The sequence below is a fragment of the Schistocerca gregaria genome, chromosome X, assembly GCF_023897955.1.
Source record: "Schistocerca gregaria isolate iqSchGreg1 chromosome X, iqSchGreg1.2, whole genome shotgun sequence".
Lineage (NCBI taxonomy): Eukaryota > Metazoa > Arthropoda > Insecta > Orthoptera > Acrididae > Schistocerca > Schistocerca gregaria.
In genome coordinates, this window is record NC_064931.1 from 335,276,001 (window position 1) to 335,420,179 (window position 144,179).

General features: G+C 41.8%; 1 protein-coding gene and 1 pseudogene across 1 annotated transcript; both read right to left on the reverse strand.

Moving 5' to 3' along the window:
* Positions 1-3,235: 3,235 nt before the first annotated feature.
* Positions 3,236-103,908, reverse strand: LOC126299253 (inositol-pentakisphosphate 2-kinase-like). The gene is made up of 9 exons (XM_049991048.1): positions 103,841-103,908; positions 59,585-59,684; positions 28,638-28,824; positions 24,225-24,424; positions 18,968-19,026; positions 13,313-13,385; positions 7,868-7,965; positions 7,249-7,668; positions 3,236-4,097 (listed from the first exon to the last, which is right to left on the reverse strand). The coding sequence occupies exons 2-9, from the start codon at positions 59,663-59,665 to the stop codon at positions 3,938-3,940; spliced, it is 1,278 nt and encodes a 425-aa protein (XP_049847005.1). The 5' UTR covers positions 59,666-59,684; positions 103,841-103,908; the 3' UTR covers positions 3,236-3,937.
* On the reverse strand, positions 30,731-30,848 carry LOC126300138 (5S ribosomal RNA; annotated as a pseudogene).
* Positions 103,909-144,179: the final 40,271 nt, after the last annotated feature.

Sequence of the window (144,179 nt, forward strand, 5' to 3'; positions counted from 1 at the left end):
TCAAGAGACTTGCAGGAACTGGCAACCAAAGATCATGATCATAAACAACAGATAAACCATGTCTGTAGTTGCTGCGGTTGGCAAGTTGGCCGGTGTCAATACTGGCAGTATTTTTTGTTCTAATTTTGCCACATGTCTCATCACTTCTAGGTAGAATCTCTCTCTCTCTCTCTCTCTCTCTCTCTCTCTCTCTCTCTCTCTCTCTCTCTCTCTCTCTCACACACACACACACACACACACACACACACACACACACACACACACACACACACACACACACAACTTCAGTTTCATAATTATTATTGCTCTTCACTAAGCTCACTTCAACAGTTTTCTGAATGCACAGTTGCCTGAAACAATCAAAACAGAAACATTCTTTGTACAAAATACATCTCACATATTCTTGAATGCAATGGCAGGCCTGTGTCAACATTAATAATTTATGTATTTTTCAGCACTAGAGAATTTATTAGACGTTAGCATTTTTTCAGCGCTTCCTTAAATATTTTTATTAAAATGCCACCTGATGGTACTGTTAACACATGAAGCAGTAAGGAAGGCATATAAGTGTAGCAGAGGTGAATGGTGACTCCTTCTAATCATGATATGTGCCACAAATGGGGTAATCCACACTTCACAGGCATAAGTGACTTTGACAAATGGAACAATATTATGAGTAGGAAAGTTGCTGCTCACCATACAGCAGAAATGCTGAGTCACAGATAAGCTCAACAAAAAGTCTTTCACAAATTTAGCTTCCCGCTAAGGCCTTTGTCACAACACACACACACACACACACACACACACACACACACACACACACACACACTCTCTCTCTCTCTCTCTCTCTCTCTCTCTCTCTCTCTCTCTCTCTCTCAAGCAAACTCAACTCACTCACACAACTACATTCTCAGGCAACTGAAACCACACTTTTTGTTGTGCCTATCTACGAATCATCATCTCCACTATATGGTGAGTAGCAACTTTCCTTCTCATTATATTGTTACATTCCATCCTGGATTTTCCATTATTTGATTTTTGACAAATGGAAGATTGCTAGGGCCCAATGCCTAGGAATGTTGAAACTGGTTGGCTGTTCACATGCTACTGTTGTGAGCATGTATGGAAAATGGTTGAAGGACAGTGGAACTATGAGTAAGTGACAAGGTGTTGGACATCCACATCTCATCACAGAAAATGGAAAGAAAGAATCAAGACAATGTAGTCATTAGAGACATAGCACAAGGTCAGACTATGAAACAATGGAGCAGGAAATTGGCTATGGTCTTTTCAAACTAACTGACATAGCATTTTCCTAGAGTGGTTTAGGGAAATCACAGTGAACCTAAATCTGTGTGACCAGATGGGAATTTGAACCACCATTCTCCTGAATGTGAGTCTAATGTGCTAACTAGTATGTTACCTCACTCAGTCAGAAAGTGTAGGCCAGAGGCTTGCCTGCTCTGTAAAACAGGATAGTCATCTATTTGTGGTAGATCTGGCGACTGTGGGCAATGCTGATGCAGGTACAATGTTTCAGAATACACCATTCAGTGCATACAGCTGAACATGAGACACCACAGTGAACCACCCTACATATTCCCATGTGACTCAAAAATATCATGAATTTAGATTGAATAGGCACAAATTATTGAGATTAGACCATATACCAATGGAAATGTTTCACCTGGTTGGATGTATCTTGTTGCACCAGGTCAATAGACATATCCAGATATGCCATCATCCAGGCAAACAGCAGTTGGGCCATATACTGTGCAACAGATGCAGGCAGATGGAGTCAGTATTATTCTATGGTGGACATTCACCTGAGCTCACATGGAACTTGTGGCAGTAACTAAGACACCATGTCAGCTGTGGACTATGTGAACATTATTGTAGACCACCTGCATCCTGTCATGCTAGATGTCTTCCCCAACAGCAATGCTGTCTTTCAGCAGGCTAACTATGTATGTTGTAATGCCAGAATCATGCTACAATAGTTAGATGAGCAAGACATTGCAATCATGTTCACTCTTTGTACATAAAATTTGTCTAATTGAAACCTGATGGAACACATCTGGGATACTAACCAGTACCAGCTCTGCTCCCACAATCCACTGGCACATAATTCATGGAAATTGCTTGACCTGTGCATTGACATCTGGTGATACCTCTGGAACCTTACCAAGGACTTGCTGAATAAATGACTTGCAGAATTGCTGCTGTCTCCTGCACCAAATGTGGACCAACACACTATTAAGCATGTGGTCACAAGGTTTTGGCTGATCATGGCAGATCTTTACTATTTATTTCTCTTTGAAAATTATTCCTACTTTTAGAATCACACTTGTTAACTTTGCTGTCTGATGCTGAAAACTCGCTATGTGATTTAAGGTAACACACATTTAAATGATTCTTTTGCAAAACTTGTCTTACTTTAGAACGTGAAGTCACATCATAATAAGCTATACATATTTCTTTTGTTATTTAATTTAATTTGTTATGATTTCTATGGATCCTTGACACAAGTCTATCACTGGAATGGAGAATTTATCATATTATTGCAGCAATAACCATATGTAAATGATCATAAGGCTACAATCTAAATAATATGTAAACAGATAGATGAAAAGTGAGGTACAAGCGCTCAGATCATTGTAGTCCTGTTAGTCACAAAAGTTATAAGGCTTACACACTACTTCATAGATAAACCATTTTGTTAAGAAGTATTACACATTGTCAAAAATTTCTCTAAAGAATAGAAAGAGGGATCCAAAAGATACATTCAGATTCCCAGTGACTGACTGCATGTGGACTCGAAATTTATTGTATATCTTTGTGCTTTAATAATATGCTCCCTTCCATACCATACTGAGATTTTTTATATCTTTGTGGAGATTATGTTTACTTCTTACATCATGATCATGATATGCACTGTTTATTTTGTGGTTCTTGTTGACAATGAATATAAGTGAAAAAATGATCCTAATGTCAGGCAAAGAGGCATTTGGTCACTGAGTGCCCTGGATACAATGTGTGCAGTTACTTATGATGAGATGTGAAGAAATGGTGTAATATTAGTTTGGGAATTAGCTGAATTTCAAAGTAATTGTATTCCTGCACGTTTATTATCTTTTAGCATAGTTTTATTACTTTATGAAACAGATATGTTGAATATCATTGTTAAGTGATCTTTGAATGAATAACCAACTAACTAAAACAAAAATTGCTCATCCTGCATATGGCTCATCATTTATCTTTTGTACCACTTTTACAACATCTGCATCAAAAAACTACACTGATACATGCACTCAAGGAATAACTGAATTTCATTCTATGGATTACCTGAGTTCTTGACTTGTCTTAATTGCAGTCCAAGAAAACTTGCATTAACTGGAAACTATGCGACAAACAGGTGGAAGATGAATAACAATACATGATCCCAAGGAATTGTGGCTTATAAAGGGTTAACAACTAATGAAGGTGAAACTAATCACTGATTTTCAGTGTTCACATGAAAACTAGCAAAAAAATATCAGGAAAAATACAGAATGCATGGGATGATGTAAATAATAAACAATTTTAGTTTAAAGGAACGTCAGTTTTATATAAAACGTTTTCAGCTGTGTACATTTATAAATAGCAATAAATAAATACTTTTGTAAACATCTAGTCTCAGGAGATCTGTATGTAACACAAAATTATTTAAAAATAAATTATAACATCTCACAATAAACAATTTGTGAGAGTAATATATAAAAATTTTCAAGTCTTGTACCATAAAATAATACATGTTGCTGTTTTTGTAAACAGTAACAATAAGGTAACGAGATTCCTTTATAAACTCAGTCTTGTTTGTGAAGGGTGGATGTCCTTTTCAATAATTATCTTTGGTAAATACACTTTTAGTCAGGTACAAACATAAGTACATAATTATTTAAGTTTTACAAGCTTGTAATATCCTGAGATCTCTCTTCCGATGTTTCTCAATACATGACCAAGGTTTTGGATCAAGATCAGTAACATGGACATCAAAGGCATATAGCATGCCTTCATCATCAGTTACAATTTGCTCCAGGTACATGCCGCATGGTGACCTGTGAACAGGAAAGTTATTGTATTTGCCCGATTGATATACTAAGATATTTAGGAGACTCATATGTTCAAATCCCTGTCCAGAAATTTTTCTTTAAGGGTCTTTGGGGACCTCTGTAACAGACTTTTGGTGAATTCCAGAATCATCAGTACTGTGGATGAATCCTTTGTTAACATTTATCCTTTAAAATAATGACTAATTTCTCATATCAGTGTCAATAAAACAATAAATTTAAAATATTATTTTGCTAAGAAGAAGAAATGAAAATGACAGAAAATTTTGATTTCCTGTCCTATGGCACTGCCAATATGTTGATTAGAGCTGTTTAGCACAAATGCAAAACTTTTTAACTTGTATTCATTATTCTCAATTTCATAATGAAATAAAATTGTGATACATCATTCTGGCAATTGTGTGCTATTGCTTCATCTGCTGCAGTGAAGATAAATTAGTATTTTTACAATTTGCTTATCATTATCAATATATCTCCAAAGCATGAATGTAAAGCTAGGGCCAAATACAAACTCTATAAAGACAACATGGGTTTAACGCATGCACAGAAAGAAGACATAAATGTGGATACATATGTATTAAGCGGATCATCTGAAATGTTTTGTTGATAATATAGTAGAACATCAGACTAAATTAAAGAATTTTCTGTTGGGCAACTCTTACTCTATTTAAGAGTATCTTCACAGGAACTCTAAAACTAATATGCTGGGTTACATTATGATTAATCTAGCACTGCAAAACTATTTTCAATTGTATAGTTAAGTCATTTTCTTGTATTATACTCAAATAAAATGTGCAGGTTTGGATTCTTTTCATATGCCAGAGAGTGTCCTCTGTGTGATCTACAAAATATGACTCATGTAAATGTACTCTAATGTTACTTTCTTGTGTTTTGTACAGACAGTTTTATTGTTTTACTGTGTTCTTTATAATAGTAAAATTACTTCAGAGACTTATTTCTCACCAGAATTCTTGTATAGATTCAAAACCAAATTTCCCACATGTTAAAAAATGCCTTGACTTCTTAGCTCCTCTTATACCAACACACACATCTGATGCTTTGAAAATCTTTTACATTATATTACATAGAAAGCGGTCTCTGGAACGTGGAAAGAAATCAAAGATGTACATTTACTTTAATGTATCTGTCTCTAATGAAAGGACTTAACATTATGAAGGACTGTTATATTATTGTGCCTTATGATAATTATAAAATAATTTACAACATCTGTTTAAAAAGCTTGTGTGAAGATACTCTTCAGTGGAGAAGAAGGAGTTGCCCAACACAGCATTCTTTAATGTATGTTCATCCACCTTCCAACAAGTATAATGACAACAGCTGCTACATTTATATCCAATAATGATAATACCTTCAGCTGTGTGTACCAGTTTTGATTTATTTGCACCAGGTTTTGTAGGTACAATTCACTATCTTTATATCCCTAAATACAGCAAATATATCCTTCTTAACAGTATAAAAATGAATTCATCATACTACATTAATGAATCATATGTTTGCTGTATCTAGGGACCTGAAGACTGTGAACTGTACCACCAAAAATGGTCATAAATAAATAAAAACTAATACATACAGCTGAAGGCATTGTCATTATAGCACATTCTTCAACTGTCTTAAATTTGACTCTCTGCCTACATGACATTTAATGTGCACTCACAGGCTGTACCATGTTAAAGTCTTTGTAGAGGTTGTTTATGGTCTGGGTGCTAGAAAAGAGAAATATTGGTAATGATAACGGAAATTACTGAAAATACACACGCACACACACACACACACACACACACACACACACACACACACACACACACACACACACACACAGATTATATAGTGGGTAATATAGTAAATATTGAGACAGATATAAAAAAACTTAAAATACACAATAAAAACTCCTTAAAATTGTGCTGCACCAGCTGCATATCTGCTAATGTGCATGAACTGGGATTCAAGTGGAACAAGGACTGAAGGAATAAGTTTTATGAAACTAAAAACATAGCTTTGCTGTGAATTAAAGGTGAAGAAATTAACAAAACAAAGGCAGGTCATTGAAGAGTTTTTCTATGGATTCAAAACATGTTAGGTAACATCCAAAAGTGTGGTGCTCCATCCTGTGCATTGTAACATGCTCTGGTCTCCTTCGGCATACTACCTGCAAGGTGATCCGGACTTTGCTGCTTAAACCCATCCTAATCTTCAGCGGTGGCACTCCTAAGATGATCCTGTGTTTGAGGAAGGTTCCTGCAGTGACACAGAACAAGTTTTGCTTGGCCCAAAACATTATCCATTGGGTTCAAGTCAGCAGATACTGCAAGCCTTTACATTTGGCTGAATCCTACCTCCTGGGGGAAGGTTTTCACAAGGTAAGTGTGGTGTTTTTGCACATTATCATCTCAAAAGATGAATCTGTCAACTAAATGTTGACTTTAGGATTGTACAATAGGTTGAGTGCTATACAGCCCTCAAATTACCCTTTATTATTATTATGAGAAGCATGGACATCAACATCATATCAGCCCAAAATTTGACTCCATCCCTGCTGAATGCATGGTGCTACATGTCTGAGACATGTTTTGGTAGTTGGCCATCTCCACAGTCTTCTAAAACAGTCATCAGAGAAACTCTACATCTGTCAGTGAAAAGAACCCAATATCATTGATCTGGACTACATTCCATGTGTTTCCTTACCCATTTTCTTCATGCACCATGGGTCAAGGATTTTGTAATTTGAATGAAGATGCTGTAGTGTACTGTAACATAGTAGGCACCATCCCACCCTGACAACTTTTCTTGGCATTAAGTAAGATGGTGCACATGGTTCAGGCTTCAAATGATCCTTTGAGACATGATGACAAGTAGAACAGTATACACAAGCTGCTTTGTCCCATTCCAGATTGGAGATGCATAACATTCTGCTGAACTGCACTTAAAATGCTAGTTTATCTTTACCTGGATTACACAGGTGGCAATACATAATATTTCCTGTGGCCAAAAGAGTATCAAGAAAGAAGTTACCTATTAAAAAATGCAAACTATGCAAGTCATGGAGGTGGTGCACATTTCTTTTAACAGTTCATATAAGACCTAAAATTGAAAATTATTGTATTGTTATAAGCATACTTACTCAGTTGCTTGCTGAAATGTAAGCATTATTGAGCAGTCTTTGAATGTTGCTGCTAGTAAATAACGATGAATTTCCAATAAATCTGAATTCACAGATTTTTTTAACACCATTGGAATGTACTCATAATCCTTAAAACTTTCATATTTCTTGTACGTATGATAGATCCAGCTGGCCCCACGTGTCTGTTGTTGCTGCCCTCGAACAATAAGATCAAGTACACAATGTTTTGGTAGCTGTCCTTCAGCGAATGTACATTTATTTTCACTGAAATTTTTGGCAGCTGTCTCAACAAGACTTTTTGGCAGATGTAATGGATACTGACTGTCCAGAAGTATAGTTCCATCTTTGATTTCAGGTGCAGAATTCTTTTTTACATGAGTGAGTGCTCTGATTATGATATCACAGAATTTATGGACAAGCCTGCAACAAAGCATTGCATCACTATAATAGTCATATAATTGAAAACATGTTATATTCTGATTTGTTTTTCCTTAAGTTTGAAGTGTGAAGTCTACCACAACACAAATAAAGTCATATTGTAATCATAACTACAATAGTAGTAGTTTTATAGCATTGGTAGAAATGGATCAGTTAATAAAATAATATAAGAGGGCTTTACCTGTTAGTGCTCTTGTCCAATGAGGCAGAGAACCACTGAAGAAGTACAGAAGACAAATCATTTGAGCTTCTTCCATCACCATATACAAGTACTCCATTCTGTGGCAAGAAAGGAAATGATTTAATAACACATAAGTGACTTGTGTATTTGTTTCACTAAATTAAAACAGTCCATAAATTTAGAGTCCAGGCCAGTGTTTCCTAACTGTGCTACAGGGGCATAGTAACAATTTTTTAGCATTAGATGCCTTCTATGACAGTAATGAACGCACTGCATCATTTACTGAGAAGCACTCATATCGATATATTTTAGTACATAAAATTGATTTAAATTATCCATCCCTTTCCATACCAGTCCTTTTATTTGTATGTATTTTATTAGCTTCCTTCATGTGGTTTAAATTTTCACATTTGGTTTATTTTTTAGAATTTTCCTCAGCTTTACTGGCATTCATTCGCAGCCAAAACCACCGTTTACTCTCAGTGACATCTGCAAGATAGCTCCTGTGATCTAATCCTGCAGATCCTGATATAAGAGCACTGCTCATCTTGATTTTGACACATTGTATAAAAGCCTTTTCAAGCAAATGTGGTATTTCAATCAAATCATGAGGTCAAAATGTCTTGATTCTGATAAATAGTTTTACTTAACAGATGATGTTATAATTACTATTAATTAATTGAAACTTGGATGAAGATATACTGATAACTCCCATAATACTTTGCCTAGACAAAATCCATATGCAGTTTCATATCACTATGATCAAACAGAGTTGTTTGATATAGCCTATGCACAGTAACATTTCATTTTTGCATGTTTTTAGCCCTTCCACCCCCATTCAACCCAGTTCAACCAATATACTGTAAACATTATTTTCGTGTGAACAGAACCACAAATTTGTGAGGAATTCCAAATTCCATCTAAATGCACTGAATTATTCATGTAATTGGCCATCAGCATAATGTAAAATGATATGAAACTTAGTTACATAATTCTGATGTAGAGTCAGTCTGAAGTCATGGGAACAGTGTCACAAGCCACCGGACTACAAGAACCAGCCTTAGCTGAAAGTGGGGTGTTGCTTAGGGTCATGACACAATACTGATTGGGTGTAGCAAGAAGACACTTTGACAACTACAGATGTAAAAGTTTTCAGTGTGGTGCTGTATTGCTTTTGTCTAGTATGAAGGTTGTATCACTGATGCAGTAGGATATATCTGTGCACCATACTTGTCTCACTGTTTATGCCTGAAAGATAAACAAACATTCTACAAGGTTTTTGTAGGGTAGGCCCTATACCTCAAGGTATGGAGCATTTTCAATACTTTGGAAGATGAATGGTGGCTTGTAAGTATCCATTTGAAAATTCCAGCTCTGACCATGTTAAAAAAATACATAATACCGACTTGTAAATTATTTTCTTGAAAGAAGAACATCTGACTATGCCAATGTTTTTCCTTTCCCTAGGAGCTTGGGGGAGGGGGGGGGGAGGGGACACTGTGGATTTGAAATTCTTATAAACACACGCAGATCTCAATGGTGAATATAGTAACAATATAAATACTTAGTCAGTTAACACAGTTTTTTCTTGAATTCAGTGAGATTGACACATATATATGCTTTTTTTTATTACCACTAACAGCTCTCTCGTCATAATGTATACTTTCTGTCAAAAGAAGTGAAGTACCCAGAGGACATGGTCATATGTCAATGTAACTTTGTAGGCAGGCACATAAATGGTTAGAGCTGAAATGATCTGTAACAGGAAGAACAGCCACCATTAGTGTTGTACATGTTTAGTCCTGTTACCAGGCCTGGTAGAGCACACAAGGATCATGAACAGCATTAGCCCCCCTAGGGGACACTACCTTGTTGAAGGCATGTTATGTGCAAAGTGGAGAGGCTTGTGAGCTCTGAAGAAGCTGGGATCTATGCTGGGTATAGCATAGCTACTGGCAGGGTCACCCAAGCCAGATTGGCCCCAGCAAAGAAGCCATGGAGCATGCCCTATACCATAGGGTAAGGGTGCTCTATAGACTGCAAAATGATCAAGCCCTCTAGGGGAGTTAACATCAAAATGATAGCCTGGTCCTCTGGGTTGGGGGATGAGTGCAAAGTTGATTACCCAGATTGTAAAAGCCTGTCATCATGAAAAACTTAGCAAGAAATGCTGGATTGGCCTTATGTAGACAAACTGCACTAAGAAACAGGAATATGGATATACTGGTGCTTAAATTTGGAACATGGGATGTGCATACACTACTGCAGGTAACTTCTTTTTTGGAGGAGAGGTTGTGTGGTGCCACTCCACGGATTGCCATTTTGTTTTCAGTTTGAAGTGACAAATCCATATTTTATCACTTGGGACAATATTCAACAAAAATTTGGCATGGTCAGCATTATAAGATGCAAGCAATTCCACAGAGATGGTCCTTTGTTGCTCAGGCAGTGAGGATCCCAGTGGGCACACTGGTCTGAGTACCCCAAATAGTGGATGAGTGTGCCAGCACTACAAGCAGAGATGTCCCATTGAGCAGTGAGGTGTTTGATTGTGATCCATTAGTCACCTAGGATGAGAGTATCTGCATTTTCCAGCTTTGCATGTGTTACAGCTGTGTCTGGCCGGCTGGCACACAGGAGATCGCACAGGTTGCACGACCTTGTTGCAAAGATAAGAGACACCTTGCCTGACAACTCATCATACTTTTGTTCACTGCCAGGTCTCTGTAGACATTCTGCAAGCATCTATGAATCTCTGTGATGCTCTGGTTTTCCAAAAAAAGAAACTCAATGACATCTCTTTGCTTGGAATGCACCTCCATTACAGACACCATTTTGAAAGCTATGTATAGTGTTACCACCTATCAAAACTTCATTAAATTGGGGCTGAAGCAGGAATATTCCATGATGCCCCACAACAAATTCCACCTTTTTTTCAACTGAGAAAAAAAAGTGTTGCATTACTCATTAAATGCCCCTCATATAACGAAAAGAGTACAGAGGCAAAAGGTTATGTAAAAGGAAAAAAAGGGAAGCCATAAGGAGGAGTAAGAGGAGATGGAAGAGCACAACCAAAGGAACAGGAGTGGAAAATTTTATAAGAAAAATTTAAGAAGGTACTCAAAAATATAGACAAATAATAACAGCATATAAAGACAAGGAGGGAAATGTGCTGACAGATAAACAAGATGTTCTGGATAGAGAGAATTCTTCAATTGAATTCTGTATCCAATACTACCAGGTGTGAGCAGCCGCTCTATAACAGAGATAGAAGAACCCACATTAGAGGAAGCACTGTCTGAAACTATAAGGCACCAGTAACTGGTAGAATAACTGCAGAACTGTTGAAAAATGGAGGATTTGGTTTCCATAAGCAATTCTATAAACTTATCAAATTGATATAGAATCATAAAAGAATTCCAGAAGGTGTAACCCAACCAATACATAAGAAAGGAGGCAATACTTGTTGTTTGAATTATCAAGGAATTACCCTGCTGAATGTAATGAATTATATATTTTGGGTGTCATGAACCGAATAAGTTTGTGACTCACTGGTCTGGACCATTTTATCCCAACATTTGGCCATACTATAACTCAGGGTTTGGTGATACAATTTTACAATTAAGTATGAAATATTTAGATGACAAAGAGAAACCATATAAGATTTTGAAAGACTTATTTTCTAAATAAACTTTCTTTAAATGCTAATAGTCTACTTGTTGTACAGTCCCTCATCTTTCATTCAATCCCCAAGATATTCTTCTTGAATAGTACTGAAGAAATATCACTTAGTATGCTGACAAGTGAGAAATGATTACAGTCAGTTGCGTTTTTAGCTTAGCTGGTGTAGAAAACATCAATAAACATCCTTTCGTCTTTCCCTCTCCTTCCTGAAGAAGCAACCATCGGTTGCGAAAGCTAGTAATTCTGTGTGTGTGTTTGTGTGTTTTGTTCATGTGCCTGTCTGCCGGCGCTTTCCCGCTTGGTAAGTCTTGGAATCTTTGTTTTTAATCAATAAAGGATAATGGTCATGTAAATTATTTAGACGTTAATGTAACAACCCATCAAACAGTGGAGACACTGAGTCATTCACAGGCCTATAAACAAGATAGAAATCACTTTAAAATAATCAGATGTTCTAATGCAACACACGTATGCTCCATGTTGAATGACTATTTAACAAGAAACGGGTTGATGATCCAAATGAATGCAACATATAAAAAATTCAAAGAAGGCAAAGACAGGGACACAATCAGCATAGTGCCATGATGATGAACAGTCAATCAGTATTGTGATATCTGATCCATTGTGAAATTGAGGGGAAATGTACAAAATACACCAGCAAACTCAATCTGTTGGAGCAAAGTGATGAAATAAATGCAGGTTCTCAGCCATCCCTATACAAAATAATCCACCATATTGAAGTTAGATTATGTATTAAGATACACAACAGCACATAGTACACAGCTATCAGTTTCATATTCTACCATACAGATCAATCAGTTCCATCTTCTATCACATCAATCGTGTAATGCTGAAACGTTTGGATAACCTGTGCCTAAATGACTGAAGAAGCATATTTGCTGCATACTGTTAAATCATCTACAGAGAAGTGGAGTGATCAGTAAATTCAATATATTAATAGAAGGACATGCAGTTCACTAAAACAAAGACATAACCTACTGATATGCACATCCCAAAGGCCAGACTGCTTATATACTCAACACTGCTCTTCAGCATCTCACTAGTCAGTGTTATGCACAGGTATTCATGTACAATACAGTGGTGTTTTCTTGCTCCACTTAATGATGTTTACCATATGATATGGGACTAATCAGTTTAGTGATATAGTTGGTGGTTTGAAGTGAGGTAATGACCATATTCTGTCAGTAAATTTTAAAATGTATGCTGCATTGTTCAAAATCACAAGCTAATTTGAATGTTAAGTGCTGAATGAGCAGAAGAAATTCTGCTGGAGATACTAAAATAGACTGGAGATTTTCATCGATGAACTAAAAATATTTGTGTATGAACACCAGTACACTAAATATTATGTATCCAATTGAGCAATTAAGTGAACAGGCCTGCAGACTTGTATTAATCATTATACACAGTATTTTGATTTGCATATCCAGTGCTCTTCATGGCCACTGTGGTATCTGTCAGTAGCTTTAGAGGAAAAAGTAACCTAAACAGCACATTCTTTTATCAGAAATTTTTAAGCTATTATTTCCTTACATTATTATACCCATGCTTTGAAGGATTTTTATCTTTTATTTTACACTTACTTTATCTATCACTATTGTATTAGTGAGCTCATAATTTCCTCTTCACCTTTGTGAATTCATTCAGCTTATTATTTGCTCCAGATTTTACATACTTCAATTTCCTGTTTTCAGTGTATTATTCTTAAGAATTCAATTATGGTTAACATCTAATTATTACCTTAAATATCCTTAAATTGTTTTGAGGAGTTGACAGTAAATTGTGAATTGCTTTCTTCATTCGTGTGTAATTCCTGAGGGGGGAAAAAGCAACAGTGTTAAGTAATTTTTCTTAATTCTAAGGAAATTTGTATTACATGCTGTACATAAATTGAGTTTCTGATGCGTTACATATCAGCTGAATTAATTTCAGAAGAAAGTAAGAAACAATGAGAATATCAACAAATAAGAATTTTGTATTGGCCAGAGTTATTGAAAATTCACTTAACATTATACAAGTAGAATTTCTGTGTGATAACTTTTCACCTTAAAACAATAAGGTATTTACAAGATAACATAGAACATATGTGAAACCCTTGCAAATGGATTGTACTAAAATCATTTATTACATTCTTTTGGAAGGGGGTACACATGATTTTAGGTATTTTCAAGTCATCCATGGCTGAATGATGGTGGTCTGACTGGAAGGACGAGATAAATTAATATTACACTACTTTATTGTAACAGCTAAATGTTTTGGTGGATTTGAATGATTATTCAGCATTCATTTATCATCGAATATTATCTTCATTTCTATTCACTTTTTGTCTGTAAATAACAGCTTTATTACAATTGTAAGATCAAAAGAACATGTGAATGTTTCCTGTTGATTGTTTACAAACAACTGGGTAATTTATGCTGATGCACCAGCTCAGCAAGTAAGAGTGGGGTAGAGAACCAGTGACAACATTATGAAAGGCACCACCCCACCACTTGTCAGAGTAATTAAGAGAATTCAAAGAAAAGAATGGGCAGTTGAATAAGAATTTGAATGCAGTCCCTATGATGTTGTCATTGTATCACAGAAAATCACATTTCACTATGGTCTTAGAAGCAGCTCAGACACTCAAATATTTTAGAGACGTAACCTAAACAGTATCATGTAGTATCATGTAGTGGAGGGTAGGTCATCAAATATTTTGTAGCTCATATTTTTATTTGTTAGTAAAACATACAAGATTAACACTACATTATAGCAGAATGTGTCAGTGGGGAGAACTTTCAATATAAATTGGTAAGAAGTGTTGCACTCTGATTAAATTACCAAGAGAGGATATTGATAGCATTCAACTAAAGTTAATATCCCTTCCTACCAAGCGCTCTTCCTTAAATCAGGGCATGACAAGTCATGTGAAAAAGATGAATGTACAATGAATAGTAATTATTCTCCTAAAAACTTGATTAGTTTCAGTGTATGTTTATTTTGGTGAAGTCCTGTTTACTCTACAGTTTTGGGAAAAGAAAAGATGTCCCATTTATTCAGGGTTAGTTTGTTAATAATCTGCATAAAATTTATAAAAAACAGATACCTCACCTCTTTATTTGCCTTGAGAATCACATAGATCTTTAATTGGAATTCAGTAAATTCATTTGAGAGGCCAAAATGCTACTTAATATTTCCTTTGACAAAAGGAAAGTACTCCACTAAAATAGCAAAGGACTGGAATATGAAACATGCCATAGCAGACAAACTCTTGTGCAATTTAATATGACAAAATTGACTAAATCATGTTTCTTTAAAAGATTGTGTGTTACATCAGAATAAAACCTTTTTGACAAATTTCACTGTTGAAATCTTCTTGAACTATCAGCTAAATAATAGTGTGGCCTTGAAGTAACCTTCTAATAAGTTTCCAAGCCATCATCTTCAGGTGAGGCACTCTATTTCTGTAACAAGCGATCTTCTTTGGATTATGGACCACACCCCTCATCTCTGAGAAGGTTAGCTATACATCCAGAAGAGTGTCCAGTTAGTGGTGAAGACTGATGGTGGTGGATATAGGTGTTGAGGCATGATGTTATATGTCCATTCAACCTGATGCTGCATCGCACTCAGTCAATAACAGTCTAGATAAATTTTTAATACTGCAGGATCCTATGCTAAACTTATTTTGAAGCTGTTGTCCAGTTTGAGAAGATCAAGATTGATACATTTTTCTGGTACCTGTTGTAAAAATTTTCTACCAGTTGTCATCTGACTGTCAAAACAACTGCACTGCCTTTCCTGGAGCTGGGACAGCTATGTGTATGACTGTTCTGTGTGGAAGTTTTAGTCTCCAACATTTTGGCTGTTTTGATGACTCTGCAGATCTTCATTATTACCTGTTTGACAGCTTTTGAGGGGACCTACTGAGACTTGCTTCCAACAGCTGATGATTTCCATTTTGGCAGTGTTCTTGGAATTGGGACAAATTATTAATCTTTGGAATATGCAAATGTTATCACTGCATTCAGCTCCACCTCCACTAAGTTGATGATGGTCTACATGTTGTGAATATTGACATTCTAGAAGTGAGTCTCTTTTAATCATATGAACTTGTTGCACTACTATGCAGTAGATTTCTACTAGCACAGTTTTCTTGTGCAAAGGTGATTCCATCCATCCCCTCTCATGGGAAGGTTCATGAGAGGGGGAAGGTGAAAAGAGTTCATGCATTATTCTCAATATCTGTCTTGGGAAAAGACAGGTCAAACAACTGGCGTACTAAAGAATATGTTTTGTCATTATTTTGTCAACAGGATAAGGATGCATGCTCTCTAGAAGAATGTCACTGAGGAAATCCACAGTCAGCCATGTAACAATTTTCTAGAAGAAACATTTTGACAGCTTCCTTACTTGTCATCATCCGGTGAAATGACATGTTCCTGTAGAAGGTAATCTCTAATAGACAGTGAATGATGCAGCTTCTGGTCAGCTTTGATGTCACAGTTTTAATCATGCAGATTCCATTAGAATACTCTTCAATCTCCTTCAATGTCACTGCAGCAAGCACACAGTTAAACGGTACTGACACACTATCCCTGTCGTTTACTTCCATTTTGATGCTAAGTTCATTGAATAAATTGATGGAGTCAGTATGGCATCTCCTCCAGCTCCAGAAACTACAAATTTACATATGGACCACTTTGAGGAAGTAGCTCTGGAAACTATATGCCTATGGGTATGTGGATGATACTTTTGCTGTTAAGCCATATGGTGACAAATGCCAGCTGTAATTGTTGTACATCTCAGCTGCTTACATATGAACATCACATTTAGCATGTGGATGAAAAACAGTTGAATTCCCAGACATTCTTATGAAGATGAATTCAGATACTATCCTGGAGATTCCACATACTAAAAGAAAACACACCTGATCTGTATTTCTTGCTAGTAGTAGTCTCCATACAGTGCATACATTAATGTACTCATCACCATAGGACAGAGTCCAAGCCACATGTGAGAGCTACAGCACTCACAGGGAATGTACAGGAACAGCTGTTCCAATATGATTGTACAATTTATTCTTCAGATGAACAGACAGAAGAAGACACTGGTGGAAGAAGACATTAGATATCTGAATTTTCTATTATATGTATGGTATGCATTGCCAAGAGTGTCATGATGTTGGAGAAATAACACATAAATAATTATATTTCACTCAATACACAAAATTAAGAATAAGTAGTGTGCATCAAGAGACCTGATGTTACAGATGCATGGAATTTATGGCTGGGACTGACAATAAAAAATCCACGTGCAATGCTATGTCTGTGTGGAGGACCAGCAAGTCTTATCCTAAGTCAGACAAACAAGTTTACAGTACTTTCAGTGAAAGCCATATGTTTGAACAGAAAAGGTACTGTGTTACACTAACAGGTTATGTGATTGATGGTAGTTATTTCAACAGCCACTGATATGGAAAATACATAATCAATCTGTGTAACTGCTATGACATCTGGTGGGGATACTAAGCTGCCTGGCATAAGGTCCATGGCACTATGATATATGAGCAGGCCACCTGGGTCAGTAAAAGATTAGCTACAGTCTACTTTACACCACTTCAGTGTCTGCCTACACCAGCGTTATATATTGATCTCCAACTACCTTATGCGATCACAATGATTTTCACTCTGCAGTGGAGTGCCCACTATATGAAACTGTTTAGCAGATCACAACTGTGTGTCAGACAGACTTGAATTCAGGACCTTTGCCTTTTGCGAGCAAGTGCTCGACCAACTGAGCTTCCAAAGTACAACTCAGGGCCCTCCCTCACAGCTTTGCTTCCACTAGTTCCAAATCTCCTACCTTCCAAACTTCACAGAGGTTCTCCTGTGAAACTTCCAGGACTAACACTTTTGGAATAAAGGATATTGTGGAGACATGGCTTAGACACAGCCTGAGAGCAGTTTTCAGAATGAAATTTTGTTCTGCAGTGGAGTGTGTGCTGATATGAAACTTCCATGTCGATTAAAACTGTGTGCTGGGCCAAGACTCAATCTCGGGACCTTTGCCTTTCATAGGCAAGTGCTCGACCACCTGAGCTACCCAAGCATGACTCACGACCTGCTCTCACAGCTTCAACGCCACCAGTTCTTCATCTGCTTTTTTACAGAAGTTCTAGTCCCATAAGTTTCATGGGAGAACTTCTGTGAAATTTGGAAGTTAGGAGATGTGGAACTGGCAGAAGTAATTACTCAGAGTTATTTAGCTTAATGCAACACATGCCACAATAGTTTGCTTTCTGTTAGGTTATGCTGCAGTATACTGGTGGATAACACTTATCATCTTCAAACAGTGTATGACAGCTGTGTTTTTATAGTGTAAGAAGGCCATATGAACTCACCCACAGTGGGCTTGAATATGTTTCTTTTAGGATAAATGTACTACCTCTTTTACCATTATGGAACTCCACATGAAGTGGAAGAAATAATATCAATAGAATAGTCTTCATTTGTTTGCTTGTAGTAGACATTCCTCTGCTGAAGTATGTAACTAGAGTCATATGGCAGGTACTGATATATGTTTGGTATTGTTCTGTTTAAATCAAACTGACTGCTCTCACTTCAGTTACAAAAGATTGACTGGAATCCAATACATGCGGAAAATGTATCCTGTTTCCTAATGAGATTTTGTCATTAATTGAGGCTGTATGCCCCCCTCCCCCCTTTTCTTGTAGCTGGGTATGTATGACCTGTGGTTTCTTCCAATTACTGAGCACAGGGTTTTGAGCAGAGGATCTATAGTTCCTTCTGAATAAAATGAGGGCAAACTCAGTCATAAATCTTCTATAGAATCTGACAGATATTCAATTGGACCCTGGAACTGGTTTAATTTGAACAATTTAAGACATTTCTCAGTGCCACTGACACTAATATCTATTTCATTCATATTTACAGTGGTGCAAGAATTACATAAGGCAATATTTCTCAATTTTCCTTTGTAAAGGAATGTTCAAATATAAAGCTAAGCATCTCTGTTTTGCTTTGCTGCCCTCAATTTTGAATTCGTAACAAAATAAGTAAGTGACATTGCATAATTACGTCAAAATAAAATATTGTTATCATCATTATCACTTATGCACAACTGAAGATTTCATCAAAAATATGTGTCCATAGTTCCCACAATCAAGTACACAGTTTCATTATAAATTATGGATCATAGCCAAAAGAAAAACTATAATTTCTGTTGATGTTTTATAATTCCCTGCAGAAAACATACTGCCTCAGATAATATTACTTCTTTGAGTAATGAAGAAAAAAACTGTATTTTTCGTTCTTAAGAAGACAAGGATGAAAGTATAGAACTCTACAAAGTAATAACGTAATAAATTGCTCTTTTAAGAAAACCACTTACCCTGAGAACAGATCATAAGGGCAGTATCTGCTTTGACATCTGACACTGTTTTCCATTACCTGGGATTACAAAAAATGTTATGTGTAAATCAATTGAACAAATAAACCGATCACCAACAGCACATAAGCTTAGAATTAAAAAAATCATACCTAGAAAACAAAAAAAACCACAATGATTTTTATTGCACCATTAGGTACAAAGCCTTGTATCTCAGCTATTAGTAATCCAATGACAGGTATGCTGCATTATAGTAAGAAAAAAAAAAGAAAACAAGTATATTGATAGGCAACCATGTTAAGTGAGAAAAACAATAAGTAACTTTTCTGAGATATGAGGTTTTCATTATAAGCTGACAACAAATAGAAAAAGTTAATTCTTATGTACTGAAATGTTTCAGTAGGGTTAGAATTGTATATAGTTTACACACAAAACTCATCATTAAGTTAGGAACAAGCAATCTATGAGTAATCATACAAAAAAGTCAAAGCATTAATGACTATCGTAAGAGCAATGGGTTTTCCAAATCTTTTCATAAATTAATTATCTGAAGCCTAATGGCAAAGCAACAAGATTCTTTATATTAATAAAGAACTATTTGTCATAACGTGATAGTTTTATGATCTGAAACATTGTCTTTACACCAAGAAAAAGTTTGAATTTGCTTGATCAACTGACTGATAGTGAAAGAGCAGTTAGCTATAGGTTTGTTCTTGTGCTCAACCAAATATGAAATGGCTGAGTTTCTATAAAACCTCACAGAAATGATGTACTCAATTATTTTGAGTAGCACAAGAAATGAATAGAGATGTATGTGGATAAGTAGCCCCTACATTGCACATTAGCATATTTCATGAATACATAAATTTTAGAGCAATCTGTTGACAGTTCAAACATCATTACTATTTACACTATAGCAACAAAAGTTATAGGATATCAATATGCACATATAGGTTGGAGCCAGAAACACAGGGCATTCCATTTTAGAAACCTTTAGGTAATTCAATATTCCAAGATCCACAGAATCAAGAGTGTGCAAGGATATTAAATTTCAGGCATTACCTCTCACCATGAATAATGCAGTAATTGACAGCCTTTAGTTAATGGCAGCGAAAACTGACATTTGTGCAGTGTTGTCTGTGTTAACAGACATGCAATACTGCATGAAATAACCACAGAAATAAATGTGGGGTGTATGATGAACATATCTGTTAGGACAGAATGGTGAAATTTGGCATTAGTGGGCTATGGCAGAATACAATCAACATGGGTTTTTCTGCTACCAACTTGACATCACCTGAAGCATCTCTCCTGGGCTCATGACTACACTGGTTGGACCTGAGATGACTGGAAAACCATGGTCTGGTGAGAGGAGTCACAATTTCAGTTGGTAAGAGCTCATGGTCGGGATCAAGTGTGGTGAAGCCCCCACAAAACCATGGACCCAAGTTGTCAACAAAGCATTGTGTGAACTAGTGGTGGCTCCATAATGTTTTGGGCTGTATTTACATGGAATAGACTGGGTCCTATGATCCAAATGAACTGCTCATTGACTGGAAATGTTTGGGTACCTAGAAACCATTTGCACTCATTCATGAAATTCAAATTCCCAAACAAGGACAGCATTTTTTATGGTTGACAATGCCCCATGTCACCAGGTCACAATCTTTTACAATTGGTTTAAAGAACATTCTGGAATTTGAGCAAATGTAATCATCCAGATTGCCCGACATGATTCCCATTGAACATTTAGGTGACATAATTGAGACATCAATTTACGCACAAAATCCTGCACTGGCAACAATTTCGCAATTATAGAGATCTGTAGAGGCAGCATGGCTCATCATTCCTGCAGGAAACTTCCAACAACGTTTTGAGTCAAGGTCGCATTAAGTTGCTGCACTATGCCAGGTGAAAGGAGGTCCAACATGATATTAGGAAGTATCCCATGCCTTTTGCCACACCAATGTATGCTGTTAGAGATATGACAAAATGAGTGAAATATAAAGTCAACTAATTTGATGCTCAGCAATCAGCCCTGTTATTACAATTAACGCAAATATTACACATAAAGATTTACTGGAATATAAAATGCCTACTGTAAAGGTAAAATTGTGGAACCTACATGAAGCTATTGTGAACAGTTGTAACAAGAGAGTGTGTAACACAGTTGTGTTTACGAATCACTTCAACAGTCTGTGGTGACTTTAAATTATAAGACTGGAAACAGGGTGCCTTGGCTGCAGTTGAAGTCCAAGATGTACAATTAACAACAACACTAATGTATTGAGTTCACAAAGGAATGGAAGCAAAACACTGGAAAAACTGTGTGTAGGTGATATAGATATTTTGCAGGGATTACACAGCAGCATATCACCCATGTTAACTGTTAAAGTTCAAAAGTTAAGTGCAACTGGTAAAGAGGAAAGTTAAAAAGAGAACAGATAAACAATCACTGTAAATGACATTTTTTTCATTAAATTTTTTTTAATCAGCAAAATAGCATATTGTGCAATAAAAGGAAATGAGTTAGCACTTTTGAGATTATATTTAGCTAACAGAAAACAATTGGTGATCATAAATCCAAGAAAGAAATTTCAGTTTCTGAATGTAAGTTATGAAGTTACACAAGTTTCTGTGCTGGGACCTTTTCCGTTTGTTATATGTTAAATGACTTGGCAAATCTTCTACCGTGTAAAGCAGTAATGTATGCAGATGACACCACTTTCATCACATCTCATACAGAAGAAAAGACCATGATACAGATGCATGTGTTCTTGATGAAAGAGCCAACTCAGTAGTTCATGTAAGATTTAAGCTAAATGAGAATAAAACAGAACACATACTTTTCTCCCTCATGACTCCTGATACTGACCTGCACAATCTCAAGGAAAAGACACTTAAAGTGCTAGGCATCCATCTTGACAGTAAATTAAACTGGAATACCCAGATGGAAAAAGTTTGCAATAAGTTATCTGGTGTAGTGTATCTGATAAGAAAATTAAAAAGCTGTGTCAGTCAAGACCACCTTCTGATGGCCTATTATTCATTTTTCCATACACACTTGAGCTATGGGCTAACAAAGAAAACTTCTTGCAAAAAAATAATTCACCAGTTACAAAATGCTTATTGTTCCCAGTCTGTACATACTTGTTTATACCAAAGAGAGTGCACATACACACTACAACACAAAAAAAGATGCATCACAAATGTGTTATCTGAATGGGATGAAAATCAGTAGATGAGAAGTATATATACCGGCACACAAATGATTACAATTTCAGAAAAAGTTGGATGGTTTATTCAAGAGAAAGAGCTTCACAAACTAAGAAAGTCAATAATGCGTTGGCCCACCTCTGGCCCTTATGCATGCAGTTATTTGGTTTGGTACTAATTGACACTGTTGTTGGCTGTCCTTGTGAGATATAGTGTGCCAAATTCTGTCCAGTTGTTGCATTACATGATCAAAATCCCAAGCTGGTTGGAGACTCTGCCCACAATGCTTCAAATGTTCTGAATTTGGAAGAGATCTGGTGATCTTGTTGGCTAGGGTAGGATTTGGAAAGCATGAAGATAAACAGTAGAAACTCTTGCCATGTGGGTGTGGGCATTATCTTGACAAAATGTATGCCCAGATTGGCTTGCCATGAAGGGCAACAAAATGGGGCATTGAATATTGTAGACATACTGCTGTGGTGTAAGATAACAACATAGAGATCCTGCTATGAAAAGAAATGACACTGCGGGCCATTTCTCCTGGTTGTTGGGCCATTTCGTGGGTGAAAGTTGGGTTGGTATTCTACTGCTGTCCAGTTTGGTCCAGACAATTCTTTGACCTTGAATCTCATTGGTTGGAGTAGAATTGTCTTCAGTGATGAGCCTCACATTGAAATTAGGCCCAATGACCAGCAAAGATGTGTCTGGAGACATCCTGGATGGTGGTGGGAAACCAACCAGTTAGTTGCCCACCATATGGCCTGACAAACAATAGTGATGGTATGGTGTGTCACTTCATCTCATAGCAGGACCCCTTTTGTTGTCATCCATGGTACCTTTATAGCACAGCAGTACAATGACAATATTCTATGTCCCTTTTTGTTACCCTTAATGACAAGCCATGCTGGGCTTACATTTCATCAAAATAACGCCTGTCCACACATGGCACGAGTTTCTGCTTGTTTTCAGAGCATTATGGGCAGGGCCCTCCAACCAGCTCAGAATTTTGACAATCTACTGCGCCAGTTGGGGAATTTAGTACAGTACCCCTCAGGCAGACATCCAACAGCTCTCTGAATGCCAAGCTGAATAACTGCTTGCATATGAGCCAGAGATGGACCAATGCATTATTGATTTGCTTAGTTTGTGAAGTTCTTTCTCTTGAATATACCGTCCAATTTTTCTGTAATTTTGTCACTTGTTTGTCTACCATTGATCACTTGTTTGTTTGTGCATATGCATTACATCTACCAATTTCCATCCTATTTGGATAATTCTTTTGTCATGCATAATTTTGTTGCATGAGAGTGTATATAGAACTAGGCCTTACTTACAGAACCATGGACAGAAACCTGATAAATGTCCTCTGAAATAGGCTATCCAAGACTAATAGTAATAAAATAATTTTGCACACATTGGTATGCTGTTTCTGAAGTATTAAGGAACTGCTGCACAATAATTTTAAAATGGTTATCAAAACATGGCTAAAAAGAAAGACCTTCTATAATGGCGAGGAATTTATACATAACAGTATAAATGATTTAATAATTTAACTAGAATATGAACTAATTGTGCATTATAATCTGTGTAATATAAAAGTGTAAACTGATGTTTACATAAATTTAATATGTAAAATTCTATATTATGTTTTAAAAGTATATTCTGTAAAGAAATAACCTCTACCAGACAATGTATCATGTAGTGGCAATGTTGTCTTCAGACAAATAAAATGTTTTGATTTGCTAATGTTTGTTCTATTTTTGTACTAACTTCTTCAAAGGTTAGGTTTGTAAAAATAATTTTATCTGGAATATTTGATTTAACTTAATAATTTTGATGTATTTATTGTGAATTTTTGTGTTCATTTAATTATATGTGAACCATTTGCTGTTAAGTTCTGGTTTTATTGTATTATGTGATGTCCATTTCTTTCTTAATTTATGATGGATGGACTATTTTTGTTAATAATACTATAAGACAAAGTGTTTTGTGCAATATATCATTATAATATAAGATGAAATACAGTAACTATAAAGTAACATACCTTGAGATACTGATTGGCACAGAATTTACACTTAGGCAAGTATCTATCATCTGGGTGCAGCCAGCCCTGTTTTGGTTTCAGCTCAACACAGAAGACTGGCAGTGGATTCTGTTTCTTGTAAACAATTTCAGGTGGTAGTTTTGTGTAGTCGTTAAACATCATTACAAAATTGGAACTAATACTTTTGTTTTGACGATGCACTGGAACAAGGAAATCTACATTCACAAAATTGCTATTCTTGACTGTCAAACATTATCACTTAGGTTCTAATATATCTTAACTTAGCTATCAAATAAGACAATATGCAGATGATTCAATGGGTCTACATCGGACTTTCAGTTTTTAACAGTGTCTTTCCACTCTACCCTATACATCATGGCCTTGTTTAACTCTAGTTAATGGATAGTAAAATGTAACAATTCTATTATTACTCTACACTAATGTTTCCCTGAAATAGTTTTATAGACTTTCCTGTTTTGTTCATTTCATTATAGTGATACTATGATTAATAAAGGACAAAACATAATCCAGTTGCTTGAATAGTAGAAAAGGAAGACTGCAGAGAGTAAAGTGTGAATCTAGATTAATGTTGAGTGTTGTGGATAAAAGAAACTGGTAGGTAAGGAGGGGAGGAGGGATTTGGAGGGATGTATGGCTGACAGATGGGATACAGAGGCAGAAAGGGAACAGGGCATGAAAATGGCCCCAGTGAGATCACCCAGGGGCAGGCAGAGGATGTTGCCTATAACACATGATGAAGCAGAGGAGTGTATTTGGATGGGGGGGGGGGGGGGGGGAATAGCACAGAGGATATTTTAGAGAGTAAACTTTGAGTGCAGGTTAATGGTATATAGACCTGTGATAGTTTATGTAATCATGCAGATTAATGGGTAATGGGATGAAGTGCAGAGAATGGACAATGGTGGAGGTGAATATTTAATTGGAGCTAGTAGAGACTGAGGCCAGTAGGACTGCAGTATTGAAGGATTCATTGCAGGGACAGTTCAAAATTTTGTAATTCAGAGACGCTGTTAAGAGGGGGAAGAGATGCGAATGATCTAATCAAAGGGCAAAAACAGTGAATCAACCACTGAAGCTGAGAATATTGTGCTCAGGAGCAACTGGATGGTTAACTTTGCTTTTGGACACAGTTTGCAGTGGCTATTTGTATGGATAGAAAGCTAATTGGCACTCATTGCTACCCAAAAGGCTGTGAACAAGTTGTAGCAGACTGCTTTCACAGATGGCATTGCCTGTGCTAAAGTACAATATCCCTGTGAATAGGGACAGAAATATAATGTTTTGGATGGGTGCATAATAGATCTTGTATCTTGGCCTCTCACAATGACATGATTCATGTGCAAGAGGTTTGGTGTAGGTGTAGCATAATAATGGACAAGGATATGTCTCAGATTGTGTTAGTGACAGAATATTTTAGGCAAAGAGAAAAGGAATATATGAAGGATTTTCCTTTTTTCCAGGTGTGATGATGATAAGCAGTACAAGCCCTGGTAAAGGCCTTGATTCAGTTGATCCAGGTGGGCGGCACTGGGAGATGCGGATGCTGCTGCTTTGCAACAAATTAATGGAAGTAGAAGTTGATGGATTAGGGGCAAGTTGGGTTATGATGTCTGAACAGTGTAGAAGGTCATGACCATGTGTCATGTATTTGTATATGTGTTTTGTCTTGGACATTTCTGAAGAAGGACATTGTCTGAAAGATCAAGAATATCTTCAGTCTTGTTAATGTGCCTATTAATTGCAAAACTATACAATGAGTGGTTACTTTTACTCATTACACTGTTTATGACAAAAGAAAATACTTGCTTGTAGATACACATTTTAATATTATTGCCCATGCCATGCTCATGTTACTAGACAGCTTTTAATCTGCACTTGAGCAGCCACATTTTTCGCACTAAAATGTGAAACCTATTGAGTGATTATTTATGAATTCCTTTGATTTCCTTTCTCATTAGTAGATAAAGGACAACTAGATCCCCTCATAAATGACTGAAGAAATCTTGTGATTTAGATGCTGCTGCACAAGCACATTACATGGTACATTTCAGGATGAACTGAAGCTCGAAACCAGCATCATAACTTGACATACACATGGGAAGCTACCCATAGTTATGAAACATGATTGATTTTAATTGAAAAGCTTCAAGATTCAGTAATGAAAAAAAAGAAGAAACACTATGAAAGAATTATCTGAATGGTAAGGAAAATGATAAGATGTAATGTACATATACAGACAAAGAAGTGCTTACAATTTCAGAATAACTGGATGATTTATTCCAGAGAAAGAGCTCTATAAATTCGGCAAGTCAATAGCATTTTGGTTCATCTCTTGACCTTATGCAAGCAAATATTCATTTGACATTGATTGACACAGTTGTTGGCTGTCTCCTGAGGGAAATCATGCCAAATTTCTGTCCAATTGGCGCATTAGATCACTAAAATTCCTAGCTGTTTGGAGGGTCTTGCCCATAACGCTCCAAATATTCTCAATAGGTGAGGGATCTGGCGAGCTTTCTGGCCAAGATAGGGTTTGGAAAGCACGAAGACAAGCAGTAGAAACTCGCCATCTGCTGGTGGGCATTATCTTGCTGAAATGTAGGCTCAGGTTGGCTTGCATTAAGGGCAACAAAATGGGGCATAGAATATCGGTGATGTAATGCCGTGCTGTAAGGACACTGTGAATGACTGCCAAAGGGGTCCTGCTATGAAAAGAAATCTCACCACAGACCATCACTCCTGGTTGTTGAGCTATATGGCAGATGACAGTCCAGTCGGCACCCACCATTGTCCGAGTGTCTCCAGACACATCTTCGTTCGTCATCGAAGGTCAGTTCACAGTGGGACTCATCTCTGATGACAATTCTACTCTAGCCAATGAGATTACAGACTGAAGACGTGTCTGGAGACGCTCCAGACAGTGGTGGGATACCCACCTGACTGTATCCTGCCATACAGCCCAACAACCAGGAGTGATGGTCTTCTGGGGTGCAACTCCCCTTCGATTGTCATTCGTAGCACTCTTAAAGCACTGTGCTACGTCAACGATATTCTAACTGCTTGCGTAAGGGCCAGAGGTGGTCCAACATGTTATCGACTTGCTCAGTTTGTGAAGCCCTTTCTCTGGAATAAATCAACAAATTTTTCTGAAATTGTTAGTACTTGTTTGTCTGCACATGTACATTGGTACATTGAATCTACCGATTTGCATCCCACTTGGATAATTCCTTTGTGGAGCACAGTCCCCCCCCCCCCCCCTTAGAGTATGTATTGCAGGCATTCACAATGTTATTGTTGGACAAAAACTCATACTCAGCAGGAATTTGTGGCAGTCTTATAGTAATTTTAAATAAGCCTAGCATTGCATAAGAGATAGGGAATCACTTAGACAAGATATGTATATGGTGCGAAAAGTGACAACTGGCACTAAATAATTAAAAGTGTAGGCTATTCACATGAGTACTAAAAGGAATCTGTTAGAGTTACATGATAAAAAGCACAAATCTAAAGGCTGTCAGTTCAACCAAGTACCTAGCGATTACAGTTACGAACATCTTTAAGTGGAACCATCCCATGGACAATGCTGTGGTAAGGCGAACTGAAGACTGCGTTTTATTGGCAGAACACTTAGAAGATGCAACAAATTCACTAAAGTTGCTACCTACACTATGCTTGCCCGTCCTCTGCTAGAGTACTGCTGTGCCATATGAGATTTGCCAGATAGGACTGATGGAGGATATCGAAGAAGTTCACAGAAGGGTAGCTTATTTTGCACTGTCATGAAACAGTAAATATTTTGTTCAAGCCCATTTATAAAGGGAGAAATGGTCGTTGTAATAAATAAGAGGAATCAGAGCTCACACACAAAGATTTAAGTCTCCGTTTTTCCCACGTGCTGTTCGAGAGTGGAATGTTAGAGAAATAGTCCAAAATCCGTTCCCGTTCGACGCATCCTCTGCCAGGCATTAAATATGAATTGCAGAGTAGTGATGTGCATGTAGATATAGATTCGTGAACTTAGAGTGAACATTAGTAAATGACATTAGAACCTGCTCCCATAAACACAATTTCAAAAGTCTTAATGCGCAAGAACTCAACTGTTCAAAAAACTGGGAGGTAAAGAAAGTGTCACACCCAGTACTGCTGATTTGTAAATAGGTTTTGGGACTAATAATCTAGACATTCAGCCCCTTTAAAGCCACAAACATTGTCATAGTCATGGTTTTAAAGCTATGTTGATGTACTTTATATTGTAGAGCTAACTCCGTTAATCAAACAAGGATGAGGTGATGACCAGCTGTTATCAGAACAAGAATATCATCTGCACTCATATGTCATGCACAATGGGAAGAAAAGAAATTTTATAACTAGGAATTATGTTTAGTTACAGACCTGGTCTACACTTTTTCATGGCCTCCTGCAACTTGATAATATGTTCACCCTTCATGTAGATAACAACAGGAACCTGGACAAAGCCACGAAGCATAGGTTCTATAATGTGCTTGGTGTACAAATATTCTAGCAACAGCTGCTGGTCCGTCAAATTGTTGCTCTTACGAAAACGAAGAACTTTTAAATCCTGAAACGAAAATGTGCATCAAACAACGTTATCTCTTGTGAAAGAAAAGTTATTGATTATATGTAGTATTTTTACATTCTCCTTTAAAATGTCCGCTTGTAGCCACATTACAAATTAATTTGCGATGTAAATGTAAAATGACTCGTTCCACATCATTTCGATTTATCTTACAAATTGATCCGTGAAACATGAAACTAACAAATAAACTAGCTAGTTTAAGTTGAACAGTTCAACATAAATATGATAATGAGAAAGTACAAGGTAACCCAAAATTGTATTAACATTTGAAAATTCAAAGCTTCACGGAAAACTGTAGGTAGAGAAGTAAAAACTGACATAGCCTACATGCTTGAAATGACATGGGGTTTTATTGAAACCAAAAAAGTGCACAAAATGCACAACAGATGGTGCTTCATATTATAGAAAAGCAATGATTAGCATAACAATTGGTTTTTAGCAAAGGCGATGTTCTTTATAACAAACGTTCAACATATCGGCCGCCATTAATCAACATCTGCAGTCGAAGAACAATTTGTGTACAGCACTGAACAGCGCATGTGTAGGTATAGAGAGAAACTGAAGTCATATGTTGTCTTTTAGCATCCCTAATGAAGTCGGACAACTGCAGTAGACTCGTGACTTCAGGCAACGCCACAAACAATAACATCACAGTTTGAGGTCTGGAGACCTGGGAGTCCAGGCTGCTCAGCACACTGTCACACCAAACGATGTGCGCACTGATCTTTCAGGCGTGTAGCAATATGGGGCGGAGCGCCATCGTGCATAAATGTCGTACCCTCCAGCATGTGTTATCAACCAAGCTAGGGATGATGTGATTCTGTAACATATCAGCGTACCTCGCACCCTGTCACACTGGCAGTTTGAAAACCAGCATCCAGCAGAAAAAGTATCCGATCACGGATGATGAGGTAAATGGAGTTTCCATGAGAGTTCTGGGATTTTTGGTAGCCCAGATTCCGCAAATGTGGGTGTTGACAGATCCGCGGAGTATGAAATGTGTTTTGTTGGTCCACAACATGTTAGACAACCAATCGTCATCTTCCCCCATTTTTTGAAGCGTCGACAACGCAGATGCTCTCCGCGTCACATAATCGGTGGCTAACAGTTCATGATGACGCTACATTTTTGTACGGATAGCACTGGAGGGTACGCCTTAGTGCTCTCCAAACACTAGCGAGCAGAATGCAGGTGCGACATGCGACTTCACGAGCGCTGATTTCACCATGCGGAGATGAACCCGCTAAACACTTAGTTTCCTCCTGAACGGTCATAGCAGCGGTAGAACATGCGTCTGATCGCCCAGTATGGGGCCGATCATCTAAACAACCCGTGGATTCGAACTTCGTGATCATTTTCTTCACAGTGACACTTGTCACAAAATGTTTACCCGCGAATACCCTTCTTATAGCGATAGCGTCGTAAAGCTGCAATAGCGGGTTCTCCATTCTGATAGTAAAGCTTCACTATCGGTGTCTCTTCCGGTAAAGTCAATAGTCCGCAGTTGTCGGGGCATGTGACTCTCTCTCTTACTACAGTTCATTTTACAGGCGATTCTCATGCGCATCACTGACGTGTTGCTGTCCACCAACATCTGTTGGCCAGTTTTTGAACTCTTTTTTGGTTTCAACAAAATCCTATGTCATTTCAGGTGTGTATGTCACTTTTTACCTCTCTACGTACATTATTTCGTGAATTAATGCTTTTTCAAATTTTCACGTACTTTATTGTCACCCTGTATTAGTGAAATGTAAAAGCACTCCGTCTTCAGGCCAAAAGTGGCCCATCGGGACCATCCGATATGATGGTTTTCTGTGATCGGAGCCGCTACTATTCGGTCGAGTAACTCCTCAATTGGCATTACGAAGCCGAGTGCACCCCGAAAAAACGGCAACAGCGCATGGCGACCCTGATGGTCACCTATCCAAGTGCCGGCCACGCCCGACAGCGCTTAACTTCGGTGATCTGACGGGAACCGGTGTATCCACTGCGGTAAGGCCGTTGCCATTAGTGAAATGTACGGTAATCTTATTTTTTCCTGCATTGTTGTCCAAGAACGTTACTCAATAAAGCTGTGTAAAGTAATTTTTTCCGTTTTTAATATATTAGAGCGTTTTTCATTGACATGTAAAATCAATAATTCTTTGAATCTTAATCCTCCAATTCTGACAATAAGAGCAGAAACTGACAACAGCATGACAAGATTATCCCTACACATACTAATTCTAAAGCAGTCCCGTTAAAAAGCGTTAATCATCACTCCAGTAGTGGTAACGTGGCCTATTCAGGTGAACCACGTTTTATGTGAGTACGGCGCGAAATGTCTGTATGCAGGCAATCTGCAACGATCGTCAGAGGGGTCCTAGCTGGAGGAGGGAGCGTTATGGTTTCTAGAATGTTTTTGTGGCAGTCCCTGAGTGATCTCGTAATTCTGCAACGCAGACTGGACCAGCACAAGTATGCATCCATTCTCGGGGACCATGTCCACTCTTGGCACCGTGGTACCTACCGGTAGGACAATGCAACGTGGCACACATCTCGCAGTGTAGGTGCATATTTCGAAGGCCACTGGGATGTGTTTTCCGTTCTCCCTTGGCCACCAAAATCCCAGGATTTAAGCCTAGTAAAGAATCTTTGGGACCACCTCGACCGGGCTACTCCCGCCATGGATCCTCAACCGAGAAACCTAGAACAGCTGTCCACGGCACTGGAGTCAGCATGGCTCCACATCCTTCTACAACCTCACTATCTTTCTTCCTGCGAGTCTCGCGGCGGTCCGCGTTACATTAGGGCTTCTGACAGGCAGTCACATTACAATGAGGTGACAAAAGTAATGGAATACCTCCTAATATCGCGTCAGACCTCCTTTTGTCCAGCGTAGTGCAGCAACTCGAAGTGGCATGGAATCAACACGTCGTTGGAAGTCCGCCGCCGAAATACTGAGCCATTCTGCCTCTGCAATCGTCCATAACTGCAAAAATGTTACCGGTGCAGGATTTTCAGCACGAACTGACCTCTCGATTACGTCCCATAAATATTTGATGGGATACACGTCGGGTACTCGAATATTGCAGAATATTCTTCAAACCAGTCGTGAACAGTTGTGGTCCAGTGACATGCCATATTGTCATCCATAAAATCTTCATCGTTGTGTGGGAACATGAAGTCCATGAATGGCTAGAAATGGCCTCCAAGTAGCTGGACAGACCCATGGAAAGTCAATGATCGGTTCAGTTGTACCAGAGGACAGACTCCATTGCATGTAAACAGAGACCACACCATTATGGAGCCACTACCAGCTTGCGCAGTGTCTTGTCAACAACCTGGGTCCGTGGTTTCTTGGGGTTTGCGTCACACTCTAACCCCACCATCTGCTCTTACCAACTTAAATTGGGACTCATCTGACCAGGCCACGGTTTTCCAGTCGTCTAGGGCGCAACCGATATGGTCACGAGCCCAGAAGAGGCACTGCGGGCGATGTCGTGCTGTTAGCAAAGGCGTTTGCGTCGTTCGTGTGCTGCCACAGTCGATTAACGTCAGATTTCACCGCAGTGTCCTAACGGGACCTTCATCGTACGTCCTATATTGATTTCTGCAGTGTTGCTTGTCTGTTAGCTTTGACAACTCTACACAAACGCCGCTATCATCGGTAGTCAAGTGAAGGCCATCGGTCACTGCGCTGCCCGTGGTGAAAAGTAATGCCTGAAATTTGGTATTCTCGGCACACTCTTGTCACTGTGGATCTCGGAATACTGACCTCTCTAATGATTTTCGAAATGGAATCACGTCGGAAACTTTTACGCATGAATCACCTGAGTACAAATGACACCTCCGCCAATGCATTGTCCCTGTATACATTGTGTACACGATACTACCGCCATCTATATAAGTGCACAACGCTATCCCACGACTTTCGTCGCCTTCCTGTAATGTGACTGGACAGTGTTGTCGTGCCCTATCTGCGAGGTCTCCATGACATGTTTCAAAAAGAAAACGCAAGGGTTATGGTGCCCATGCACTCTTAACCTACTTCGACATTTGACTGTTGGCCTGACCAGCACGTTCTCCAGATCTCTAACCCATTGAAAACATTTGGTCGCGGGTTACCGTGAGACTAGCAGGCAATCAGCCCATCACTCGCTCTCCTCTATGACTGAAGAACACAAGCACAGAGCTGAATGCCCAGCTAGCGTCACTGTAAATTTCGCATCCCATACATTCCCACATCACCTACAAATTTAAGAACATACTCTCCCTGCTGTACCGTACCGTAGTCACAGAAGAAGTATAATTCTGCCATTTACTATCCTTCCTGGCGTTGCAGTTATAATAGCCAATAGTGTACTTTCTACTATTATTGTTAAATAAGAGGTCACAAGTAGATTTATTCTTACAGAACTGTGCAGTAACATATTAAATAAATTTGATAGTTAAAATGCGTCGTCCACTTCCATTTCGCGTATGTCATATTTAAAAATATTAATAATACTATTTTTACTTTCTAAAGTAGCCCATGTTTTTCCACAGGGTTCAAGCTATCTCCATACTAAACTCCATCAAAATCTGTTCTGCTGTTCCGTCGTGAAAACGTAGCAGATAGAATTACTTCCGAATTTATAATATTAGCATGGTTTTGGCCTTGGGGATGTAAATTTCGTTTGACACTGAAACACATTATACAATTTTTTCTCTTTTACGATAAACAGCTGGCAGTGTTCTGTGAAATCAGTGAAGTTACGCCAGTGCTTATTATCAAGTAATGGCTTAAAACAGCAACTCAGTTGAGTAGGAGGAAGAGGAATCGCAATTTTCCTTGTAGCTGAATTTCTGTTAACGCGTAATGTAACGCCTGCTTCTGTAGCCGAGAGGTCAGCGTGTGACTGCCACATGGAGTTCCGGATTACACTCCTGGTATTGTCAGGGACTTTTCCTTGGTGGGACGACTGGACTGGGTGCACTCAGCCTCGTGAGGCCATATGAGGAGCAGCCTGAATGAGAAGCAGCGGCTGCAAGGTCTGGAAAGCGGCGTGCTGGCCATATGTCCCTCCATACCACATCCTAGTCACGCCATATGACAGAGGATGACACGGCTGCCTGTCGGAATCGCGGAGTCCTCTGAGCCTGTTCGCAGAGTTCCTTTATGTATCTAAAGTAATTTAGAAGTAAGTCCCATAATTATCAATGCGACTAGATTAGCACTTGTCGTAACTGCGTGTTATTATACTCTACATAACCAGCCAGCTAATATACATACAACTGCCTATTAATGTATCAAGTCCCGGGAGATTACTGTATGATGAGGTTTATGGAGTACCGATATGTGAATGAATCGTGTCTCGGCGCCGAATTCGACGTCTTTTGCTGCACGTGTGGCAAAATACAGAGTAAAAATCCAATGAAGAATGCACTTGTTGCGTAGTTGTGGGATGACCTTGGAAACGTGCCACTTTGCGGGCCCTGCAGCATGAAGAAACGCTGTTTGTGACCAGACTCATCTACATCTACATGCACACTCCGCAAGCCACGGTCACGGTATGCGTGATGGAGAAAACTCAGTACCACTACTAGTCCTGTTCCACTAGCAAATGCAACGAGGGAAAACGACTGCATATATGCCTCCGTACGAACCCTAATTATCCTGTTCTCGCGTCCCTTGCGCGAAATGTACATTAGCGGTAGTAGAAGCGTTCTGCGGTCAGTTGCAAATGACGGTTCTCTAAATTTGCTCAATCGTATTTCGCGAAAAAACGTTGTCTTCGTTCCAGAGATTCCCATTTGAGTTCAAAAAAGCATCTCCGTAAGACTCACGTGGTGATCGCCACTCCCTGTAACAAATGTAGCAGGACGTTTCTGAATTGATTCGATGTTTTCCTTTAATCCAAGCTAGTGGCGATCCGCAATCAGAAGGGGTCGCACGAGCGCTCTGTGGGCGTTCTCCTTTATATATGAGCTCACATTTACCTAAAACTCTCCCAACCAAAGTCGACAATTCTCTTTCCACTCTACCGTCCTAACATGCTCGTTCCCTATCATACTGCTTTGCAACGTCACGCCTATATATTTAATCGACTGTGTCATGCAGCACACCACTGACACTGTATTCGAACATTACAGGAGTGTTTTCTCTACTCACCAGCTCCCAGTAATATATAAAAAATTTAATTTTAAAATATTTCGAAAATTAACCTTTGTTATCGTAGTAGGCAACGAATACAAGAAGAAAATGGCAAAAAATAAACAATCAGTTTTTTTAACGAGGTGGTTTCACTTTGGCGCCACAGTTTCCAACCACCCTCAATTTCGTGAGCTATATTTGAAAGATTATGCATTTTTGCTAGACACAATCCCACATCTTGAAACTTCCATGAAATCATAGTGTGTAAAACAGGCCCGAAATTTCATAAATTTATATCAAAAGTACATATTGCTCGAGGGGTTTCATTTTGAAACCAGTCATAAAAGTACAAACTCAAATGGTTCAAATGGCTCTGAACACTATGGGACTTAACATCTGAGGTCATCTTTTCCCTAGAACTTAGAACTATTTAAACCTAACTAATCTAAGGACATCACACATATCCATGCCCGAGGCCGGATTCAAATCTGCGACCGTAGTAGTCACTCGGTTCCGGACTGAAGCGTCTAGAACCGCTCGGCCACCGCGGCCGGCGTACAAACTCAAATTTACGTTACAATAACTTATGATTTCCTTACGTTCACTGTCAATGATCTTTTCAATATGATCAATCACTATAAAAAGAACCACATGTCGCAATCTCCTACAACTACGAAGCACAATCTCTGCGCCAACTGTTGGTTCTAACGCTGTGACTGCTACAATGCACTACATTCGTAGAGGTACATCAGTGTAAAAATACCTGTCTCTGTCTTGCAATAGCATCCTTGGTTTCAGTCGAAACGCACAGCGAATTAGAAAAAGTTAATAAAGTGGTGGTTTCAGGCAGAAATCACTGTTACTCAAAGGGTTAACTTACATTTTTCTACATGTAGAGTAAGCTGTCATTTATCATACTCTAGAAACTCTACCTAAGTCATCCTGTATCCTCCTACAGTCACTCAACGACGATACTTTCCCATATACTACAGCGTCATCAACCAACAGTCGCAGATTCCTACTCACCCTATCCTTTAGCTCATTTAGGTATACCAAGAACAATAGCGCTTCTATCACATTTCCCTGGGGCACTCCTGACGATACCTTTGTCTCTGGTGAACACTCACCTTCGAGGACAACGTACTGGCTTCTATTACTTAAAAAGTCTTCCAGAAACCCTAGAAACCTATTCCGTATACTCGGACTTTCGTTAGTCTGTTGTGGGACACCTTGTTAATAACTTTCAGGAAATCTAAGAACGTGGAATCTACCTGTTCCCTTCCATCATGGACCTCAGGATATCATATGCGGAAATGGCACGCTAAGTTTTGCGAGAGCGATCCTTTCTAAATTCATGCTGATTTGCAACAAGAAGCTTTTCTATCTCATGAAAATACACTCCGGGAAATTGAAATAAGAACACCGTGAATTCATTGTCCCAGGAAGGGGAAACTTTATTGACACATTCCTGGGGTCAGATACATCACATGATCACACTGACAGAACCACACGCACATAGACACAGGCAACAGAGCATGCACAATGTCGGCACTAGTACAGTGTATATCCACCTTTCGCAGCAATGCAGGCTGCTATTCTCCCATGGAGACGATCGTAGAGATGCTGGATGTAGTCCTGTGGAACGGCTTGCCATGCCATTTCCACCTGGCGCCTCAGTTGGACCAGCGTTCGTGCTGGACGTGCAGACCGCGTGAGACGACGCTTCATCCAGTCCCAAACATGCTCAATGGGGGACAGATCCGGAGATCTTGCTGGCCAGGGTAGTTGACTTACACCTTCTAGAGCACGTTGGGTGGCACGAGATACATGTGGACGTGCACTGTCCTGTTGGAACAGCAAGTTCCCTTGCCGGTCTAGGAATGGTAGAACAATGGGTTCGATGACGGTTTGGATGTACCGTGCACTATTCAGTGTCCCCTCGACGATCACCAGAGGTGTACGGCCAGTGTAGGAGATCGCTCCCCACACCATGATGCCGGGTGTTGGCCCTGTGTGCCTCGGTCGTATGCAGTCCTGATTGTGGCGCTCACCTGCACGGCGCCAAACACGCATATGACCATCATTGGCACCAACTCAGAGGCGACTCTCATCGCTGAAGACGACACGTCTCCATTCGTCCCTCCATTCACGCCTGTCGCGACACCACTGGAGGCGGGCTGCACGATGTTGGGGCGTGAGCGGAAGACGGCCTAACGGTGTGCGGGACCGTAGCCCAGCTTCATGGAGACGGTTGCGAATGGTCCTCGCCGATACCCCAGGAGCAACAGTGTCCATAATTTGCTGGGAAGTGGCGGTGCGGTCCCCTACGGCACTGCGTACGATCCTACGGTCTTGGCGTGCATCCGTGCGTCGCTGCGGTCCGGTCCCAGATCGACGGGCACGTGCACCTTCCGCCGACCACTGGCGACAACATCGATGTACTGTGGAGACCTCAAGCCCCACGTGTTGAGCAATTCGGCGGTATGTCCACCCGGCCTCCCGCATGCCCACTATACGCCCTCGCTCAAAGTCCGTCAACTGCACATACGGTTCACGTCCACGCTGTCGCGGCATGCTAGCAGTGTTAAAGACTGCGATGGAGCTCCGTATGCCACAGCAAACTGGCTGACACTGACGGCGGCGGTGCACAAATGCTGCGCAGCTAGCGCCATTCGACGGCCAACACCGCGGTCCCTGGTGTGTCCGCTGTGCCGTGCGTGTTATCATTGCTTATACAGCCCTCTCGCAGTGTCCGGAGCAAGTATGGTGGGTCTGACACACCGGTGTCAATGTGTTCTTTTTTCCATTTCCAGGAGTGTATATTGTATTTGAACTTAGAATATGCCCAAGAATTGGATACAGTATGGTTACAGATCGTGTAATTATCACTCGGAAACATGAAACGAAAATACGATCGCGTGGATGTGATCTAGTCCGTTCACGGATGTTGAGTGGGAATATCGACTGTCTGGACATTACCGTAAGTACCTAATTTTCTCGTATTTCATCATTTTGCACTTGGAGTTATGTGTACGTAGAGAGTTGAAGAAAGTAAAGTATGTTCTTGGGCTCCCTGTGAAAATAGTTATCACAAATTTAAAACCAATTAGCTTCGCGTTGTACAGCGATTTTCTTAGGAAGTCTCTAACTGCAGTTACGTGAGTATTTCTGTAACAGAATCAGACCAACCATACGAACCTGTTACAAATGGTCAAATTTTCTCCTGAACTTTTCCATTAATTGCAACTTGATAACGATACCAAACATTTGAGTGACAATCGGAGAGGCATTGTGAGAGATACAATTCGTGCGGACGGTCGATCGTATTCGCGTCGATATTATCCACTCGCGGCAATTTCAGTTTCTAAACATAAAATGCATTTTCGTATACGTACGTGCATTGCGTTGCATATCTTATACTTACTTCAATTATACTAAATATTATTTTCCTACAAACATCCCAAAGTTTCACAGCCGTTGATTTGATATACCGCCTACATAACATACAAGGTGGCTACAGTTCAACTTTCGCTTCTTGAGAGAGCCCCCATGAAAAACGAGTCATCGTAAGGCAATTAAACTTTGGGGAAACATTTGTAAGGACGTGCGGAAGAGAAATAACGGGTAAATCATTGAAATAAAACACATTTTAATTTCCACGTGAGAGGGTAACATTTGTTAATTCGTCCCATGTTTCCAGGTTACAAACGTTGCCGCGGTTAAGGCGCTCAGTCCGGAACCGCGCGACTGCTACGGTCGCAGGTTCGAATCCTGCCTCGGGCATTTATGTGTGTGATGTCCTTAGGTTAGTTAGGTTTAAGTAGTTCTAAGTTCTAGGGGACTGATGACCAAAGATGTTAAGTCCCATAGTGCTCAGAGCCATTTTTCTTACAAACGTTGCTCAATGTGACGATCACATCCACGCTAGCCTGGAACCGCACGTGAGATATCATTTCACAATAGTCCGCAGCACTTTTCTAACGGTAAACCATGAATGTTCAGCTGCTGTGACACAGCTCGTGCACTGCTGGAAGATCGCACATTGCGTCCAGCATTCTCAAGCGTGGCAACAGTATCTTCTTGAACAATCTATGGCATAATTAGCCATCGGATTCTCCCAAGAGCAATTCCCAAATTGCCAGTTATTTCGAACTTCCAAGTCGTATTCTTCGACTCCGTTGCGGAAAGAGGACCTTTACATATTACTTTAACGAGTCGATACTCGTGAAGAGCAGCACCGTGTTGGTTTGATAAAACAGTTTTATGAGTGCAGCCCTGCTCACCTTGCAACTGTAATGCACACTGATGCTTGTGTTTTAACTCCACATCGTCCAACAGTACCGACGCGAAACAGCAACTCATCACACTAACACTAACAGCGCAAATCCTGCAGCGCGCAGTCTAAACGTAGTTTCTACAAAGCTGAGTACCCATACTGTAAGTAGTTTTTCGTCTACACAGGCAGAAGTTTTATTATAACCACCTTGTAGTTCATGAATATTTTTAGAGACTTGCTGCAATTATGTACTAAGTCATTTCCACACATTGATTTCCTACATGAAGGAAATATCAGAAACATAGCAATTGTATGGAAAATAACCAACAAGTCACCAAAACTGAGAATGGTTTTACCACTCTACTGCAGTGTCAACGTACAGCGTGGAACCAAGTACTGTCGTAAGCAACTTGCATCATCTGCCCAAAACAGACTTCTACATATTTGATAGCATGACCAGAGCTGGCACAGCAGACTTGTTCGAATGGCATTGAGACATACAGAGAGGGCATTTGGCGCACTAGAAGTTGATCGGTAAACACAGAGGTGGCTAGATGGTTAAATGTGCAGCCAAAAGTAAATTTGTCTCCAGTTATTGGCTAGTACATTACAAACGAGAATTCAGCTGCCTAATTAGAAACTTTTTTCTTCGTGCACTTGAGAATATCTCTTTCGTGAAATGCTGAATGTTGTGACTTAAGTATGTTCAATGCAGGCGAATAATGACTGTGCGTAGAGTTGGTCGTGTCTGTGTTGTTGATGATGATGAAAGAGAGAAGGGAGTGGATGAAACCTTTCGCCGGCACATAACCTACTGCTCACGGATAGCCGGGCTTAATGTTTTCATTTCACAGACCAATATCAACAGTGCCACATGCTCTCACACCATGAGATATTGCCGGGAAGTGTGGAAAACAACTAACAACATTGGCGTAAAGTCTCGTTATCAAGAGAATCATATCGGCACCCCTCCTTCCAGTGCAGGCCGTATGGTGCTGCTCAAAATTTCGTTCACCATCAGGGATCGAAGTAGCTATCTCAAAGAACAGCGTCACTGCACTAGTGAGCGTTAGCGATCTCCACCACGGAGGCGACTGTTGTAAGACCTTAAAGACAGTCGGGTGATATCTAACCATAGTTTCGGCATCCTGAACGCTCGGCCAAGAGATATACACGCGCCAAGAACATTTATTGGTTTGGCTGTTACGAAATACGACCCACGACTCGATCGCCGGCTGAAGTGGCCGTGCGGTTCTAGACGCTGCAGTCTGGAACCGCGCGACTGCTACGGTCGCAGGTTCGAATCCTGCCTCTGGCATGGATGTGTGTGATGTCCTTAGGTTAGTTAGGTTTACCTAGTTCCAAGTTCTAGGGGACTAACGACCTCAGAAGTTGAGTCCCATAGTGCTCAGAGCCATTTGAACCATTTTGAACCACGACTCGATCCCATGAAGGTCTGTCTTTGCTGCAGCTACTGCAGGGATAGAATCATCGAGTAGGGTGATGTACTCAGAAGAGGGTTCTAAATGTGTACGAGTATTCATCTCTTGTCACAGGAGGAAACGTTTGCAGTGGACACATCCACCAATATACTGGAAGACCTTTACCTTGATAGCTGAGTCTCAGTGTTACACAATAGTAGCAGCAGTGTTTTGACCTTGCTAGAAGCCGGGACTTGTAAGAATGTCGGTGGAGTAGGCAGTATGTGAAGTGATGAGTCTATAGCTTGATAAGCATACCTCCATACCTGTCTGAAGTCTTCAGACTGCTAATGTTGTGTCGCTGTCTACTGACAATCATAGAGATCAATCACTACCAATCACTACTCTGTTTAGTAGAACAGTAATACGGAAGCAATTGTTGAATTCTGTGGTTTGTTGCACTGTGGTATGTTGGGCTGTGTGTGCCCTAGCATACAGTGATGAACCAATATTTGTCCGTCGTGGGCTCGACCCGCAACTCCCCAGAAAAGAAAGCTGATTAACCACAATGAAGGTAGACGCTGGATTCGAGGCACAAATCATTGCCTCCCCTCTGCTCCCGTTCGTACGGAGTCCAAGCACTGGGCACAGGTTGCTTCTTCCGCTCCCTGTACAAACCGTTCTTTGTTATACTGGTGGAACAGATGACGATTTTACCCCAAAAGGCTCGACCACACAGAGTTCATTTCGTGGACGCATATGTTCAACACTAAATGGTGTAGTCATGTCAGTCTCCTGATCGAAATCCTATGGATCGTATTTTGGATCAGCCACAGTACGTCGGTGCGCTTGGAGCAGCTTAGTACTAATTGGTATCCTATAGAGCTTTTAGATACTAAAATAACATTTACTGTGTGTCTACTGTTGTTCGTATAGTCACATTTTGGGTTGGTGCTTATGTTACACCGGTCTGATATATCACTTGCGTAAATTTCAAACATACATTCTCGCCTGTAACGGAATTTTCAAGTTTTGTTTATGCTGTGACGCGTACGTTTGCTAATTTCATCGTACAAATTTCTGAGGCATCATAAGTTTTATATTTTTCCCCTCGTACAGTGCCTTCGGAAAGTCGCTGTGCACTGGAGAACGGACTATGGATGTAGATCACGTTATAAGTTCGAAACAAAGTTGGCAGGACACAATTTGGCAGAACTGTTTTTCATACATAAACGATCGCTTTTTTAATTCTTTCTGTAACGGTTTGGTGCAGTTGATGAAATCTATAGAATGCGATGTGTGATGTTTATATCTTAAACCTGTTTTATAATTATGGTGCTTTCAATTGAGGAAAGTATTTTTCTTGTTAAAATGTGTTTCGACAAGGCGATAAATAGGTTACACAGATTTAGTGCAGGTGGCATTTGCTGAAAAATTCTCGGGAACAGCTGTGCCTGAGAGCAATGCGGTGTGTCCACTTACAGAGTAGTTTGCAGAGATAGGGTCAGTGTTATATGCCGAATGAACTGGTAAGACCATGAGAAGTTGTTATTTATTTCTGATTCTATGCAGCAGAGCCCAACAAAATCACTGGGCAAGATGGCACGGAGAAAAGATTTTGCGGTTGCAACCGCGCATAAAGCGGTTAGGCAAACACTGAAACTGTTCCCATATAAAGTGACAGCAACTCGAGAATTGTAAGACGCGCATCATGAGAAGCGAATCCGTTACTGCAAACTGTTTTGATCTTTTATTGAGAGGTATACCACTGATATTCTTGATGTCACCTTCTATATACCTCTCTAGTCATATTAACACAAAATACACGATTATCGTCAACGGAGAATCCTCGTGCTGTGCTTGAAACGCTATGAAAATTGGAGTGTGGGTAACAATATCCAGACTGAGCATTATCGGACCTATATTTTTTTAAGAAACCGTGAACAGTGAACTTTATTTTTTAATGATGCACGACTTAACTGGCCAGCTAAAGGAAGATGAAATCAGTCACTCATGATTTCTACAAGATTGCGCTACTGCGCACACAGCTACCACTATGCATTTTCTGGAAGAGATTTTTGGGGAACGTATCATCTCGAAAAACATATGGCACCATCGCTCTCCAGATCATACTCCACCAGACAGTTTTCTTTGGGGAGCTGCAAAAGCTGAAGCGTATCGTAGTGGCCAACGCACGCACTGTGGCTTAAAAACTGAAATAACTGCGTATCCGAGAGCATATCATAATCAGATCTAAAGTGTTTTCCAGTCAAATTAAGCGGGTTCAGACTTGTATAACCACCCTTGGGCGTCATTTCCATCACATGTTATAACTACACAGCATCTTTCCAAACACCCTGTAAGTGCAAAACAGTGTAAAATTTCAGTAGCAGTTTCATTCTCTGCAACAATTCAAATTAACTGTTTGTTCCCGATGGTCATATTACGTCTACAGCGACGTACTGGGTGCTACCCGATAAGTAATTCATAGTACAGTCGCTTGTCAGGTCGGATATTTGATATACACGAACCGTAGATTTGAGGAATAGAACCGAAATGTAGCAAAAAGCCTACTAGGAGTAAAGAAAACGACAGTGTTACGTATTTCGGGAATAAGGTATACATCATGGCGGGGGGAGGGCACTTAGCCTGCAGAAGGGTCACCATATTTGCTCACAAATTTGTTCCGTAATTCTGCAGCAAACCTATTTGGAAACTATAGTTCTGTAGCTCAGCCGCTCTAACAATCTTTGTGAAAACAGGAGTGAAAACTTTCCAGTCGTTGGAAATGCGTCGCCGCTCCAGTGACACTGAGTGAACAGTAGGTGCGAGGGCGCAGAATTCTACGCTTCGTACACAATACAGAACGAATCAAAAATTAACAGGCGGTCAGGTTAGGGTTTAAAATGTCTTTAAGCTGATGTTCTCAGAGACGGAGCTATTGCTCACTTGGAGAAGAACTCAAGAGGGAAGGGACTGTGGGATCATTGCTGGCACTCAGCTCAAGTGATTTTGATTGAAGTTCGTTCGTTCAGAAAACTAACGCAGCTTCGACGACTACTAGTGTACAGTTACTCTGTTTTCACCCAAACATTTCAGACGTATTTCAACATTCAAAATCGCAATGGCTAGTGATGCTGGCGCGGTAGCTCATCGTGTCCGGTCAGGGGGCTGGCCACCCTCTGCAAAACAAGAAAAAATATTTAAAAAACTGAGTAGATTTTTTATCCATAAACTCTGAGAGACGCTATGCAACGTCCACTCAGAACAAAAATCGAAGAGGAAGAAAGACGTCGAAGAAACAGACAGAAGGAAAAATCAGGTATTGAGATAACCGGTCGAGGAATCGAAAAGCAACTACGCTCGCTTAGTAGTGGAAAGGCATCAGGACCAGATGAGATAACTATCAAGGCTCTGCAAAGATTGTGCGAAAGAACACTCTTCCCTTCTAACGGCAGTTTATTGTAAATTCCTGGAGCAACGAAGGGTACCTAGCGATTAGAAAGAAGCGCAGGTCATTCCAGTTGTCAAGAAGGGACGTAGGACAGATAGATGTACATTATCATATCTGTTGCAAAATTATGTAACATGTTTTGTGTTCGCATATTATGACATTTTTGAAAAACGAAAATCTCCTGTATAAAAATCAACATGGATTCCGCAAACAGAGATCTTAAGAAACTCGGGTCGTTCTGATCCTCCATGACATACGCAACGGTGTAGACAGCGGAGCTCGGGTTGGTGCCGTGTTCCTTGACTAAGGTATTTGACACCGTCCCGAACTGCCACATAGTGAAAAAATAGGAGCTTTCCGAGTATAGAACCAGATTTGCGACTGGATGAAAGACTTCCTTGCAGACGGCACTCGGCACATCGCTCTTAACGGAACGAAATCGACAGACGTAAATGTAATTTCCTGAGTACTCCAAGGAAGTTACTGTTTATAATGAATATAAATGATCAAGTAGAAGGCGTCAGAAGCTCTTTAAGACTGTTGGCAGACTGTGTGGTTGTGTATAAAGAAGAATCAACGTCAGGAGACAGTATCTATTTGCAGAATGACCTGCAGAGGATTGATGAACGGTGCAGGCTCTGGCAGTTGACCTGAATGTAAATAGATGCAACATATTGCACATACACAAGAAAAGAAATTCACTACTGTATACCTACATTATTGATGCAAATTGCTTGAAACAATATCTATCGTAAAATATCTAGGCGTGACTACCCAGAGAGACGATAAATGGAATGACCACATAAAACAAATAGTAGGAAAAGTAGATACCAGACTGAGGGTTATAGAAAAAATCTTAAGGAAATGTAATTCATCCACGAAGGAAGTGGCTTGTTCGACCAGTTCATCAATCTGGGGTCTTTACCTGATAGAACCTATAGAAGAGATAGAGGATATCCAAAGAAGAACGGCGAGTGTCATCATGAGATCGTTTCGCATACGAGAGCGCTACAGAGGTGCTCAGTAGCAGACACTACAAGAGAGGTGTTGCGCATCACATAGAGGTTTACTACTGAAATTTCGGGAGAGCACTTTCGGGCAGAGTCGGACAACATATTACTTCCTCCCACATACATCACGCAAAATGATCACGTCGAGAAATTTGAGCTAGGAAGGGCGGGGGGGAGGGAGGGGGGGGGGGGGCGGGAGAGGGGGCTCAGTTAGTGGCACCAGGGTACCTCTTGCCGTTGGGTGGTTTGCAGCGCATGGTGTATATGTAGAAGAAACAAGTGCTTTCGGTCAACTAGTTAAATTATTCATTGGGAGACATTGAGAGACGTCACGTGACGTCCGCACAGAAACCATCTCCCCACGGAAGAAAAGACGTGAAGAAAATAAAAAGTGGTTAAATGCCGGACCACAAGTCCAAAGTTCATGGTTTCGATTCCCGGTCGCTCCGTGGATTTTAATCTGTTCTCAAGTGACACCATGGTTTGGAGTCCGCATTAAGCTGTAGCTCCCTCTATAACTGGCTAGGTAAGTCAGTTAAAAGATGAGAGGAAGATAATGGTAGATCACTTCCAGCACGACCACGCCTAGTAAAAGCAGGGTGGTGTTCAATCCAACCTTCGGTTTATTGACAGCTTTACTTTACTACTTATACTTTCTCAAACATGTTAGTGGTATTCTGTGGAAAAATTGCGTGGAAAATAATTTAGTGCAGCGAAAGCCTTAGCACAATAATTTAGTTTCAAGTACGCCGGCCGGAGTGGCCGAGCGGTTCTAGGCGCTACGGTCGCAGGTTCGAATCCTGCCTCGAGCATGGATGCGTGTGATGTCCTTAGGTTAGTTAGGTTTAAGTAGATCTAAGTTCTAGGGGACTGATGCCCTCAGAAGTTAAGTCCCATAGTGCTCAGAGCCATCTTGGAGCTCGTGAATAATGAAAAGTATCAGGGAAGTTCATTGCCATACAGGTTCTTTTAACATTACTAAGTGTTTTTATGTGGACGATTTGTTAACTTTGTGACAAGTACAAATGAGAGACAGATTTTGGTTCTCCTTAATTCCTCCTCTGCCCCTTCCACCGTACCTACAATGTCACGAGCAAGAAGGAAGACAGGAAGTAAAATTAGGGTGATAATGCGTCATCACATCGAGGGCAATTTAGACGGATCACAAGTACATGGCGGGGCCCACGAGAAACACGGGCGCTGCAACGAAATTGTTCAAAAATGGTTCAAATGGCTCTGAGCACTATGGGACTTAACATCTCAGGTCATCAGTCCCCTAGAACTTAGAACTAATTAAACCTAACTAACCTAAGGACACCACACACATCCATGCCCGAGGCAGGATTCGAACCTGCGACCGTTGGGGTCGCGCGTTTCAGACTGTAGCGCCTAGAAACGCTCGGCCACCTCGGCCGGGAACGAAATTGTGAAGTCACACTTGTCCTCCACACTTCTCGAATTTTCGGCTCGGTGGAGGGCCCACTAGAAATCAATACACAATTGAAAAGGTACACCCTGAAGGTCTTAACTTTGCTGTGTGCTACCCAAAGCTAGCATGCACTTAAATGAGCATTCAAGAATTATTAAACTCCTCTGAAATAGTTCCTGTCTTCCCGCTGGAGACGGCTGCAGTGTCACGTGCTGTCACATACGCGCCACGGCCTGTCTTTCTCGTGGCCCTCAGCACAGCAGGACAACAGATGGGGAAATCACCCATGGCGTTGTTGATGGAAAAATCTCGATATTTGTCCGTCAGTGATAAAGTTTATTAGAGGCGGAGCACTAGGTCGGTATGACGGCCATGTAAATGAATCTATCTTTTCCTTTTTAAAGGAACCACCCAGAACTTCGTTTCAATCGAACTAGGAAAATCACGCAAAACGTATATCTGGATGGTCAGATAGGCATTTCAGTCCCACTATGTGGCTCGGTTGCAAAGTGGGTAAACGTCAAGTTTAAAAATCCTGATGTCTGGTGTTCTCCTAGTATTTGTTTTCTGTCCTTAAATCATGTGTCTCTATGAACGACTTCAAGTTGGATTGTGGTTCCAAGTACACGATAAATTATAGGTTCAGTTCATGCACGCATGTCCGAAGCAACATCGTATCGTTTTCTTAATAACACAGGCTTTGCAATGTTGTATCCATCCGCCAATACCAGGCAGCGACTTTCAATTAAAACGTCCTCCCCTGTACGAGAATTACATAATGTGTGTACGAGTACAGTTGTGATGCAGGATCGTCGACGTATGGCAGTTTGTGTGGGGCCGTGAATCGTGCACGGTTAGCCAAAGCGGCTAAGGCGATAGCTTGCGTAAAGCGGGAAATCCGGGTTCGAGTCCCGGTGCGGCACATATTTTCATTGTCGTCATTCCCTCATACAGCTGATGGTTGTTCATATTCGCAAGTGCGGATATATTTCACCCCCCCCCCCCCCTATAACTGGATGGGTATGTCAGTTGAAGTGCTGGAGGACTATAAGGGCATGCCACTCAGAACTGAACTAGAACAGTCAATGACGTTCCATCTGCATTCAAAGAAAGGGTACTGTAACAGATGGCAGTCACACTGATGCGTTGTTTACTAAAAGCATCAAGTAGTGTAGATATCTGAGAGTTGTTTCTAGTTGTTTTCACTTGGATATTCTACGCATTTGTTGAGTAGTATTCAACCACAGGGTGAAAGCAGGAATTTTTAAATGGTGCATTTAACTTTTTTGTAGTTTAGCCATTCCGACTGAGTGACAGGCTCTTTTTTCGATATATTATTGATGGAACGCAATAATATATGAATATTATCATCTACTTTTCTTGTGACAATTTGGGGACAGAGACAATGAAGAAGTTTCTTTTGCAGTGACTGCTAGAAAGCCGACTTGCGCTTTGCAGGATGGACCAGTCACTGCATGCTCTAATATCTGTCCTTCCGTCTGCCATCTCCGCTAAGTGACCGCTTAATGAAGGCCATGGTCGATTCCTTAATTGCAGGAACAGTACTGCACGGCCTCCTCAGCCTTCGTAGTCGACGAGGTCACACACCGGACCCAGCAACGCTGCTTACTGGATTGCCATATATAGCTGACGCCGGCTACTACCGTATCAGACACATACAGGCGCGTCTGACGTGGCAGATTTGGCAAGCTGCGATATATTCCAATATTTTCTACTAAATGGTTCATGAAAGTAATAATCATCTGAAAACACTAACAAAATTTACTTTTTGATCGAAAAAAGTGTACCTTTTATGACATTTCACAAATTCACTTTTTAAGAAATTTCTCAAAACACTGCGGGCACATAACCGGCTGGAGAAGACAATCTGGGCCAAATGTGTACACTCTTCTTGTTATCTCCCAGGCGGCATCTCTTGCCTCTGTTTTATTGACGCATAGCAGGCAGTGCACATTCGAGGGCGTGCTGAAAAGTAATGCCTCGTAATGTTTACGTAAAATCTCTTAAACCTTTTTTTTAAAAAAAGTTATTTTGCAGTCACATTTTTATTATTCATGTCTACATAATTATTTCTCAATATAGTCACCTTGGCGACGAACATATTTTTCCCAACGAGAGACTAGTCTGCTGATACCGTCACTGCAGAATGTTTGACTTTGTTGACGGAACCACAATCTCACCTCTGCTTACGGAGCTTCATCACTATCAAAATGTAGTCTTTGAAGATGTTCTTTAAGTTTGGAAACATATGACAATCGGATACGGCCAAGTTGGGAACACAAGGTATCGGATTGTTGCAGATGTCGCAGGGCTCGTGTGTGGTCTGACATTGTCGTGCTGAAGGAGAAAGTGCTCCACGGACGGACGATCTCTTCGAATTCGAAACTCGATTACAGCAAGCGGTTTCTCACGTGCTGGCATAGTTGTGTTACACATGGTCATGTTAGGCGCTCGAGTTCGGAGTCTTCTAGCGGCCGAGTTCTGCATATATGTAGACATGTAGAATAAAAATGTAGATTATTAGTAACGTTTGTTTTATTCGGAAAGCTTTAAGAGTTTTCACATTAAAAATTCGGGGGCGTTACTTTTCAGCAGTCCTCGTACTTTGAATTTTCTCATTTCCGATTCTCTTTGTGGAAACACCATGTGTGTTGACACTTTTTTCATTCAATCGGAAGCAATGCAAAGCAACGATTTAGCAATTTTCTCTCTGAAAGCTCTAATTTTGAGTTCTTGTTTGTTTTTTTTGTGCATCAGTTATATGTTTACAACAGGTACGCCAGTAAGATAATCCGTGTGCAGTTTTCTGTACCGTTTTACCTATTTGTGAAGTGCCGTTGCATAAGAAGAAATCTGCTTACAGGGGGCGGTTCCAGTCTTTTATTTGCAACAAACTAAGAAAATTTCTTGTTTCCATTACCTATTAATACGATATCTCCCTCGGATACAACGGCGCCGGAGGCAATTTCACTCTCCTCTATCATTTTTAACAGTCGCTCCACCCCCACATCCTACTGGATCACTGAGGTCTCCATTAGTTATCTCTCATTTGATTGTTATGTATCGCAATATACTATCGAGACAATAATTTCTGAAGGAGATGTGCAAACATTTGGGTAGCTTCAACTGTTTAAACCCCGCGAACCATGAAGGTCACCAAAGATTATCAAACGTTCCAGTTCGTCGGAACTATTATCAGTGATCGCATTCACTTCATTAACAGCGTCGATATTGTTTTAGATTAAGATTTGTGTGCACTAAAGGGTCGAATTGGAGATGTTCTTGTTATTTATCCAGAGTATATACGGTCTAGTGAGTATGAGATCTCTTAGTACCTCTTTTCTTTGCATTTTTTTTTAATGATAATAACCTCTGCCCACTTCCAGATGATTTATATTCTGTCCTGGGTCAAGCATTCGTTTAAGAGATGGGCCAGGAAGGCACTACTTCGTGAAACAGTTCCGACTGCAGACCGACAGGACGGGAAGGTTCTCTTTTCTTTTGTTTCGTAAGATATGTACTCATTTTTCCTTGAAACAGTGAAAAAACTTTTCCAACATTGTTGAATGGCTCATGGAACAGTCTTCTTCAACGTCTCTGTAAATATTCATCTTTCTCATGTTTATCTCCTGGTAGCAAAGAGTTCAGGAGTACTCAGTTGAGTCCTCCATACCATTGTCGTAGTGCCACAGTCCCTTGGTATTATCGATATTACAGTAAAAGAACTGATATCTCCCATCACAAACTTATATGGTATTTCTCGTGAATTGCTATTTAGTTTTTCATTCATGTACTAATTCCAGTGCTCGAATCTATATGACTACTTCTTTCATATCCCAAACGCTCTCTCATGTGAGACTTTGTCTTCATGTGGTTAGCTTCCGGTTTCTGGGAATATTTTGTGTAGGGCCGCATCCTTAAACAGGCATAGATATTTCTTGGGTGTCCTGAATGGCTTTCAGTAACTCAACAGGTTTTTCGTCTACATAATAACTAGTTTCCTCAACCATATGCATGTTGAAATGAGCTATCTAGCCTGCCGGAGTGACCGAGCGGTTCTAGGCGCTTCAGCCTGGAACCGCGTGACCGCTACGGTCGCAGGTTTGAATCCTGCCTCGGGCATGGATGTGTGCGATGTCCTTAGGTTAGTTAGGTTTAAGTAGTACTAAGTTGTAGGGGACTGACGACCACAGATGTTAAGTCCCATAGTGCTCAGAGCCATTTGAACCATTTTTGAGCTATCCATGACAGTCCATGATGACATATTGTTAACTGGAAAATGGTTCTTCAAAGTCACATTATGCTATCTTCTGCAAAAGCAAGTGATGCAGCATTTGTGCCGAGCTCCGCAGCTGAAAATCGCAACTGTTTCCCATTTTACATCAGTCACGTAATGTTTTCGTTATAGGAGATGAAACCGCGACTTCTAGCGGCAGAATGCATCCAAGTACAGCTTCACCTATTCTCTTTACTTATTATTCACTTTTGGCCTCCTGACATGTTGCTGCACAAAATCACCAAAGCTTTCCACTAAAACCAACCAAGTAGAAGACGCCTTCTACTTGATAATGACGATTAATCATCGTAACGGATGGGGAATGTAATACATTTTCGTAACTGGCGCAGAATAATGTGTTTTTTTTTTTCATTTAATTGACAGGCGCTATCCTCAAAACATAATCCATAATGGATGAAATATTTAAGTAATGGTTGAGTGACGCGCCCCTTAAAATTTACAGTATACTGCTTTGTTTTATTGGTTCAAAAGATGTTACTCAGTTTTAGATGTATTGCCACTGGCATGCCGCAAATTTACATTGGATTCGTTGTTCTGTGGAAGTGGCAGCTGATGCAGAGAATCACTTCCGCGCGCTGCCCACCTGTGGCTGTCCTGTGTACAAAGGACAGGTAAGCGGATTACTTTCAAGAGTGATTTGTCGTGCTTCGAGCTGACAGAAAGAATCTAATTTTTCATTGACCTTAGCAAGAAGAGGGAATCTCCTCGTTCTGGCTAAACTTTAATTTTTGTCTTATGTTAACGATCGCACTGTTTCGTGACCGTGACTCCAGAATTTGGAAGTAATATTTAGATATGGTAAAGAATTTCAAAACTGGGTTACCTCAATTTCAGAACTATAAACCCTGTTATATTGATCTACACTCTCTAAATTTTGCTCTAAACAAAAACGTAGTAGTAATTCTAAACTGTATCTTTCTGCACTTCATTTCAGGTAACTATAACGATTCATGAGTCGCCACAATATGTATTTAAGAGTGCTGATGTTTTACACAACTTTTAATACTGAAGTAGTCCTATTTGAATTACAGCAGCTCTCTGCTTGTTTGTGATCCTCACGTGTTATTACACATACGTGAAGGTCGTCATCGTTTAGTGAAATTAATCAACTGTTCTTCTAAAAAAAATGTAATCACAGACTGGATATTTCCTTGGTGGAAACCAAATTTTTTAGAAAAAAAATTCTACTCTTATGCGCCTACTTCGTGAAGTAGCGACAGTAGTACACTGTGACTCGATTCCTGTATTATTAAATTGTTTACCCAAATAACTATCACGGTAACAATAACTAGTGCTGAAGTAAAACGAAAGTTAGTATAACCACTTGCCATATCGTGCACCCTGTTTTCCTCCACTGATGGCTCACATCTTGTTCTAGTACTACACTGCGTTAGCATTGGACATTGTTCTGTATTAGTGAGATGCTTAAAATTAACTAACTGTCGTACTCATATCGGATTACTGTCGCTTTATAGCCAGAAGACGCGGAAGAGTGGAATAAATTTTTTTACACGTTCATTCCTAAAGCACAAAGCGGTATACTACTGGAATTACGTCCAGAATAAATATTCAAAGTGATAAATATTCTCACTACAAGCCCACACTACGTGCAGTTGAAAGTAGAACCCGTATCCCGATCTTCCAGTCATGGCCGATGGCAGCACCTGTGTTCGACGTCAACGTGCAACAACCACTTTCAGACGGTAGGTGGTAGCACTATCAATGGAGGATATATAATATGTGTCGAGAGGGGGGGAGGGGGGGGTGGACTACGTGGCTGGTCCCGGCGGAGGTTCGAGTCCCCCCTCGGGCTTGGGTGTGTGTGTTTGTCCTTAGGATAATTTAGGTTAAGTAGCGTGTAAGCTTAGGGACTGATGAACTTAGCAGTTAAGTTCCATAAGATTTCACACACATTTGAACATTTTTTGAACATTTTGGGGGCGGTGGGAGGGGGCGGAAAACTATGCTGTCGTCGTATTGTGGAAACGGAGCGATTTATTTGACGTCCAAACGGGCATGATCATTGTCTTTCGGGCCAAGGGTGGAAGTATTTCCGAAACGGCTAAATTTGCAAACTGTTCGCGTGCTGTCGTGGTTGTCACCGAGGCAACTGCAGTTCACTACGGGTCATGTATGACAGGGGTAAGCGCCGGCTGCGGAGCTTAGGATAGATGAACAGACGTGCAACTGCTGAACAAAGGGGCTACCGAGGCCGCCCTAAGTGTCTCCTCAACCACCATTCAGAGAATGTTGCTGCGTATGGACCTCTGCAACAGGTCCCTGGTTAATGCAGCCATGCTGATAGCTGTTTGTCACCGACGAATGTTGGAATCTCTACGATAGTCCTGCGACTGGACGTCTACTTAGTGGAGACAGATGGTGTTTGAGATCAATCACGTTTTATGCTCCATCGGACAGATGGTCATTGGTGGGTACTGCGAAAAACGTCTGAAAGGAAATAAGGAGGGAGCTTTATGGTGTGGGGAATGTTTTCGTGGCATTCCCTGGGTAATCTCGTCACTCTGGAAGATCCAATGGATCAACACAAGTATGCATCTATCCTCGGCTACCATGTCCACCCCTACATGCCGTTTGTTTTTCCTCGGTAGATGGAATCTACCACCAGGATAACATAAGGTGTCGAGAAGCTCACAGTGTACGTGTTTTGTTTGAATGACACCAGGATGAGTTTCATAGAGCATTTGGAGAATGTTTTCGTGACGTTCCCTGAGTGATCTCGTTATTCTGGAAGGCACTATGGATCAACACAGGTATGCATCTATCCTTGGGGACCATGTCCACCCCTACATGTAGTTTATTCTTCTTCGGCACGTTTGCATTTATCAGCATTACAATACATCATGTTACACAGCTCTCGGTGCATTTGCGTTGTCTGAAAAGCATTAGGATGAATTTACCGTACTCCGTTAGCCACAAAACACACCGAATTTAAGCCGAATCGAGAATTTGTGACACCACCTCGATCGTGCTGTTTTCCGCTACGGATACTCACCAGAGACACCTAGCGCAGCTGACCACGGCAATGGCTCCACATCCCTACCAGTACCTTTCAGAACCTGTTTGAACCTCTTCCTATTTGTCTCGCGGCAGTCCGCGTTGCAAAAGGGTGGTTATTCAGGCTTTTGACAGGTAGTTACATTACACTGATGTGACAAAAGCCGTAGAACACCTTCGAATATCGTGACGAACCTCCTTAACTCGGCGTAGTTCAGTAACTAGACGAGACATGGACTCCAAAAATCGTAGGAAATCACCTGGAGAAATATTGAGCTATGCTCCTTCTACAGCCGTCCATTATTGCGGAACTGTTGCCGGTGCAGGAATTTGTACACGAACTGTCCTCTCGAATTATGTACCACAAATGTTCTATTCGATTCATGTTGTGTGATCTGTGCACCCAAATCATTCGCCTGAGTTGTCCGGAATGTTCTTCAAACCAATCTCGAACAATTTTGCCCTGGCGGCGTGGCGCATTGTCATGGGAACATGAGGTTCATGAATGGCTGAAAATGGTCTCCAAGTATCTGAATATAACCATTACAATCAATGATCGATTCAGTTGGACCAGGTAACCCAGTCCATTCCATGCAAACACAGCCCACACCATTATGGAGCCACCACAAGCCCGCGCATTGGCTTGTTTACAACTTGGGTCCATAGCGTCGTGAGATCTGCGCCACACTCGAACCCTACCATAAGCTCTCACCAACTGAAATCGGGACTCATCTCACCAGACCACGGTTTTTCAGTGGTCTAGTGTCCAACCGATATGGTCACGTGCCCAGGAGAGGCTCTGCAGGCTATGTCGTGCTGTCAGCAAAGGCACTCGCGTCGGTCATCTGCTGCCATAGCCTATTAACACCAAATTTCGCAGTTCTGTCCTAAGGATACGTTCGTCGTACGTCACACATTGATTTATGCGGTTATTTCACGCACTGTTGCTTGTCTGTTAGCATTGACAACTCTACACAAACGTCGCTGCTCTCGATCGTTAAGTGAAGGCCGTCGGCCACTCGTTGTCCGTTGTGAGAGGTAATGCCTCAAATTTGGTATTCTCGACACACTCTTGACACTGTGGATCTCGGAATATTGAATTACCTAACGATTTCCAAAATGGAATGTTCCACGCGTCTAGCTCGAACCACCATTCCGCGTTCAAAGTCTGTTAAATCCCGTCTTGCTACCATAATCACGTCGGAAATCTTTTCGCGCGAATCACTGAGTACAAATGACAGCTCTTCCAATGCACTGCCCTTTTATATCTTTTGTACGCGATACTACTGCCATTTGTATAAGTGCATGTCGCTATCTTTTGACTCGTCGCCTCAGTGTTATGCGACTGGACAGTATATAAGACTGTAACTAGAACGGCATTATCTTCTTGATAAACCGTGCGTATTGTTCGCCGCCAAGTGCAAGACTCCACTTTAATTCTGTATGTAAAAAGTGCTGGGAGAGAGCAATAGACATTGTAATAGCTTCAAGGACGTGGTCGCATTGATATTTTCATTTTATCCTTGGATACAATATTTCAATAACATCGAAGTATTTCTAAGGAATTGAAATGACTAATTGGAGGGACGGGGATGGAGATGACATTTCCAGTAGTTCAAACATGTAGAAACGCGCAACATAATTTTTGTTTTGGTTACATCTAATGAGGTAGAAAAATGTGCACATTTTGGCGTATTGCCTGTTCACTTTCACCTCGTGATCTTCGGAGACGATCGTTTACTGATATTTCTGACGTTTCGCCAGTACGTGCGAATGGCATTGTTAAACATTCACCCTCTATTGCTGGCAGCTGACATTAGTCGAGCCCACGGCTGGAGACTGTATGTACCTGTTGCGCCAGCATCTGAAGGCTTTTCCTTGGTCGATACCGCTGCGGTTCTCCCCTTCAGGATATGTTTACCTTGAGGATTTCTTCTCTCCTGTTCAAATTATTGTCATGTCCGTGAGATTCTCTTGCTTCCCTGAAAAAAAACTGGCGTGATAGCTCTTCTCCACGGCGAGAACCTGTGTTTCAGTGAATTTTATTACGTGGTCGGTCTCACAAAGCGCGTCCTGCGCCGCGACTGATCTCTCCGCCTGTCCCAACCTGCAATATCGTTTATGTTTAATGATCCTGATACTGATGGATCGTCCAGTCACTCCAACATAGTCTTTTCACATGTACGCAGTATGCGGTATACCTAGTCCAGATATTGCGAGTGGATCTCTTTTGTCCTTTGGCGATTTGAGACATTCTCTGGTCTTCTTGGTCGATTTCTAAATAGTCTTTAAACCATGTTGGCGCAGTATACGGACGATTCTGTACGTCACCTTGGCGATGTGTGGCAGAAAGGCCGTCGCCAACATTTCTTCTTCGGACATATTGCTTCGCCGACTGAAAACCATTAGCAGGTGGCACTGCAGAGGGGTGTCTGATTAACTTCATAATTTTATAAAGGTTGATAGGATGTTTGTTGTTAACTGAGGAAAATATAGTACTTTATGGTTTGTCTGGATGATCAAGTGACCGAGGAATTACTTTCGTTGCTCCTTTAGGAACTACACCATCTTAAGGTTGAGATAAAAAACGAGATGAAGCTGTAAACTGACTGCTATTCCAACAAATGTAAGTGGAAATAGGGTGCTATTGGTATCCGCTTTCCCCCTCTCTCTACACCTCCTGCTATATCAGGCCTGAGTTACATGCACTCCCGTATTTCCGTCATGTAATAAAACACTTTCTCGAGAGCTCAGGCACGGAATGTTAAACGTTTCTTCTCTTCCATCCTCGGAGCTTCCGAAGCGGCTCGTAAAGTTCTAGCTGCAATCACAGCCAGAATGCACTCTCATGTAGTGAGAGGTAAATAACGCGAGGTACTGCTTCTCGATTTGATCGGGAACGTTTATTGATGGACCCGAATGAAGTCTCTGCTCTCGGACACACACATTATCAGTTTAAATGAGAGTCGCAAACCTCGCTTCGACCCACGAGACTGGGAAACAATAGTCATCACTTCTATGTAAATAGTCAGTGTCCTGTAGCTATCCATCTACTGGCGAAATACTCTGTGATCCGACCACTAGAATGGAAAACGAGCATCAAAAAAAGGGACTGCACCGTCACTAACGGTTTCTACTATCTCGTCCATAAACAAAACTGGATAACAGTCTAAAGTCAGAAAGGAGAAAGCCATACACAAAACATCACACTTGACGAGCCCACTAAAACAACTGGAATTTACTGTCTCGTATAAGAGTTCGCCAGTCCGCCTCATTGTTAATAAGCACAACCTCCAGCTAGCTGTAGTCACCACGTTCTGATGTGCACAAAACATCCTCGCTCACTGTCACACCCTTGCTCACAAAAATTGGAAAACAGCTAAGCCTTTCACAAGAAACGCACTCGGCAACTCTTTCAGTTTTCTTTAGCAGAAGAACAACTTCAAGGATATCTCTGAAGCACTAACTCACTCCCGAATTCATACGCGTGACCCTTTTTAAAATCTCAGCTCAGTCCCATAGAACCCATAACTCCCGTTTTTACACTTGCGAGGGCTGCTGACTGACTTCTCATTTCGTGGGCTCCAAAAAAGTTATTTAACATATATCCCTTTCAGGTAAGCAGAATCAGGAATGAAAGTAGACATTCAGGTGGTCATTCTTTCTCACGTTAATAGTGCTTCTGTTCTTCTGTAAGGTGCTGCATCCTGACAGGACTTTCAGACATTTCTTTCCAACAGGTGTTGGAAAACAGCCATCATGGAAAATCGGCCCAACACACAGCTCGTTTAGGAGGATTAGGGAAAGGCCATTCTGTCTTCTCCAGGCTACGTCGGCTTTCCGACCGTGGTGTTTCCGACCCTTTTGTAGGTGCCTCAGATACCCTGAGACTTCCGTCCAAGCTGTTGTGATTAGCGGGTTTTTCGACCACATACTCCCCCACTGCTGATTTACTCCAGTTGTTCACCAACAGCGGACTTATTGTCACAGGCTTCGTTTTCGTATAGATTCGTAGGCCAAAGCTACTTGATTTCTGGATGGTCATCGCGGTTGGGCGCACAATAAATGTGATGAGTGTACGAGCTGGTTGTGTGTGAGTTCGGAACAACACCGTTTAAAAATTGCAAATGGTAGAATTGTGGCAAAACAGTAATATTCTTGTCCACTTAACGAAGCAGATGTGTAGGCTAAGAAACGAACCCATAACTGCAGGAAAATGGCCCACGGAGAAAAAACAGTGTCTGTTTTCCAAATTCTTAAAGAGGCATTTCAACATTTGAAAGATAAAAGTTTAGATTTCGTCGCAAATATGTCATGTTGTGAAAGCTCCAAGACTTTATTGTGTAAAGCAAGAAGGAAAGCGACTATAACGGCCCAGAACTCTGGAACTAATTCAGAGATTCAACTGAGCGAAGACATTTTGAAAATAGCTGAAGATAATGCTTTTTAGAAAACTGACAGTGGGTCTGTTCCTGACAAAAGTACTCTGGTGGTCGGTTTTGAAGAAGCGGAGAAAATCCTGTGCGAAAATCCAACTGTTTTTTTTTTGTGCATAGCCAACAACTGTCCGTCGAAAGCACAGAAGCAGAGACGATGGTATTTCCTGTTTTATTTGCTTTGCTCCTAGAGAAAAGTCAAAATACATACGAAAGACTTTTTTCTGGACTGAAAAATAAGATGTCTGGGTGGTCACCGAAAACTGTAGTGTTAGACTTTGCAATGGCTACAGTTAAAGGCATAAAAATAGTGTTCCACAAAGCATCCCTTCCTGGTTGGAATTTTCACTTCAACCAACGTCTGTGGAACAAAGTACAAGAACTGGGATTAACAGAGGAATACATAGATAGAGAAGCCGTCGGCTTGTTTTGCCACATGTGTAGTACAGTGGCTCATCTTCCTCAAACAGTGTTAATGAACCATACAATAAGGGAGGAAATGGGCAGTGGAGAAAAGATCGTGAAATTCGCAGACTATATGGCCAGTCAGTGGATGGAAAATCCTAGCGTGTCAGTTGAAATACAGAAAGCTGTTTTCCAGCGCCAAAGGACGGTGAATGCTGTCGAAGGTTGACATATCAAACTAAACTCCTAAGTAAAACAAAAACATCCCAACGTATACTTTCTAAAAAATATATCAATTGACCCACCTCTTCAAAAAAAAAAAAAAAAAAAAAAAAAAAAAAAAAAAAAAAAAAAAAAAGATGAAAATGATACACAGATCTTGACAAAAGATTAAAAGACATTATAGGAATATGTAACAGCTTAGGAGATTGAAGAAGATGGCTAAAATCTCTGGCATTCTTATAAAAAAAACTGAGTGAGAAATTAAAATTCATAAAATAAGACAAGAAGTTTAATCATTTGTTGCGGCAATGTTGTATAGAGAAACAAAGGTAAAAATAAAAGCAAAAAAATTAAAAGGACAAAAGGACTTCAACACGGTTATATATAGCCAGCATTAAAACTGGATAAAATGTGAAGTGACGTTCGTATTAAAAAGCGCTCGGCAGAGTCTCACGCTCTGTTGCGGGTTTCTTCGATGGTCGGAAAACTCACGGCTAAAATATTTGTCGAAAACATAGCGTTGACGTGACGGGTCCCGAAAATAGGCCCTGGCGTACTCAGTAACCAAAGGACAGACACATAGTCACGGCCAGGAAATGATATGTTACAAACAGATTAGCGAACTGAATCCATTATCTTACCTCAGGAATGGCGATAACAATGTTGGCGTTGCCTTCCCCCAGGTAATGCCAACTCTTTTTTTCCAAGTCCTCCATTTCCATCACGGCACGTGGACGGTATCTGTAAATTAAGACCGAAAAGAAAATTTTAATTCTGCTTCAAGTGAATAGATAAAGTAACTACCCGGGCGTATCAATATGTATTCTGTTTTTAGAGGCAGCATTGAGTGTCTGTGCAGGCACTGTGTGGAGAGCGCCTATGTGCCCTGTCCCCACGCTATGCATGCATCAGCTGGTGTAATGCGTGTATCGAGGCCCTAAATCAGTCAATAATCTGTGATTTTACTTATAGGCCTACTTAATCGCGATTTAACAAAACTTTACATAGCCGTGTTGTAGTTTACCATTTTACTTTCAAGTCAAAATTCAATTTCTGAGACGCAGAAAATTACTTGAAACTCAAAATTTTCTGTAGAAAATAGCAACATACTGTTTACATGTTGTCAGAAAGTGTATGGGGGAATGAAAAAAGTACATGAGGAACGAATCTTGAATTTGTGAGTGATTAAGGCAGTCTGAGGGTATGCAGAACGTTGTGCGATAAATGAGTCGGTCACACACAATGAGTTGAATGCAGCGTAAAAGTGGCGGGTACTTTTGTAGGAAAAGTAATAAATATCCCTACCCCAATCTTAAGACACGTAACGATGTGGTTAATTAATGTTAACTTGGCGTTTTTGAGAATATGTATGAGAAATGGGCGTAAATTTTATTTAAGGCTTGCGGTTGGCCAGTAGGGTTCTTACCTGGTTATAAGAGAACAAACAGAACTTTCATTGGCTCCTGCTGGCATCATCTCCGTCCAATTAAAGTTCAATATACAGTATTTTCCTATTCCATTTTGAAATGATAGCATTCACTTTAGGTGAGTTGCAGTTTTTTTTAAATTATAAAATTTACTCCCGAAAAGTTAGATTTTTCTAAATGTGAAAAACTGTTCCAAGGCACGTGGTCAGGTGCCTTGTAAAATTTTTGGAACATTAAAGAAACTCAATCCATTTGCAACTATCACGGGATTTATGGTAACAAGACCTTCCATTTCAAGGTACAAAATGGACTGACGAAGTATGGCTTAAACCCCACGCGTTATGCAACAGTTTAAAAAACATACGGAATTATACTCATCATAACACGCTGTAAGTGAAGAATTAACAATATCCTCCAAATAACTTCAATATACGAAGGTTGTCCAGAAAGTAAGTTCCGATCAGTCGCGAAAAGGAAACAACAGTGAAAACCAGAACCGTTTTATTTGCAACAGTTAGGTACACCTTCCGCCTACTTCTCTACGTAGTAGCCGCTCCAACTTCGAGTGTTGTCGTAGTGTTGTATCAACTTTCCAATATCCTCGTCATGGAAAGTAGCCGTCTGTGCTTTCGGCCAGTTATCTGCACTGGTCTGCAGCTCGTTGTCTGTGGAAAAATTTTGTCTTCATAGCCAGTGGATCTTGTGAGCAGAGATGAGACTCAGGGGGAGACAATTACGGACTGTATTGTGGGTGATCAAACACTTCTCATCGGAAACGCTGTAGGAGCGTCTTCATTGCCCCTGCAGTGTGCGGCCGAGAATTGGCATGAACAAGGAACAGCTCGAAGGTTGTGTTATGTGGGCTGCATGACACAGGCGAAATCTTTAACCTCATACTTAGCGGGAGACGCTATTCCCTACGCATTTTTACGTGCTTACTGTTCACTCACTAGACACGCTGACGCTGCCCAACACATCTGTGCGAAGCTTTACCGGATTTTCCCAGTGGTTTCCATTCCACGTCCGATCGGAACTTACTTTCTGGACAACCCTCGTATTATACAGCGCTTAAACATGTAGAACTCTCAATATGTACAAACACTCCACAAAACACGATCTCATGTCTCACAGCTAAAAAAAAAAAAATAGAAAATGCCAGAAACTGCTTAGAGTGGTCTCTAGTGTGCAGTCCTTTATGTGATTCTAAAATCGTTCACCAAAAAGAGACACCGACCAGGAAGCATCATGCGTTCATGAGTACACAATCCTGTAGATAGAGCACTCTCGACTTCTGCACAGACTAAAGTTTCGGGAATAGCTATTCGCCAGACAGCAAGAATGTCTCTGCAGTGGTCCTGACAGTTATTGTAATATATTGTGAAAAACGCTTTTTGGTGAAAAACAACGTTATCTCAGATTGTATAAAGTAGAGATCTGCAACGATATACGATTCTGATGACATTTCTGAGAACTTATTTTGATGATTTGAAATTTGACATGCCATTCTTACTACACGCCGTAACTAAACGTGACACATTCCGTAGACTTTGCTCATATACATCATATAATGATCAAATAATGAACTTTAGAGTATTTTTGCGAGCATAACAAACTACTGAATACCGTGTGCAATACAAATTGTTACTAAACGGACTCTGTCGTGATTCATTGTCAAATGATCACGCGTCCTATACACGGCGTGTTCAGAAACAATCTGAAAAGCTTGTAAGGGTGTTGCAGGGTAGGTTGTGTTAAGAAATACGGGTTAAGAAAAGAAATCGATACGTTGCGCCGTTTCCTACTTAATTAGCATGGAATTTACGCAATCAGGCTGTTGAGGGCGAAAATCAAGCGGCCCACCAGAGACAGTGGCGCCAAACGCGTACTTCGTTTGGTTTCCTATAACCGAACAAGAGAGCGAGACAAAAATTGGACATGGGACGATAGCAAGATCGAAACCGAGCCAAAGGCTGTGAGCAATGTTGTGCGCTGTTATCTACGCTATGAGAAGAACTGACACTAATTGTATCAGCCGGCCACTTAAATTTGTGCGCGCAGCGGCCTGATTGGCTAATTATCTCAGAAAATTCTTAACATTTTCGTAACAATTTCTCATTACAATCTACCCTGCACCGCTATTACAAGCTTTTCAGACTGTTTCTAACCATCTTGTAGGTAGTGGCTGTTGGAATAAGTATCGTATGAATGATTTGAAGAGTGCAGCAACAGTTGAATTTTAAATTGTATTCCATGAACAGTGCGTCAGAAACTTGTAGCTGCAGTTATAATACGGACTTGGTAGAAGTTTTTGTGACATTATTATTTGAAAATGTAAATCAGTTTCGTTCAAGCATGTTCTTACATAAATTATAAGTTAGTAGAGATCCTAATCTCGAGGTATAGTAGAATGAACTTTGAGCAAATTAACAGTAAACATGATGCAACCTAGGGACACATGTAGTGCCGTCATTTTTTCGTAGCTTTTCTTGGATGAGTTACTTCGTGTGTCGCCCTACATCGGGCAGCGGAATGTGCGGAGCTTACTGCGGTAAGTGAATCTTGCGGGAACATTTTACGAAAGCAACAACAATCCCTACCACCACACATAGTAGATTGGCGGAAAACTACATATACTGAACCCGGAAATGAACACAGAAACTGTTTGGGACAGAATAATCGTAGTAAGAAAGACTGAAAACATAGAGAAACGTTCAGGATAACATATGAAAATGATTCATCAAGAAAGACGAGAGAAGACAGCTGTAATGAAATACTTGTTCACTAAGAGACGGCACAGTGGGAGATGACTGGTGCGTTCCTAGTTGGCAGGGGAGCTTTTTATGTGAGCAGGAGACCGTATTTTGAGTCGCTGAGCACGCCGTATGGTTCCGCTAAGCCATCGGGTCGCGCCAGAGGCAGATAACAGCAGATAAGTGTATATTATTTTGTCTTGGGCTTGCTGGAATAAGAAGAACTGTCAGCAAGGAAGGGAATAATAATTCGTCAGTAGTGAAAGAAGTGGTTCGTTAAGTTTTAATGTGTCTGTGGGGTGCGAGAATGGGCGGTATGGGAGGAGGGTTGACTGATACTAGGGAATGAGGAAGCAATTTTGTACCCGCGTAGCAAACGACGAAAAGTAATTTTCAGAGTAGGAGTAGGATAAATTCTGCCTATAAATGAAAACATAGGTGGCAGTTTATATGCTAATGTGAGTGAATCGAACGGTTTTAGTAATTTGTATTTAGTGTCCACTGCAAACTGTCAATAAATGAAAAGGAAACCAGGAAAGATTATATTAAATTTGCAGCGTTTCCTTTAAAGCAAGTAAAATTGGAAGAGGTATATGAGGAGAGTAAACAGGAAAGTATTCAGGAAACGCTTGCAACGTTAGTGTTACTGATGAATAAAATTTTGGATGAAGTGAACAGAAATGTTGAAGACGCGAATCCACATTAAACAAAAACTTAACCATAAGATTAAGGATGTTTCTTGTGAACTTAATAATGTAATTTGTCAACACTTTGGTAAATTAGCTAATGAATTAAATAATTTAAGATTTGAAATTAGGGAAATAATTGAATTCCAGGCTTCTGATTTAAAGCAACCATAGAAACAACATTTGCATGAATTTAGTAATTATATTCAAGAACAAATTTTTCAAGTTAAGGAAGAATATAACATGTCGTCAGTCAACCTCATGGTTTGAAGTTTGGGTCTGGCCGACAAACGTGTTCGGATAGCCTAATGGTAAGGCGACCGCACTTGGGATAAGCGAGAACTGCTGGATCGTCGCAAAGTTTTATTGTCGTCATTCCATTACACGGAGAGGTGACGAAAGTCATGGCATAACGATATGCACATATACAAATGGCGGCAGTGTCGTGTACACAAGGTATAAAAGGGCAGTGCTCAGGTGATTCTTGTGAAAAAGGTTCCAACTTGATGATGAGCGCACGGCGGAATGGTATTTGGAGCTAGACGCATGGGGCATTCCATTTCGGAAATTGGTAGGGAATTCGATATCCGTGATCCACAGTGTCAAGAGCGCGCCGAGAATACCAAATTTTAGGCATTACCTCTCACCACGGACAACACAGTGGCAGAAAGCCCTCACTTAACGACTGAGAGCAGCTGCGTTTGTGCAGAGTTGTCAGCGTCAGCACACAAGCAAAACTGCGTGAAATAATCGCACCATACAGTGTAGGACGTACAACGAACGTATCCGTTAGAGCAATGCGTAGGAATTTGCCGTTAGTGGGCTATGGCAGCAGGTGACCGACACGAGGGGGGGGGGGGGGGGGGGGACAAGAGAAATGCGGGCCGTGCAACGAACTTGTGACGTCACATCAGTCAGCTTGTCCGCCAATCTTCGCGAACGCTCGGCTCCTTGCAGGGCCCTCGGGAAATCAATATATAATTGAAAAGGAACCCACTAAAGGTTTTAACTTAGGTTAGCCGCGCGGTCTAACGCACTGCTTTCCGAGGGGGAAGGCGTGCCAGTCCCCGACACGAATCCTCCCGGCGGATTAGTGCCGAGGTCCGGTGTGCCGGCCAGTCTGTGGATGGTTTTTAAGGCAGTTTTCCATCCGCCTCAGTTACACTATATCGGCGATTGCTGCTCAAACATTTTCTCCACGTACAGGTACGACATAATTACCACGTAAACATTGGGGTTACTCTCGTCTGGTGTGAGACGTTCCCGGAGGAGTCCACTGGGGACCGAACCGCACAATAGCCTTGGGTTCGGTGTGATGAATGGACTCCTGTAGCCTGTTGTGGGGTTGTGTACCACTGCAGGCTACGGCGGGGACGAAGCCACTCCGTCGTTTCTAGGTTTGCAGTTCCATACAATACAAGACAATATAAGGTCTTAACTTCGTCTTGTGCTGTCGAGAGCTTATATGCACTTAAAACACGCAGACAAGAGTTATTTTACTCGTTTGAAATACTTATTCGGACCGCGTCAGAGACGGCTGCTGGCATTCGTAGATCTGCCGAGTCACGTGCTGTCACGTACGGGCCACAGCTTGTCTTTCTCGTGAGCCTCGGACGCGAGTGCCTTTGCTAACAGCGCGACATCGCCTGCAGCGCCTCTCCTGGACTCGTGACCATATCGGTTGGAACCTAGACGACAGGAAAACCGTGGCCGGGTCAGATGAGTCCCGATCTCAGTTGGTAAGAGCTGATGGTGTGGTTGGAGTGTGGCGCAGACCCCCGAAGTCATGGACCCAAGCCGTCAACAAGGCACTGTACAAGTTGGTAGTGGCTCTATAATGGCGCGGGCTGTATTTGCATGGTCCAACCTAACCGATCATTCACTGGAAATGATAATGGTTGGCTACTTACGAGACCATCTGCAGCAATTCATGGGTTTCATGTTCCCAAACAGCGATGGAATTTTAATGGATGACAATGTGCCATGTCACCAAGCCAAAACTGTCCACGGTTGGTTTGAAGAAGACTCTGAAAAATTCGAGCAAATGATTTGTCCACCCATATCGCCCGACACAAATCCCGTCGAACATTTATGGCACATAATCGAGAGGCCATTTCGTGCTCAAAATCCTGCACCGGTAGCTCTTTTGCAACTATGGACGGCTATAGAGGCAGAATGGCTCAAAATTTCTGCAGGGTACTTTCTACGACCTGTTGAATCTGTGCCAAGTCGATTTGCTGCACTACACCGGGCAAATGAGGTCCGACACGATATGAGGAGGAATCCCATGACTTTTGTCACCTCAGTGCACAGGTGATGGTTGTCCATATCCGCAGCTGCGCGCACCTTTCATGTATTTCATAATGGCTGTAATCGCCGCAGTGCCGGTTTCTTCGAACATGCTATCGTTTTCCGAGCGGATAGCCAAAGTTTAAATCCGTTAGCCAAACCATTTGTGAGAAAAATGAAGTGGCTATATAATTCATGACCAGAGAAAGGGTGATCCAGTTGATGAGGAAGAAGTTCTTGGAGTTCGAATTTATCTGTTTGTGGTGTCAAAGTTTTGTGACAAACAGGATTTGAAAAAAAACAAAAACAACGTGAACGTGGAGGAAAAGCGGGTAAGATGATTTGCTAAACGAGCAAAACACAGTGCACAATAAAATTAAAAAGGAATTTTGTCAAGAATCTAGAGTAACACCCGTCTACAAGAAGGGCAGCAAAAGTGGTCTACAAAACTACTGTCCAATATCTTTCACATCCATTTATTGTAGCATCTTAGAACACATTCTGAGCGCAAACGTGATGATGTATCTCGAACAGAATAACTTCCTGCGCGCCAACCAACATAGAATCCAACATCAATCATGCGAAACTCACTTGCACGTTTCTCACATGCATTCTGAAAGTCGTGGATCAAGACAGTTAGGCAGATGCAGTATTTCTTCACTTCAGGAAAGGATTTGACTCAGTACCTCATATAAGCGTATTATCGAAAGTATGATCGAATGGAGTATAAAGCAATATTTGTGACAGGACTGAGGACTTCTTGGTAGAGAGGACGCAGTGTATTGTCTTGGATGGAAAGCCATCAACAGATGTCGAAGTAACTTTTGGTAGCCCGCATGTATATGTTTTGGGGCCCTTGTTGTTCCTGTTGTATATTAATGGCCTGGGGACAATGTTAATAGTAAACTCAGACATTTCACAGATGATAACAAAGTACTAGTTAACAAAAAGCTGCAAACCTTGATAAGATTTCAAAGTCGTGCAATGATTGGCATCTTGCTTTAAATGTTCAGAAATGCAAGATTCTGCCCTTCACACAAAGAAGAAACGTAGTATCACAATTGTAATTGGTGAATTCATACAAATTCCTGGGGAACAGTTTGTATGGATATGGAATGGAATGATCACATAGTCGTAGTCAAGGCAAGCGGCAAACTTCGGTTCATAGGTAGCATACTAGGGAAATTAAATCAGTCTACGAAGGAGACACCTTATAAAATACTCGTGTTACAATTCCTAGAATATCGCATGTGTGTGTGTGGGACCCGTATAAAGCAGCGATAACATGGGGTGTTGAACGTATATGAAGTTGAGCAGCAAGAATGGCCACAGGTTTGTTCGACCCATGGGAGAGTGTCACAGAGATGGTGAACTGGCAGACAATTGGAGACAGACGCTAACTATCCCGTGAAATCCTACTTACAAAGTAGCCCTCTACGTATCTCTGCTGTACGGATCGCGAGGCAAAGATTAAACCAATTGCACTGTGCAGAAAGGAGTTTAATCATTCTTCCCGCTCTCCATACACGAATGGAATGGGAAGAAGCCCTAATACCGGGTTCAGTGGGAATTACTCTCTGCCCTGCTCTTCACAGTGGCTTGCATACTAGATGTAGAAAGAAAGAGTAATAATGATTTGCAGAAATTGGAGGAAGGAAGCCCAGAAGAAGTTTCCAAAGAATTAGTAAAAGAAGAAGCAGGGGCACTTATTAAGTGTCCATTATCCAGATAAATGGTGACTTAGGAGTCAATGTAGAGGAAGATAATGGAGCTGTTGAAATGGGAATGGAGAAGTCGAATTTAGTGAAAAGTCTTGAGTCGTCCTAAGTAGACAGATTAACTCATTCTGCGACTTAAAAAAGTGGAAGCAATCCCTCTAATGTACGTGCACTCTCCAGTGATGGAGAGAGTTTTGAATGACATGAATCTGTGAATGACTTATTAGAAGAAGTTGAATTTAAATCTAAAAGTGAAAAAGGAAGACAACCAGCAACAAGTATGTTAGTGCAAACGGAGTAAATGAAGTATTTATAGGACGCGGGGGCTATTGAGTGCGGTGTCACAAAAACGAGTAAATACTCTCCCTGAAGAGGAATTTATGGTCACCTTGCCGGATTCTGGAATCTATTAAGTCATGTAAACATAAAAAGTGAAACAGCCTTAAAACTAGGAGTGCAGCTTTATCACAATTTTCTGGTTATATAACGTCTGAATGTAGACATGTTGATGGAAGTGGACTTTTACAATAAACGAAAAGAGAAAATGTTTTGATATAGACTCAGTAACATTAAATGTGGTGGAAAGAAAATGGTAGTCCCATTTTTAGGAAGAAAAGAATTGATTAAGGAAGAAAGGAAGGAATGCCAGTACTTTACTGCAGAATCAAGTGTGTATTGAGGGATATAAAGAATTTAGGGAGGAAATGGAACTAGATCTTGAGGGGTTGGAGCACGTCCAACAGAGCACACAGGAGAAGGTAGAAGAAACTCACGAATTACGTGAAAAACAAAAACGAGTATTAAAAAGTGTGCTGTTGGGGTACCGGAGAGTTCTTTTTATCAGAAAAGTTAAGTGAAAAATTGTACTTTTTGATAGCCAAATTTGAGATGTCTAAGGCATCATATATGGTAATCTTGAGGGACTATGGATGGTTGAGCTGATTGTATCTGTAATTGTGTTACTCAGTGACCAAATAATTAGTGCCTTTGCATTTGTGTTTAAGGAGATAAAAGAGATCATAGATTTCACACCCAACTTCCAATAGAAACTAACAGTTCTGATAAAGTTACATAGAACACAAAGAGAAATGTGGAGGTATGAGTGAATAAACATTTCTTCATTCCGGTTTTAGACCACAACGTAGGGTCATCACATGATGAGTGGAGTCACGTCATCCAGTGTCTTGTTCGTCATCTGTCTGCTAACAGTATAAACTCTTATTTCCTCTTTGTTGTTTGAAAAAGATATGTGTGTCTCTGACACATAGAAGGAGTATCAGTCTAGTGTTTGTATGAATATATGTTGGGTGATCACCTAACAGTATCTTCCAAGCTGGCTTATGAGCCAGAAGAACGTGCAACACACATTCTACACCGTATCTCACAATCTAGCATTATCTTCGTCACGCTACATGACTAATTCAAACATGTAGAGAAATGAAATTTAAATATACAAAACACAAAAACCAGAGAAAATGCAAAGAGAACGCTCCTCGTAATTTTCAGCGGCTGAGGCTGTACAGCGCATAGAACACTTATCTTTCACAGTCATCTAGCTCAAATGACAGCTCTATCGCCGGCCGTGGTAGCCGAGCGGTTCTAGGCGCTACAGTCTGGAACCGCGTGACCACTACGGTCGCAGGTTCGAATCCTGCCTCGGGCATGGATGTGTGTGTTGTCCTTATGTTAGTTAGGTTTAAGTAGTTCTAAGTTCTAGGGGACTGATGACCCTAGAAGTTAAGTCCCATAGTGCTCAGAGCCATCTGAACCACCTGACACCTCCATCTTTCACCCTTTTACCTGCACGTGAGATAAAGGCATTTATATTGCGTTAGTGTCTGTGTCAGAGGACACGCGACTGTGAATCGCCTCATATCACGGCGGCCTGAGGCTTATTATTACAGCCTTACTCTCAAAGATGGTGTTCAGTCGTGTGAGAGAAGACTCTTCAGCAAGCATTCTTCTACTTCGACACTTCGGAGACTGCATTGTGGAGAGCACTGGAGCGGCGCTGATTACAACCCTATCGTAAATAACGTGCACAAACAATGTGGTGAAATAGTTTGAACAGAATCCAGTTCTGTCAATGGTTTGTCCAGTGCCCTATTGCAGCACCAAAATTTCTGCACCTCTTATTCTCCACGGATAAGGTCTCTTTGGATGCTGGTGGGTTTTTCAGCTGTTACAAAAGCGAAATCAGAAGTAGTGAAAATCCGGACGCCGCACTCGACTCACATTAACAGCAACGATTCTCTGTTAACTTATGGCCTGATACGAACTTGTCTGTTACCACTGTTTGAATGGAACACATTACATGATTTTAATTCGAAATATGCTGTGACTGTTGTTCGAGGTCGTATTTCTTGTTGTCCGCCGGTGTGTAATTTCAACTCGAAGGTGCACTACTGTACTTCAATATTAGCATCCGGGAGCAATTGAACAAGACGCATCCGCCTAGTTGCGTTGCGAGAGAGGCCCCCGCCGAATAGCTATGGTTCGCACTTGAGTTTCATTCATTATTACCAGTTTCTTGCTAGTTCAGTTCCGAAATTCAGCATCATCTTTGCAAACAAATAAACGATCAAGAGAATCGGTTGTTGCACACCTCGCAATAGGGGTTTAGGCCGTAGTTTTATTTTGTGCAATCGCGGGGATCGTTTGCATAGCAACCTATTACCAAACTGATCTCTTACATGTTAAAAATACTGCGTCATGTATGTTGCTTCACGTGGTATACCGACTACTTGTTCGCGTAGTTTAATTCCATCTGGTTTGGAACTGAATTCCTTGTGAGAGCTCGGTAAATATACACTGTTTGGCAGTTCAAGTCTGCATCTTTTATATAACTGATTTCTGAAAGAATAAACTCTGTTTCGTTCAAGGTTCTGGTTGAGTCCTGCAATAGTGAGTGATGGGCTACTACACTGGGGCTCGAGTGTTTAATATAAACTTTTAAATAGGGAGCCTTAGTTATCCGCAATTATTTTATATTTGATCTTTGCATACACAGCTCGGCCGACAACACTGCATGCAATGGCACTATTAGTAAAGGATTCTTTGAATAAGTTGTGCCTCCAAAACTAAATTCCCGTAGCTAAGATAGTTTATGTGATCCTATAGACATAGCAGTCACATTTATGAGTCTAGTTGTTATCTAATTTATACCTTAGGAATACAAGAACAGTTTATAAATTCAGTATGTGGACTAAAGGAAGGATTGTTGATTTGGAAAAACTATGTTGAACTACAGTGCCTCGTGACTTCAATCTCTTCATTGTCGTTTAGGACCAAGTTGACATTGGTATAACATTGGTACATAGTCTTAGGGTTAAATACCGAACGCCTGCTAATTTTACTTGAAGCTTTCTAAATAGTGACTCTGTAGCCACAGCATACAGGGCTCTGGAAAGCGGGCAACACTGGCTTATGGATCACTTAATGGGTGGTACAGTTAGCCGTACTTAACTCTGTATTCCCGTAATGTAATTTCTTATCGCATGTAGGAATGGCAGCCAAAAACCATTTGGCTCATTACCTCTAACAAGAATTGGGATCAGTATTGCCATAGGCGTTATCAAAATGAAGAAATGACATTGCTTTTCAATGTTATACCTTGAAATTAGGTATACTACATCTTTATATTAAGTCAAGAAATTTTTCAGCAAGTGATCTGGCTTGATAGGATACCAAAATTTGGGATAAATTGTGTCTTAGCCTAATATTTAAATATTGCTGTAGGACCTAAAAGTTTGACTTTAATAAAATTATCGGTTTCACATCTCGTGTAGACTCGATTTTTTTTCTACTTCGGGGTAAGCACAATAGTGCCTGATTGATAACTAACTGATAAAATTCGACAGTAAGTCCGTCCAGTTCAATCGACTTACTGTTTGGTGGAGCTAGTATTATTTCTTTGCCGGACGGAGTTGTCGAGCGGTTCTAGGTGCTTCAGTCTGGAACCGCGAGACCGCTACGGTCGCAGGTTCGAATCCGGCCTCGGGCATGGATGTGTGTGATGTCCTTAGGTTAGTTAGGTTTAAGTAGTTCTAAGTTCTAGGTGACTGATGACCAAAGATGTTAAGTCCCATAGTGCTCAGAGCCATTTTTTTTTTACAAACGTTGCTCAATGTGACGATCACATCCACGCTAGCCTGGAACCGCACGTGAGATATCATTTCACAATAGTCCGCAGCACTTTTCTAACGGTAAACCATGAATGTTCAGCTGCTGTGACACAGCTCGTGCACTGCTGGAAGATCGCACATTGCGTCCAGCATTCTCAAGCGTGGCAACAGTATCTTCTTGAACAATCTGTGGCATAATTAGCCATCGGATTCTCCCAAGAGCAATTCCCAAATTGTCAGTTATTTCGAACTTCCAAGTCGTATTCTTCGACTCCGTTGCGGAAAGAGGACCTTTACATATTACTTTAACGAGTTGATACTCGTGAAGAGCAGCACCGTGTTGGTTTGATAAAACAGTTTTATGAGTGCAGCCCTGCTCACCTTGCAACTGTAATGCACACTGATGCTTGTGTTTTAACTCCACGTCGTCCAACAGTACCGACGCGAAACAGCAGCTCATCACACTAACACTAAGAGCGCAAATCCTGCAGCGCGCAGTCTAAACATAGTTTCTACAAAGCTGAGTACCCATACCGTAAGTAGTTTTTCGTCTACACAGGCAGAAGTTTTATTATAACCACCTTGTAGTTCATGAATATTTTTAGAGACTTGTTGCAATTATGTACTGAGTCATTTTCACACATTGATTTCCTACATGAAGGAAATATCAGAAACATAGCAATTGTATGGAAAATAACCAACAAGTCACCAAAACTGAGAATGGTTTTACCACTTTACTGCAGTGTCAACGTACAGCGTGGAACCAAGTACTGTCGTAAGCAACTTGCATCATCTACCCAAAACAGACTTCTACATATTTGATAGCATGACCAGAGCTGGCACAGCAGACTTGTTCGAATGGCATTGAGACATACAGAGAGGGCATTTGGCGCACTAGAAGTTGATCGGTAAACACAGAGGTGGCTAGATGGTTAAATGTGCAGCCAAAAGTAAATTTGTCTCCACTTATTGGCTAGTAGAGTCGATTTTTTTTCTACTTCGGGGTAAGCACAATAGTGCCTGATTGATAACCAACTGATAAAATTCGACAGTAAGTCCGTCCAGTTCAATCGACTTACTGTTTGGTGGAGCTAGTATTATTTCTTTGCCGGACGGAGTTGTCGAGCGGTTCTAGGTGCTTCAGTCTGGAACCGCGAGACCGCTACGGTCGCAGGTTCGAATCCGGCCTCGGGCATGGATGTGTGTGGTGTCCTTAGGTTAGCTAGGTTTAAGTAGTTCTAAATTCTAGGGGACTGATGACCTCAGATGTTAAGTCCCATAGTGCTCAGAGCCATTTGAACCTAAATTATTCTAAGGACAAACACACACACCCATGCCCGAGGGAGGACTCGAACATTCGCCGCGACCAGCCGTATTTCTTTAAAGTCTTCGAGAGTGATACCTGGATGAAGTTTATACTTCCTCCAACGGCGACTTCACATAGAAGTGAGTCTTCATTGAACCAACCAGATGTCAGATGAACACGTCTCCGATGTTAATTTTGTCACATTAGGGGGCTAACAAAGACACGGCTTTGTGAGATGGTCTCCCTTGTCCACGTGGACACTTCAGAAGGGAAATGTTTTGGCAACTGCGCGCAGTAGCTGATCACAACTTGACGACCTATTGTTGTTTCTTCTGAACTCGTGTTGGATGGAACTCAATTTTTTAAGTAATGTTTTTTTTTCAGTTGGCTACTAAAAATAGGACCAATTTCTTTTATTTCTTGTTTTCGTGTTGGACCTGAGGTTATTTAAAGAAAGCAGCAACAGCACCTATTCTCACTGTTGTCATTTCACTTGAATGCGATGAACAACAGTTCGCGTCTAACCCAGTCAGAGGCCTTCACAAAGGACCTTCAGTTAGACGTCACCGTGGCTAAGGGTATATTCTGAGGGCTCACCTCACTGGGAATCAGTTTTCGAGTCGCACTTAGATTTTTGTCATTTGTGTGTATGGGAAGATCCACCAGATTGTGAATAGTGGATTTCCACGTCGAGCCAGAACTGAGAGCCAGTTCTGCGGATATCTCTAACGGATCTGACCCGCTGAAATGAGGCCCATCGTTTCCCACTAACGAGCAGTCCCTGCCCGTCGGATCTAGGTCCCCGATCTGCCTGCAGGGCGGGTTCGTTCGTGTGTGGAGGAAAATCGGCGGGTCTTCGTGATTTACTGTATCCGTGGACTCAGGACTGCAGTGCATGATCGACTGGCCAGAGACCACGGGCGACCTATTTCAGGGATTGATACTGTGTCTCGGAGCAAGTACGTTGTACAGGGCGGCGTTTTAAAGGCATTTTAGTACGTTTTGCACTTTGAAAGTACTTTATATGCTCGAGAGAAAGTATGGATGATGCCAGGAAGGAAATTGTGGCAGTCACAGTCTGTTTAGGCCGTTGCAAAGTGCAGTAATTTGAGATACCTGTAAAATAATGGACAGTTACGGGTAATAGTCTACAATAATGGACATAGTACAAGCAACATTTTATTGGCAATCACTATGTTTGGTTTATACAATTCATCCCCTCCCTTTCCCTTTTTACGCTTCAGCCAAGAGACCTACACCTTTCTGAGATTATTTCTGAAACTACTGAAGGTATTTTACATCCGTCTTTGCAGCTACAAGAAAATGAGTACTTTTGTCACAAAATGCGTTTCATTTTATTAAAACAATGCATCATCAGAAGCCTATAATGAAACCCATTTACGTTGTGGCTTGCTTTCCATATCTTAACATAAGATGTTTATATTACTTACGATATGTTTTGTCCAGTTTTCGCTCACATCAGGAAACGCTGTCTGCTTGAATGTTTTGAAAATTGTTTCGTTTGGCACTGTTGCTAGTTCTTATAACGATTTGGTGCACAGTTGGTATACTGTCTAGAAATGTTTCGACCATCTCATTGTACGCCCAGTGTTTTGAAAATTCTTGTTTGTGTAATGTTCATGAGTCAATTATCACAACTAACGTATTTCACGCTACACTTATATAAGTTTTTCGATGTGGTCACCGGTCCACCCCCTCTACTATACTTTTAACAACTAAAACTCGTTGTCAAGGGAAAACCACTCATTCATCAGCGGGGAATTTCGAATATCACCTAGTACATGTCTCTGGTTACTATGTTAAAGTTTGTTTCTTTTGGCAAAACAAAGTGGGATTAAGTAGCAATTGCGATAGAATACTGAAACAGTGATTTTTTTAAACGAGAACCTATGGATAAATCATATCAAAAGCTTATGAAAAAGCACATTATCGGTATAAATATAAATTTGTAATTTCTTCACTTATCTTGTTGCAAAGCCTCATCAATTCACTTTCCCCCAGCTATCGATGATTCTTAAAAAATTTTGTCATTCCATTGCAAAAGTATGTAGTTACTCGTATATCGCCGGCCGCGGTGGTCTCGCGGTTCTAGGCGCGCAGTCCGGGACCGTGCGACTGCTACGGTCGCAGGTTCGAATCCTGCCTCGGGCATGGATGTGTGTGATGTCCTTAGGTTAGTTAGGTTTAAGTAGTTCTAAGTTCTAGGGGACTAATGACCACAGCAGTTGAGTCCCATAGTGCTCAGAGCCATTTGAACCATTTTTGAATTCGTATATCGTCTTAGAAAAGAAGGTTCCGCTTCTTTCCCACATCGCAAAATACTCTCCTCTTTGCGTGCTATTATTTGCCAAAAACTAGTTTCGATATCTCAAACCATTTGTGAGATATGTGGGGTGCTAGGAATATTTCATTTTAGCTTTATCGCTGCAGCGCGAGATGGCGAATGAGTGTACTTGTAACATTAATTTTCTGGAGACTGGAGGTAAATAGCGAGCGCCTGCTAAGTCAAAAGAAACTTTCAGTAACTGAGTAATATATGTTGCAATATGCGCCAAACACAAATTCATAGCTACCCCAATTTTTCATTGCAAACTTTTTGATGATTAGTTAGTTGGTTGATTTGAGGGAAGGGGACCAACCAGCGAGGACATCAGCCCCATCGGATTAAGGAAGAATTGGGAAGGAAGTTGGCCTTGCCCTTTCAAAGGAATCATCCCGGCATATGCCTGAAGCGATTGAGGGAAATCGCGGAAAACCTGAATCAGGATGGCCGCACGCGCATTTGAATCGTCGTCCTCCCAAATGCGAGTCCAATGTTATAACCTTGCACCTCCTCGGTGGGCAAACTTTTCGAATTTAAGGCAGTGTGTTACTTAAATGCGAAATGTCACAAAAACTATGACAATCACCGAAATGATTGGCACCGCATCATGTAGCTAACATACACCCATGAGCCAAAACATTTTGAGCACTGCACACCGCGAGGTTTAATGCTTCCTGGTGGTGTTTCGGACAAGTTACGCAGTAAGGAAGGAATGAAACCGGAAGAGAGACGAATGGGCAGTTATTATCGCGAAGATACGGGCCGCAAATTCGGAGATCCACTGATATAAGCAGATTTGACTAATGGCACATTGTTATGGCGCTGTGGCTGGAAATGAGAATTTCTGAAACGGCGAAGCTGATCGCCTGTTGTCTAACGCCGTAAGCACGTACGGAAAGTTGTTGAAGAATGGTGAAATAGCGAGTAGGCCGTATGGTACTGGACGACCACGTATCATCACAAGATGTAGAGGTCGGAGAATCCCCCACTGTGTAAGCCAGGATAGGCAGCGATCTGTGGTAGATATGACGACAGAGTACAATGCCGGTGCAGGCACACGTGTTTCAGAAGACACCGTTCAAAGCTCGTTGTTGAACATGGAGCTCCTCATCACACGATCCCTACGTTTTCCAGCCTTGATCTACCGACATCGTCAGTTACGGTTGCAATGGGAGCAGCGTCAATGAGTTTTCACCGTGGATCAATACAAACGTGTCACCTGTCGAATGATTCGCATTTATTGTTACACCAGGTCGGTGCTTGGGCCCTTACACGCCGTCATCCAGGCGAATGACTGCTTGAAGCGTGCACCGCGCCACAGATGCAGGCCGGTGAGAGCGTAATTATGCTAGGGGTACACTGAGTTGAGCTTCAATGGGACCTGTGGTAGTACTCGAAGACAGCGTGACAGCAGAGAACTACATGAACATTATTGCGGGCCACCTGCAACCCTTCGTGACTGAAATCTTCTCTAACGGCGATGACATCTTCCAGCAGGATAACTCTCTGCGACAGGAGGCCAGAATCGTGCTGCAGTCGTTTGAGGGGAATTATAGTTAACTCACACTGATGTCTTGGCCAGCAAATGCCCCTAATCTGTGCCCACTGGAATGCATATTGGGTGCCAGGTGCGTGACCATAAACCATAGTCACATAATCTGCGAGAATTTTGACCCGTGAGTAAACATCTGGTGCCAAATACTTCTGGCAACCTTTCAAGGACTTGTAGAATCCATGCCAAACAGGCACTGCTGTACTCTGTTTGAAAAGTGGACCAACACAATATTAAACAGGTGATCCAAATGTTGTGGCTCATCGCTGTACAAAGCTATACCTGAGTCGAAACCAGTTTTTTTTAACAGAATAGTTTCTATAAAGCTGTGTGGGAAAGACTGCAGGGTAGGCGACGTCGGCCCCGACTCGCTAAAGACTCACAGACTTTGCTGAACGAGGAAAGTGGCAGAAATCGGCCAGTGTGTATATCTTCTTAAAGGCCAGATCGGCAGTTCCCAGAACTACGTGTAACGCCCTCAAAGTTTTGCCTCCGTTAACGCACAGGCAGGGACTGCAGGTCTTCACGAATCCACCGGAAATGTCCGTGGCCCGTAGCTAAAATTCGCTCGTGTGGGCCAGTTGAACGAAGGCCTGCGGGTCAGGCAATCTGCCAGTTGTTCACTGCCGCTACTTCTCACTCAAATACTCTCTCGGTCAGTTCATAACCTCATTCCTTAATTCTTTTCCGAAGTGTAAGTACTTCCCTTCAGTGCCTTAAAGTCGTGGGTAACTTTACGTGAGGTTAAAAGCAGTGCCTGTTTACTGATTCTAAACAATTAAACTATTTTTCTATGCACTGTTTGCCACTATACTAGCGCTATTAATTATTTGATGCGTGTGCTGTACTTCCACTGCATCAGTTTGTTGCAAACTATAGAGTTGCGTGTTAAGTCGATAGTGAACTTTTACATTCCATTGATTGTGAACGCCGGCAATTACTACTGATAAGCGCTGTGATCATTGTTTCGCTATTTATTAAGATACATCCATTTAATCTTGCTTAGCAGTACGCTCAAATTCTATGGCTCTTGTGCTAAGTAAGGATCGTACATGGAGAAACAGCGGCTTATGCTCTGGCAGCTCCCGTATTTTTACCAGACTGCGAGCGCGATAAGGAATTAGGTAGTTTTGGAACGTGATATGCAGTAACCCAACTACTACATTTAAACAGGTATTTGATATAAAAACAGCATCTTAGTATATGACTTCACAGCAGGTTAAAGGAAATATCGTTAATACACGACTACGTATTACAGCCGGGAGTATATGAAACAGTCTGCCGTGGATAAATGGTAACATTAGTGAAGTATTACGAATACAATATGATGATCCATTAGATTTCCAGCGTGTAGTCCCAAAACCTTATTTCTTCATCTCATACTTTGAGCATATGCGGGGTGTTCAGACATCGGAATGTCTCGAAAACTACACATCGGATAAAAAAAGTTGCAATTCCAACTTGTCTGTCTCGGACGGGAACATCCAGCGTTGACGTGCCACCCCACCCCGTGCTTGGGTGACGGGGAAACCTTGAAATCTTCAGTGGGAGCTCACATTTTTTATTTCAGATTACGATTCGTCGGCAAAATCTATTTACTTGCTGTCTGAAGCATTTTCTTCGTTTCGCCACAGATGGCGCTGTAATCGGAGGAATAGAAATAGGCACACATTCGTAATTTAGGACATGTTACTCAATGGCCCTTGAATATCCAATGGCACGTGCGACCCCACCACCATGCTGCGATCGTAGGACAGGCCAGTATGTCATTACTTCTCATTGGAAACCCCATTCGTAACGTTGTATTCCTCCGACATATCGAACAGGGGACTTGGACGCGCCACTGCGGCCGTGGCTCGAGGCAGATGCTACTCTACTTTTCCAATCAGAGTAAGTGTTCAAACATAGTACCGCCAAATTCAATACACTTAGTGATCCGCTTTTCAAATGACCGTACACAGGACATAAGCATATCTGCGGGAATGTCAGCACAGGCGTTTCTGATGCGGTCGATCATGTCTTCACGGCCTCTTGGCACTTGCTGTTACAGCTTATCTTTTAAATATCCCCACAGAAAGAAATCCGGCAACCTAGCGGGTCAATCAATAGGGCCACCTCAGCCAGTCCACCGACCAGTGTAAACACGGTCTAATACCTCCCGTGCTTCAATTGCGTAATGCACTGGGCAATCGTCATGCTGAAACCTCATACGTTGTCGAATGTCCAAGGCAACGTACTGCAGTAGTACCGGTAGTTCCTGTTTCACGAACGTTCGATATTTGCGTCCATTCAACGTGCCGTCGATAACATACGGACCAATGAGTTTGCTCCCCATGATACCACACCATACGTTAACAGACCAAGGACGTAGACGGTCAAATTAACGTAAGCAGCGGGGATTGTCTACACTCCAGTAATGCATGGTATGCCGGTTAGCCGGCCGCTGTGGCCGAGCGGTTCTAGGCGCTTCAATCCGGAACCGCGCTGCTGTTACCGTCGCAGGTTCGAATCCTACCTCGGGCATGGATGTGAGTGATGTCCTCAGGTTAGTTAGGTTTAAATAGTTCTAAGTATAGGGGGCTGATGACCTCAGATGTTAAGTCCCATAGTGCTTAGAACCATTTGAACCATATGCCGGTTAACGCTACCATGGTTTGTGAATGTAGACTCATCGGAAAATACTACCTCGGCAAAGAACGCAGGGGTCGTTTGCACTTGTTGGTGTGCCCATTCACAAAACACTACGCGGTTATGGAAATCGGCACAATGACATTCTTGATGCAGTGACACGTGGTACGGATGATACTAATGAGAATGCAGAATTGTGACAATACACTGGAATCGCGACGTAATTGCCGGGCGCTTATCCGCGGGCTGTGGTGCAGTGCCGCTAACACAGCTATTTCATTAGCTTCTCCTGTACTACGTTTGCTTTGTTTCCTTTTGCCGGCATTTCTCCTACATTTTCCGAAAATCAGGTCCATTTCAATTTTTTCCAATGCGGTTGCAATATTGACTGTCCACTTGGACGTCTGCTCTACAAACCATAGGTAGGGTGTGAGACATAAACACTGAACAAGTATTGTAATGTTTAGAGCTGCTGTCTGTTCTACGTCTGCACGATACGTGAGCTCTGGTCGCAGTATACTGCCTTTGTATGTTGTAGTTCGCTACACGACTACGGTGGCACGTCGATTTACGATTGTGTGATGATTTCTATTCTTCCGATTATGGCGCCATCTGTGGCGAAACGAAGAAAATTCTACAGACAACAAGTATGTAGATTTTGCCGTAGAATCGTCATCTGCAATTTAAAACGGGAGTTCCCACTGAAGTCTACAAACTGTTCTCTCGCCACGGTGACCATATTGAGAAACAAATATGTGGGCATGAAGATGTTCCTTGGTCTTCATTTTCCAATAACTGTTTGTTGACACGAGAATGCTAATAGCATGCAATAAAAGTTACCATGAAACCTCTCTCTCTCTCTCTCTCTCTCTCTCTCTCTCTCTCTCTCTCTCTCTCTCTCTCTCTCTCTCTGTGTGTGTGTGTGTGTGTGTGTGTGTGTGTGTGTGTGTGTGTGTGTGCGTGTGTGTGTGTGTGTGTGAATGTGTAGCAAGCATAATTTTCGATCTACAGTAAGCTATGTAAATTTTATATGTATTTCTACGTTATTTAGATGTACTACAATGATGGAAAATTGTAGCAAGGTCATTTTATTGTCACAAAGTTAACAAATCGTCCACATAAAAACACTTAGTAATGTTAAAAGAACCTGTATGGCAATGAACTTTCCTGATACTTTTCATTATTCACGAGCTCCAAGATGGCTCTGAGCACTATGGGACTCAACTGCTGTGGTCATCAGTCCCCTAGAACTTAGAACTACTTAAACCTAACTAACCTAAGGACATCACACACATCCATGCCCGAGGCAGGATTCGAACCTGCGACCGCAGCAGTCGCGCGGTTCCGTTCTGCGCGCCTAGAACCGCGAGACCACCGCGGCCGGCCACGAGCTCCAAAGTTTTAATGTATCATGCAGAAGGTGAGACAGGATTTTCGCGATCTGCATACTATTAAGAGTATATGTTGACGATTGTTTCGCACGAAGAGTAAGGTATTTTGTTACTGTTGTGTTAGCAACCTACAAATCGTCCACTACAAAATATTCAGGTCCTAGAGCGTCAATAGATACTATGAAATGTTACTCTTTAAATATTGCATATGTCATACCACAGAAGAAAATATTTACTTCATACCGAAATAAATTATTTATAGGTTCTTTGAAAAGTGCCTCTTCAATTCTCAGATAAATTTTACTGTCCAAGTTTATATCTTTCTTTATTTGCTAATAATACTAGCAATTTTTAGTTTTTGTAATAAAAAATAGCATTTCTCTTGATTGTGTTTCAAGATTATGTTAACTATATTAGGTACATCCCGTAAATCAGCTTCATTTGAAGTTTTATCCACATATACTGTTCTGCAAATGTAATTTGTGAGCGCACATCCGATCTACAGAAAGCTCATAACTGTAAGCGAACTGACAAGATTCACTGCATTTCCACCTACAAATAAAATATCATGTAATCTGAAATACTATCACACACAGTGCAGCAGGCGTGGTGAACCTGGGACAGCCAATCAGAGACACATGCTGTGTTCGTGCTAGCCAGCCTAAGCGACACCGTCCAGCGTTCTTGTTTTTTGCTTTCTTGGATCACTCGATTGTAAAAATGCCCCATGAATCGGTCCGAGTCAAGGAGATCTTCTGACGTAAACGAATTCAACAATTCGAATTATCATATGCCGTTCCAGAGGATATGAGATTTCCATAGATTCTATTGTGACAGTAGGTAAGAACAAATACTATCTCGTCCGTCAGAAATTACTGTTTACTAAAATAAATTAGTTAAAAGTAGAATGAAATTTTCACTCTGCAGCGGAGTGTGCGCTGATATGAAACTTCCTGGCAGATTAAAACTGTGTGCCCGACCGAGACTCGAACCCGGGACCTTTGCCTTTCGCGGGCAAGGCAAAGGTACCGGGTTCGAGTCTCGGTCGGGCACACAGTTTTAATCTGCCAGGAAGTTTCATATCAGCGCACACTCCGCTGCAGAGTGAAAATCTCATTCTGGAAACATCCCCCAGGCTGTGGCTAAGCCATGTCTCCACAGTATCCTTTCTTTCAGGAGTGCTAGTTCTGCAAGGTTCGCAGAAGAGCTTCTGTAGAGTTTGGAAGGTAGGAGACGGATACTGGCAGAAGTAAAGCTGTGAGTACCGGGCGTGAGTCGTGCTTCGGTAGCTCAGTTGGTAGAGCACTTGCCCGTGAAAGGCAAAGGTCCCGGGTTCGAGTCTCGGTCGGGCACACAGTTTTAATCTAGTTAAAAGTAGTTGATATGTGAGCACGCTCATCCCTGTAACTTAGTGAACTGTATTGTCGGGATGATCTTGTACTAACAGAATGCAGCTGTTGGTTGTATGTTTCCATCTTCGTCCCTGCAGTTAGCCAGATTTCTTCGTTGTCGGTATAAGCCTTTCCCGTATAAGTCATTGTGCAGTCATCCACTAGTGTACCGTTAACATGAAAGCTTACTGTCACCCAGGGGGGAAAGTTGTCGCCGCTTACTCATGTAACAATGTGACGATGAACAGCTACTACGCAGTTCCGAAAGAGTGAGATATCTGTTCTGCACTACGTGACCTATCGTTGAGGAAGCTCTGCGGGGCGAAGGTCGGAAGTGGGTGGATATTTCCGGTCGTTTCTCCACCGCTTCCTGGACAACTACGTCTTGCAAAGAGCGCGCTGATTCCAGCAGCCTCTCGTCATACACAGAGCAAGTCGTCGTTTTTCTTCTACGTCGACAGTGAGATTATTTTTAGAAAAAAAAGACACTGCATTGTGCGAGAGGAGGAACGTTGCAGAGTGCTATGACCTAATGTAAAACTTTGATTGCGCGTCCAAGATTTGCAAACGTGAATTACCGGCCATATTAGCCGATGTCTATACGACAGATTTGTAAAAATCCACTGTAAGACACGTCACCACAATGGATCAATGATTCCAGCGAAACAACAAAAGCAGTAAATTACCGCTTGAAATCCAAGGTCCTGAGAAGTTGATCAGATCGCAAAATGTGCATACATTCGTGCAGTATCATATCAGAATATGCACAATGATGTGGCAAAACAATAAAAATATACCAGTGCAACTTATATGTAACCCAGCCCGACTTTGATGTTGGTATATAAGCACCGACCGACTTCTAGGCAAGCTGATAACATGGCCTTCGAACGGAAACTTTTTGATCGCCCGTTATAAAACAGTCCACAACAGCCAATTCTTCCAAATTTTCTTTACTTAGGATCGTAGGTTTATTTAGACACATCATTTTTGAACGTAGGCAATGACCTTTCTTCGTCACAAGAAGTGACAGGTGCATACTTCAGTGAAGAAATTTCGGACGAAGTCGGATCAAGTTGAAAGCCTTTTACATTTGCGCCACAAAATATTTTTTTACCGACTTCATAAACTCAAAACCAGGATTTGATCCGACAACTTTGTTCACATTACCTTTTGCCTACTTCTCCATTTTTCAACCTCTTTAATAATTGTCATTTTTCAACGTCTTCAATAACTGTCATTTTTCAACCTCTTTAACAATTGACAGATACTCCACCGGTTATATGTGGCTTCCAGCTTCGTATTGCTTCATGTAATTGTACAAACTCTGATTTGCTGTCAATTAGATCTTGCTTCAAATCCGTTTTCTTGAATGCCATTTTAGAAACTTTAATGCAAGCTATATTAGTGGCTCTGAAAGTGTGTACGACCTAAAAACGAAAAATAAATAATGGGCAATTTTTCTTTAGAATGAGGCAAACGGATGGTAACTTCAATAAACTGGCGTAATTCACGCCTCTTATCGACTTAACACCAACAAAATAATCACAGTAGAAGATGGTAGCATTTATCCAGGTACGCCACCTGGTTACAACAGGTTGTGGTGGCAAAGCTAAAACTGGCCGTATATCTGTAACTGCGACGACACGGACAGATGCTATCATAAATACGTACATCAGGAAAAAAGTCAGCATGCGACTTAATTAATGTTGTCAGAATTATTGAGCCCTTGTATTTTGTACGTCTGTTTACTTCGTTTGTGGAGGATAACAGCATAATCACATTGTCATATTTTAGACGTACTGTTTGAGCTACGCGATGTAGCGCATGAGATGAACATTTAAAGTGGTTTTGGTTAGGACAAAATGTTTTAATTGCTCTCTCCACCTTCAGCATAGGAACAACAATAATATCCTTTTTTATTTAAATTTATTGGCAGGAAGTATATTGACTTCTATTGACATCTACGGAACCGAACTAGGGCGTTTGCGCTCACTACGAAGTTTACAAATTGTGACAAATTCGCGAATTTTCTCATGTTCTCCACTTATGCCGCAATTCGTATGGAAAAATCATAAATAGGCGATATCATGTGAGTTATTGCAATATATTCATCGGGGATAGCAAAATGATATAATCTGCATCATAAATATATAAATTCATGCAGTTATATCGATGAAATCTTAAAAATATCCATTTACTCCCCAAGTGGTCAGAACATGCAAACTTGCATGCAGCATGCATTTGCGTGGACATTCGGAATCTACTTATCAGGAAATAATTCTAACTGCTGCCTTTAAATGAAACGAAATGCTTTTGCGCAGTCACCTTTCGCTTTTTAATTGTACATTCTTCAGTGCGAACGAACCCCGCAAATATAAAGCCACTTTTTCTCTAGAATGGAGATCTGGAAGCGATACTGGAGAAAAAACGTTGGGCTTGTTATAGGAAGAACCTGAGTTGAGATTCAAACCAGGCCATCCCAATTTAAATATCTCGTGACACTGGTGAATTATTCTGAGTGAATGCTGGGATGTGTGTTTCAGTGAACACTTTCTTTTCCTACGCTTGTTAAAGTGAAGTAGTGCTCCTCCCAAAATTTGAATAAAAGATTTGGTAAACATAGCCTTAAAAACTGCAGGTACGGAAATAACGTACAAGGCTTCAAAATTTTATTTCCTAATGCTGTTGGCATAGCTACACTACGATTAAATATCCGATGTGGCTTTTATGCCGCTCAATTGAGGGTCCCTTTCGATATGCGTGTAATTTCACACTCGTGTTCTAAGCCTACTGCGAATCTAGGAGCTTTCAAGATGCTGATATTCCAGCAGTAGACGTGATCTTGCTGTTACGCATAGTGCAGTGTGATCTTCAGTGTTTGTTGTATGTTGTATCCACAGGAAACGAGATATATTTTGCTGCCAGTGTCGGTGTTTCGGGAAAGTCATAGAATTTTCCTAAGTAAATTTTCTCTTCTTCCTATCAAGACTTTCACTGAATATTCTTTTAAGATAACATGTTTCTACAAGCCCAATCAACGAAGACGAAAAAAGGGTCGAATAGGGGAAAATATTCGTGAACGTGCAAACTTTTGTACAGCAGTAAGAGGGGTGCCATGAAAAACATACTAAAAATCCTGACCGATGGGCTGTGAGCGTGAGGGTGGTCGAGCGTTTAAAGGTCACTTTTTTATGTTTTTCTTGAATAATTCAAAATCAGCAGTTACTACCGAAAATGATTCGCAGTACAAAATTAAGCTACATTACCTTTCTTACAAAAAAGGTCCTATTCATTTTCTTCTGTAGGACGAATAGTTTCCGCGTTACCGATGATGGAAAAACCGCGGAATATTGAAAATAGTGTTTTAATGGTATAAAATGATGTTTGTTTTAAATGTAGTAGTTTACGAACAAATATGAAAAGTGTGCATCACACTTACGGGGGGTAGAGTCATATTAAGAGATGAGATGTTATGTGGGAGTGAAAGACAGCGGTCGGGGGAAGGGTGGAGACTGAAAGCGTGAAGGAATGCAGGTCGCCGGAACGCGCCGAATGACTCACTGGAGACGCAGTGCGTAAACATACCCAGAACCGTTTACTTTCAACGAATTGCCTTAATGCTGCATGGAACACAGATATGAGTTACTAATAATCCTGGCACAAGAAACGCATATGGACTGATTCTACGTAAGTCTCTGCACACTGTTCTACGCTGTTAAAGGGGAAATTGGTTCGTAATCATCGTGTACGGCAGTTGCAGCGTTCTTCCGGGAAAGGCGACTTCCCCCCCACAACTAGCGCTGCTCGCTTTACAGTTCTCAGACAGACCGTGTCTGCTCAGCATTTCCTGTGCATTCCATGTTAAAACAATTTCTGGAGAATAAACTCTCAGAGCATGACTGCACACTACGTCGCCAGTGATAGCTATGACATTATCCGACGCCCTCCCTTCCTTCACGCTTCTATCCTCCACTCCTTCCCCCTCCACCCCGTTGCATCCCCACAATACAATTTATCCCTTAACACAGTCTTACTGCACTTATATGTGGCACATATATTTTATATTTGTTCTTAAACCACTAGAGTTGACGATAAACATTAATTATTGTTGTTGTTGTCATCAGTCCTGAGACTGGTTTGATGCAGCTCTCCATGCTACTCTATCCTGTGCAAGCTGCTTCATCTCCCAGTACCTACTGCACCATTAAAACTCTGTTTTTAATAACTCCAATTTTTCGATCCGCTGCAGTGCGGAAACTATTAGCCCTAGAGATAAAAAGACGAGGACCTCCTTTTTTGTAGGAAACGTAGCGTGGTTTAATTTTGTACCGGGAAACATTTTCGCTAGAAGGTGCGGTTTTCGAGTTATTCAAGAAAAATATAAAAAAGAGACCTTTCAACGACTGCGACTTCCACTGTCATACCACACTGGTCACAAGTTTTAGTATGTAGTTCATGGTACTCCCTGCTGGCACTGTACTAATTCGCGACCACACGAATTTTTGCACCTATTTTCCTTTGTTGACTGGACTATACTCTTGAGTAGAGAATTTGTTATATCTCTTATTTTTTTCCTGCAGCGCACCAGGAGAACTTGGAAAGTATTGAAAGAATGAATAACTTCTACACTGGAGTGAGCAAAGTCGAGCTGTGGTTAATGCACTGCACTCGTATTCGGTAGCTACAAGGTTTGATTCATCATTCTGCCATCCTGATGTAACTTTATTTAAACATACAAATAAAAAAGCTGAATTTTTATTCACTCAGAACAAATGTAAAACAAAGTAAATTATCGATAGTATATTTTTATGGGTAGTATTTTTTATGGAACTAACTCTGGTAGTTCCAACGAAATCGAAAACGTGCTTCTGCAACTGTAAACCTTGCTTCCAGATCCATCGGCAAAATACAAGAAATTACTATTCGCTTAAGTTTCATACGATCCTTGATATATTAGGTTGGTGCATAAGTCCGTAGCGTTTTTGTTTTGCATGTTGGTATTCCGGTTGCTATGGGTTTATTTATCAACTGTCACTTTTTATTTGTGGTTCACTGTTGCTACACTGAAGGGAAAAAATCGCAGCACCAAGAAGGAATTGTGCGACAAAAACGAAAATTGGTAGGCGTGTTTCTACCTCTGAAAGATTATATCCATTCTGTACAAGATGGCAGCCAGTCAAGGAATATTTTAGGGAATTAGTTTAAAAAATTTATATCAAAGGCCCAGTGGAATCTTCACAAGTTTTCTCCCAGAGTAATGCACGCCGTGTCTACGTGACACAAGTCGCTTGCCTTCTAACTTCCGACTCTATGCGCGCCTTTTGTACTCCGAATATCGAAATAAATCGTCTATATTGTACTTAATTCCCTGTTTTTTTTTTTTTTTCATTTAACGACAGCCCCGGGTGCCCACTATCAAATCCTGACCGCTTGACCTCCTGCACACTGCCACCACGTGGCATATTTAACAACCGTCTTCTCCCTCCCCTGCTATTTTATACATTAACATTGGTGTCAGAAGTTTCTCTCCCCATCCCCGAACCACGTGTTCCTTACATTTCGTGTCAGAAGTGGGATGTAACAATTATATACCCCCTTCCCGGCACGAACTCTTTCACAATTGTTTTCGTTCCAGTCGCATAAGTGGGGCGTTGGTAGCCCCACTATGAGGATGCAAATCAGGTTTGCTTTAAATACACGCTGTAACGGTCGTGAGCGTTAGTTACCTTTCAGATTGGACGCTATGAGTTAATATTGGTCAAGAATGCCTTTAAGGTAACAAAGACGCCATTGCTAACACCTCACTGAGCTCGAACGAGGTCGCGTAATAGGACTACGAAAGCTGTATATTCCTTCTGCGATACTGCAGAAGGACATGGCAGGATTGTAGCCACTATGCATGATAGCTAGCAGCGGTGGTCAGGAGAATAGACGGTCGAAAGAAGACCGGGCTCCGGACGGCCACGTGGCACTACCGAGAGGGAAGACCATTGTAGTCGGTGTATGGCCCTGACGCAATATACTGCACCTTCGGCAGCAATTTCTAAAACTATTGGCACCACAGTGATACAACGAAGTGTTACAAATCGGTTACTTCAAGGATAACTCCTAGCCAGACGCCCTGTAGCATGCATTCCAGTGACCCCAAACTACCACCATTTCCGACTTCAGTGGTGTCAAGCGAGAGCTCATTAGAGGGCACGTTAGAGGTCTGTTGTGATGAATGATAAAAAGTGATCCTGTCTCGGTACGAATTATTGCCGTGTGTTAATTACAAGGTGACCAGCTGATAACCAACAACCAACCTGCCCGCGAGCTACACCTGGAGTTATGGCCTGGGGTGCGATACTGTATGACAGCGGGAACACTCTCTTGATTATCCCACGCACCCAGGCATCTGGTGATACAACCTGTTGTGCTGTCATTCATGAGCAGTATTCCAGGGCAGTTTTCCAACAGGATATCGCTCGCTCAGATACCACTGTTGCAACCGAGCATGCTCTACTGAGAGTCGACATGTTGCCATGGCCTGCTCAATCACCAGATCTGTTCCCAATCGAACCAAATGCGATATCATCGGACGACAACTCCAGAGTAATCCACGACAGCTTTAAGTGCCCTGTATTGGCCGACCAAGTGCAACAAGCATGGAACTCCATCTCACAAAGTGACATCGGTCACATTGAAACGTCCCCTTTGAACAATTATACATGACTGTGCTTAAACTGACACAATATTTTTAGCGCAACGCAATCTGACTTTCAATAATCCCTACAAAAGAATGGCCCTGACAAACATTAACCTATACCTTTCACAGATCAGTTACCTCACAAAAATCTTCGTTACTCAAGCTACTGCAATACAGCAAGCGCCACTACTGCCAGCTAAATAAAAGATTCGAACTACTGAAGGCACTAACTACTGATAGGCATAGTTAGCAAATGAAAGATTTTGATAGAGAACAAACAATGTATTTACCTCAATAGTGTTCAAAAGTCATAATGTATATAGCAATTCAAGACATCCAGTCTGACAAATTTCAAAACTCCGCCATCTCTCTCCCCACATCCACCACTGCTGACGGCTCGCCTCCAACTGCGCAATGCTACGCGCTGTTCACATCCAGCTGCCGCTGAACAACACTACAATGGCAGACAACAATGCAAACCAGCCACAGACTGCACACAGCACAGCCAGTGATTTTCATACAGAGCGCTACGTGGTGGCGGCGTTACCAATATAAGAACCTAAACAACCTACTTACAACATATACAAGAGAATCCGTGCACGTTTGCATTCAACATTATGGTGGGTACCCTGGTTGTTAATGTACCAGCATTTCACATTTACAATGGTTTATCTTGCGCTTACATTAACCTGTGATCGTGCAATGTTAATCACTTTACCTAGACAAAAGTATTCCCGCATTTCATTACTATACGTTAATTATTTTTTGGTATAGCAATTTTTCCCCGTCACTTTATTTGTCTACATGTTGCTATTTTAACGTTTGGAGATAGTGAGTGGAGCTGTGGACGCTATAAACTGGAATGCCAAGTGGAGAAATCGGAACGTTTCCGACATATTATTCTGTTTCTTTTGAGTAGATGGGTTACAGAAACAAGAGAAAGACAGACACATTTGCACCGTGTATGACGATAACGCCACTGGACAGGGTATGGCAGGAAAATTATTTTCTCATTTTTAGGAGGACCGTTTTGACATTAGTGACTCTCGACGTTCGGGAAGACCTTCGAGGTTTGGTGAAGACAGGTTAACTACATTAAACCACAATAACCCACAGCAGTATACTAGGCAAATGGTGAATAATTTCACCATCGTGAGAGATATGCAAGCAGTGGGGAAGGTTCAAAAATCGACTGTATGGATATCGCTTGCTCTAAGTCAAAATCACAAAAATCAACAGGTGGCCATATGTGCATCTCTGCTTGCTCATCTACTCGTTCGTGGAAAAAAAAAAAAAAAAAAAATAAAAGGCTCTGAGCACTATGGGACTTAACATCTGAAGTCATCACTCCCCTAGAACTTACAACTACTTAAACGTAACTAACTTAAGGACATCGCACACACCCATGCCCGAGGCAGGATTCGAACCTGCGACCGTAGCGGTCGCGCGGTTTCAGACTGTAGCGCCTAGAACCGCTCGGCCACTCGGGCCGGCGCTCGTGAACAACACCGACCATTCCTATCCTGTATCGTTACTGGTAATGAGGAATGGTGTCTTTATGCAAATATAAGGTAGGGAAAGGAACGATTGAGCCCAAGCAAAGCAGAAACTTCCTGAATAAAGACGTTCGCGCATTCACAAAAGACAATGTTACCCATCTGGTGAAAAGGCGGCGGTTTGAAGCACTACGGATAGCTGCTCCGAATTGTAAACGTGACTGCTGACATTTATTGTTAACAACAGAGACGTCTTGCAAACCAACCCAAGAACAACGACCAGGAAGACTGCGTGAGGTGATATTACTCCAAGATAACTCCCGCCGGCATTCTGCTACGCTGACAAAACCGCTATACAGGCGTTGGGTTGTGAAGTCATTCCGCATCATCCTTTGTACGTGTCAGGCTGGGTTAAGGAGCGTATCTACATCTACATGGATACTCTGCAAATCACATTTAAGTGCCTGGCAGAGGGTTCGTCGAACCACCTCCACAATTCTCTATTATTCCGATCTCGTATAGTGAGCGGAAAGAACGAACATCTAATTCTTTCCGTGCGGGCTCTGATTTCCCTTATTTTATCATGGCGATCGTTTCTCCCTGCGTAGGTAGGCGTCAACAAAATATTTTCGCATTCTGAGGAGAAAGTTAGTGATTGGAAAAACTCCTTTGTTTTAATGATGCCCATCCCAAACCCTGTATCATTTCAGTGACACTCTCTCCCCTATTTCGCGATAATACAAAACGTGCTGCCCTTCTTTGAACTTTTTAGGTGTACTCCGTCAGTCCAATCTGGTAAGGATTTCACACCGTGCAGCAGTATTCTAAAAGGGGACGGACAAGCGTAGTGTAGGCAGTCTCCTTAGTAGATCTGTTACATTTTCTAAGTGTCCTGCCAATAAAAGGAAGTCTTTGGTTGGCCCTCCCCACAACATTTTATATGTGTTCCTTTCAATTTAAGTTGTTCATAATTGTAATTCCTAGGTATTTAGTTGAACTTACGGCCTTTATATTTGACTGATTTTTCGTGTAACCGATGTTAACTGATTCCTTTTAGCACTCATGTGGATGACTTCACATTTTTCCTTATTTGGGGTAAATTGCCAATTTTCGCCCAATACAGATATCCTTTCTAAATCGTTTTGCAATTTGTATTGGTCTTTTGATGATTTTACTAGTCGATAAACGACAACGTCATCTGCAAATAACTTAAGAAGGTTGCTCATATTGTCTCCAAAATCGTTAATATAGAAAAGGAACAGCAAGGGACCTATAGCACTACCTTGAAGAACGCCAGAAGTCACTTCTGTTTTACCCTATGACTTTCCGTGAATTACTACGAACTGTGGCCTCTCTGCCAGGAAATCACGAATCCAGTCACATAACTGAGACCATACTCCATAAGCACACAATTTCACTACAAGCCGCTTGTGCGGTACAGTACCAAAAGCCTTCCGAAAATCCAGAAATACGGAATCCAATTGAAATCCCTTGTCAATAGCACTCAACACATCGTGCGAGTAAAGAGCTAATTGTGTTTCACAAGAATGATGCTTTCTAAATCCGTTTTGAATGTGTGTAAGTGGGCATCCAGCTGTAGCACTGTGTTCAGAGATGAACAGCAGTTCTGGTACTATCCCATCGTCGGCGAGTATGGTGTTGACCTGCTGAGAGGTCCCATTCTTCCAGTGTTTATAGAGAGGCGCAGCGGTGTTACTTCTGGTTCCATGGTGTGGGGAGCCCTGAGGTATGACGTAAGGTCACGGCTGGTAGTGGCTGACAGAACTCTGGCGGCACAACGTAACTCTGCGGACATCCAGCGACCTCATGTGTTACGTCTCACGCCGCATCATTATTGTGTCATTTGTTAACAGAATAATTCCTGCTCACACCTGGAACGTGTCTCTACGAACTGTCTGTGTGATGTTGGGAAAATCCCGTCGCTTTAGATCCGTTCCGCATAGAGCATGCGTGGTATCAGCTTGGAAGCCAGCTCTGTTCCAGTAGCACTATCCATGAAATCAAGGACTAGTTGCAACAGTTGTGGACCAGCATACTTTAGGAGAAGGTACAGCGGCTACATGACACCTCTCCCAGTCGGATCACTGCATGCATCCAGGCCAGAATGAGTGCAACTTCGTACTGGTAAGCTGACCCATACTGCCAAGTTCTTTTCTAAATTTGACTCGATATTGTTGTCACTGAAATAACGTGATATATCCCATAAACCCGTAAAGTTTCATTTCGTTTCCTCACCCACCTAAGTGGAAAGACTTTCTGCTCTTGCTCACAATGGCTCCCTATATCCGTAAAGTGTGAGAGTTGTGTCTTAACTGGATCAATAGAGTGTAAGTGATTGTTCAGGACATATTAAGTTTTTTTTTTTTAATTTGCGTTGTAGCTGCGAACGAGAGAAGTAATGAAGAATGTGAAACCTGACGCCGACTCACCCTACTCCTGTCGAACAGCACGTGGTGACTGCCAAGCTTAACATTTCCATCCGACGGACGGATTACCAGCAACTGTGTCATGTTCGCTCACTAAATGAGGCGCTGCGGAGAGGCCCTGGACGTAGGCGGAAAGTAAAAAAATTCACGGCTGTACAAATGCTGTTAACGGAGATTCTAACTGGCTACCTTCGAGCAGAACGTCAATAAACATGCGTGCCTTAGCGGCTTCGGCTAGTTTCCATAGTCACTCCTTGATATAACGAATCAATGTGGCCGGCCCTCGGCAGTGGTTCTTTTAGGCCCCTTAGTGTTTAATCTTTGGCATACCTCGGCGTAGGCGTTACAGCAATGCCATTGCTTTCCGCCTTTAGATCGTGTTATACGAAACGAATATAGAGAGAACAGCGGACTCAGCCTACGAAATGTTTACGTATATTCTGTGGTGGTAAGAAAAGTGAGTAACTGTAATTGCTCAGTTTTTCAATCAGCTGTCATCGTCACGGTATTTCTACAGTTTGTTTTCGAACTAAACCTTACGGCTGTTTATTCCTCGTCAACGCGTCCCTAAACTGATGTTACAAATTAACCGCTCAACAGCTCCAGAGATGGTTTTAACAACACTGTTGTTTGCTTTACCTCTTCCTATTGAAGGTGGCGCGCATTGGTCTTCCTCCGCTCTAAAAACTGAGTCATCTAGGCAGTCATAGCGGGCTATACTAATTAACGTGATATCAGACCATACTGAAGCTTTATCTTATTAGAAACACTAGGCATTGTGAGGGACGAATGGGGAATTAAGTAACAGAACAAATTTATAGGACCAACCGAGAACTAAAATCTTTGAAATTATTGTCTGATGCCCGCGCAGTCAGCGTCCAGGCCATTGCGCCGTACCTTTAATTACTGGATTTGACAGTGTTAGTCGCAGAGGGTTGCCAGATGCCCTTTCTGTCGCCATTTTTTCGCCCTTATGGAAACCGCTTTTTCCCACACTCCACTTTTTTTCCACTTCATCTCACTTCAGTAAAAACATCACAAGCAAAAAATTACTGCAGTTTTAAGCATTCAGCACAGTGCTCGTTTTGTATGTATGTCGTGAGGGTTGTCAACATGTGTATGTGTGTGTGTATCAGTGAGTGTAAAATGGTGGAGATGCGTTAAATGCTCAGCGGTGATGTGAGTGGAAGGGGACGTGAGAGCAGTGGTTCGAATTTTTTTTTTAGTTTGTCAATGAGTGTGTGCCATATGTAGAGATGTTGTCATAGATGTATGTATTTAATATTGATTAATTGGACTGTGGTCTATTAATTTAAAGAATTTGTGGTTTGCCAGTGATCTGATTATTATGAGTTGTTTCTTTTCTGTTATTATTTTGTGAATGTGGTAATTTTCTTGTAAGGTGAGAAGGTATTTTTTGTTGTTTATCCTTATGATTTCAATATCTGTGTACTGGTGATAATTTAATGTTGGTGTTGGTGATTTGTCCTGTACTTCTACACTCCTAATGCTCTTTGTATCTAGAGTCATGACCAGTCAAACAAAAATATTATTTTGCTAATAAACTGCCATAATAATTCACAAAAGTAATCTGAAGTTACTGGCTATGTGTAGATTCCAGCCACGATTTTCTGGAAGGGCGTCCAATCATCCGGTGTGTCGATGTTGTTCTACATGAAGTCATTCGTTTCCTACCTTAGAATAAGGCAATGCCATGCCACATTCCTCTAAAGTCGCCCTCCTTGCCAATTTGTTTTTCAGTGTTTCATTGCCCCCGATTCGTTTAGAACACTACAGCTTCTCGTTTACAAGAAACAGTCACCTCGCTCTTTCGGATTAAGAAGTGCTCGACACAGCAGAATTTTTTATCACAAAGGGGCTGGTGGGCGTTATTGAACGGGTGCGAGAAAGCGCTACGTGTCTTTAAAAGACTATCGCCTGTGAATAAGAGGTCTTTGTTGCCGAAGATACGGCGCTAAGAGAACACTTTTGGCTCTCCTTGTGTATTTTGGAATCAGGCCATGATGTTACATACCAGCCAACTTAGCGCCACGGTCCGATTTAAATAGTACGTATGCCCCTGAAACGAGGTAAGCACATGCACTGTGAATTTCAAGTGCAACTAGGTCAAATGCAGCCTCTAACAGAGAAACTAGTAATTAACGAATAATGTACAACTTCCTCTTTGCTTCGACGGCTTTGTGAAACTTATGCCGAATAGTTTCTAACTTATAAATAACACCAAATTTTCATCTACGTCGTTGGTTTCCTTGACTCCCAGTCTAGCACCATTTTTTTGTGTGTTTTTGGTCAGATGTTTGAGTGGAGCGGAAACAAGGTCCCCTATAACAATAGGTATTTATCTGACGAAGGATGGTAAATGGACAAATGGGTATCACATTGAGCAGCGTGATATCTAGTTTTGCGCAAAAAAAATGTTTTAAAGTATCACGGTAATCAAGGAAACCTTAGCGAGTTGACGGAAAAATGGAATATTTTACGAAAAGCTACTGCTAGTTATGTACATGAGGTGTTAAAAAGTTCATCTCTTCAAAGTGCACGTATTTTGCGTAAAAAAGCTTCAGTGGTGTGATACCTTAGTTTTAAAATAGCTTCCTTCGAATCACGTACTAAATTTAGCACATTTCTAGCACAGCATTCACTAGGAAGCCAAAATGATGTGTCAAAAAGTTTTTCAAGACCTAGGTGCCTTGCGCGTAAAAAGTTAAATTGATGTGATAGTCAACTAACAAAACGGTTTCCTTCAACTCAAGTACTAAATTCAGGACATTCCTGATACAGAAGACGCTAGGAAAGAAAATGAATGTTATAAGACCATGCTTTCTGAACATAATAACTTGAAAATAAAAGAAAGAGAAGAAATCGGTCATACGTTTTGTGAAATGATTTGTCCAAATGTAAGAAACAAAATAAATTAGAGAAACATTTGACACACCTTTGAGTGATGCTCGAAATCATTACAATAAATGAGACGAATCAAACGCTTCTCTAATCTATTTAATTTCTTAATGTTAGACAAATCATTTCACAAAACATTTTACTGATTTTTTCAATTTTTTTTATTAAGGAATGTTTCCTAAGCACTTCAGCTGGGGAGATCCCTTATATATTTCACTGGTAAACGCCGGCGTGTCACCGTTACCTTCAGGTTAGAAAATAATAGGTTAAGGAAAGGAACGGTAAACGGTTTCCGTTTCGTCAGAGATTTGGAGGAGGCTCTACCGGCAACTATTGAATCCAGTGGCTATGGCGACTGCAAGTCGTGGGTTATGATGGCACCAACTATACCCGTCGTCTGGCTCCAATAGCCGTTTTCGTTTCGTCTCGGTAGCTTTCTTAAGTTGTGAAGTGTCGAAGGCAGCTAACGCCGTTAACAAGCGAAAACACAAATCGCGATTTGTAGCATCGTCCCCAGGACGGACTGTGGTGCTCTGATTTCAAGGAAGGCTTAAACCAGAAGTTCTGTTGATTCTGTAACGATCTCGGGTGCACATTTCTTGACATACGCTATCCGGTGGATGGCTATGGGCGCCCTCTTAATAGGAAAAGTGTGCACGACACTACGGGTGAAGTTATTTGGATGGTGTAGTATAAACCTCTTCTGCTCGAAGGCTTCTTCAGTTTGGAGTACCCTTCTGTTCACCATATAAACAGTTACATGTCGATCATCACTGAACCAGAAGCGAGTCATCTGTAGTTGTTATGGAGGGGAATACACAGAATTTAAGATAAGTTGAAGATAATACAAACATACAATTGTTTAACTACAGAAGTGTTAGGGGTGATATTCCTGAATACTTTCAATATTTAACAACAACAACACAGATAATAAACGAAACAAATGTGGCAAAATTCGTAAATAAATAACAACGAAATATTAAATGCTGAATGGGCAGTGGAATGTTAAATTCTGAACAGAATATATACGACAATAGTGAGCTGATCACCGGGCCCAGGCTGCATCGTTGCCCGATGACTCCCAAGCTCAAGGTCAACCTCCCCCTTCCCTCTAAAATGGTTCAAATGGCTCTGAGCACTATGGGACTTAACATCTGAGGTCATCAGCCCCCTAGACTTAGAACTACTTAAACCTAACTAACCTAAGGACATCACACACATCCATGCCCGAGGCAGGATTCGAACCTGCGACCGTAGCAGTCGTGCGGTTCCGGACTGAAGCGCCTAGAACCGCAAGGCCACTACGGCCGACACAAGAGAGAAAACTATTTTTAGAAAATTCCAGTTAGGCAATCTTCGTCATATTATTTCATACTTCAAATGCTTTTCTACTTATATACGACCATCATGAACGTTTCATTTTTTAGGCAGGATCTTACATGAATTCCTTGTATGAAGCACTTAAAATGAAAAAATACAATGTTTTACAGCTGCATATAACACTTCATGATAAAATGTTCTACGATGATTATACACTAAAAAACATAGAATCTGACAAGAATTCCGCTAAACTGCAGAACCAAACAATCTCTTTTCCACATAGTCCTGGCTTTTCCGATATGCTCTATTTTACCTGTTTTCTGTATCACTATTTTTAATATTACTTTGTACTACTTAGTTCATTTATTTGAAGCGTTGAAAACGATGACCTACATTAAATATTTTATAGCGCTCGCACAAAAAAAGAAAAATTTTTACTGCCACATTTTTCACTAAAATATAGTGTTCTTTGGACAGACCACACAATGTTGCCTCCACATCTGACCGACTGTGCGTAACAAATCTGGGGTGACGGTACTCACGACTCCAGAGAGTGCGGCACCACAGTCGATAAGCCGCGCTTAGCTTAGCGGCTCCACTCGTAGCGCAGCAGCTGTATGGGTCGGCAGTACGAACTATACCGAGGTCCGCCAGGGGCATTACGTGTGTGGATAGCGATTGGTCGATGCCTCGTGAAATACTGGTCCATTGAGCTACGGCGGACAGTTGTGTTCAGTGCGCCGAGTCGTGTACAGCGTCCAATTACCGCCGAGTCTACAAGCTGCAGTCGTGTGCGAGACTTAGGTCCCGTCGGCATCGAAGGCCAGCTGTGTACTTTACGAAGGCAGCACTCAGAGGCACAGTGGCAGGATATTTTAGAGGACTTGTAATAATTTCAAACATCTAACTGTACTGGACATTTCACAAGATGGTTCAAATGGCTCTGAGCACTATGGAACTTAACATCTGAGGTCATCAGTCCCCTAGAACAGAATTACTTAAACCTAACTAACCTAAGGACATCACACACATCCATGCCCGACGCAGGATTCGAACCTGCGACCGTAGTGGTCGCGCGGTTCCAGACTGAAGCGCCTAGGACCGTTCAGCCTCTGCGGCCGGTACATTTCACAAGAAGAAGCATCGTTTTTGTTGAGTATTTCTACAATTTTAATAAATATCATTTTATTAATAATTGTTGGGAATCTTTCTGGTTGAATATAACCTACCCTGTCCTACTGCATCCCCAATAAAATTCGTGGCTACAACAGTCTTCTCCCGATGGTGTGAATGGTGACAGACAAAGTTCCTATTAGGGATAAACATTTTGGACTCTGCTTAGCGACACCCTCTTATTGTGAGGCATATCATGCGGTGGCATCCTGCACCTACCATTTTACCTTTATCGAGCAATACAAGATATGGAATTAGACGGAGTAAAAGTTCGCATCATGACTAGACCAATATGATAAATGATATCTTTAAATGAAGTTCTGTGACCAGATCTCTATAAATTTTAGATCGACAAGAATCTTATTGTTTCTTCTTCTTACTTTTCATTTTGTCTACTTTTTATTGTTTTAGTAATTTACATAAGTCATTGTGCACAATGCTTTATTTTACTTTTGTATTCCTGGCTGTAAGTCACTCTTCATCAAGTTTCACATTCAGAAGATTGGCTATTCATCGGCATAGACAAAGTATCAGCCAGAGTTTCTTAACTCGCCTTCGAAACAACCAAGAAGTAAAAATATTTTAGTAGATCGCCTTGATAAGCTAATTACTTCAGTAAAGTGCTATCGCCGTGGAACGCGATTTCGGCAAGAATAAGGTGGTTCAGACGGAATTTTTTTTAATTTATTGGCTTTTCAGCTGTGCTTATTCAGCTGTCAATTATGACGGTACGAAAGTATGGACACCACAACACCCAGCTCCCGAGCGGAGAAAATCTCCGACGCGGTCGGGAATCGAAACCGGGCCCCTTCGTTTAACAATCCGCCGCGCTGGGTGCAGTCACCTAGGCGAACTCTAAGGCGATGTCGGAGGCCCAAATTAAAATAAAAAAGCTTGGGTGACAGAGCGCTTCCCAAACAAGCGATGATCTATATCAAGGTTCCGGTCCTCCACTATTTTTTAAAATCAGAAGTAATACTATAAAAAAGTTTCATTCTGTCACTCTAATTCTGCTACGCTTATGTAAATGCTTAGTATTACTAATACTCCAGCTCATTAACAAAAGTCTTGTATATTAGTATTACCTTCGTTGTTGTCTTTCCTACTGTCCAAGTCATAAGATGTGGGATGTTGCTGCACCATTTCACTGCGCGCATTTTCAATTATTTTGGCCAGCCAGAGGGCATTTGCCTTTACTTTCCCAGTAGTCTCACGCTTACAAAACTGTGTCAGTTTCAAACGGCCGCTAAAGACTACACTGTTGTGCGCCCATAACACCATATCCATCCACCATCAGTTTCAAATTAGCACTGGCGTCTTCCACATTCTTTCACAGCTTCCACACTCGTGACTTGTTTGCTAGGCATCTGGCACGGTGTCACTCTACCAGGGGTTCCCAAACTTTTCCTCAGACGGTACACTTTGAAACCCTGGTACTTCGATGAAACGCCGTATTTATTATGAAGGTTAATAAAATTTTTAACAATGAGAAAAACTTGTTTTATTCAGCGATTACTTAAATTTTAAATCATAACTAATAACACAGAAACCACAATAAAATGAAAAAAGTATCGTCAAAAGAAGGGAAAAAGGCCAAGTTATTAATAAGTTTACGAGGAATTCTTAATTGTTTCTTGTGGAACACAGTTTAGGGAACTCTGCTCTACACAGTCTCGCCAAACATAGACCAACGCATATCGGCATCTACTGCACATCATATGTGTGATCCTGAGGTTTGATGTATAGTGTGAACAACGAACTGGAGGCGTACATACTGTTCTATGTGTTTAATCCTTTCGCGGTTAAATTTTATTTTACATTTGTATGACATATACAAGGTCAAAAACTGTCTTCCTTTGTGATAAATAATACTCTTTCACAACCAAAAAAATTTTAAGTTGCCCGATTTTGATAATCGATGAAGCGGGAAACATGTCTCCCGCAAACCTAACTAGATCCTCGTTTTCATGTGAACCTATGATTTTCAGAGTTAAATTTTTAATATTAGAACGATTTTATCAGGACGGCAATTTGGAAAAAAGTATAAAGAACAGTAACGAAACACAATTATTCTTCCGAAAATGAAAAATATTCAATAACGAACAAATTTTCAACACAACATTTGAATATGGCTTTGACGTGCCACACACCAATGTTTTCTATAAAGTTTTCTGGAACATATACGTCCTTCTACATACAAATTATGTACAAAGCAGTAGAATTGCTGAGGTGCGTAGTAACGTTTCAAAACGATGTCTATGATATATAAGAAACTACAATTAATTACTTCAGTATCTTGGAATGGAGAAGATGGTGATTTGATCTGATTTTCGCGAGACAGGCACACTATAAACACACGACGCCCCATTTGATCGCTCACAATCTTCTATACATCTTCCCCATGGTCCGTAGGATTTTTTCCCGAGTTCCGAAAGCATCTCGCCACATACTAACACTAGACAGCTATGAGATACGGACATTCAGACCTGCGTACTACTTTAGTGGGACATATGTACCCCATAGCCACGAAAGGGTTAAATGTCCAGTCTTTTTTTTTTTACTTCTCTCTTACAAGGGGTTGCGTCAAGAAATTTCTACTGATTAAGGTGTGGAGAAGACGGAGTACCTCATTCGGAGGAAAAAGTAAGTTCACCAGTCTCAAGCCAGCCACACTTACAGTGGAATGACACACGTACACAAATGACATGTGGATACGGCATTTTCGGTCGGGAGTCCCCTTCTGGGAAATTTCGGCCGCCTGGTACAATTCTTTTTATGAGACGATAATTCGGCGACTTGCGCGTCGATGACGATGAAATTAGATGAGGACAACATACACACCCCGACCCTTCAGCGAATCGGACCCAGGACCCCGTGATCGACAGTTCGTAGGGCTAACCACAAGATCACTAACTGCTGACACGCACACTCAGCCTTTACATTTTTATGTTGCACTCAACAACATGCGTATATTGTGCATTTTCTGTTTGTGGTTTAAAATGACGTAATTTATGTTTACTTCTGTCTAATTGTGATCCTAAAACTTATCAAGTGTAACCTGAAAAAGAAACAAAGCACAGAGACAAGATGTTTGGCCTGTTCTGACACTTAAATATAACTAAATTTACCTTGTTCTCCTCATCATCCATCTCAGTTTATTCCTCATCTCAGTAAATAATAACATTAGGGATTTTTTCCTTCATAATTCTAAAATCCAAATGATTGTAATAAAGGAATGACGTGATGCAACGTACTGGAGGTAGTAAATCGCTCAGCCGAACTTAGTTTCTCGGCAATTACAGCAGAGCTCGCGGAGCTGAGCAGCCTGCCCGTGTCGCGTGCCACTGCACGTGAGATCGATTTTCTGACCACTCGACATCAGTCGATACTTGTGACGCCTTGCTGTACTAATTCACACCGATTACAATGCGTTCATTGTCATCACATTGTTACTGGCACCCGAAAGAGGTGATTTGTGTATTGTTCATTACAGGTAGTCAAGGAGGTCGTTGCTGCTTAGGGAATGCTTCTTCACGTGACGGTGTTGTAGCACTTATATTCTTGTACATACAACTGTAAAAACCAAACGGGGTGGTATATTCGTTTGTAAGAAATATCTTCAGCTTGGATGCGACACAATCAACAAATCTCTCAGACAAGTGTATTTAATGAACACAACCCTCTGTTTGTACGTATCGCATAAGAGCTTATTACTGCGAGGTGATGGACATGTAAGACGCTGCGATTTCTTGTAAATTATGTTACAAAACGTACGAAAAAATTAATCCACTTAATATTAAAAATATAACTGGATCCATTAGGCATATTCGCACAACTCTGGCGTCTGGTATACGAAAGATCATGGATTAATTCCAATTGTGGACAGTGGGAGTGGGTTTTGATATCTAAGTCCTGCTTCTATATGATGTACTGTGTTGTTTGCAGGCCCTTTGCATGCCATCTGTAGTCCTGACGTTTTCACAGATGCCCACCATAATATCGGTAGCTGGTGTGATGTAGGGAAACGAACGCACGAACCCTCGTTATCGACAACACACAGAGGTGACAAAAAACGTTTCTTATATTATTGCCCTCCGAATGAACATTTTCAAACAACAGATCAAAGACAAAAATTTGTGGCCGATCTAGACTTACATTTGTATGAATTTTTATGTTTCCCGGTCAAGATGGCCTCACAATTTACTTTATTTACCCCTGAGGTGACATTCCCGCATTGCTGTTTTCAACATATTTAATATGGCGTAAATATGTAAGTCTTCTGATAGTATTATACATTATTCTGAAAAAAAAACTGCCACATAGTATGTGTTTAAAAAGTAAGATTTATCATTATACTACTATAAATTAAGCAGTAGCACTTTTCAGCTAGTTATTACATACTGCACCAATTAACTTCCGTGAAATAAGGGAACTCCCCAGAGACGGCAACTATACTCCTTAAGCATACTGTGAAAAGAAACTGAATAAGTATTGGATGAGTCTGATTTTATGGTAGCTACAGAGGCCTATTTTGATAAATGTCGATAACGAAACGAACTCATAGTTATCTGACAAATCCAACACATCAGAGAAGAAGGCAGCACTAAAGCATAGAGAGGGGGGTATCAGGAATTCCTGATTACGACCACAAAGTCCATCAAATATACGAGTATACAAGGACTAGACGTTTGTTTATGACTGAGTATTAAGTGTTTAAAAATATTGCAATGTAATTCAACACTGAAATGTACTTAGACGCCGTACGGTAAATTAGTGAAATGAAAGTTCACTATCTTCAGCTGACTGTGGGAGTACCTTTATTGTGATGTCAATGAAAAGTATACATGTATCTGTGAATGAATTCTACATCGTTGATTTGGCAATAAAGATGTCCCAACAGTCAGCTGAAGCACTGAAGTTATTTCTGTACTCCAACATGCACAGCGGCTATGCGCCTATTGTAGGACAATAGACGCCACTTTTCATTTAACTACACATATGTATCGATGTAAGACGTACCAGTTACAGAATACTAGCAGTCATATAACTCAGTCGTAACGAACGTGGTGGACACACACACACACACACACACACACACACACACACACACACACACACACACACACAAAGAGGGCGAGAGAGAGAGAGAGAGAGAGAGAGAGAGAGAGAGAGAGAGAATGAATCTGAATAACTCACTATTTAGTGGTGTAGAGTATGATAAGGAATAGGCGAAGCCACAGCAAAGTACCTGTTGTGGTTGTGCAGGCGGCGGGCAATCAGCTGGTTTGCTCGTGGCTGGCGGCTCACGACTGAACGCCAAACACGCCTCAGCCGGCGCCGGTGCCGCCGGAAAGATCTGTGGTGGGGCAGTAGGCGAGGGAGGGATGGGGGAGGGGTTGGAGGGGTGCCTCCTTCCGCGAAGTCCGTCTGCCTGGCGATCTCGCGCAGCCACTGCTGCTGCCGGATTTACGTCACTACACAGCTACCTTTCCCCGTCTCGTCTCACTGGCGCTACTGCTGCACACCGTGACGTCACAAGCAACGGATTCGAAGCCCACGAGAGACAGGCCGCGGCGCGTACGTCACGAAGGTAGTCCTGCGCTCAAAAAATGGTTCAAATGGCTCTTAGCACTATGGGACTTAACTGCTGTGGTCGTCAGTCCCATAGAACTTAGAACTACTTAAACCTAACTAACCTAATGACATCACAAACATCCATGCCCGAGGCAGGATTCGAACCTGCGACCGTAGCGGTCACGCGGTTCCAGACTGTAGCGCCTAGAACCGCACGGCCGGCAGACCTGCGGTCACTCGCTCGCTCAAATCAGCAGACGAACTACGTTTCTACACCTGTTAACTAGAAACTAGGCGTGTCCGTACAAACGAAAACTGAATCTTCTACTGGAATCCGCTATTATGGAATGTTACTGTTATTAGTCCTATAATGGTGGGAAGTCCTTGGGCCTAATTATAATTTGTTACGGCTGTACTGGCGTACAATAAAATAAAATCATGGTAAAATGATTATCAGTTGCATAACGCACCACTTCCAGCATGTAATAAGTACTGTTAAGCAGAAGAGACTAAATGCTATAAACAAGCATTTATACCATTTATATCGAGTATTGATCTTAAATTAAATTTTGCTGTAGTACTGTTAATCAGTAAGACTTCATAATAGCAGATTCCAGTGGAAGATGCAATTCTCGTTCGTACTTAAACGCCCAGCTCCGAGTTAACAGTTTTAGAAACGCATTTTGTCTGCTGAGCTGAGCGAGCGAGTTCAGGCCTACCTTCGTGACGTACGCGCCGCGGCCTGTCTTTCTCGTGGACCTCGCAACGGATTAGGTCTACTTGGGTGCGATGAGGGATGAGGAAGAGTCTCGGTGTGAGCCGGGAGTCCCTTCTGGGATTAAATCGTCTGCATATCCACATAATCACCTGACGTGGCTTCAAATGATCGCCATTGTTACAGAGCGAGCATTTCTGATCGATAGTTAGTTGGTTAATTGGTTACGTGTATCGCAGATCATTTGAACGATTCTGAGTTCAGAATATGTACACATGGTCCCTCTTATCATTAATGAACACATTATTTTTTAGACATACTCGTACAAATGCACTTAAAAGCAAGGTTTTTTCCGCGCTACGAGTTTTGAAACAGAAGTTCGTCTGTGGAATAATAGGAATTGTGCAGGAGAAATAATTTTAGGTTAGATTGTAAACTTCCTTTGCTTTCTGTTAGCCATTTTATGTTATTGGGCAAATGGGTCAAAATTTTTGTTGCTGCATATCGGTCCCATTTTTGAGCTACTGGCAGCTTTAATAACGGGTAATGTACGTCATTCTTTCCTGTAGTGTTGTAGGTATGGACATCACACCTCTTCTCAAATTGTGATGGATTACTTAGCATGAACTTCATTAGTGAAAATATGTATTGTGACGGTGTACTTCAAATGGCAAACTGCTTGAAGATGTACCTACATGACGACTACGAGTGAACATCATATATTATACTTACTGCTCGTTTTTCTGCAATCAGTACTTTCTTTCTAACTGGTGACTTACTCCAGAGAATTATTCGACAAGGCATCATTGAGTGGAAATATGCAAATTATGTCAGGAGGCTGATTCGTTTGTTTCCAACACTAGCAATTCTACAAAGAGCAAGACTAGCTGAACTCAATTGTTTAAGAATCTCAGTCATATACTTCTTCCAGTTCAAGTTTTCATAAATGTGCACACCGAGAATTTTGGATCATTCTGTCCTATTTGCTGGTTGCAACGTTGACCATTCCGGATGGCCGTAGTTGGCACAATCGGACAATAAGCAAATCTAAAAGATTACTGCAAGTCGGTACCAGACGGAATAACGTAAGGAGGGGAAGGAAGGATGCAATTTGACGTCAAGTCGACATGTCGGTTAGGGACAGAACATCAGCTGAGGTGGAAAATAATGGAGAGAGGAATCGACATTGGAGTGATGAAGGGATCCATCGAGCATCGAGTGCTAGTCTGGAGTTTTAGGCTACGAGAAACATAAAAGAAGATGATCGCCTCTCACAATCACGATAATGCAAAAATTGAGAGAGGTAGGGAGATAGGATATATGGCTGTCAGCAACAGAAGAGGATGATCTTTTTAAAAAGGAATTTCAAGATTTTAAACATGACTGAAACAGCAACTGTTGAAATTCTTCACGGTAAATGATGACAGCCAAAACAGTTGCAGAATAAAGATTTATTAAAATTCTTGACCACGGTTTCGGTATATCTAAATATACCTTCATCAGACGTAAAATACACCTGAACAGGAAGACACCTTCATTAGCAAAAACTTAACATCGCAACTGAGAAAGAAAAAAACACTATAGCTTAAATAACTGTGAAATTACCAGTGTATTACAGGCACAAAAACTTTTAGTCACTTACTAAAATCACATCCGGCAATGTGTTTGTATAAATGGAGATGATGTTTTAACTACTCACGACGCCTTTGGCACAATTGTTTTATGAATCTCCATTGCCGGATGTGATTTTAGTAAGTGACTAAAAGTTTTTGTGCCTGTAATACTCTGGCAATTTTACACTTACTTAAGCTATAGTGTTTTTTCTTTCTCAGTTCCGATGTTAAGTTTTTGCTAATGAAGGTGTCTTCCTGTTCCGGTGTATTTTACTTCCGATGAAGATATATTTAGATATACCGAAACCGTGGTCAAGATTTTTTATAAATCTTTATCCTGCAACTGTTTTGGGTGCCATCATATACCGGTAAGAAAGGAATGTTAAGATCAAACGTCTCGTCTACTTTAAACCCCTTGTATACGAGCAACTTTCTTGTCTCACTCGACTGCACGTGGCAAGTAAATCTATTGCCTCGCCCCTAATTCCCTTCTCACGATTGATCGGTCTTGTTTATATGCCAGTACTAAAATTGTGGATATTCTGAGTGCTATCTGCTGTAAAAGTGACGCTATAAGGTACCAACAGCCTAACAAAAGTTTGGGTAAAGAATTATCAATGATAGCCGAGGTTACTAATAGTCAAAGCCAAGCTCATAGTGAATACTGCTGACGAAGGTGCAAGGTAAATCCTCCTCTCTTCTAGAAGCTGAAAGAGAAGGAAAAGTGTAGGCCAAACATTACAACGGTAGGAGACGGATACTGGCAGAAGTAAAGCTGTGAGTACCGGACCTGAGTCGTGCTTCGGTAGCTCAGTTGGAAGAGCACTTGCCCGCGAAAGGCAAAGGTCCCGAGTTCGAGTCTCGGTCGGGCACACAGTTTTAATCTGCCAGGAAGTTTCATTACAAAATCACCTCATCAATTTGCTCGAGAAGATAAATACATATAAAAACATGAAACAATACTTATTCTACCTTTGGTGTCTTGTTTCTTTGTAAGCGCCAAACACCATATTAAACAATTTTCTTCCATCAATAGAGATGAACTTTACCTGTAGAAACTATTTTCGTTAGACTTATATCTGTTTACGTTCTCATCTATGCACAGCGTATGCCTTTTCTTTTCCCCGGAGTTGTAAAACCTAATTTAATTATTTATTTATTTGTGTTCAGGTATTTTACCTGTCCGGAGAGAGACCTTACAGAGAGAAAGTGTCAGATCCTCAATCAGCCTTCAAGTAAACTGTTCAAAATGGTTCAAATGGCTCTGAGCACTATGGGACTTAACATCTGTGGTCATCAGTCTCCTAGAACTTAGAACTAATTAAACCTAACTAACCTAAGGACATCACATACATCCATGCCCGAGGCAGGATTCGAACCCGCGACCGTAGCAGTCGCGCGGTTCCGGACTGCGCGCCTAGAACCGCGAGACCACCGCGGCCGGCTGTAAACTGTAAAATACTTACTAAGAAGACAGATAATCTATTACTATAACATGAGTGGAAGCGGCGAGAGTTGGTAAACTGACTCAGCCGTCCCCCGTTTCTTCGTGTGTCCAGTGTTTAACGTACTCTACTCTCAGCACTGTCAATTGATCACTGGCGTCAATGACCCACTCGTGAGGTGGTGATTTACACATGGGCACGTGCCGTGCTCCCACCACGAGTAGACGCTGCTGTAAAACGGGCTTTTGGGTCTTTCAGAGATTAAGCACTATAGAGCGCGTCATGTCGGAGGGCGGCACAGCTTTGAACTGTTCAGTGCATCCCCCTCTACTAACCATTGTCTTCCCTGCACGCCTAGCTGTGGACAACGGTAGACGTCGGTAAATGCTCTCCTCTAGTATACGATGTGACAGTTGTCACACGTGTCTGAGTTCTGTTCGCGTGAATGTGAGTGTGTGTATGTTGTCTAATTCAGAAAACGCCCTTTTGGCTGAAATCTTACTTTTTAGCAGTCTTTTTGTTGTGCCTGTCTGCGATTCAGCATCTCTACTACATGGTGAGTAGCAATCTATGCTTTTCATAATATTGTCATTATTCCATCTGGATTCTCCATTGTTATATTTATTTCGAAACGAAGTCGCCCTGGCGACGAGCACCTTCCTCCTGGCAAGAGGCCGATTAGTTGATACCGTCACTGTACAATTTTTAAGTTTCTTGACAGAGCCACATAACCTCTGTTTACACGTCTTCATCACTATCAAAGTGAAGTCCTCAGATGTGGTCTTTAAGTTTTGAAAACACATGAGAATCGGATGGGGGCCAAGGTGGGAGAGTATGATGACAGTGACCCAAGGCGTCGGTTTGTTGCAAGTGCCGCAGCAAAGTGAGTGATCTGGCATTTTCATGCTGAAGGTGAGGGTGCTCGGTGTGTGGACGAACTCTTATAATTCGAAACTCGATTACTGCACTTCGTTTCTCAAGCACTGACGTAGTTACACACCACCGTGTTACACGCTACAGTTCTGATGCCTGTAGAGGCAGAGGCCTTGAAGTATGTAAGGATGAAAAATAAAGATGTAGAAAGTTGATAACGTGCGTTTTCCTTAAGACTTTTCACACAAAAAAGGGGGGGGGGGGGGGTCAAGGGCTCTAGGTACTATGGTACTTAACAGGTATGATCATCAGTCCCCTAGAACTTAGAACTACTTAAACCCAACTAATCTAAGGACATCCCACAACACCCAGTCACCACAAGGCAGAGAAAATCCCTGACCCCACCGGGAATCGAAACCGGGAACCCGGGCGCGGGAAGCGAGAACGCTACCGCACGACCACGAGCTGCGGACTTGGGGGGGCGGATTAAGTTTTAGCACCCCCTCCTACATAGTCTACGTTTATCTGTATGTTTATTACAGAATCTTGTAAAAATTTGACGTAAATTGGTGAAGAACTTTTCGTGATTTTTGCTAACAAGTTCCCTATTATAAAGTAAACACACTTTTGTATATTACATACATACATCAAGAATAGTTTTCCATCACCCCAGTTCCCAGAACTCCTGAAGATAGACGTTGACTGCGGATACTGTATCACAGACACAGTCCCTTTCACTGTTCAGAGATATCACTAAACCCGCCCAAAGATGTAAACAACCATGCACGAACAGCAACGGAGGTGGACCGACAGTCGATCAGTTCCAGTCATTCCACCAGGAAAGAGGTACGCGGCTCGTGTTGTCTGTACTTCAACCATTCCCAGACGGTCAGTGCCGCGGTTCGATCGCATCCGCATTGTTACTTTGTGCCAGGATTGGCTCTCAACAAGGGAAGTGTCCTGGCGTCTCGGAGTGAACCGAAGCGATGTTGTTTGAACATGGAGGAGACAGAAAGAGACAGGAACTGTCGATGACGTGCCTCGCTCAGGCCGTCCAAGGGCTACTACTGCAGCGGATGACCGCCACCAACGGAATATGGCTCGGAGGAACCCTGACAGCAACGCCACCATTCTGAATAATGTTTTTCGTGCAGCCACAGGACGTCGTGTTACGACTCTAACTATGCGCAATAGGCTGAATGATGCGCAACGTCACTACCGACGACCATGGCGAGGTCCATTTTTGCCACCACGACACCATGCAGAGCGATACAGATGGGCCCAACAACATGCCGAATGGACCGCTCAGGATTGGCATCACGTTCTCTTTACCGATGAGTGTCCCATATGCCTTCAACAAGGCAATCGTCAGAGACGCGTTTGGAGGCAACCTGATCATGGTTGCATGCCTTAGACACACTGTCCAGCGAGTGCAGCAAGGTGGAGGATCCCTGCTGTTTTGGGGTGGCATTATGTGGGGCCGACGTACGCCACTGGTGGTCATGGAAGGCACCGTAACGGCTGTGTGATACGTGAATGCCATCCTCCGACCGGTAGTGCAACCATATCGGCAGCATCTTGACGAGGCATTCGTCTTCATGGACGACAATTCGCGCCCCATCGTGCACATCTTGTGAATGACTTCCTTCGAGATAACGACATCGCTCGACTAGAGTGGCCAGCATGTTTTCCAGAGATGAATTCTATCTAACATGCCTGGGGTAGATTGCAAAGGGCTGTTTATGGACTACGTGACTCACCAACCACTCTGAGGGATCTGCGCCGAATCACCGTTGAGCTGTGGGACAATCAGGACCAACAGTGCCTTGATGAACTTGTCGATAGAATGCCACGACGAATATAGTCATGCATCAATGTAAGAAGACGTGCTACTGGGTATGAGAGGTACTGGTGTGTACAGCAATCTGGACCACCACCTCTGAAAGTCTCGCTGTATGATGGTACAACATGCAATGTGTGGTTTTCATGAGTAATGAAAAGGACGGAAATGATGTTTATGTTGATCTCTACTCCAATTTTCTGTACAAAATCCGGAATTCTTGGAGCCGAAGTGATGCAAAATTTTTTTGATGTGCGTGTATTTAAAAAAATAGAAACTTTTTTCCTGATGTTTATTAGAATATCGTGTAAAAATTTCAAGTACATCGGTGAAGAACTTTTCGAGATTTTTGCTAACAACATCTCCTCTTTATATAGTGGATGATTATTACTAAACTTCGGCTACTTGAGAGGGCTCCCATGACAAACGAGTGATCGTAGGGTCATGAAACTTTGCGATAGTAATTGAAAGGACATGCGGAAGAGAAATAACGAATAAACAATTGAAAGAAACAAATTTTACTTTCCACATGCGCGTGTAACATATGTTAATTACATACCAGCCGGCTGCTGTGAATGAGCGATTCTAGGCGCTTCAGTCCGGAACCGCGCTGCTGCTACGGTCGCAGGTTCTAATCCTGCCTCGGGCATGGATGTGTGTGACGTCCTTAGGTTAGTTAGGTTTAAGTAGCTCTAAGTCTAGGGGACTGATGACTTCAGATGTTAAGTCCCATAGTGCTTACAGCCATTTGAACCATTTGAATTGCATACCATGTTTACGTTCCAGATTGCTGCGTCGACCATCTGCATCCACGACAGCCTGGAACCGCACTAGAGAGTGCTCTACTACTGTCCGAAACAACGGTGGGCCACGGAATATTCAGACTGTGATTACGTAGTATTATCAGAACCATAAACCGATGAGCCATGTACGTAACTTCCCTGTTTTCTGTTAAAACCACTGACAGCAAAAATCAAAACAGCATATAGCTATGTATACAATTTTTGTTTAAAATTGTATATAAGGAAAAATAATGTTTACAGTAGAAAAAAATTGTATAATGGGTTAAATGTCCTGTTATCGTAATTAAAACTGAACGCGAGAAGGAAAACTAAGCTACACATTTCCACAACAGAACGTAGTACAGCATTTTCTTTCGCGCAGTCCGTTTTAACGGGAAAGCTGTACATTGTTGTTTCAAAAAATTTGGTGGTCAAAAGTATCCGGCCACCTGGTCGAAAATGACTTACAAGTTCGTGGCGCCTTCCATCGGTAATGCTGGAATTCATTGTGGTGTTGGCCCAGCATTAGCCTTGATGATAGCTTCCACTCTCGCAGGCATACGTTCATTCAGGTCTGGAAGGTTTCTTGGGGGAATGATAGACCATTCTTCACGGTGTGCTGCTCTGAGGAGAGGTATCGATGTCAGTCTGTGAGGCCTGGCACGAAGTCGGCGTTCCAAAACATCCCAAAGGTGTTCTATAGGACTCAAGTCAGGACTCAGTGCAGTGCGACTCTATTACTGGGATATTATTGTCGAGTAACTACTCCGCCTCAAGCCGTGCATTATGAACACGTGCTCGATCGTGTTGAAAGATTCAGTCGCCATTCCCGAATTGTTCTTCAACAGTGGGAATCAAGAAGGTGCTTCGCAATAAGGGGTGCAAGCCCCCTCCATGAAAACCACGACCACACCATAACACCCCGCCTCCGAATTTTACTGTTGGCACTACACACGCTGGAAGATTACGTTTACCGGGCATTCGCCAGATCCATGCCCTCCCATCGGATCGCCATAACGTGTACCGTCATTCGTCACTCTACACAACGGTTTTCCACTATTCAATCGTCCAATGTTTACGCTCCTTACGTCCAACGAGGCGTCGTTTGGCATTTACCGGCGTGATGTGTGGCTTGTGAGCAGCCGCTCGACCATGAAATCCAAGTTTTCTCACCTCCCGTCTAACTGTCATAGTATTTGCCGTGGAAACTGATGCAGTTTGGAATTCCTGTGTGATGGTCTGGATAGATGTCCGCCTATTACACATTACGACCCTATACAACTTTCGGCGGTCTCTGTCAGTCAACAGACGAGGTCGGCCTGTACGCTTTTGTGCTGTACGTGTCCCTTAACGTTTCTACTTCACTATCACATCGGAAACAGTGGACCTAGGGATGTTTAGGAGTGTTGAAATCTCACGTACAGAGGTATGAAACAAGTGATACCAAAACACCTGACCACGTTCGACAACCGTGAGTTCCGCGGAACGCCCCATTCTGCTCTCTCGCTATGTCTAATGATACTGAAGACGCTGATATGAAGTATATGGCAGTAGGTGAAAGCACAATGCACCTAATATGAAAAACGTATGTTTTTGGGGGTGTCCAGATACTTTTGATCACATAGATCCTACAGGGCTGTCCATAAATCCGTAAGCGTGCGAGGGGTTGGAGATCTCTTCTAAATAGTACGTTGCAAGACATCCCACATTTGCTCAATAATGTTCATGTCTGGAGAGCTTGGTGGCCAGCGGAAGTGTTTAACCTCAAAAGTTATATTCTTGGACCACTCTGTAGCAATTCTGGATGTGTGGGGTGTGGCATTGTCCTGTTGAAATTGCTCAAGTCCACAGGAAAGCACAATGGACATGAATGGATGTAGGTAATCAGACAGGATGCTTACATGCATGTCACCTCTCAGAGTCGTATCTAGAGGTATCAGGGGTCCCATATCACTCCAGATGCACATACTCCACACCATTACAGAGCCTCCACCAGCTTGAACAGTCCCCTGCTGACATGCAGGATCCATGGATTAATGAGTTGTCCATCCGCTCGATACAATTTGAAATGAGACTCGCCCGACCAGGCAACGTGTTTCCAGTCATCAACAATCCAATGTTGGTGCTGACGGGCCAAGGCGAAGCGTAAAGCTATGTGTCGTGCAGTCATCAAGGGTACACGAGTGGGCCTTCGGCTCCGGCAAACCCATATCGGTGATGTTCTGTTGAATGGTTCGCACGCCGAAACCAGTGACAAAACTGCTCCCGATGTGGAAAGTCTGTCGTTGTTAAGCCCTGCATACGCTGTAACTGATGAGGATAGTAGCTTTCATGGAGAACGTTTCACACAGTGTCTGGCTTGGCCTGTACTGGCGGGCCGACTTCCTGGTACTGACACGGCGGTTGCCTTCGCAGTGTTAATCACATTTTCCTCGAAGTCTGGTGTCTGAACATTGCAGGTACGTTCTTCATGATTTCCTGCTTCCTGGAACGACCCTGTCTCATACAAACGGCGAAACAGTGTAACAAACATTGAATGCTGTGGTTGTTGGGGAGGGGATAGGCTCCTGATACAACTTTGCTGCCAGCCGTCCGTTGCCGTTTGCCTTTCCGTAAGTAAACACCAGTCGACACGCTCTCGATTCGAATACGAAACCATTGTGTACAACGCTGTATCGCATCCACTACAATGTGTGTCAGCAAAAGAAATGTATCGGACACAACATTACCAATTACTATGACAGGAGAGGGCGTTAGGGCATGGCGTATGAAGAACCGTACCACCCTCTAGGAGGAAACCATGCATACTGTAACTGAGCGATTCCGGAATCGGGTCGCATCTCGTAGAAATTGGTTTACCATCGAAATTACGGACATAAATAACATTTTTTTATGACCTTTTTTATGACCTTAGTCTGTCACAAACGATTCGCCCTACCTGCGGATTTCACTGTTCTGGTCCTTAGACACTTAGAGTGGAGACTGATGACATTTCGTGCAGAATCGAGACACAGGAGACCCAAACTACAGATGGTCAATATAATTACGTGACAACGGCTACGAACTAACATCATGAAGTGTCCTACATTCTTCGATATGTCGATATGTCTTCAGACGCGTCCCGGACCTGCATACATCATCAGGATGGACTTAGCGTATCACAAAGCTGGAGAACACCAAGGCTGAATCCAGGCCTCATTAATGAACGCGAAAGGTAATGTACATCAGCAACTTTAAGACGTCTTCTCTTCTGAGCTCGTAGCATGAAAACGGTCATAATATGACGTCTTCTTTATACTTTCGACAAAATTAGCTGCAAATTCTTCATTTCTCGTTGATTATCTAAGTTCATGACAAGCTTGTTTCGGCATACGTGCCATTAACACGTTTTCCAGTTGACATTACATTTATATATCATTTTATTCTACGTCTACTTAATAATACTACGAGATTTTATCTTATATTATACTTACTTTTAGATGGAGTGACGTCCATAAATCATCTTGGAATATAAGTTCTTTTATGTAATACACTGAAGAAAAAATCGCAACACTAAAATATAATTAATGTAGAGAAATGAAATTTCTGGAATACATTTGTCTAGGTAACATGTGTAAGTGATTAACATTGCAAGATCTCAGGGCAATGTGAGCTCGAGATAAGCAATTGCTAATACGAAATGCAAGTACATTAATAACAACTGTAATCGTCAGATTGTTGAATGCAAGCGTGCAAACGTGGATGCATTGTGTTGGACAGCTGCTGGATGTCTGTTTGTGGGGAGTTCCAGGCGTGTTGCACTTGGTCGGTCAATACAGGGACGGCTAATGTCGGTTGTGAATGACGCTGGAGTTGTCGACTGATGATGCCCATATGTGCTCGACTGGAGACAGATGTGGTGATCGAGAAGGCCAAGGTAACATGCATAGCATGTTGTGGGCGAGCGTTATCCTGTTGGATAACACTCCCTGGAATGTTGTTTATGAATGGCAGCACAGCAGGTCGAATTACCAGACTGGAGACAAATTTGCAGCCAGGGTGCGAGGGATAACCACGAGAGTGCTCTCGCTGTCATGCGAAATTTCACCCCAAGACCCTAACTCCAGGTGTAGGTGCAGTGTGACGCAGACAGGTTGACTGCAGGCCCTCAGCTGGCCTCCTTCTAGCCAACACACTGCCATCACTGGCACCGAGGCAGGACCAGCTTCCATCAGGAAACACAACAGGCTTCCTACCTGCCCTCCAATAAGGTCTCACTTGACACCACAGAATTTACAAAAGGCAAAGGTTTGGAGTTAGTGGAATGCACGCTACAGGGCGTCTGGTTCGGAGCTGTTTGTGAAGTTACCGATTTGTTAAAGTTCTTTGTGTCACTGTGGTGCCAACTGCTGCTCAGATTGCTGCTGCAGATGTAGTACGATGTGCCATCACCGAACACCTTGGTCTTCCCTCTCGGCTGTGCCACGTGGCCGTCCGGAGCCCGGTCTTCTTGCGAGCGTGCATTCTTGTGACCACCGCTTACAGCAGACATGTACAGTGACTACATTCCTGCCAACCCTTTCTGCAGTATCGCAGAAGGAGCATCCAGCTTCTCGTAGCCCTCTTACAAGACCTCGTTCAAACTTACTGATGTGTTGATAACGGTGTCTTTGTTGCCTTAAACGCATTGTTGGCTAACATCAACTCACCACAACCAACCTCAAAAGTAACTAAATACAGCGCGTATTTAAGGCAAACCTGATTTGCATTCTCATAGTGGCGCTAACAACGCCACTCTTATGCTACTGGAGCGAAATATCAATAGACGTTATCTGATAGATGTAGAAACACGCTTATCAACTTTTGCTTATTTCGCACAGCTCTTTCTTTGTGTTACGATTTTTTCCCGTCAGTGTATGTTGTTAGCGTAAGTCACGTATTATTTTTCTAACTCTCGTAAAATGATAGGTGGTTCCATTCTCAAACTAATGGTACTATGAGACATTATATTATAGTTACATGTAGATGGAGTAACGCCCATAAATCATATTGGAAAGTAAGTTATTTTATGTACTGAGTTTTTATTGTAGTTCAGGTGCTTTCTTTCTATGGAGAAATGATAGCGAATTTTTTTGATGGTTTCAAAATGACAGATCGTTCCAATGATGCCTGATATTTACAACAAAATTAAATCTTAGGGAGTCAGAGATATTTTTTTGTCAGGGATATTGTGCATGCGAGATGCGAAATCTCAGTTTTGCCTACAGCTTTTTGTTTATCATTTTGTGTTCATCCCTTTTCTTTTTATATTATGTCAATAAAGTTTTCCAGACCATTTTTGTGTTCGAGATCCGTTTGCTCGTTTAGGATGTCGTTCGGATATCTATTTGTGTGTGCATAAATTTCCAGTTCTTGCGAAATGTACATGATTTGACCTTTCGATATGCTATGCGGAATTTTCATAGCGTCCTCGATTGCGTTCTCTCTATGATTTTTGTTTTTTAACCGTAGGTAAAAGCTCGACCGATTGCTTTCACTGTCTCTCGTGTATTCTTTAAATCTGGTACTAAAACTTCGTCCTGTTTGTCTAATGTAAAGCACTATTGCATTCATAGCAGGAAATTTTGTAAATACCTGAATTATAAATGGTCTGAATGTCGCTTTTTCCTGATTGCAACTTTGTAAGTTACAGGTATAACGAACTGGCAGTTAAATTTTTCGTATTTTTCAACAAGTTGTTTATTATTTGTGATACGGTGCTTTAGTTTTTGTCATCTCTTTTCCGTGTTATGTCTTTAGGTATGTTATCTGCTTTAGATCTGATATGGTCTTTGCAAATTTTGAGTAATTTATCTGGGTATAAATTATTTTTTTGTGTTACGAATTTTTTATTGGTGCTTCTTGTAGCGGTAAATTTATGATTCTGTTGAATATCGGTTGAAAGTATGCATATTTATGGGATTTTGGGTGGCATGAATTTTTATTGGTGATTATATATGTAGTTGTAGGTTTCCTGTAAATTTCAAATTTACTGCGTCATTTTGGTTTAAGAACATGATGGATTTTTTGTTTTCTTCAGGTTGCCCTCCATGGGGTGTTTTGTTTTCTGTTTCTATCGTAAACTTTATTTTCGGCTGCGGATTGCGTAACTGCCGGTGAATCGCACGTACATCTTTAGTGTCGCCATTTATTAGCAATCATATATCGCCTATGTACCGACAGTAACAGACAATTTTTCTGAGAGATGTAGAATGGGAGGTGAATTTTTTTTTCTAGTACATCGCGATAGTACCTACTATGCAATTTCTCTTTGCTATTCCATCTTTCAGAGCGCATATTTTCTTGTCAAATTCGAAATAATTTTGTGATAGAATGAGTTGTAATAAGTTTATGATTTCATAAGTTTCAACAGAGTTAGCTTTCTATATATGAGGAGGTTGTCTTTTATAATTTCAGTTGTCTCAGCTACTGGTATGTTTGTGTATACATTTGTTGTATCTTTCAGGCTACCGCTGCCACTCCCGTGTCAAGTGCTACAACATCTGCAACAATTGTCACCCTGATGACAGATCGTAATCCTCTTGAAGACGTCGCACCGTCTCCCTGTGTACATGCCTTGCTTCAGACAAGCCCATTTCCTGATTCAAGGCACAGTACATGGCGCGGCTATAGGATCCAGCAGGGCCGAGCGAACTACAGTGAGGTGACAAGGTCACGGTATCTCTCCTAATATCGGGCCGGACGTCATTTTTCCCGGTGTAATGCAGCAACTCGACATGGCATGGATTCAAACACTTCTTGGAAGTCCCCTGCAGAAATACTGAGCCATGCTGCCTCTATAACCAGCCCTAATTGCGAAATTGTTGCCAGTGCAGGAGTTTCTGCACCAACTGATCTCTCAGTTATGTCCCATGAATGTTCGATGGCATTCATGTCAGGCGATATGGGTGGCTAAATAATTTTCACGAATTGTCCATAACGTTCTTCAAACCAGTCGCGAACAATTGTGGCCCACTGACACGGTGCATTGTCATCCACAAAAATTCCATCGTTGTCTAGGAAAATAAATGGCTCCAAATAGTCTCCAAGTAGCCGAAAATAGCCATTCCAGTCAATGATCGAGTTAGATCGGATCAGATGACCCAGTACATCCCTTGTAAACACAGCCTAAACCATTATGGAGCCACTACCAGCTTGCGCAGTGCCTCGTTGACAACTTGAGTCCATGGCTGGCTTCGTGGGGTCTTCGCCACACTCTTACCAAATGAAATCGTGACTCATCTGACCAGGCTATGGTTTGGTAGTGGTCTAGCGTCCAACCGATATGACCAGGAGCCCAGGAGAGGCGCTGTGCGCGGATGATATCGTGCTGTTAGCAAAGGCACTCCGGTTTGTCGTCTGCTGCAATAGGCCATTAACGCGAAATTTCGCTGCATTGTTCTAACGTATACGTTCATCGTACGTCTCACATTGATTTCTGCTGTTATTTCGCTCAGTGTTGCTTGTCTGTTAGCACTGACAACTCTACACAAACCTCACTGCTCTCGATCGTTAAGTGAATGTCACCGCGTCCTCCGTGGTGAGAGGTAACGCCTGAAATTTTGTATTCTTGACACACTCTTTTAGTGTGGATCTTGGAATATTGAATGCTCTAACGATTTCCAAAACGGAATTTCCCATGCGTACAGCTCCAATTAGTATTCCGCGTTGAGAGTCTGTTGATTCCCGTCTTGTGACCTTAATCACGTTGGAAACCTTTTCACGTGAATCACCTGTATACAAATGACAGCTCTGCCAATGCACCTCCCTTGTATACGTTGTGTACGCGATACTACCGCCATCAGTATAAGTGCATATCCAAGGCCGCCGACTTTCCATAATTTCTGTGGGTGCTTATCAATGGCGGAATGTAGTGTATGGTATCTGGGGACTCTAGATTTTCTAAAAAAATGATTGACTTTCATTTATAATCTTTTATGAACACTAGCTGTGGCATAAAGATGTCTGCTGTGATAAGGTATATACACCAGTACTAAAAGCATACGATGAGACTGTCCAAGCTCAGTCGGTAACCCAGTGACTTAAAAGCAACAGAAATGACATCAAACTAGAGATCAACTGTACTTGGACGAACCCTCGGGTTCTAGTGTACTTGGACAAACCCAAGGAGCTATCATTAACTAACGTAACTTTCATTACAGCAGGTAGAAATAGAAATTTAATGAAGTGTGTTGTAAAATTCCATGTAATATAAACAGAGAGATAATTCGTTTACTATATTCAAAGTACTAAACAAAAAATACTAACACCGATAAATGCTATTAGAAATTAAACGCATTATAGTGACTGTCAGTCAATATAAGTAAGCACAGGCCTATTCTTATATCTGTTGCTTGTTTGATTTTTACTTATGAAAGGTCACTGTACTCACCTTGACCTCTAGTGAAACTGGACCATGCGGTGTACTTTCTGTGATGGAAAGTATTGATTATTTCACTGGCATCAATAGATCACTTTGGGTACTGTGGAGGCTGATTTCACTTACTCTGTCTTGGGTCATAGCATTCTATAGATAGTTCTTTGTCAGAATAGGCTTAAAAAACAAGCGTTCAGTCGAAGAAACAGCAACAGGAACAGTTAAAAACAGGCAACATTTTGTTCGTTGATCTGGAACACTACAGCTACGATTGAAGTCTCTGTTACTAATAGTTTTGTTAATCAACTACCGAGATAATGAGGCTATTTCTTTTTTCAGAGCTTTTTTGCTCTGGGAATTTACTGGAAAATCCTCCTCATATTCTTATTTAAGAATTAGTACTGCATAGTGAATCTCTAGATCGGAAGCAGAATTTACAAATGTTGGGGACTCTTAAATTTACTGTTTTGCTTGGCTACAGTGATGTGCAAACAGCCATTAAATCGTCCCATTTCTCTGCCAAAGATGAATCCGATGACATTGCTACTAAAACCGCTCGACCACACTGGCCGGCAATCTCTGACGTCGGCAATGCAATTATCTGTCAACTTTGAACATAAGTTGTCATGCCTAAAAACTGGAAAGCTGTCCAAGTCACACCAATACCCAAGAAAGGAAATAGGCGTAATCCTCTGATTTACAGACTCATATTGCTAACGTCAATTTGCAGTAGGATATGGAACATACACTGACGTTGCACATTATAAATTACCTCGAAGAAAACGATTTATTGACAAAGTGTCAACATGGATTCAGAAAATATCGTTCTTGTCAAACGTAACTAGCTCTTTATTCTCACGAAGTAATGAGTTACATAGCATGTGGCAATTAAAAAAAATGGCTCTGAGCACTATGGGACTTAACTTCTGAGGTCATCAGTCCCCTAGAACTTAGAACTACTTAAACCTAACTAACCTAAAGACATCACACACATCCATGGCCGAGGCACGATTCGAACCTGCGACCGTAGCGGCCTCGCGGTTCCATACTGTAGCGCGTAGAACCTCTCGGCCACTCCGGCTCTGAGGAATGCCTTTAAGCAAAGATATCTGAAACAAACAGATATTTTTTAAAGGTCAGAAATTGTAGCTTCCATCTCAGTGTTTTACTAGTTCATTACTTTTTGATAAAGGGAGATGAGAAATATTTACTTTATTTTGTTTTTATGAAGATAAAAATTTTGTGGGTGTGACGAACCCACAAGATTATGCATGAGACTGCTCGAGCCCCGCTGCATCCACGTACTCGCCGCGCATGTGAATATCGCCATCCCGTGACTTTCGTCACCTCAGTGTGTGTGCCTGTTAGTCGTATGGGCTCAGTGAGATCCTGCACGGTGAATGGCACTTATGATCTCATAGATTATCGCACGGCAGTCGAGAGACCCCGCCCAGCGCCAGCAGTAATATCGCGGAACGATAAACCACAGAATCGATACGTAACAATCCTGCCGCTATTGAATCCGACACGTTATGGTTGACGATTTTCCTTGTTGTACAAGACACCACAAAATCATTTCACATAAAATTCAACATTCAAACGCGATTTCTCAATCAAAACCGTTTTATCGAGAATGCAGGTGGTGTCATTCCTACCTACTTCGTACGGTTGTCCTGACATGTTGATCGTTTACTTGTCCATGCACGATGTACACTACTGGCCATTAAAATTGCTATATTACGAAGATTACGTGCGGCAGACGCGAAATTTAACCGACAAGAAGAAGATGCTGTGATATGCAAATGATTAGCTTTTCAGAGCATTCACACAGGGTTGGCGCCGGTGGCGACACCTACAACGTGCTGACATCAGGAAAGTTTCCAACCGATTTCTCATACACAAACAGCAGTTGACCGCCGTTGCCTGGTGAAACGTTGTTGTGAAGCGTCGTGTAAGGAGGAGAAATGCGTACCATCACGTTTCCGACTTTGATAAAGGTCGGATTGTAGCCTATCGCGATTGTGGTTTATCGTATCGCGACATTGCTGCTCGCGTTGGTCGAGATCCAATAACTGTTAGCAAAATATGGAATCGGTGGGTCCAGAAGGGTAATACGGAACGCCGCCGGCCAATGTGGCGCTTCAGTCTGGAAACGCGTGACTGCTACGGTCGCAGGATCGAATCCTGCCTCGGGCTTGGATGTGTGTGATATCGTTAGGTTAGTTAGGTTTAATTTCTAGGGGGCTGATGACCTCAAATGTTAAATCCCATAGTGCTCAGAACCATTTTTTGAACGGAACGCCGTCCTGGATTCCAACGGCCTCGTAGCACTAGCAGTCAAGATGACAGGTATCTTATCCGCACGGCTGTAACGGATCGTGCAGACACGTCTCGATCCCTGAGTCAATAGATGGGGACGTTTGCAAGACAACCATCTGCACGAACAGTTCGACGACGTTTGCAGCACCATGGACTATCAGCTCGGGGTCCATGGCTGCGCTTACCCTTGACGCTGCATCACAGACAGGAGCGCCTGCGATGGTGTACTCTACGACGAACCTGGCTGCAAGTATGGCAAAACGTCATTTTTTCGGATGATTTCAGGTACTGTTTACAGCATCATGATGGCCGCATCCGTGTTTGGCGACATCGCGGTGAACGCACATTGGAAGCGTGTATTCGTCATCGCCATACTGGCGTATCACCCGGCGTGATGGTATGGGGTGCCATTGGTTACACGTCTCGGTCATCTCTTGTTCGCATTGACGGCACTTTGAACAGTGAACGTTACATTTCAGATGTGTTACGAGCCGTGGCTCTACCCTTCATTCGATCCCTTCGAAACCCTACATTTCAGAAGGATACTGCACGACCGCATGTTGCAGGTCCTGTACGGGCCTTTCTGGATACAGAAAATGTTCGACTGCTGCCCTGGTCAGCGCATTCTACAGATCTCTCACCAATTGAAAATGCCTGGTCAATGGTGGCCGAACAACTGGCTCGTCACAATACGCCAGTCACTATTCTTGATGAACTGTAGTATCGTGTTGAAGCTGCATGGGCAGCTGTACCTGTACACGCCATCCAAGCTCTGTTTGACTCAATGCCGAGGCGTATCAAGGCCGTTATTAGGGCCAGAGGTGGTTGTTCTGGGTACAGATTTCTCAGGATCTACGCACCGAAATTGCGTGAAAAAGTAATCACATGTCAGTTCTAGTATAATATATTTGTCCAATGAATACCCGTTTATCATCTGCATTTATTCTTGGTGTAGCAATTTTAATGATCAGTAGTGTACATTTCACACCAGTTTAATGTTTTTGCGTGCCATCTTCATAGTGTTTCATTTGTAATTGGCTGCAGTATAGATGGATTCCGTGTTATCACATTGATTATTCTACATCTACATTAGTACTGTGCAAGCCACCTGGCGGTGTGTTGCGGAGGGTACTTCTGGTACCAAGAACTGATCACTCCTTCCGTGTTCCACCCGCGAATGGCGCTTGGGAAGAATGTTTGTCGTTATTACTCTGTATCAGTTCTAATTTCTAGTATTTCCGCGTCGTGATCATGTCACGAGATGTATGTGGGTGGAAGTAATATGTTGTCCGACGCTCGCGGAAAGTACTCTCCTGATATTTCAATAATAAACCTCTCCGCGATGCACAGTGCGTCTCTTGTAGCGTCAGCCAGTTGAGTTTGTTGGGCACGTAACGCTCTCGCGCCGACTTAAAATCCTGCGACGAAACGCGCCCCACTTCGTTGGGTCTTCTCTATCGCTTGTAGCAATCCTACCTAGTAAGCGTCCCACAGTGGGGAACAATTTTTCAAGCATCAGTCGAACAAACTCCTTGTAAGTCACTTCTTTCGTGGATGAGTTACACTTTCTTAAGGTTTTTCCTATTAATCGCAGTCTGGCATCTGTTTTTCCTACTATTTGTTTTATGTGCTCATTCCACTTAAGGTCACTCTGAATAGTTATTCCTAGATCTTTGATGGTAGATACTGTTTCCAGCAATAGTGTAGCTGTACAATACTGGATTTGAAACTTCCTGGCAGATCAAAACTGTGTGCGAGACGGAGACTCGAACTCGGCACCTTTGCCTTCCACGGGCTAGTGCTCTACCATTTGAGCTACCCAAGCACGGCTCACAACCCGTCCTCACAGCGTTATTCCACCAGTACCTCGTCCTCTTTCTTTGAAACTTCACAGAAGCTCTCCTGCGAATACAAATAGATATATTTTAGTCTGCTGTTGCCCAGAATGTCAGTAAATACCTTGATATGGAGTATTTTACTGCCGCCGGCTGGTGTGGCCGAGCGTTTCTAGGCGCTTCAGTCTGGAACCGCGCGACCGCTATGGCCGCAGGTTCTAATCCTGCCTCGGACATGGATGTGTGTGATGTCCTTAGAATAGTTAGGTTTAAGTAGTTCTAAGTTCTAGGGGACTGATGACCTCAGATGTTAAGTCCCATAGTGCTCAGAGCCATTTGAACCATTTTCTCCTGCGAAACTTACAGAACTAGCACTACTAGAAGAAAGGATATTGCTGAGACATGGCTTTGCCACAGCCTGGGGGATGTTTCCAGAATGAAATTTTCACTCTGCAGCCGAGTGTGCGCTGATATGAAACTTCCTGGCAGATTAAAACTGTGTGCCGGACCGAGACTCGAACTCGGGCGCTTTGACTTTCGCGGGCAAGCACCCTATTAACCGAGATACCCAAACAAGACTGAGGACCCGTCCTCACAGATTTACTTTCGCCAGTACCTCGTCTCCTACCTTCCAAACTTCATCCCCAGGCGGTGGCAAAGCCGTGTCTCCACACTATCCTTTCTTCCAGGAGTGCTAGTTCTGCAAGTTTCGCTGAAGAGCTTCTGTGAAGTTTGGAAGGTAGAAGACGAGGTACTGGCTGAAGTAAGGCTGTGAGGACGGGTCGTGAGTAGTGCTTGGGAAGCTCAGGTGGTAGAGCATTTGCCCGCGAAAGGCAAAGGTCCAGATTTCGAATCTCGGTCCGGCACACAGTTTTCATCTGCCAGGAGGTTTCATATCAGCGCACATTCCGCTGCAGAGTGAAAATTTCATTCCAATAGTGGATTTATTTTCCTTTGTACGAGCAGCTGTTACATTTATTTAAGTTCAGGGTCAACTGCCAAGGCCTGCACCACTCATAAATCCTCTGTAGGGCATTCTGCAAATCGATGCTGTCTTCTGGCGTTGCTACATTCTTATAGACAACCGCATCATCTGCGAACAGTTTTAAAGGTCTTCCGACGCTTTCTACTAGATCATTTATATACACCGACCAACGCGAGAAGCAATGTCGCGATACGATAAACCGCAATCGCGATAGGCTACAAACCGATCTTTATCAAAGTCGGAAACGTGATGGTACGCATTTCTACTAGATCATTTATTTACACCGTAAACAGTAACGCTCCTATTGCTCTTTCTTGGGGTAGTCCGGAAGCTACCTTTACGTATGTCAGTTTTATTCCGTTGAGTTCTATCTGCAAGAAGCTTCGAATCGAGTCGCAAATCTTGTTCGACATTCAGTAAACACGAATTTCTTTTCATTAAACGGCAGTGCGGGACGGGGTCAGATACCTTCCTGAAGTTTAGGAACACGGCATCAACCTGAGCGCCGTCGTCAACGGAAGAGTAGAGCGAGGTGAGTTTCACAAGGTGGCTTTTTGCGGAATCCGTGTTGATTTTTGTACATGTAATTTTCGTTCTACAAAAATGTTATAATTCTTGAGCATAACACGTGTTGAATAATTCTACAACTGATTGACATCAACAGTATAGATCGTTAATTTGTGTTGCATGTCTGATCTAAATATATCACATATACATTGGATAACTTTTGGAGAGCACGTAAATCAGCGCTCGTAATGTCTAACATTGTTCTCAGAATTATAACTGCGATGCATTTTTGCCCAATGAAACATAAGCTAGTATTTTGCACGAACCCACCTTCGCTTCCAATGTTGCACATTCCAGTTACCTTCCCAGTATTGGAAAACGTATGAATTATAAATTTTCAGCTGTTTCACTCTTGAACACTTCCTCCATGATAATAATATCCATTTTTGTACATATGGAATTTTTTTGTTCCGTCTATACAAACGTGCGGGAATTATTTTCACCACATCAAGTCTCTACAGTGTAACACAACGCAGTTGAATACAAATTATTTCCATATTCAAGGATAGCAGTTCGTTGCGTATTGTGTTCATGCGGTTGCAATTTTAATCATTGGCAGTATACATTCACCAGTTGAAGTTAATGTCCTACCGCACACGGTGACCCTTGCCAGTAGAGAACGGGCGCAATGCACGAGATGGGATCCACACACATACCTCATCCATCTTCTGGGTCAAATTTGTCCTCCACAGAAGTACTAGCAATATTATTATGAAGCAAAATCAGTTTTTCTTGGGTGTAATAGTCGTGATTATGCGTTACACTGACCAGTACGGCAAAAAAAGCAAAAAAAAAAAGGGGGCAGCGCGCATATTTTATAACGTTTTTATCTGAAGTTCTGCATACGTCTTGGAGGCCGCCAGGTCCGTTAGCTTCCAGTTTTGCGGTGGTTTACTTGACTCAGTGACACAAACAAGCCAATACATCTATGGGTTGTTAGTTATTAAGCCAATTATCTTATCATCGGTTCCAAGGTCAGTCAATCAATCACCGTTAAAGTTTAATCAGAAATTACATTGTAATCCACCTATAAGCTATAGCTAAACAAAAGCACGATTAAATGCACGCAGTAGTAAATGAGGCCTACACAGCCAAATTAGTAGCTGTCGGAACTGCCTCATGTTGTAATAAGGACTTCTACGCGTCACGGACCTAAACAAAACCGGTTCTGAGTGAGTCACTGAGGAACTATGTGCCACACATCTTACATCCAGTCCAATTTTAGCTGTGCTGGCCAAATGGTTCAAATGGCTCTGAGCACTATGGGACTTAACACCTGAGGTCATCAGTCCCCTAGAACTTAGAACTACTTAAACCTAACTAACCTAAGGACATCACACACGTCCATGCCCGAGGCAGGATTCGAACCTGCGGTCGTAGCGGTCGCGCGGTTCCAGACTGAAGCGCCTAGAACCGCTCGGTCACAGAGGCCGGCAGTGCTGGTCACCGAAAGAGCAACATAATAGAGTCGTCGATCGGCTAAATATCAGATGTGTTTACGAGCGAATACTGCGTTGTTGTAATACAGCCGTAGGAACGCTTTGAACGATTTGTGCTACTTCCGGTTCTATAATGTTTCTCATATTCTGATGGTTGTTGAAAGTACTCTCATTCCTGGGCATTGGGGCTCGGAAGTATCCATTAAAAGGCGACTCAAGCCACAGTGTTACGAGCCCATCCCGTATTATGCTGACGATACACTCTGAGAGATAGCGTCCTTCACAATGGTCACACACTGATGTAGTCCAGGATGAAACGAAACATACTGAAATTTACTTATTTCTTTTTTATTCTGCGGACACTTGCAGAGATGACTGCTTCTGCTGTTGTTGGCACCTTTGGTTTGGTCTGAGAGATACCCAGCACGAAGCAAAACGCGTGTACAGCACAAGATTTACCGGATGGTTACAATTAAAGTGCAGCTACTCACGGAGGTCCATTGTGGACTGTAAGTATCATACGGCAGTGATGTACTCTTGCTTTGATGCGGAACCGATTCACGCTGGGAAAAAAGTTACGAGTAGTTCCAGTTTTGGCCACCAGGTGCCAATCTGGCTCTGCACAGCATCTCATCAACGTCTCCAATGCTCACGTTGAACAAATTGTGTGAGAGCGACGGTTAATAATAAAATCAACATTATGCCCCCACTTGTTTGATCTTTTCTGCTCACGTCCCGTTCCTAATCCATTATACACTACTGGCCATTAAAATTGCTACACCAAGAAGAAATGCAGATGACAAACGGGTATTCATTGGACAAATATATTATACTAGAACTGACATGTGATTACATTTTCACGCAATTTCGGTGCATAGATCCTGAGAAATCAGCACCCAGAACAACCACCTCTGGCCGTAATAACGGCCTTGATACGCCTCGGCATTGAGTCAAACAGAGCTTGGATGGCGTGTACAGGTACAGCTGCCCATGCAGCTTCAACACCATACCACAGTTCATCAAGAGTAGTGACTGGCGTAATGTGACGAGCCAGTTGCCCGACCACCATTGACCAGACGTTTTCAATTGGTGAGAGATCTGAAGAATGTGCTGGCCAGGGCAGCAGTCGAACATTTTCTGTATCAAGAAAGGCCCGTACAAGACCTGCAATATGCGGTCGTGCATTATCCTGCTGAAATGTAGGATTTCGCAGGGATCGAATGAAGGGTAGATCCACGGGTCGTAACACATCTGAAATGTAACGTCCACTGTTTAAAGTGCCGTCAGTGCGAACAAGAGGTGACCGAGACGTGTAACCAATGGCACCTAATACCATAACGTCGGATGATAAGCCAATATGGCGATGAAGAATGCACGCTTCCAATGTGCGTTCACCGCGATGTCGACAAACACGGATGCGACCATCATGATTCTGGAAACAAAACGTGGATTCATCCGAAAAAATGACTTTTTGCCATTCGTGCACCCAGGTTCGTCGTAGAGTACACCATCGCAGGCGCTCCTGTCTGTGATGCAGCGTCAAGGGTAAGCGCAGTCATGGTCCCCGAGCTGATAATCCATGGTGCTGCATACGTCGTCGAACTGTTCGTGCAGATGGTTGTTGTCTTGCAAACGTCCCCATCTGTTGACTCAGGGATTGAGACGTGGCTGCACGGTCCGTTACAGCCATGCGGATAAGACTGCTAGTGCTACGAGGCCGTTGCGATCCAGTACGGCGGTCCGTATTACCCCCCGGAACCCACCGATTCTATATTCTGCTAACAGTCATTGGAATTCGACCAACGCGAGCAGCAATGTCGCGATACGATAAACCGCAATCGCGATAGGCTACAATCCGACATTTATCAAAGTCGGAAACGTGATGGTACGCATTTCTCCTGCTTACACGAGGCATCACAACAACGTTTCACCAGGCAACGGCGGTCAACTGCTGTTTGTGTATGAGAAATCGGTTGGAAACTTTCCTGATGTCAGCACGTTGTAGGTGTCGCCTCCAGCGCTAACCTTGTGTGAATGCTCTGAAAAGCTAATCATTTACATACCACAGCATCTTCTTCTTGTCGGTTAAATTTCGCGTTTGTAGCACGTCATCTTCGTGGTGTAACAATTTCAATGGCCAGTAGTGTATGTGGAAACATATCTGTACGTCTATCTTGCATTCACAGTGCCATATTTGAACCTGATGGCCAAATTTGGAAGTAATTTTTGCTGCGTAAATCGTATCCGCATTAATGCCATATCCACCTAGATTCGCTGCCATACGATAACTACAGCACACACTGGACCCCCTTGAGCAGCTGCACTTTAATTTTACCTACACGGTAGCAGATAGAAGAGGTATCTCAGGACAATGATACAATTGTAAAAATATCTTAACACCCGATATTGAAGTTCTTAGAACACAATGCTTAAGGGACTGGACTTCCTTTCTGGAGTAAAATAGTTCAAGCCAATGTTCGGCCATCAAGATTTTGATTGTCAGCGGTTCACCTATATCACTCGACGTAAATCCTGGAATGGTTCGTGTGGAAAGGATACGGACGATTTCCTTTCCCGTCTCGTCCTTAACCAACGTTTGTGCTTCGCCTCTGATGACATAGTCACCGACTCTACGTTAAACTCAAAAAAAGGAGAGAAGATTGGTGTTTAAAGCCCCGTCGGCAACGAGGCACAAACAAGGGATCTATCCCGACATTTGTGGAAATCACGGAAAACCTAAATCAGGAAGGCCGGGCGGGGATTTTAACTGTCATTCTCCTGAATGTTAAACTCCATTCTTCATTCTTCTGTTGAAACTCTGTAGGCCGCCACTGTCGCGCAGATGATTTCTTCATCCAGTTACACGCAAAATTTCTTGGTGTTCTGCCTGATTTAAAACAACTCCGATACCCTCTCGCCCATGTCTTCAACACATGTATAAATAGAGACGCATTGCGATTGCTATCATTGGTGACTACTGTTGCACGATGCAAGTTGTATGCTGCAGGAGTCGTAGTCGAAAAACTCGAATCAATTTTTCTGAATGATTTTGTCTCCGTGCTGACAGAGGCAGATAACAGTTCTCTCAGCGAAGAATTTACAGAAGACGAAATATATGAAGCGCTACTGAGAAAACCGAAAGGAAAGTCGTCAGGAATAGGTGCCACACCAGCTGAATTTTACCTCACTAATTGAAATATATTGAAATAAGAGCTAATTTACGTATTCAGTGACGTATGGACTGTCCAGATGTTGCCTACAAGCTTCCACGATGATCTCATCGTATTGGTATCCAAGAGACACCCGGCAACAAACATCGAATCACTTAGGCCGATAACCTTGATGAACTTCGGCTACAAAATACTGGCTCGAGAAGTAAACGCAAGATTAAGGGACGTAATAAAATACATGATACGAGATTACCAAACATGCGCGGTCTCTGGACGCAGTGTAACTAACGTCCTGAATGAGTAAGGTGACATAGTAGCCATCACGGACATCTGTAAAACAAGGGGCTCTGTAATACTGACCGATTTTTCGAAAGCTTTCGGTCTGATCTCCCACAGTTTTCCACTAAAATAAAAGTGAAATTTTGGTCTCTACGACAAATTCTCCCAACGTATCAGAGAAATTTAAAGGAGCTGAGTTCAAACTCATGATCATTGGGCAACTAACTGAGTTTTTCGCTATAAAGTGGTGAGTCCCTCACGGTCTCCCACTATCGATGCGCTTTCAGGCTTAATCTTATTAGGAAAGAAAATCATACATCGTGTGTTTGTAGATGATCTGAACATATTTGTGTCGGCACAAGACCAGACACCGCACGCAAAAAATTTACTGAGCACTTCTTGTGCAGCACAGGAGCCACGATCAACAATATCAAATCCAAGGTAATGAACTCAGGGATAGGTTTACTGCTGGAAGAACAAAAATGGTTACCGGCAGCAACGGAGATGCGATATTTAGGGCTAGATCTACAAAGGATGCAAACTACCAACTGGCGATCAATGTTGAACAAAGTTAGGGCCAGCATAAAGCTACATTCCAAACGAAGTCTCGGTATGACCCGTGGAGGAAAGTGCGCATGGTGACTGTTGTATTCACCCTGATGGAATTTCTGTATTTCATCAACACTCTAATAGTCCACAAATTACAGAATATAACCAGACGTGCATCGGAAATTATTACTGGTCTCAAAGCGTAGACTGTTTGAGACATTACTCCCGTGGAGGAAAGTGAGCATGGTGACTGTTGTATTCAATCCCGATGCAATTTCTGTGTTTCATTAACACTCTGATATCCACAGATTACAGAATGCCTCCAGATGTGCATCGGAAACTAATACTGGTCTTCCACTGAACGATCAAAGCGAAGACTGTTTGAGACATTACTCCCATGGAGGAAAGTGCGCATGGTGACTGCTGTATTCAATCCCGATGCAATTTCTGTGTTTCATCAACACTCAGTTAGTCCACAGATTTCAGAATGCCTCCAGATGTGCATCGGAAACTACTTCTGGTCTTCCAGGGAACGATCAAAGCGTAGACTGTTTGAGACACTACTCCCATGGAGGAAAGTGCGCATGGTGACTGTCGTATTCAATCCCGATGCAATTTCTGTGTATCGTCAACACTCTGATATTCCACAGATTACAGAATGCCTTCAGATGTCCATCGGAAACTACTACTGGTTTTCCAGGGAACGATCAAAGCGTAAACTCTTTGAGACCTTACTCCCATGGAGGAAGGTGCGCAGAAAGTAAAACTAGTGAACAAGTTCATCTTACCCAAAGTGTATTACATAGCGTCCCTTTTGCCAGAACCAGCGCCACTAGGCAAAATTCTACCATCAGTGACTGAATATTTCGTACGCTGTGAAAATATTTTCAAGATAAGATACAGCAAACTAATATTATCCTTTTAAGTAAGTGGGATTGGATTAATGAGCATTGACACAAAATACAAAGCGTTACTAGTACATAATACTCGTAAAAGATCACAACTGAGCCCTGTCAGCCTAACAAGTATAGTACTAAAAGCTGCTCAGCGAGAAAGAAGAGTATCACCCGTTAATATTGACAAAATGCACTCAAAAGTAATGGTCAGCACCAAAAAGAATGGCTACTAAATACCCTCATATCAACTGGCCTGAGGGTTGGAAGAGCAGCTTACGTCAAATGTTAGAACAGAATGGTACAAAGTCGTTAATGAAACAACCCCAGTGCGCACAGTGTTATATTCTAATGTGTAATAAAGAGGTTCACATGTCACCACACAAGAGTAGCATGGGACTGAACTCACAGACTCTTACATCACAACTGCGGACGGCCCCGCAATATGTCAAGATACGAGAAGTTGTGAGACAGACCAAACGCGATATCCCGGCCAGTAAAACAATATGGTAGTCTGGCTATCGGGTCAATTCGTACACTAAGTGATAACATCAGACACACCGAGTTTACCAGAATTTAAGTTCAAACTGCCAATATTACACCGTGAACTGTAAAACAAACAAAATTATAAAAACAATTTTGAAAATTACGCAAGAGTGTGGTTTCCCTGCATCTGATATATTAAGACCAGCGTATAGATTGCTGAATCTTCTCCTTTTACTCTACAACTAAGATTAATATTTTCTGCCGTTATGTTACTTTTATTTTAAGTGTACCTTACGATCTCGAAGTCGGATATAGGTAGTAAAAAGAAAATATGCTACGTCAACGCAGAAGAAATTTCTTTATTTATTTATGTAATCTTCTGGAAGAGAAATAAGAAACGCAATTCCTCTAGACAACAAGCGATTGGATTTAGACCAAATATCAGAATTCTTTCAAATTAGGAAGAATCATTCCCTCAGTTTTTAGAAGAGAGAAGCATAAACGATTTCAGAAAAAGAATAAATTACTTTACATTTTAAGGATGAAAGAATATGCAACCACCAAAAGAGAACTAACTGAATACAATAATTTTCTTTTTCAGTTTCACAAAATGAAAAATTTTCCTTATCTTTTACTTCACAATTAAGAAGAAATTTAATTTAAATAAATAACAAAAAAAGAAGACTTGCCACGTTAAATGAAATAATTATGTGAGTTACGTTCTTCCATTTTCCAGGAGAATTATGTTTGAACAACCAGTATAAAAACCAGGCCGAGATGGCAACCAAATGTGACAGAGTGGAAAAGATGAAGCGTTTGGCTGGAAGCTGAAGGGTCGCGAGATTGAATCCCAGCTTCGTAACTTTTTTCCACTATGCTTTTTAACCTATCAATCACTTCTGAGTAATGTGGAGATTAGTCAGAAATGAAATGTGCTCAGATTCCACATTGCACTGTAACTCACCTTTCTCTGACTGGATGACTGGTCAGGTATAGCAAGTTGCCCAAGCGACATGCACTTCACTGAAACCGTTTCATAAAACAAAACTGTTAAGGCTTTCGTGGCCACTTGTTGACAAACTTCCTATTGGCTTCTGTGTCGGGTTCTTCGGCCGACGTTCATCTAATGATTTTACTGACGTTTCGCGAGCACGAGTTGTTGGCTCAAAGAGCATAAGCGACATTGCAGGTTGGGGCAGGCGGAGAAATCGCCCGTGGCAGAGTACGCATTGAGTGAGAACGACCACGCGATAAAATTCGCCGACACGGAAGTTCTGCCTGTAGAGAAGCACTATCACACGCGCTTGTTCAGAGAAGCTGTAGAAATACAAAAATATGCGAACAGTTTCAACAAGAAAGAGTAAAGCCTTAAGGTAAACGGATCCTGGCTTCCCGTACTGCAGCGAACGACCGTCGCAGGTAGCAAGAGGAGAACCGCACCGGAAATGACCGCGGAGAAGCCCTAGGGACGTTGGCGCGACAGGTACATAATTATGGTCTGCGGCCGCGAGCTCGGCTCCAATTCACCACCGGCAATGGAGGGTGAAGCTTTAACAATGCCAGCCACTCGTGCTGGCGAAACGTCAGTAAAATCGTTGGATGAACGTCGGCCGAAGAACCCGAGACAGAAGCCAATAGGCAGTTTGTCGTTTCATAAAACTTCATAGCTCAAAAAGACATGCGACTTCAAAACCAATGGTTTCCAATTATTTATGCATAGAGTAAAACGTAGCATTAGATGCAGCTTTACGGCGTTTCTATAAAGAAAGTTTGTATGTACTATGAATCAATTCCCTCCTAATACACAACACATAAAATACACAAAAATGAATAAAATCCCCTCCAAAACTTCAGTGATGATTCTTCAGCTAGACAACGATGGACATATGCCCATCTCACCTCACTGAAAGAAATACATTAAAGGTTTTGCGCCACCAACCTAAAATTATTTACTAGTTTAGTAAATTAAATTACTTTTTATAGTTAGCAAACACAAATTCTTCATTAAAATTTAAGTTTTGCAGAGCTAACTGAGGAGTCAGAGAGCAAAGTCCAACGTACCCTCTGCAAGAGTTGCCAAATGCTAGAGAGTAGTGTAAATATTATTATATAGATTGGCCCTATAACCTGAGATAAGCAAATCCTAGACCCTCCAAAATAATGAATAGGGAATTCGTCAGCTAAGAAATTAAACAAGAATTACTATTAATTCAGTTTATTACATTAAAGTGCGCTGTAATATATCTGACAAACTATTACCTTGGTACAACTGGATAAAGGGACAGGGGTCTTGTGTACTAATTACATCCCAGTAATGTTCACGAAGTCGCATCGTGATTGCGGAAATGTTAATATGAAAAGTTAGACAGTGCTGCAGAATGCGTGTGCATCTGCATCTATGGCATGAGTTGAAACCATATTGATCATAAAAACCTGCAAGTAAGTCTTCAGAGTGAAGTTTGAAAATTACTGAAACTTAGTGACGTGGTTTGATTGTGTCTATGTTTCGCTTCACTATCGCGGCTAGATCTCTCTATGTGAATCTGCAAGTGGAGGCTGTAGTGGGTGCAAAACCTTTTACTTGTTTCGCACCAACAACCTCTGTCTGCAGCTAAGTGCAAAACAGCCAGGAATATTTCTAAGCCTCAGTTCATCCGCTCAGAAAGGTGCTTATCTGCTCGACTCCTGACTGGCGGTGAAGGGTTACCGGTGCGTCAGGCAATGAAGCTGAAGAGATTTTGTTCCGTCTGCTTCCAAATAGAAAGACTCGGGTATTCGAATTTTCGTTCTTTATATCTTTTCAGTTGGCTGAGCTATTGGTATTCCAAGTCCCACCAGTAAATAAATGCCTTGCATGGAATGATCCCCTCTCTGACTTTCATTTCAGGCGGTTAAATGTTCATATGTGTGTGAATTCCTAACTGACGAAACTGCTGAGGTCATCGGTCCCTAGATTTACACACTACTTAAATCAACTTATGCTAAGTACAACACACACAACCTCCGGCGGGAGGGGCGGCGCAATCCGTGACATGACGCGCGGCTCAGGCGGTTAACCAGTTAAATGTTCCATAACATTTGATGTTGAAAACAGCATCCTGGTCTCTCTCTGACTATTTTTATGGCCAGTGAGGCGGGTCCTTGAGAGCACAGGTGTGTTTCTCTTTCTAACTGTTAACGTCAACACAGACGTGTTTCTCTTTCCAACTGATAATTTATTTACGTTAGCCAGTCCTAGTGGTTCGTACATCGTGTTAAACATTCGGATTTTGCAGTGCCTGGGCTGTGCCGGTGTCTCACGCTCACAAAAGAGGCTTGACTGTGAGGCTTCCCACTTCACGTGTCGATCCGAAGTAAGCCCTGTTTGCACGAATCCGCCCGGCGGACTTGCGTCGAGGTCCGGTGAGCCGGCCAGTCTGTGGATGGTTTTTCGGCGGTTTTCCATCTGCCTCGGTGAATGCGGGCTGGTTCCTCTTATTCCGCCTCTGCTACGCTATGTCGGCGATTGCTGCGCATACAAGTTCTCCACGTATGCGTACACCACCATTACTTTACCATGCAAACATAGGGGTTACACTCATCTGGTGTGAGACGTTCCCTCAGGGGGGGTGTCTACCGGGGGCCGAACCGCCCAATAACCCTGGGTTCGGTGTGGGGAGGCGGAGGGGTGAAGCGGACTGCGGTAGTCGTCGTGGGTTTGTGGACCACTGCGGCTGCGGCAGGAACGGAGCCTCTCCGTCGTTCCTAGGTCCCCGGTTAACATACAATACAATATAAGCCCTGTTTTCTACGTTATGCTTACAAGAGCATCCTCCCAGATCTAGTTGAAGCAGAATTTGCCCTCCTTCCTCATTCAAGTTGTAAAAGAGTCTCTGCTGGTGGCCTCACGGGAATTTCTGTTATGACTTCGGTGACTGGCGCCCGGCTGCGTCTCCTCGAAGATAAGCTGGTCAGCTAAGAGGCGCTGACCTGTGCGGCTGCCCGGTCGTCCCTTCCAGGAAATCGTGCGGGGAGTGGGCTCTCCTGTCTGCATACGTAACCTGATCATACCTGCTCCTTCTCAGATCAACTAGATATGCTTCTAGAGTCGCAATCTGCTTAGATAAACCATCCAATATAGTATGAAAATGTCAATTACGTTTATTAGTTACTTGCAACCAGTGGTTCTGATATACATCTAATAAGTCAGTGGGGATTAATTATTCTGATGTGACTGGAGTCTAACTCAGCATTTATATTAGTTATGGGGTAGTTTAGGAAAAAACAATCACATATCTCAGTACAGAAAAAATGGAGAAGCTGTCTCTTAGCAAGGCGCCAAACGAACTTTTATCTACTTTTTTTTAAATAGATCTATTTTGTATGTATTGTTGATGGGTTAGGAGGTTGTGGTATTCAGTCTCGCTACAATGACCTTGTGGTCACTAATCCCCAAATGCATCATAATGCTCCCTATTTGGTGAGAATTTTTTGTTGCTAAGATATCGAGTATGTTTTCGCACCCATTTACACTTCGAGTGGGCTTCTGAATAACTTGTTCAAAATAATTTTCGGAGAAAGCACTTAGTACAACTTTCGACGATGGTTTATGCCTGCCACCGAATTTAAACATGTATTTTCGATAACATATCGACTGTAGACTGAATTCACCACCAAGCATAACTCTATGAGCGGCGTACCTGCTTGAAATGAGACTCAAGTCTTCTTTGAACTGTTTAGCACCTGTGTCACCTCAGTCAGGAGGTCAGTAAAAGGCACAAATTATTAATTTTTTCCGGTCGTCAAACATAACCTGTAACCATAATAACTCACAGGAACTATCTACTTCAATATTCCTGCAAGACAGATTGCTTCTAACGGCAACAAACACACCACCACCAACCGTATTCAGTCTATCCATTCTGAAAACTTTTAGGTCCTTTGTAAAAATCTCGAGCCTTGGACAACTTTCAGTACATACAACGATTTGTGATTCAGTGCTTTCTGTTAGCGCATGGGGCTCTGGTTCTTTTACTACACAGCTACGACAATTTACTATTATATTACCTATCATTTCTTCGTCATCCATTGTCCTGTGTTTGGGAGGCTGTGCTTAAAAGGCTTCCTCTAAAACAGGTCAAGTTACTGCATCTGGCTCAGGATGGTTATGAACCACAGATGGTACCTTATATCTGTTTGGAGAACGAACTGGGGAGACCTTTCGATAGGCCTTCCAGAAAGTCTTTTGCTACCTACTACACCTTGGGACGAGTTCGACCACAGGTGAGGGGTCAACGCCATCTCAGTCAGTGCCCAGGGCAGCCACATAGAGAACTGAACGGGTGTACACGTGGGACGTGATGGGTGTCCCTCGGATCGCCACATATGGACCCACACAGTGATGCCCAATGGCACTGCCTCAAGCTGCACGACCGAAGCCAGCACCATCTGAAGCTATGAGCGAAGGGTCGACAACTCAGCCTGCATCTGATCACAGCAATCATAGTCCTGGTAACCCTAGTAACGACACTGAGATTCTTGTAATTGATAATAGATTCACGAGTAAAATAAATTTCTAAATGCTGTTTGTAGACCTGTGGCCCCGAAGCACTTTTGCATTTAAAAATAAATGTTTCGTGACTAATCTTCTTTATGTTATTGTGGCTGACACTCCTAATCCTTTTACTTAATATACAAATGCTGCACTCAAATGTCATTTAAGACACTGCGATTACTTCCATTTAATATGCAAATGTCGCACTCAAGAGACATTTAATGTATTGTAAAATTTCGACGACTGCAAGCCGGTGGCGTCATGAAACTTCTCTCGGATTGAATAATTCTCACCTTTTATGTCTGTAATTAGTTGGTGATAGGTATTTTTCTATGTTATTTTATTGTAATTCAGCAAATTTGCTTAAGGCAAGTTGACTCTCTTTGAAACACAAAACTGTACTTTTGAGATCATTAACAGTTTTCTGAACCAACGTGTCTATTATGTGTCGCACAACGAGATTTACGAGGGCATGCTGAGAACTAATGCCTCTGAATTTTATGTGTGAAAACTCTTTGAAGATTTTTAAATAAACAAACGATGTTAACATTCTACATAGTTATTCTTCATGTGTACATATTTATTTCTCAACATAGTTACCCTGGCGACTAACACGGTTCTCCCAGTGAGAGACAAGTTTGTTGATATAGCCACTGAGAATGGTTGATGTTGACGGAGCCGAAACCTCACCCCTGTTTGCACCACTTCATCTCCTTGAAAATGAAGTACTCGAAGATGTTCCTTAAGCTTTGGAAATAGATGAAGATTGTATGGGGCCAAGTCGGGACTTTTGGAGGATGATCGATGACAGTCAGCCCAAGTCGTCGGACTGTTGCACGTATCCTGGCGCTCGTGTCTGCTCTGGCATTGTCATGCTGAAGGAGAGGGTGATCCGTGGGTGGGCGTACTCTTCGAATTCGAAATTGTATTACAGTACTCTTTTCCTTACGCACCGACATAGTTACGTTACACACTGCCTTGTAACACGCGAAGCCCTCTAGCGGCAGTATTATTTAAACACCTTCAAGAGATTTTACGTAAAAAAAACCGGCGGCATAACTTTTGAGCACCTACTCGTAAATAATGTGCAAAACGAAGGCCATATCCAAGATTCATAAGCATACCATCTGATTTCGTGTTTGAAGCATTGTTCTTATGGCGGTGATTTTGTACTGGATATTATATTTGGTGATGACAGTCTTTACCCGATTTGAAATATTTTTGCAGTGTGCCTTTTTTCTTTTTTCTTTGCCCCCATACACAATAAAACTCTCACTTTCCACACACACACACACACACACATATATATATATATATATATATATATATATATATATATATATATATATATATATATATATATATAACTTCCTGTAAGTCTCTCGTACAGCGAAACGTCAGAAGCACACTGGAGGGTACGACTTTAATTGATTCTTCTCATTTAAAAAATGTGCCATGAGTGCTTAGAAACTGATATTACTTACAGTTGTCCAACTGCCATTGCCTTTGCAACAATCAGATAATTTTTAATTTTATGAAATAACTGCTCATTAGATTATTTCATAACATTTCTCGAATTTAAAATATTGCGAGAAGAATTTGACACAACACTGAAAGACCTAAGTTGAAACACAGCCCCTGGGGTAGACGGCATTTCCTCAGGACTGCTGATATCCTTGGGAGAGTCGACCATAACAAAAGTATTCTAATTTGGGTAGCGAAATAACTGATGATGGCCGAGGTAGAGAGGATTTAAAATGTAGACAGGCAATAGCAGGAAAAGCGTTTCTGAAGAAGAGAAATTTGTTAACGTTGAATAGAGATCTAAGTGGTAGGAAATCTTTTCTGAAGGTATATTCTAATGTTCTGACGACTTAAAGTGTGAGTGTGGATCTGGGTTATATCGGCTTATTCCCCCAAGCCATCTTCCACTTCTTTACGAGATGAATTACTTGGAATTTTGAGCCACTCTTCTTTACTGAATAGCCGGCTGCTGGAAACCCTCTTGACTTCTTCGCGGCGAATAACGCTAGGTACAGGAATTTTTGTACTCATTCTACTTATGAAATGAGTGGACATGCAAACTTTACTTTTCATAAATTAACGATGTATTTGCCCCCCATACACAATAAAACTTTCCACACACACACACACACACACACACACACACACACACACAAGTCTCTCGTACAGCGGAACGCCAGAAACAAATTGAGTTACAGTTAAAAGAAAATTGGCTTAGATACCATAACTTTTCTTAACGTGAATCAGAACATAAGTTTTGGCTAGGGCAAAGTTACGTCGAGAGTTTTTAAGAGTTCTTTTTCAACTGTTCTTGTTTTAATAACAATAGTCAATGAAACAATAAACACAGAGCTGCATATAAACCCCATGATTCTTCCTTATACACTCACTAAAACATCTATGGATTGCCCTTCAGTTACTTGTCGGTGCCGTCCGACCGCCGTGTCTTTGCACACACAAACATGTGACACGTTGTAGGTAGGATTCTACCATCCCACACTCATATCCTGAATATCATGTGTTCGAGACGGCAGAAGGCTGAGTGGTTCTAGAATTTTAACAGAAATTTTCGAATCACTACAATATGTGAAGAGTGTAGCCTTGTATCGAAGTGAAATGTGGTCGACAAACACTTCATACAAGAAGACTATAAAAGGCTTTGAAACATGGGACTACAGAAAGGCTAAAGACTGGATGGGTATAACATGTAACCAATGACGAGGTACTGAATAGAACTGAGCAGAAAAGAAATTTGTGACATAACTTGACTAATAGAAGGGACTGGTTGATAGGACACATTCGGATGCATCAAGGAATCACCAATTTAGTACTGGAGTGAAGTGTGGGGGTAAAAATTGTAGAGGGTAGAGGGAGACCAAGAGATGAATACAGTGAGCAGGTTCAAAAGGATGTAGGTTGCTGCAGCTATTAGGAGATGAAGAGGCTTGCACAGGATAGAGTAGTTAGGAGAGCTGCGTCATATCAGTCTTTGAACTCTAGACCCCAACAACAAGAACAATTTGAGCAAAGCACATTTTTGAATCTTTTTAAATGTTGTCTATCTAATACCACAGTTTTATTTAATGTGATAATAATTCTAACACTGAGAGATTTACTTATTGTTTATTGCAAACGAAAATCTGTTGGGATGAATGCATCTCAAAATAAAATAAATCAGTATCTACTCGGGAACCAAATGACAGTGGCAGACTGGATACAGACTCTGACTCACTCTGTCTGCTTGGAAGGAGAATTTTATCCAAAGTGGAAGCAGATATCGATGAGGACAACTTGCAAGAAAGGATTTCTGACTCTCTGTAGAAGAAAGATGGGTCGATTGCGATCCCTAATGGCTTCCTGTCCCACACCATTCAAGAGGTAATGTTGGATGCTTGGACATTAGAGGACTCTTCACACTTGATGATGAACCAGAACAAGAGGAAGTTACATATTGGCGCTAACGGAATTTACACTTTTTATTCAGTTTGGTAAAATGATACGATATATCACTCAAAGCACTTCTAGATGAAGGTGATGTAGCCCTGTAGCACTTGAAAAAACGTTGTATGGAACAATTAAAATGCTATTAAGAGGTATGTTTAAATAATAAAAATTAAATAGGAAGCAAATGTACACACGGTGTATTTTATAATGTATACATGCACAAATAAATATTTAAAATTTGATAATATAGTATAATAGGATTATCATTATAATGTTTAATATCCATAGCCAAATTATAATGCAGAGCATGAGTCGATAAGAAATCAGGCCAAACTGCAAAGTGAATCAGTGAATGTGCAAAGATCACTGTGAACCAAATCAGTGAGTCAAGAGCGCAAACAGTGGGGTGACTCATGAATCACCTTGTGATTCATTCCATGTGGAGATGTGTGGCAGGAGAGTGGTGAATGGAGAGTGATAGGCAAGCGGTAAGTGGTGAGTGGTGGGTGAGGGGTGAGTGGTGAGTTGTGAATTGGCTCACCAGCTCTCGTGAGTCAGTTCCTTGTAGCTCACTTGTTCCAAAATGTGCTTCAAAACGTTCCCCCTTCGCTGATCTTTGTCTCTTGTGGTGCAGTGTCGAAAAGATCAGCATGACAGCTTCTTCCAAGTTGCCTTTTCAAATCAAGGACAGAAATAAAATGCACAAAATTGGATTCTACATTCGTTCAGCATTCTAAACAACTGATCTTGCTGCATTTCCTGTTCAATTCTTGGCTGATAAAAGCCTGGATGACAACAGTATAGTATAGATGTATAAATACGCATTGTCAATACCATACGTTTCTGTGGGTATCGAGAAGATTCATACTATAATGGTCTATACCATAGGAACTAGTTCAGCACGTTGCATGGGATGCTGGTGCCCCAGACTCCCTTAGAAATACCGTTCCATTCACTGATGTCACTGGAGAGACATTTTGGATCTGGATTTTTCTGAGTCACACATCCCTCACTCAACAGACTAATCTACCTCCTTGAATTAGTTCAGGAGTCTATGGCCCATCTCCATGACCCACTCATCTGAAACAACCAACAGAACCACCACTTTCCTGTAAACTTATCTTTACATCTCCTACCTTGTTCTCAACTTCCAGTGTACGAAAAGCAGGCATTGACAAATTTAATAACACCATTCGTGGCATATTATACGCTATTAGCCATTAAAATTGCTACGCCAAGACAAAATGCAGATGATAAACGATTATTCATTGGACAAATATATTATGCTAGAGCTGACATGTGATTACATTTTCACGCAATTTGGGTGCATAGATTCTGAGAAATCAGTACCCAGAACAACCACCTCTGGTCGTAATAACGGCCTTGATACGACTGGGCATTGAGTCAAGCAGAGCTTGGATGGCGTGTACAGGTATAGCTGCCCATGCAGCTTCAACACTATACCACAGGTCATCAAGAGTAGTGACTGGCGTATTGTGACGAGCCAGTTGCTCGGCCACCACTGACCAGCTGTTTTCTATTGATGAGAGATCTGAAGAATGTGCTGGCCAGGGCAGAACATTTTCTGTATCCAGAAAGGCCCGTACAGGACCTGCAACATGCGGTCGTGCATTATCCTGCTGAAATGAAGGGTTTCGCAGGGATCGAATGAAGGGTAGAGCCACGGGTCGTAACACATCTGAAATGTAATGTCCACTGTTTAAAGCGCCGTTAGTGCGAACAAGAGGTGACCGAGACGTGTAACCAATGGCACCCCATACCATCACGCCGGATGATACGCCAGTATGGTGACGACGAATACACGCTTCCAATGTGCGTTCACCGCGATGTCGCCAAACACGGATGCGACCATCATGATGCTGTAAACAGAACGTGGATTCATCCGAAAAAATGAAGTTTTGCAATTCGTGCACCCAGGATCGTCGTTCGTGGCTGCACGACCCGTTACAGCCATGCGGATAAGATGGCAGTCATCTCGACTGCTAGTGATACGAGGCCATTAGGATCCAGCACGGCGTTCCGTATTACCCTCCTGAACTGACCGATTCCATATTGTGCTAACAGTGATTGGATCTCGGCCAACGCGACCAGCAATGTCGCGATACGATAAACCGCAATCGTGATAGGCTACAATCCAACCTTTATGAAAGTCGGAAACGTGATGGTACGCATTTCTCCTCCTTACACGTGGCATCACAACGTTTCACCAGGCAACGCCGATCAACTGCTTTTTGTGTATGAGAAATCGGTTGGAAACTTTCCTCATGTCAGCACGTTGTAGGTGTCGCCACCGGCGTCAACCTTGTGTGAATGTTCTGAAAAGCTAATCGTTTGCATATCACAGCATCTTCTTCCTGTTGGTTAAATTTCGCGTCTGTAGCACGTCGTCTTTGTGGTGCAGCAATTTTAATGGCCAGTAGTGTATACAGTCCACTATAAGCCCTTGGTTGACTCCGATGGGGAATGTTCTTCTTCATTCATAGAGAGCCTGTAAAGCCTATATAATACCATCTTTTTTACCTATTTTTCTCCATAGCAGCGGAAGCCATTATAAAATCTTGTCTTCCTATATATCGACGTACATCCTAGTGATATCTGTTTCCAGAGCCTCTCAGCCTTTTAGCCATATACATCCACAAACACCCAAAACGAAGCCTCCCTATTTCCTGCTCTTACGAGGACATACAATGAAGGTTTTCACTACCGGATGTTTCAGCTGCCGAGAATTCGTTCGGGTTGTATGGCCGTGGTCCATGGAATTATTCTATCCCTGACGTTTCGTCCAAAGCTGTGTTTGACATCTTCG

Coding starts and splice junctions, on each gene's coding strand:
- LOC126299253 (XM_049991048.1), bottom strand. CDS start 59,665: ATGGAAATGGAGGACTTGGAAAAAAAGAGTTGGCATTACCTGGGGGAA. Junction 19,027..24,224: donor GTGCCAATCAGTATCTCAAG/GTATGTTACTTT, acceptor TTGTAATCCCAG/GTAATGGAAAACAGTGTCAG. Junction 4,098..7,248: donor ACATTTCAGCAAGCAACTGA/GTAAGTATGCTT, acceptor TCCTGTTCACAG/GTCACCATGCGGCATGTACC.